This window comes from Azolla caroliniana, unplaced genomic scaffold (assembly GCF_043228905.1).
Source record: "Azolla caroliniana isolate FFs.n. ecotype wild unplaced genomic scaffold, voAzoCaro1.0.p SCAF_6, whole genome shotgun sequence".
NCBI lineage: Eukaryota > Viridiplantae > Streptophyta > Polypodiopsida > Salviniales > Salviniaceae > Azolla > Azolla caroliniana.
Genome location: NW_028230441.1, coordinates 6,549,604 through 6,690,937, shown reverse-complemented (window position 1 = coordinate 6,690,937; position 141,334 = coordinate 6,549,604). Strand labels below are relative to the sequence as shown.

The following is a 141,334-nucleotide window of genomic DNA, read 5'->3' as shown; positions in this document are numbered from 1 at the left end:
CAACCATCTATCTTTTCTAAGCATCCGATTCCATTCTATTGGATGTGGGTTTTTACAGCACATGAAAACTAAATCAACTGCATGACCCGTAAGAAGATTGCATAATCAATATTAAATCCTAAAAGTAGAAACATCATTTGTACATGTGAAAAAGGCTGCACAATGAGTTTAACACTTCAAATGCATGCCCCAAATGGGTTTGCTTATAGACAAAAATTCAAGTCTGATTTTAAATTTGACAAGTTTCTTATTTGCATGAGTTCCATAAATATAATATATATACGCTGATAACCATAGTAATAACCCAAGAGGTCAGATAAACTTCGACTGGTCGGAAGTCTGACCTATAAAAGTGGATTATGTTACGAATCAGGATATAGTCATATAATGATATAGATAAGTCAATAATGAACCTAAATCTCTCTAAACTCTTGATGCACAATCCAATTCTTTTAAACTTTCTTAGAAGCAATGGAAAGTTGTACCCCCCTACTTCTGTATAATAATGAAGGGGTAGAAAGCATCAAAAGCTCTTTGGATTAATATGAATAGTGAGAAAACCCCCATTTACGGGACACACTATTATGGTAGCCTATACAGAGTTCTGTTGTGAGCATTCACTGCTCCTTCAAAGAAGCAATATACTTATCCAGCATGCCTGAGACAACATTGAGAAAGATTTTCTCTTTCACATTCATGGCTTCAGCCTCTTCAAGAATGAGCTCGATAGGAGACTTCACATCCGGAGATTCAACGCGGGACATAATAGAGCCGATTTCAAATGGTGTTAAACCAGCTAAAGCACCTTTCTGGAGGAGCATTGTGGAGATCCTCAGAACACGAGCCGATTGAGGCCGGAGATTCCACCCACAACTCTGGAGGAGTTCAATGTCTTCATCGGCATTAAGGGATTTGATGTACTCCACAGCAGAAGGTCCATAAGGTTTCTGTGCTTGGGGCCAATAGAGCCATTCGAACGTGCATTCTTCAAACTACACAAGACAACAAGGCTTTGTCAATCATGACCCACGATACGAAAAAGCAAGTCCAAATAATATCTCTAGCAAATTAAGAAAACAAGCTGAGATGGAACCTAACCTCACAAAAAAAAATCATAATATGAATCCAATGGAAACAAGATAAAATGCTTACTTGTTCCGGTAAACAATAGCCATGATCGATAGGAACGAGTTTCAACAATCCATCGGATCCCTTACAAACAAGAATATTGCCTCCATTTCGGTCAGTATTTGCTAGCCTCATATCAAGAACTGTGATCTTGTGAACCTCCGCCATCGAGAACTTCGAGGATCCCATGTCTTCACAGCTACTTAATGCATCAACAAACTTCTGAAGGGAACCCATCTTCCCTGCCTTAAGGTGCACATGATCATCAAAAGAGGCATAATGAAATGCCTCATGATAGCATTTTGCCATAACAGTTGGAGGAACACCAGCAAATCCTTCCACTGCACGCCTAGCCACATCTTCCCTTGTTCGCGCTCGAGGACCTGACATCGGATGATCGAGTATATAAGCCCCTACCTCTCTTAAGGCTCCCTCTCCACTCCTTGTTCCCTTCTTCAACCCTTCTTTGAGAATTCCATTCTTTACACTATCGGATGGAAAGAAGCCCCGAGGATTATTTACAGCCATGGGCTCTTCATCCAAAGGCTTAAACACTGCCACATTGCGCAAACCACTCTCATCTTTCATCATATAAACACCTCCAGAACCTTCCGGGGTGAGCTTGGGAGAATATCCAGCATACAAGCCCATCTTGCAATGGTCTACAAGTTCTCGAACAAGAGGAGAAAGCTCGAACGAGATAGGATACTTGGGTACTAAGAGCTTTGGATGGCTCTTGAAGGAAGGATGTTGACAGAATAAGCTTCCTTTCTGGCTAATTGAGCTATGATGCCCTTCTTTACTCGTTATTGAGACCTTTTTTTGCGCAAGTGAGATAGATTCATATAACTTCCCCACCTTTGCTATTCTCTGAGACAAGATATCTGCCTTTGAAATAGTATCAGGCAACCTATCTTCAAAAACCAAATTATTATCAATATTTGAGTTTCTTACCTTCAGACTAGTATCAGGCAACTTATCTAAGCTTAGTACACTACTACTGATATTCGAGGTAACCAGAAGCTCCACCTCACCTCGGCCAAATGAAGTTGACCTCACATTTGGCTTAATCACTCTGAGGCATAGAAGAGTCTCCCCTTTGAGAATAACCTCCTTTATGTCAGTAAGGTCCTCAACATTCTCCCCTTTGAGTATTGCATTCACATGCAGGCTAAGGGACAAGGATGATCCTTCCCCCTGATCTAAGGAAAGCATTTTACCAAGTTCTTTCACATTCTCTTTTTGCATGACTTTATAAACAAAGGAGCTCCCATTAGCACTTCTAATAGTGAGAGAAACAAGGTCAGACATGCGTAATACCAAGTGCAATACATCACCATTGTTTACTCCATAGTCTCGAAGCTTCTTATCATCTTCCGTGAGCTCCTTACCCGCATAGACAAGTCTCTGCCGATCAGTAAAGAATCCTCGGTGAGCTTGAATTCTTATCTTGATGGAAGCTACAGTATCATACTTTGATACTTCTAGAGGAACCATAGATGATTGTTCCCCTAAAGTCGCAATCAACACTTGTATAGGCTTCAGGGTCGATGAAATTGCATTGTGCCGGGCTGCGACTGCATCGAAATCTTCTAAAGGAGAAGGATTTAAAAGGATCCCTGATGCAGCCATTGTGCCTGGAACTTTCTATGAGAAAGAAAGAGCTTTTATGTACACAGAGGTGAAAATGGATCAGACCAGATCGATTTGATAAACCGATCTGACCAATGATCCCTGCAATCAGAAAACTCCCAATGACTGTTCTTTGAAATAGCTAATGGATTTGATTGATTGAAAACTTTGTTAGCAAATTTCAATTTTTTGGATGGATGTCTTTCAATGCCTCTTAGAAAGAATGTGATTTCTTCACGGGTTTAATTAGTTGGATCAGACCCGTTTGGTCTACAGATCCGCCCGTCCGAATTCTATCCCGGATCGAACTTGACTGCTCTGATATTTTTGCTAATCACTCGATCAATCCAGTCATTCAATTGACTTTCTCTGACTCTGATTGCAGAGATAATGGGGTTTCAGGTGTACGGTTAGGGTTTCAGGGCTTCCGGGTTATTGTTACAGGGCAAACTCTATAGATACTCGCAGCTTTACCATTTTGATCGGATTTGGTTACCGTCAAAGTGACAATTGGTTGAGTCGAGCCAATGTCGAACTTCGATTTGTTGGAATCGGACAGCTCTGAGAAAGCTAGAGGAACTCTCTCTCTCTCTCTCTCTCTCTCTCTCTCTCTCTCTCTCTCTCTCTCTCTCTCTCTCTCTGGCTGTCTATCTATCTCAGAGAAGCGAATGCATCTCTGCAGAGGCGCTCCAGGAACAGCGAAGAAGAGGTGGATGCAAGAAGCGGGTGGAGGGATCAAAGACAGAGACAGAGACAGAGACAGAGAGAGATGAAGAGAAACACAGAATCAATCAGAGAGCTCTGAGACAGAGAGGATGAAGAAGAAGAAAGAAGAAGAAGAATCAGAGAGATGAGAGAAGGACGTTGATGACGTGGAGAGGATGACGTGTCAAGGACCCGTTCTGAGAGAGAGAGAGAGAGAGAGAAGGAGGCAGGGGGGTGAAAGGCAGGAGGCAGGGGAAGTGTCCAGAAGCTTCCTAGAGAGAGAATGTGCATTCAAACATTCCTCCCCACGTCTCTCTCTCTCTCTCTCTCTTTTCCTAACGCTAAAACCACCCACCCCAATACCACCCACCGGACGGAAACCGCTCTCTCCCCCGCAAAAAACCAAAACCGCTCTTCGTGCCCATGGATAACGCCCTCCCCCTCCCCCCCAAACGTACGACAAATAATGCTTTCTTGTATGCGTATATATTTCTATACCAGTATGCGTATGCGTATGCGTATGTGTCTTTGGAACGTACAAGAAACAACGCGTTGTTTCTTGTATGCGTGTATATATTTCTACGTACGAGTACGACTATGTGTATTGTGTATGTGTATGTGCATGGATTTGTGTCATAATAGACACGTGTATGTGTATGTGTATGTGTATGTGTATGTGTATGTGTATGTGTATGTGTATGTGTATGTGTATGGGTATGGGTATGGGTATGGGTATGGGTATGGGTATGGGTGTGTGTGTGTGTGTGTGTGTGTGTGTGTGTGTGTGTGTGTGTGCATATATGTATGTATGCTTATGTATGTATGCTTATGTATGTGTGTGTGTGTGTGTGTGCGTGCGTGCATATATGTATGCTTATGTGTATGTGTGTTATCATCGTGTCCCACCTTGAAATTGTTATCTTTGCATGTATGTACTTCACAAGCATATGCACGTTGGGACCAACGTATGTCCTCCTTCGGAGATGTATATACATGTGACTTTAGGATAGTAGGTGGTGTCCATTGCCTGCTGCCAGACTATGGATGAGCCGACCAAGCCTTAGACCCCTCCAAAAATATTAAAGGCTTTTTTTTTGTTGGAACATGATTATGGAATTGTAACAATTCGTTGTAGGTATTCACCTCAAACTATGGATGAGCCGACCAAGCCTTAGACCCCTTTAAAGATATTAAGGCTTTTTTTGTTGGAACATGACTATGAATTTGTAACAATTTGTTGTAGGTATTCACCTCAAACTATGGATGAACCGACCAAGCCTTAGACCCCTTTAAAGATATTAAGGCTTTTTTCGTTGGAACATTACTATGAATTTGTAACAATTCGTTGTAGGTATTCACCTCAAATTGAGGGTTCGTGCATGTGATATCCATAAATTATAATGCGTCACGAAAAACAATTTTATACATGGAAGTGTATGTGCGTGTGCGTGTACGTGCTCTTTAGTGGTTTTGTATATTTAATAGAACAAGTCCAAGTTTTGTTGAAGTCGATGCCAAAATAGCCTACTCTCCTCAAGCAAGGACTCGCGAATGGGACCGCATTCAAAAATCTCCCCTTACAACATGTGGTTAGAACTTACTCTTAGTATTATATATGTATGATGCATGCGTGGGAGATATGGTGCAACTTGATTTTTTTAGTCTATCTCATATGAACTAGACCTTTTCTAAATATGAGAATACAACGTGAATATGTATCCCTAGAATTTTGTCATCTACAGTATAAAGAAATTTGTGATCCAATCATGGGCCTAGAAAGTCTGAGATTTCGGCCCCGTGTGTACATTTTTTTAGCTCTACAAAATGCATCTCTCTTACAACAAATCTACATATTGTTTTGAAATGCTTAGTTTGAAATGTTATTCGAAGGTGCGTCTTATATATGTCTTGAGGATGACAACATTTGTGCTCTTTTTGTCTTCAAATTTAGCGGACATTTCGTAGAGATTGTTGGGGTAAACCGTTTACATTCTTCAAATAGATTAAACAAATAAGACATAATGCAATTTATTATGTAGATTAAAGGCTAGAATGGGCCCATTGTTGTTGGACTACCTTTGGTGTGCCATCATATTGATGTGTATGCTTTGGACATGGATCTCAAGAGTGTTAATCCATGTGTGCACAACTCACGAGTCACCATTTCTATTCTATACACACTTGCGTTGTTGATCTAATGGTGATTACTAGTCTTCAGCCTTGACATCAATATTGTGGGTTGTGGGCGCATCCCATACTAAGTCCAACATAACACAACCCCAATCTTGTCTTGACTCCTTCTAATATGCTTATGTGTGTAATCATAACACCATTCTTTTGCAAAATTTGCCATTGAAAAGAACTAATCACCATGTAAATGAACAAAGAACCTTGATTTACTCATGGGAATGCACATTGTGATGGCCTTATTATTTTATTATCCTAGCTCTCATGAAATTAAAATGACTAATAATCAAAACGGAACTCATAGATCATGTATGATATACATATATGTGTGGTCAATGTAATAACGAAACACATGTTCTATCTTGCCAAGACCTCATGCTTTCCATTTCAAGTTAATTCCAAGGAAAGAAATAGTTTTACACAACTTGCAATGAGAAGAAGCAAAAGAGAGATACATAGCATGTAGCAATCTGCAATGGTTCAATTCGAACCAAACAAAACCGCGGTTTAACGGTTAAAACGGTTCGGTTTGGGGTCGAAGGTTTGGCTTGGTTTAAACTTAAAACAGTTTGAAACCGTAGTTGAGGGTTGCCACTTGATTATTTTCTTAAATATTTTTTGGAACAACATTTTCATTTGTAAGCCTAATTCTAACATTTTAGGAAGCATCTTTAAATTTTTGAAATATTGAAAAAACATTAAATATTAAAATTGAGATTTGAATTTTTGAATTTTGCTCTAACTTGAAAACCAAAAGCGAGCCGTGAAACCACGGTTTTAATGGTTTAACAGTTTAACAATTTGGATTTTTGGTAACGGTTTTGGTTCAAATGGTTTCGTGGTTTGGTTTGGTTATTTTTTTAACTATTTGAGTTTGACACTCTCAAACCAAACTAAACCGAACCGTTGCCGATTGTTAATAGCATGCCAAACATGGTGGTATAGTGTGAAATTCATGGACGAATTTGAAATTTGCAAATCGATTTTCCGTGCTAAAAAACTTTGTAGTTCACTTATTAGCATCTAACACATAGGTCAAACATTTTGAAACCTCAAGGCTCACTATGTTTTGTCCTTAAATCTTGAGGTTTGAAAATGTCTTATAGCGGCGAGCCATGGAGAGTCATCATTTGAGAGAGGGAGAGAGAGAGAGGACTAAATAATGTACTTTGAAGGTGAAATAAAGATAGATAACTAACTCAATTATAATCAAGCTACATTCCATGGGAACACTTCTACCTTTCCAATTACTGAGGCATGTTCACGTAAACACAATTAAGTTTGCAAGGTTAACCATCGTATGTCAATACACTTTCTAAGTGTGCTTATTTGTAAGAACTTTTTGGACTCAAGAGTAAGATCCACCCATCAGTCTTCGCCGCATCAAGTCATTAATATGGGTAGTATTCTATAAAGTATGAATGCATTCCTAGAATTATTAAAAGTCTTTTGATAACGAATGCATTCTTTGGATTATTAAAGGATTTTCATGGCAAACTCTTCATTTAATATTCTAGAACCGTTTTGTGCTCTCAAAGTTACCTATTGCTGCTCGATGATAAACCCCTTAAACAACATAAAACATATAACTTTACGATAAAATTCTCTTAGCCATCAAAAGCTTCAAACATATAATATATCACAATCTATGTCACACCAAAGTTGAACAAACATTTGGTTTTGTTTGATTGGTTAACAAGGTAACCAAAACCTACCTCATCTAAAAATAGGTGGCATAGAAACAATAAATAATATTTGTACAATTCTAGTAAAAATATTTTAGCATATTACTTAATCTATTGTTTTTGCCATGTGTTGCACGACAAATGTTTTTCTCATGAGTCATCATAGATAGAAAATACCCACAACTAAGTTTAGGGACATAATCTACTAGACTTTAAATTGCCATTATACTGAGATTATCCTAAGATTGGCCTAAATTTCCGAGTGTTGTAAATTTCATCGCGTTATGATTGTTCCTAGTCATAGCTACATTTTCGCTTTCTTTATATCACCTCAACAACTTTATTAATGCATCCTATCTTTATGGTGCTCGTTACAACCATTTTTAACTAGTGGTCACCTTGTGGGGATCTATTCATATTTTATTGATAAAAAGCACATTATTTCAATGTCATCTAAAGGTTTCTTGTGAAGTTGCAATAAACGTTTGAGGAATATTTCAATTAATGTGCTAGTTACTTTAACTTCACATGTAATATATTCCTCTTAGTTAATCATTGGCACACTCCTATATAAATGAGAAGTTGCATACACATGAACACATAAATTTTCCCAAACGGTAAAATGAAATCTTAAGTAATGTGCACACACATGTGAATGTAAATGGAAGCGATAAGATCAATGGAATCAATGGTGGACAAAGTGAGAAGTTGCACACACATGGACACAAAAATTCCCCAACCAGTAAAATGAAATCACAAGCCGTGTGCACAAACACGTAAATGTAACTGGAGGCAATGAAATCAATGCCATCATCAATGATGGACAAGGTGTTATTCATATGCTCCCCCAATTAGAGAAAATTCAAAATTTGGGGATTAAACAAGAAACCAATTTCTCCACTTGTTCCTTGGTATGTCCTACCCACATTTGTTGATCCACACTCATAAAAGGTCGTCATTGTCCTCTTGTAAGTCAACACATGCGTGTCTTATCCTTTTTCCATCCCTAATTGGTCATTTGTCAAACTCATATATGCACGGGGTATTGTTTCGTCATGGGAAAATATCAAATATACGCCCTCCTTTCTATCAAGGCTCTATCAAAAGTGTAGCTTGTAGAGAAATAACCTCAATGGTCAATGCATAAAATAGTTTACCATTTGAAAATAAGGTTATTAAGGCTGCTATTTGCATCTCATTGTAACCCATTGATGTTTAGACACTAATCTAGAACTAATTGATTTTGCTCATAATAATATTATTTCAACTAGTTATTGTGTTGATTTTTACATGATAAATGTGAAGTCAATTTTTGCTCGTAAGAAAAGACCGTGGCAAATACATTGGATGCTAAGGTGTATAAGAATAAAGCACAATATGAAAAGTTCAAGAGCGAAGGAAATTGAAGGGATCTAAAGTTAGAGGCGTTTTTCAAAAGTAGAAAAAGTAAGAAAAAAAGATGCAGAAGAAGGCAAAAAAACAATGCAGAGAAAAAAGCTCATAACTTCTTCATCTCATATCCAAATTTCAAAAGAAGAGATTCGTAAGAAAGTTGACAAAGAGAGTTTTCTTGTATAAAAATTTTGACATGACAAAACAGAAATAGTGATATAAAAAAACGCCTCACATAAACTCGAGGATATGTAAAAAGAAAAGAAAAAAGCAAGAATAACACAACTAAAACCTATAAATAGGAGGGTATTCTTAGCAATTGGAGGAGGAGGAATAAGAAGGCTAGAAGAAGTGAAAGGAGTCTTAGTAAAAGAAAGAGAGAAGAAGGAAAGACTATTATTTACTAGTGTCATTGAGATTAACGTAGTTATTTGGTGGGGTTGTTCTTTTTAGGGTTCAAGAAGATTGTATTGTTTTCCTAATAGTATATTGAAGTTATCTTTTCTTTTCCTCTTCTCTTCTCTATCATTTTTCTATCTCTCCTCATCAATAAACAAGGGCATAATCACCATCATAAGCTTAGCACAAATCATGCTAATGAACATGCTAGCAGGTGTCCTCATTACAAGTATCATGCCAAACACAATGACATATTCAATTAATACATAGTTGATTGAGAATGAATATTTTTTTTTACTAGAGCTATCTATTGATATTTTTGAAATTCTAAGCAACATCTTTCACATTACCTCTAATACGAGGGTTTAACTAAAAAACTTACTTAATTTACAAATACATCAATGCGTAAGACTCATGTAATCTAAGCAGCAATATATTGGCATGGAAAAAACCTTAATGGAATAGGAAACTATATTACATTTTGGTTTTCAAGAAATGTCTTGTTTTGGGTGTTCTTTTCATTCAAGGCTCATATTGTGTTTCATACTATATCAAATGTTCTGAGAATAATTTATGATCAATGGCATAAAAACACAATTCAAATGGGGATTTGACAGTGAGAGCTTTGAATCTCCGATAAGGATCAGGATCATATAGTATGCTAATACAACAAAGTTTGGCCATGTGGCACATTTGTAAACACTCTTACCGCTTACGATTGGGGTTTTGTCATAATACAGGAAAAAGATACAATTCACATTCAGCACCAATGGGTAAAATCAAAATAGCTATAGCCCTTCCAACTCACATAGATAACTAGAAATAGAGACTCAACAAGAATGGCCATATTTTCATTTACTCAAAGGTCTTGGATATTATTATACACATGTTCATTTTGATTTTTGTATCTTGATCACAAGGATTTGGACAAAGATCAAACCATACGTTTGCATCTTGATCCTTGAACTTTATCTTACTCCTTGATATTCATATTTTGGCATTGCAAGCCTCCTATCACAATATACATTCTTTTCACATAATCATAATAATGGTTTCTATAATACAAATTCCCTTAAAATCTCCTTTCTGTTTACATGATTGCTTGCATCCTTCATGCCAAGGACTTTTCAGATGGTTTCTATATTCCTTGCTGTCTGGGATATACAGACACACACACACACACATAGAAACCAGTCCATGTATTCAATAATACCTTTGAAAATCTCTTTTTTTGATTGGGTTAAAGAAGGGGGGGAGGTTTTATGAGCCTTGGCCCCCCCAGCACTACCTAGGAACTTATCCATTAAGTTCATTCAATGTTTTCAGGTTTTGATCTCATGGTATTTTCCCAAGTCCTATGATCCCACTATGTATTGCGATTGTGTGGGATTTGAATTCCCAACCAGTGATTTACAAGTCAAGAGCTTGTTTGCTTTTTATGATCCATCCAAAAGAACATAAACCTAGCCATCAAAATTAGTATTGGTTTGTATGGCCCCATTGAAAGCCGATATACCAAGCACCATATTTCCACGTTTTCGACAAGCACCCAACAATGCAAGCCAAACTGCGAGATTTTCTACTGCTGGCCCCTCCCGTATCACTGCAAGTGCCTCTTCAAAATGGCCAGCACTTCCTAGTGCCACCATCATGCACGTAAGATGCTCAATCTTTGGAGAAATTCCATATGTTTCAGTCATATCTCCAAATACACATTGTGCATGCCACAAAAGTCCAGAGTGACTGCATGCAGTTAGAACACATAAGTATGCCACATCATCTGGAGAGAAGCCTTCTCCTCGCATCCTTTCTAGACAAATCAGTGCATTATGACCTTGTCCTTGATGGGAATACCCAGCCATTATGGCTGACCAAGATACTACATTTCGGATTGGAAGCTCTTCAAGTACTTGTTCAGCTTTTACAAGGGCGCCACATTTCGCATACATATCCACCAAGGCAGTGCCAAGAGCAATATCTTTCTCAAGCAAGCCTAGGCTAACAATCTCTCCATGAATTTGTATGCCCTTGTCTATGGCTCCAGTGCCTCCACAAGCCTCCAAGATGCCAGTGAAAGTAACAGTATTTGGAAAGACGCCATCTCTTCGCATTTGCTCATAACACTCAAATGCTTCATGGCCTTGCTCGTGTTCGGCATAACTTTTGATTAGAGTAGACCATGAGACCACATCACGAAGACGAAGATCTTTGAGTACTTTTCTTGCATTACTGAGCATCCCACATTTAGCATACATATCCACCAGAGCATTGCCAAGCACGATATCTTTCTCGAGAAAGCCCTGGGTTTGGATCTCATTGTGGATTTTTATGCCTTTCTTTATAGCTCCCTCACTTCCACAGGCTCTTAAAACATAAGTAAAAGTGGCAATACTTGGAGACAGTCCCTCATTTTGCATCTGGTCAAAAAATTCGAGTGCTTCGAAGCCTCGTCCCGCGTTGGTATACCCTGCGATTAGTGCATTCCAAAAGACTACATTTCGAAAGGAAAGTGCTTTGGCCATCTCTTTCGATTTCTCAAGCAAACCATGTTTGGCATACATATCTACTAATGCAGTGGCAAGCGAAATGTCTTGCTCTGCAAACAAACCTCGACTTATAATATCATCATGAATATATTTACCCTTATCTATGGCTCGTGTGTTACCACATGCCTTCACAATCCAAGTAAAAGTGGTGAGATTTGGACAGAGGCCCTCATTTTGCATCTCCTGGAAACAGTTTAGTGCTTCATAATCTTGTCCATGTTGGACAAGACCGGAAAGAAGTGTATTCCAAGTGACCAAATTTCGGGTGGGAATCTCTTCAAATAACTCACGTGCTTTTGAAAGCAAGCCACATTTGACATACATATCAATCAAAGCTGTGCCAAGCACAGGATTAGACTTTAGTAAGTCTCTCTTCACGATCTTATCATGAATTTGTTTGCCTTTATCAATAGCTCCAGAGTTGCCACATGCCTTTGAGACCAAAACCAAGGTGACTGCATCTGGAGAGAATCCCTCCTTTTGCATCTTTTCTAAACATTCTAGTGCTTCATGAACTTGGCCTTGTCTGGCATACCCTGAAATCAATGCATTCCAAGATATTGTGTCTCGAGCCGGAAGTTCTGCAAACACTTTTTGCGCTTTTTCTAGCATCCCACATTTTCCGTACATATCCACCAAAGCATTCCCAAGCGCAACATCCTTCTTCAATAAGCCTCTACCAACAATCTCATCATGAATTTGTTTGCCCTTATCTATGGATTCTGTTTGGCCACATGCTTTTAAGATGCTTGTGAGAATGATTGCATCTGGAGAAAGGCCCTCAATTTGCATTCTTTCAAAACAATTCAATGCTTCATGGCCTTCCCCAGCATGCGTATATCCAGCAATAACCGATGACCAAGAAACTATAGTCCGAATCGGTAGCTCATCGATCACTTGTTGTGCTTTTCTGAGCATACCACATTTGGCATACATATCCACCAATGCATTTCCAAGCACAATATCATTTCCAAAAAAATGTCTATTAAGGATATCTCCATGAATTCGTTTGCCATTTCCAATGGCTTTAGCCATTCCACAAGCCTTCAAAATACATGTCAGGGTCACTATATTTGGAAAAAGACATTGAATTTGCATTCTTTTGAAGCAACATAGTGCTTTGTGAGATCGCCCATGTTGAAGATACCCTGAAATCAATGCATTCCATGAGACAACGTTGGGCTCTGGAATCTCTTCAAGCGATTGTTGCGCTTTTGCAAGGTCACCGCATTTTGCATACATATTGATCAAAGCAGTGGCTAGAGAAGGGTTGTTTTCAAGTAATCCACATCTTAACAGCTCATCATGTACTCTGATACCTTGATGAAGGTCTTTGCTCTTAACACAAGCCTTGAGTAAATTCTTAAACCTAAAATCTTCCCTGTCATGACGTATAGTTTCAGTCTGGCGTGATACACTGTTATGCTCTTTCTTCAGGTCAAATGTGCTGATGTCACTCTGTTCAGCTCTGTATGGATATAGAGAGCTACTCTGCGCGGTTAAAATCAAACAAACAAACAAATAAGCAATCCCTCTCTGCCTATCAGTCACAAAATAGCAGTTTCTGTCTTACCTCACTGAGGGATTCCTGAAGTAGTCTCGCCATATCCTTCCACAGGGGCAGTTATTTAGTTTCCCTTGTCTCCATGTTGACATTACCATCATCATCACATTGACCTTGTCCTGACATCAACGTGTTGAAATCAACATCAAGACATAACATTATATGAAATTGACCTTGTGAAGAGGCGCGAGGTCAAGAAAGGAAACCTCACGATAGTTGGGTTTTTTGGTGCGGACATTACATGCCCTAAATTGTGCACATTAGTGTTTACCATCTTTTGACTTGACTTGACTTGACTAGAAGGAAGCCTTCTTTTATGAGACGAAGATTGTGTCTCTTCATTATGGTAACTAACCATTTGTCTCCTTGCATCATCATCCATGTACAATTCTACCAAGACATGCACAAACCAAGGTTGAACAACAATCCTTGATGATGTTAGTATCTGTGATTTTGGTTGGATTGCAAAAATGTTGATTGCAACATTAAATTTGAATAGAATTTAATCTTTCATCGATACACTTAGCAATGTAATTAAGATTGACAGATTAGAAAAAGGAATTGGATTGCACGTGTGTGTGAGTCAAAGAGAGATCAAATGTATTGATTTGAGTCATTAAAGTTGTGGCTCATGTGTTTCATACCACATTGAGAGTGGCGATCTTGTCCCTAGTTGGTATAAATGGCAGCAATAACACCCCCTTGGATGATAAGGGAAAAAGGAAGGGAAATTAAACATGCAACAACATTGGCACAATTTTACGATTGTTAGATGTGCGATTACAAAACACACAACTCACACTAAGTAGCAATTGTTTCTCATGAAGCCTCCAAGGGAGCTCATCATATATAGTTCTTTACATTTCATCTCTACATGTAAGTGTCAATGCCGGGGTAACATAGCATTTTTGCCATTTACAGATCATCTTGGCCATTTCCAATCCTTTACGATTGGTACACACCACATGATGTAATGTTGTGGATCCCAAAAGCAGCCTGAAAAAGCACGACAAAATCCTTTGTTAACACATACATCTAAACATGTGAAAGTTTTTTATTCTAAATCTAAAACACACAAAAATGCGAAGGCATTTATACCTTAAATTTCAAAAGTCTGACGGTATAGTTTCAAATAATATGCATGAAAGATTGATTGCTATTCGTTTTGCTTTCTGGAAAATCACCTCACAGTTACGTGTTGGATTGGAACAGGGGATTCTCCTTGCAAGAAGAACAGAAAGTAATAATGAAGAAACGCAAGGAAGGATTTGCATTAGCATCCCTGCTTAAGGAATGTGCGAAGAAGAAAGACATTGCCAAAGGAGCCACCATCTACTCAGATATCATGAACAGAGGATTGCTAGAGAATAATCCTTACCTTGCTAGCAGCTTAATCAACATGTTCTCTAGATGTGGAGTTCTTACACATGCAAAAAATGTGCTTAAACAGCTTACTAACCCTTGTGTAGTTGCTTGGAATGCCTTGGTTTCCGGCTATTCACATCATAGCCTAAGTCATGAAGCCGTACATAGCTTCGAAAGGATGCCAAATGAGGGAATTCTTCCAAATGGGGTCACTTTCATTTGCATCTTGAAAGCGTGTGGAAATATTGGAGATATGAAGAAAGGTAAAGAAATCCATCATAGTCTTATAAGTAGAAACTTGTTGGATGATGATATCGTGCTTGGCACTGCCCTTGTAGATATGTACGCAAAGTGCGGGATGCTCGTTAAAGCACATCAAGTTCTTGAAGAACTCCGGGTTCGGAGTGTGGTCACTTGGAATGCAATAATTTCTAGGTATATTGAACAAGGCCAAGGTTATGGGGCATTGAACTGTTTTCAACAAATGCAAACTGAGGGTATATCCCCAAATGTGGTCACATTTATTTGCATCTTGAAGGCTTGTAGTTTTATGGGATGCATTGAAAAGGGTGAAAAAATCCAGGAGGAGATTGTTAAGAGAGGCATGTTGCTGGAGGAGGATAATGTCATGCTTGGCAATACTTTGGTTGATATGTATGTCAAATGTGGATCTTTTACAAAAGCAAAGAAAGTATTGGAAGAGCTTCCGATCCAAAATGTAGTGTCGTGGTCAGTGGTGATGGCTGGGTTTGCGGAGAACGAACACTGCCACGAGGCTCTAAATTGTTTTGAAAGGATGAGAATCAAGGGTCTAGAACCTGACATAGTAACATTCATTACCATCTTGAAGGTATGTGGGAGTATAGGGGCCATCAACAGGGGTGAAAGAATTCATGAAGAGATTGTGGCTAGTGGCTTGTTGTGGGATAATAATAATAATGGTAGTAGAAGTAATATAGTGCTTGGCACTGCCTTACTGGATATGTATGCTAAATGTGGTATGCTTAGAAAAGCATGGCTAGTGTTGGAAGAGCTTCCGGCTCACAATGTGGTTTCTTGGTCTGCACTAATTGGAGGGTATGCTGAGATAGGTCGAGCTCAAGAAGCATTAAGTTGCTTGGATGAGATGCAAATAGAGGGTCTCTCTCCAAGTTCGACCACATTGCTATGTGTTTTGAATGCATGTTATCGGTCAGGTCTCTTCAATGAGGCTCAAATACTTTTTGATAATATGAGCCAGATATATGGGGTTAATCCAGAGTTAGAGCATTATACTTGCATGGTGATGGTTTTTGGATGCTGTGGACAATTTGACAAGGCAATTGCAGTTATTCAGGAAGCTACTATGTTATCGTCGGATTCTTCTGATCTCTGGCTTGCATTATTGGATGCTTGTAGAAGGCAGGGAAGTGTAAAGATTGCTAGACTAACTTTTGATCGAGCAATACAGCTATATGACGATAATTGTGGTGAAGTTTGCCTTGTGATGGCTAACGTTTTTGGAGCCCTTGGCATGCAAGAGGATGCCAAAAAAGTTCAAGTCATGAGACTGAATTATGTTGGCCAGAAAGAAGTGAAACAAATAGTAATGGTTTAAGAGATATATTGTGGACAAAAGAAACTGATGTAATAATGTATTGCCCATTAACCCATAATAGGGAGTTCTTCACCGGCCCAGTTTCCGGGATTTGGACCAACACTGTGGGAAAACATCGAAACTAACATCAGTGGGCAGCCGATCACATATGAAGTTGTTGGGTTTAAACCACCAACATACTGGGGAACCATATGTTCTGATACCAGAAGACAATCAATCACATGTTTCTGTTATCAAGGATTTTGGATTGACACAATGTTTGGAGGAAACATATAAACCGATATCAACCACATATAGTTGTTACCATTCCATCTAATGCGATTCGAGATAGTATCACTTTTCCAAACTCGGAACTTAGCCTTTGAAAATGATCATGTATAACCATCACCATATCATCTACAGTGAGTCAAGTTACAATAGCTTCTTTAAATTCGGAGCCATGTGACTTAAACACTTAGCCATTGAAAACAAAACATGAAGTTCGTGATATTGAGCGGGAAGATCGCTGCCGCCATTACTATACCATTTCATTTAACATGTGATGAACTCACAGATGATGTTACTGGAAGATGGAATGGTTTGGTGAAGAAAGGTCACATATGCATGTGAGTCATGAGACTGAGGGTGCAAAACATTTGACTTTGATGTGTGCACAAAACTAGTGTCATCTAGCAAGGTAATAGATAGGTCTACATATGCATATGTAGACATGTCTATGGGCTATCTAATCTATTATTCTGTGTATGTTATCTTACCAAGACTATACACTTGATCGTTTGTATCAATTGACAATTACCTTGTATGTATGTAGGGACCTGAACACATATATGTGTATAAGAACATTGAATATATATGATCAATTTTAAAAGTCTCTTCTGCCTCTTAAGGTAGATCAATGGAATTTGTGACCATCTGTCTTCAAGTAGATCAATGGAGCTGGTAACCATCTGTCGTCAAGTAGATCAATGGAACTGGTAACCATCTGGCTCTAGATACAATATCGACTACAAACCACGAAATCTTTGATATCTAATTGGTGGTCTCAATGGGAAATCCAAAAATTCATCGCTGGTTTTCTTAGCTGCAAAGAACTCAAAAAGTAGGGGCGTTGCGAGAATCGAACTCGCGGCCTCTCGCACCCAAAGCGAGAATCATACCACTAGACCAAACGCCCGATGTGTTCAGAGACTTTAGCACAATTTATTTATTAAATACTTTCTTCCAGTTACTACATTGATTTCTTATATCTTTTAATTAGTAGATTGTTTTTCCTAGCTACGGTAAATTAGTTATTTTGGTAAACTTCGTACATGACATTATGATTTGAATAATTCCAAATACTTCTTTCTCCAAAACCCACATCACAACTCGTTGATGCAATGGATAGAGCAAAACATTACATAGAAGTGGTCAATTCTACATATAGGTAATTGCCCAAATACTAATGGAATTTAATGTAAGATCACACTTGAAATCATAGTTGTGTAAATGTGTTCCATTCACCATTATTAATCCTTTTGATTTCATTTGACACTTGCAAGGATGCCTTTTAGTTTTGATTGTGCCAATTCTATTGATTCTTTGAACAAAATGGCGAGTTAAATTTTGAAAACTCGAATCACAACTATTATGCATATCATTTCCATTATCATTTAATGGATAGCTTGATGATTGCTTTAATTTGCAATAAAGTAACGATTAACATGGCAATATGCAGGAAACATATCGAACGAGTTATTTGGTGTATCATTTTGATTAGATCACATTTAATCAAACAAAAATTACATTTCATACAAAAATATAGGTTTTGAAGGGTACTTTGGTAAAGTAATTTTCTTTTCAATAGGTATGTACCTTTCCTAGGAGAATGATAAAAAATAGGACACAAATTGATAATATCCCCAAAATAGGCCACAAATATTTTTAAGGGATAGAATATGCATTAAAAAAGTGGTTTATGAGGAAAAGCATGGAAATAATCCACAAACTAATAACATCCTCAAAAGAGGTCACCAAATTTTAACGGAACCATACAAATGAGTTGTTGACGACAAGGACCAATGATCAATCATCAAACATTCTCTAGAGTGTAGGTGGATTTCTTATGCCCTTAGAAATGGCATCTGCTATACAATCTTTTGCTTTTCTTTTTTTCATGTTTGGCTTAGGATCAAAGGTCATGTTGTGACTCAACGAGAGTTTCAAGGACATCTACTTAGTATTATTGCTTTCAAAGTTGTACATATTAATTTCCCAATGCAACCTGTTCTGATGGAGCAGTTTTCTTTCTAGTGATGTTGGGATTATTGTGGGCGAGACTAAGCAAAAGTTGTAATTGTCCAAGTATAAAGCAAGTCCATCCATTTTCAACATGGAGCAAGTGTGTCAACAACCAAAACCTCCACATAAGTAGTGCGTGTGGTGTCAAAGACATTGAAATTTATGTTGGCATGTATCCATTGTCGGCTTTACTTGTGATGACAATGTGCGGGAAGAGTTGTGTTGTGCATATATGTTTTAACGTGTTGCATCTAAAACATTAATCAATTCTTTTTGTGCAACAATTCATCAAAGGAGGTCTCTTTATGGAGGAATTTTTACCTCAAAGAAAACAAGATAAATCCTTTTTTGAAACGTTTTTGAAAGGCATTTCTTTTAACCGTCGAAACACAAAGCATGTCTCCTACTAATTATTTTATGCCCAAATGTTTCACTTAACATTGGTTATTGGTTAAGGATAGAGATCATGATCTCATTATAGAGGAGAGCAACATAACATTTTTGTACGACTGTTTAATACACCATCTTTGTAAAGTTGTGAGTTAGAGCATTTCGAGACTGGCCGATTATTACAGCCTAACACACTTATCATGAATACAACTTTAGATTCAATGAACAAAGAGATGGATGAATATATATGTTTGGCCTTGAACATTTTGAGAGTTGAAATGTACGATGGGGGAAACTAGAAAAACTTTGGAAATACAGTAGAGTTTTTCTCCATGTCTCGAAATGCCCTCTCCCAATTGTCAATATGATCCCGAACACCATTCATCAATCCTTGCAAGGGAGAGAACAAGAGGATGAAGTGACCAGAATAACATATGCACATTTTAATTGCTCTTGAGTGGGGTTGGCCACTGGCCAAGGGCATTCCGGGGAAATAACTAAATTATAGGGGCATTTCGGGAAATAAGTAAAATTCAAGAGGAGCGAGTTTTCCCGGGGAATAAAGAAAAAGCTCGGGAGTCCTCTGTTTTCTTAGCATAGCTTCTTTGAAAGGATGTTTCCATGGCGAGGCAGCGGAGATCAAGCGAATTCTCCGAAAGGATGTGTCTCTTATGGAAGGATTACTTCGGGGATCCTTCACTGTGGTATGACAATAGGAGCTCCAAGGTAAAGTATGGTTATGCTAACCAATACATGCATACATGTATGTATGTATGTTATTAATGTTATCTCATGCAATGGTACGGTGTGGTACGAATGTGATGATATGGTATGGTGTGACAAAGAGATGATTTATGCTGTTTTCATGCAGTATAATTCTAGATCGTCCCCGGACTTCCGACATAGAATCACTTGTGAGATTTTGTGGATGGATGGGTGGTACAATCCTTCTTGGGTTCTTGAAGAGCTGAAGAGAAGAGAAAACTTATTCCTCTCTACACATGAAGAGCGAAAGCTCAAGGAAATCAACAATGAAGGTATTACTTTTGCGTCATTACTCAAGGTTTGTGCCCAAAGGAAGGATCTTTGCAAAGGTACTGAATTACATGCTGATATTGTGAAGAAAGGTTTACTTGAGAAGAGCCCTTATTTAGCTAGTGCTTTGATCAATATGTATGCAAAATGTGGCGTTCTTTCAAAAGCACAACAAGTGCTTGACGAACTTCCTGTCTGTGACCTCATCTCTTGGAATGCAATAATATCGGGATATGCTCAATCTGGACAAGGTCAAGAAGCTCTAATCTGTTACAAAAAAATGCAAAAGCAGGGTCTCTCTCCTGATGCAGTTACATTCATTTGTATCTTAAAAGCATGTGGAAGTTCAAGATCTATAGTCGAAGGTAAACGAATTCATAAAGAGATTGTGAATAGGGGATTTCTAGATAATGATATTGTCCTCGGCACAGCTTTGGTAGACATGTATGCCAAATGTGGTATGCTTGCACAAGCTCAACAAGTGCTTGAAGAGCTTCAGGGTCGGAACGTAGTCTCTTGGAATGCTTTGATTTCAGGATATGCCCAACAAGGGCAGTTTCATGAAGCATTGGATTGTTTTGAGCGGATGCGAAGTGAGGGTGTATTTCCAAATCGAGTTACTTTCATTTGCATCTTGAAAGCTTGTGGGAGTGTAGGGGCTGTAGTTAAAGGGGAGGAAATTCATGATGAGATAATGAATATGGGCTTCTTAGAGAATGATAATGTGATTGGTACTGCATTGGTGGATATGTATGCAAAATGTGGACAGCTTATCAAAGCACAGAAAACATTTGAAGAGCTTTCGGCCAGGAATGCTATCTCCTGGTCTGCACTAATTTCTGGGTATGCCGAACAGGGCCAAGGCCATGAGGCATTGAATTGCTTTGAACAGATGCAAAGTGAAGGATTCTCCCCAGATGTTGTCACGTTCATTTCTCTCTTGAAAGCTTGTGGGAGTGTGGGTGCTGTGAGTAAGGGCAAGCAAATCCATGATGAGATTGTGAATAGGGTTTTATTGAAGAATCACATCGTGCTTGGAAATGCTTTGGTGGATATGTATGCCAAATGTGGTATGCTTTCCAAAGCAAAGCAAGTTCTAAAGCAGCTCCCCATTCGAGTTGTAGCTTCTTGGAATGCATTAATTTCAGTGTATAGTCAGCATGGGCAAGGTGATGAAGCATTGAAATGTTTTGAATGGATGCAACAAGAGGGTCTCGCCCCAGATGAGACCACGTTTTCTTGCTTATTGAGAGCTTGTGCGAGCACCGGAGCTATAAGTAAAGGGGAAAAAATCCATGATGATATCGTGAGTCGAGGTCTTTTACAGAAGAATGTTGTGGTTGGGACTGCCTTGGTGGATATGTATGCCAAGTGTGGCGCTCTTGCAAAAGCGCAACAAGCCCTAGAAGAGCTTCCTATGCGAGATGTAGTCTCTTGGAATGCACTAATTGGAGGGTATGCACAACAAGGCAGAGGTCATAGAGCAATGGATTGTTTCACACGGATGCGTAATGAGGGCCTTTCTCCAAATGCGGTTACCTTTTTGTGTGTGATAAGTGCTTGCAATTACTCAGGTCGACTTGATGATGCCCAAACATATTTTGAGAATTTGACTAGGGCGTATGGTATTATTCCAAACCTAGAACATCATACTTGCATGGTGGCTGCTTTTGGATATGCAGGGCACTTTGATAAGGCACTCTCGGTGATTAGGGCAATGCCGTGCTCACATTATCCAGTAGTTTGGCTTGCGCTCCTGCGTGCTTGTCGAGAGTGGGGAAATGTGAAGCTTGCGATATTTGCATTTGATCAAACAGTTCAATTAGACAGTAGTTGTGCTGCAGCATATGTCTTGATGAGTAGTATATTTATATCTGTTGGGATGCAAGATGATGCTGAAAAGGTTAGATTGCAATATGCTGCAGTGCTCAGGAGTGGAGACATGTGAAGCTTGTAATGTTGGCATTCGTTCAAACAGTTCTATTAGACAATAGTTGCACTGCAGAATGTCTTGAGGAATTCTATAGCTATATCTGTGACATGGCAATATGCTGTGGTTCTCGAGGACATTGTTCAGTCTTGGATTAAGGGGTGTATAATTCAAAGAAGATATTCCATGTCGGCCTTGTCAGTACAATGGTGTAAGTTCTATGAAGGCATACATGCATTGAAAGGTAAGCGGTTTGCCATGAAGGAGATCTAGTTGCCTAGTCAAAGTGTGGCCAAGGTAACAAACTTTACAAAATGTGGCAGATCGCAAAGCTCCTAAATTCAATCTTAACGGAGAAACTGTTGGTGTAAGATTCTAATGCATTGAGATTCCTTTGAACCAAGGAATGTTACAAAAACCCCCTTTGATGATGGTACTTTTGCTCATCTTCGCATTGAAGAAAAAATGTGTGCAAACTGAGAGGAAATAGGAAGCTTAGAAATGTGTGGCCTCATGATAGTTCTTGTGGAAGAAGGAAATTCAGGAAACTCTCAACCCACCTATGGCACACCATTCAACATGAAGTCCTCGTGAAACGTATTGCTAACCTTGTATTTGAGTATCTTGAGAGAAAGCTCAATTCCATTTCTCCATGAAATGCCATATTTGGTTAAATTTCACAAAATGAAAATTGTTCTCAATGAACACTGTAAGATCCTATAAACACCTCTATGTCAACTACGCAAAGTGAGCATACATAACAGAGTTGTGATGGCGTAAAAATGGTCAAGCAGCAGAGAATGTTTTTATTATGAAGAAACTTAAAATGGATCAAACATGTCATCAAGGAGCAACATTATCATCATAGAATGTTTCATCTAGTATTATCATCATGAAACCTTCAGTTGTTTGGTAGAAGTTCAAGGATTCATGAGCATCAATGTGAAACAAGTTAAACTAAACTTGGAAAACTTCAAAATGAGTGTTGATAGTCATGATTTTGCAATATAACTTTTAGGTGTCCACATTAGCATACGTGTGTTTGGTGAGCAAGTGGTCCATGAGCTTTGACTAATATTGGAGAGTTTTAAAAATTTTGCTTCTGTTTGTGCATGACATCATCCATGACATACCCATGGCCATCTATACCCTTCCATTCTATGTGCAACCATGAAATCTCTAACCATCTATGCCCTTTACACAACCATGATATATTCACCACCATTCTCAATGCAATTGTGATGTACCTAATCATATCATTTTTGTCAGAGACTCTTTATACATTTTTGACGTGCTCATGAACATTTATACTGTTATGATATATATCAATTATTTAGATTATCTTTTGCATAAAGGTTGTTGTTGGAGTCCATGGAGCATACCACTAACATAATCGTGATTCTTATCATTATCATACCCTTAACAAAAATCAACATTGTCATACTATTCATATAAACTCATCATTACCATACCACTAAAAGCCCCACCATTGCAACAATATTCCTTAATATCATTAACATTAATCCTTAATCTAAATCCATCCTTGTCATTAACGTCAATAAATTCCTTAAAATACACAAAATCCTCACATATATATTTGATTAATTCACTTTCCCTAGATATTCCCTTTAGAAGTTATGATAATAGTGGAACACGTAAGTGACTTTGTGATTGACTACACACTCCTCCATGATGGTTCAATTTTGGTCATTAAGATGCATTGAAGTGAAGTGAACACTCTTCTTAAAGAGGGGGAGGAGGCCATATTGTCCATGTTATTTGCAATAGCAACACGACACTTTCAATACTTTTATCTCGGAAGGGGACTATGAAACAATATCATGTTATTTTCAATAGCACCATTACCCTTTTGATATGTTTGTGGGATGTAATGTGTTTGTGCATGAATTAAACGATGATGATACAAACAAAAAAGCTTCAAAGAAATACAAAAATAACTAGTGATGTAAATAAATGAGAAAACCCAAAATGGCGAAACACGCCTATGGTGACGCAATGATGAAGTGGCCCGAGGTGGAACTACCAACCCATCACGCTAGCTGTTTCCTACTCGCCTGCCACCCTCCCTTCGTTAAAGGCCCAAGGAGTTGGCTCGTACTAGCCAACACTGAAGGGCACCATTTTTAGCTATAGGTATCTACTTACATTAAGTAGTCAGTCCGAAAGGCTAGGTAAGTAGTCTCATTTTCTTGAACTTGATTGGAGGGAGATTCCTCGATTTGTGTATAAGCCTCCTTGTACAGTCTCTTTGTAATAATCCTTCCTAACTAATGGGAAAGTAGCTTCATTTTGGTAACTTTTGCGTTAAAAAGGTAAACAAGAAATTGTTTTCTTACTAGAAAACACACTCCTTATATTTTACATATACATATACACATACACATACACATACATACGTACATATATGTATGTTAAAAGAAAAAAAAAAAACTTTATTTTGCAAAGTTTTTGTTAATAATTTGTTATTTGGTCTATTTTTGTTAGGTGTATTTTGTTCCTTTTATTTACTATGAACATGTGTGGACAAATACAACAACAACAACATAGTTATGTTTCGAGTGCAACGAGGAATATTAATTTGTGGGGTCATTGGTATGTGAAAATTTTGATTGTCTGTTGTACTTCAAAATTGGGAAAATTAATCATATAGCTTTTAAGGAGATGTGGGCCAAACTTGCTAAATGATTAGAAAATTATTCACATGGTCAAATACATATAGAGACAATATGAAGTGCTAAAGCCTAAAACCCTCATAAAATATTGATAATTGTTTAATTTACTGTTACAATAACAATAGTTAAAAACACTCAATGGCATGCTTGAAAGAATATTGAGGAATCATTTCGTTTATTACTGCTTAGCTACATGGCAAGTGTGAAACCGGCAACAAGCCCCCATATAACATTGATAAGAAACATAGGCTTTATGAAACATTAGGAAGTTAAAAGGATCCTATTTAGGCCACCTAACAAGTAGATAATTAAAGTTGAATAAACTTGTGGCACCTTGTTGGAGGGTCATCGACTAAAAGAACCATTATTGTTTTGTATGCAATTCAATATGTAAAGGTCTTGAGCGAATTTTTGCTTTTTCTATTTTTGCTCTTCTCTTTTTCTTTTACGTTTTTTAACAAAAAAAATGCTCTTCTCTTTTCTTTTCATATGTGTGCAAGGTGTGCACAAAGAGGCCATGGTTAAGGACTCATGATGGAAGTGTTGTAGGGCATTGATTTCATTTTCCTTGTCATCTTCAAGGGAGGATGCCAAGCATAGATAGGTGCTCATTGCAACATTTGGGCATCTAACCGAGAGGTAGTATGACATGTGTGTATTGTTAAGTGGTTTCATATAGAATGAGATACATACTTGTTGGGAATGCAAGTTCATATACAAAATTGAATCCATAACAATGTTGAGAAACTAGCCATCAACACTATTCAAGTCAGTCAAGTTCCCCAAATTGTATAGTTGTTGTTATAGGCATAATCTTAAGGACCAATTCTGAAGTTCATGTAATGGTAGGATAATTGAGAAACTAGTTATCCTCATGAATTGGAACAAACCCATAAGGACTTATCATCACTTATGACATCTGGTGGTGTGGGAATCTTAGGTGTTGGGATATATAAACTAGCTCCCTTCATTACGACATCTTGAGACATTGTTGAGAGTCGAGACTATTAATGAGATAAATATCTCGATTCTCTACTTTTGGGTTCATTCACACAAATATCCAAGGAAGTACATAAGTTAATATTTAGTCGTATGGGACACCAACGGTATTTTATGTTCATCTCGTGTCCTTTGTTCGGTGGTTGTGGTTGTGGTCAAGCACCCTTAAACCATTCTTTTCTAAATGTAAATCATTATTAGATATCATTCGTATTCAATTCATAATAGTTGCACATTGTGTATTAAGGTATATATGGTTGTGGATGGGCCATGCATGGGTTTCGATAGTCATGGATAGATCATCCAGAAAAAAAAAGAACAAATTTAAAAGATTACCAATCCTTTTCATAAGCTCATCATCTTCATACAAAAAGCTTGCCTACCACTTGCTCATGAAAGGAATGAGTCCCACCATTGTTTGTGTGCACTTATTGGTTTGGATACATGATAGAAGATTACACTTACAATGAATGCTTAATTCGTCATGGTTTATGAGTACCTTCAACAATATTAGGAATGTCATGCAAGTATATAATATAGTTGTGATGGGTAATGTTTAAATCAAGGGTGCTCCTCTTGGGCATGTGAATGCATACTTGGGTATTTATTCTTAAAAGGAGAAAGTAGGATGAGTTTAAATGTTTTATTTGAGCATACATAGATATATCTTTCACTACATCAACTCCTATTCTTACCATCTTTCAAAATTTGCCATTTATAGAGTAGAGAATTTCTTTCTAACTCATATAGATGTAGTTTTATGTTATACAATTATTAAATGCCACACTCTCTTATGTCCAAACTCATTATGACCCTTAATAATATCAAAATCAAATAGCTAAATGGTGATAAAGTGTAACGATGATTGGGTTTCAAAACCATAATTTGGTTGAGCAAGAGGGTCCTCATAATGTGTTTTGAATTTAGGCTTGGATCATAGAAGGTGTGCAACCAAGCTTTGGAAGGGTGTAATATCGTTGAGGTGTCAAGAAGATAATTAGGCTCCGAATATGTGGGGCGATAGTGATTGTTTTATTGGAAAACACTCTGGTGAACATATGTTGAAATGGAACTAAAGCTTCACCAAGCAATCACCTTTTGAGCTTCAAATTTAATCACTTGACCACCCGCAAATTTGTGAATATTCATTCACTTTCATAGGACGTGAATTTCCTGTCGACTTTATCACAAGAGTCCCTTTCTTTTTCACCACATTCAAATATTATACACATGCAACACTCTCACATACCATGTAATGCCCTCGTTTGACCTATCACCAACCATGGTAAGACAACGAGGTTTAAAGATGAGGACATATTTTACCCTTATTGAATAGGCCTCATAGGGACTACTCATGCTATTGACATGTCACATAGATAGATAGACATCTTTTTAACGTCCACGAGAGACTGATTTGCGATCTAATTTTTTTCTTTACTAGTAGGCCAAAGGCGCATTGTCATTTAGGAAACAATCGGAGATCATGAGAAATGCCGCCTAATGTATACTTGAATGTGGATTGTGCCGTTCCCTTCTAGATTGCAAGCTCAAAGGATGGATTGGATGAGACGTTTCATTGAATGTGAGAGGATATAGTTTCACCCAAGTCTCGAATCATCGTCATCATCATGGTGTTGGCCTTGTGTTTGTCCAATAGAATTCAACAGCAGCTCTCATGTGGTATCATGCATGCATGCATGCATGCATGTATGTATAGTATGTATGTATGTACGTAAGTGTGTGTTAGGGGTAGTCATGCATGTATGTATGTATAGTATGTATGTATGTACGTAAGTGTGTGTTAGGGGTAGTTTTGATGGCAGAGAGATGGAGAATACTATGCATGCAAAACAGCACTAGTACAGATTATGCAGAAAGAAACAAAGAAAAGCATTTGCTTTTGCTTTTGCTTTTGCTTTTTGTGTGAGTGTGTTTGAGTGGAGTTTGGTAGGAGTGTTAAAAGCACACACAAGGATAAAAAATAAAAAATAAACATAAAAAACAAATTACAGTTTTATTTTGTTTTGTTTGTTTCTTGTATTTTGGCCTCCCCTGTTTTATTTGAGGAAGACAAAAAAAAAAGCCCTCCTTTCCTTACAGAGGAAATAAATCAAAATAACACCAGTAAATAGCATAAAACAAAAAGAATAAAAATAAATAATAAATAATAGAAAAGAAAACTTTTATTTATTTATAAATTATATTACAGGATCTCAGGTATGTTGTATGTTTTAAGTTTTAACTCAAAGTTAACTCCCTCTCTCTCTCTCTCTCTCTCTCAGCTTCCATGGCACCTTAATTGCCTCAAATAATGAAAACCAGCTTCTGATTTCTTCCTCCAATTGATATGGCTTGCGAGAAGCTTGGCTCAAAACCTGATAGATTTCAACGCAAAGGACGATCATGGTTTGTGATTCTCTCTCAATCTCTTCCTCTCTCTGTGTGTGGATAAAAAGCCCACCTCATTTTATTGGAGAAGTTTTACATTCCAATCATGATATGGTTTTTCAATGTTTCCTCGCTCCCCGGATAAAATGAGCACTTAATTGTTTTGGTAGAATTTTGAATTTCCAAGACATACTCTGTTTTTTTTCATCTCTCTCTCTCTCTCTCCAGAGGTTCTCATTCTTCTTGCTAAATGTAATAATTCTCCAAAAACACATGCTCTGTTTTCCTTCTTGTTCCTATGATTCTCTGCGTATGACATTGTAGATTTGTTAATAATAAAAGAATTGTAAGGGTTTATTTTAAGAACAAAAACTTGTGTGTCTTTATCTTCTTGGACAATGGAGAAGCCCCCCATTTTCGTCTTGTGTGTGTTCAACAATAGGTCTGTCATATCGTGACACCATTGAAGGTTTAGGTTATAAAAAGTTCTGTAAATGTTTGCATAATGACGCAAATAAGTGTTTGGACGATATATAGATGCTGTGGTGGCATTGGGTTTGTTGAGAATTATTCCTTAGATTATGGTTCAGAGGAACTTTAGCAAAAAGAAAACTATACTAATCTGTTGAAGTGATTCAGGTTCTATACCGCTGGGCTTCAAAGTGATGTTACAATAGAGATTTCAGAAGCCTCTTTTCATCTCCACAAGGTCAGTGTTTCTACTTCAACTCACCAAATTGCTTTTATCCACTTCCTTTGCAGTCTTGTTTTTTGTACAATTCTCCATGGTGTTTAAGGCAATGAAATATGGTTCATTATTGTTATCCAGTTCCCTCTAGTTACTCGGAGCAGGAAGCTTGCCCACATTATCGAAGCTTGCTTGGATAGGGGTGAAGAAATACCTCATATTGATCTCTCTGGGATTCCAGGAGGTCCTGATACCTTTGAACTAGCGGTGAAGTTTTGTTATGGTGTCAAGGTAGAGCTGACAGCAGCAAATGTTGTGCCACTGAGATGTGTGGGTGAGTATCTAGAGATGTCTGAGGACTTTGGAGAAGGGAATTTGATAGCCCGGACTGAGGGGTTTCTTAACCAGGTTGTATTGAGACACTGGAAAGAATGCATTCGAGCATTATCGAGTTGTGCATTCGTATTTTCCGAGGCAAAGAAACTTGGTATCGTCGGCGCTTGTGTGGATGCCATAGCTCTCAATGCTTGCACAGACCCAAGCTTGCTCGGATGGCCAATGCCGACCACTTATATGCAAAGCCCCAAAGGAAGCTTCCTATGGAATGGTATAAGCACCGGCGCGAGACCTTCGAGAGCAAGTAGCGATTGGTGGTATGATGATATAGCAATGCTAAGCCTTCCTCTTTACAAAAGAGTCATAGTTGCGATGCAAAAGCGGGGCATAAAGCCGGAGAACATTGCCGGTGCGTTGATGCATTTTGCAAGGAGGTACCTTCCTGCCCTTCACAAACGAAATTCTATTAACAAAGAAGTAGGAGGGAGTAAGCTTAGATTGCTATCTCTTTCATCAGTTCCATCCGAAGGTGATCAGACCGTTATCTTGGAAACCATAGAAAGCCTTTTACCTATGCAAAAGGCTGTTGTTCCTATAAAGTTTCTTTCTGAATTGCTTCAGAATGCTATCTTGTTGTCTGCAAGTGCTGATTGCCGAAGCAATATAGAGAGGAGGATTGGTTTGCAGCTTGAACATGCTAGCTTGGAAGATTTGTTGTTTCCGAATCTAGCTTACAATGTCGAGATTTTATATGATATAGACTGTGTTCGCAGAATTGTCGATCATTTCCTCTTTTTTGAGCAATCGGCTGGACATATACCATCTCAGACATTTGATAGTGAGAGTGATGATGATGATGACGATGATATTGATGAGAATGTCATTAACTCGCCTTCACTTACTCCTATGAGGATAGTAGCAAGGCTCATAGATAACTATCTTGCGGAAGTTGCTCCAGATGTGAATCTAAAGGCATCAAAATTTCAAAATCTGGCTGAAGCTCTCCCAAATTATGCCAGAATTTCTCATGATGGGCTTTATCGGGCTATTGACATATATTTGAAGGTATGTTTCCTATAATACTCTAATTTATGCCCTCTCGAAGAGGCAGTCTATTCTTTTAAGATTTGCTGTGTTAAATGTATTAGATTGATTCATAAGTTTAGATTCATGTTTTTTTGTGCATCATACTAGGCTATTTTTTATGTGGATTACATTTTTTTTATGCTTGAAATGGTATGAGAATAGGGTGCAATGCTGAAATTTGTGATTTGCAAGTGATTTATTGTCTCCTTTTATGCTGTAAAGGCTCATCCATGGTTGCGGGAGGAAGAAAAAGAGCGGCTTTGCCGATTAATGGATTGCCAGAAGCTTTCACTTGAGGCTTGTTCGCATGCGGCACAGAATGAACGCCTCCCGCTACGTATCATTGTGCAAGTTCTTTTCTTTGAACAATTACAACTCCGGACAGTGATAGCAAGCTGCTTCATGATTGATGATGATCCTCACCCCTTTTTGCCTCATCAATCCTTGCCTGATGGAGTTGTGCAAGGTGTGGCTTTAAGGGCTGATGGATGGGCCAATGCTCTCCGTGACAATCAAGCTTTGAAAGTTGACATGGACCATATGAAAAGGTGTATTAACAAACTCGAGAGGGAGTGCTCGGGTATGCATGAGGAGCTCGAGAAGCTCAGGAAAGGTCGAGCCTCGCAAATGCCGAACCCTAGAACTCTCGGAGGCAAGCTCAAGTCTCATATATGCCGGACTAAAGGAAATGATGTCGAGGATCAAAGCCATCCGGGTTGCGGTTCTAAGGCCTCTCGTTCAAGAAAAACTAAGCATCCTAGAGACTGAACTCTTTCTCTCTCTCTCTCTCTCTCTCTCTCTCTCTCTAGCTCATGACCATGTAAAATTCTTTTGTAATAGATATATCAAAAATTTCAAAGCTTTGGCACCATTGGACCTTGCATCGAAGAGTTGAAAAGCCGTCTGAAACCACCGACATCGTAAACCATTTAGGTTATGCGGCACATTTCTACGTTGGGTAGTGGTGTGTACCTTGTAGAGGATGGCTTGTGCTGATGCAATTCATTTAGATGTTCTTGTACAATCTCAGAGTAGAGGTGCCTCCATGGCTTTCTTCTCAAATGGTGTTTTCGTTTGCAATTTCAAATCCTTGACATCAATTAATATTCTTATTTGGATTTGTGAAGGTTTCTGTGGTATTTTAAAATCCATAGCATGCATTATGTAGCTAATTTGGGAAATGGGTTCTAATCGATAGCTCAATTTGTACTGATTGGGTAGTTGCCTTAATAAGGATTAGAAAGAGTTTGATGCATTGATGTTTGTATATAATTCCATGGGAGTCATTCCCTTGGATCATGAAGTGTTTAAGTAACGGATTTCCTTCTTAAGGCTTTGACATTCCACATTTCATCACTCATCAGTTCTCTCGACAAACATAACATATACATCTGAAATGACCCTTAATTTCTTCCACGCTCCCTTCTCTCCAAGATCATCCATTTTTGTTTGTTTTTACCAAGATGCACCAATGATACGAAGTGGACACCATCTAATGTTCCCCGTCTAGTCTTGACTAGAACTAGAGTTGCAATCCCCAAGAACGGAAAAAAATAATCTACTTATGGCCCCAAATAGACACAATCAAACATTTCTCCATCGACTCTCAGCTAGAATTATAGTTGCAATCTCAAAATCGTGTATTGAAGATCGAAATTGGCTTGCCTCAAGGAAAAGAAAAAGAACACAAGGAAGGATGTCCATGGAGTATTCAAGAAAGGGAAAAACATAGTACAACACAAACGGGAACAATTAGACAAGTAATGACATATGGAAATTTGTATCGTTGAACAACATGCACAAATTTGACCATTCGTTGGGATTTCTTCAACAATAATTGTGGTGATTTCTTTTTCATCCTTTCTTCGATTTGCATTACACGAATTGGAAATATTGGATATATGTGTTAAGGATCTTTTCGCATGTCAAGCGATTTCATCATTTGCTTTAGGGTCCATTGACACTTCTCTTTCCGACCCAACAAAATATGATCCACATGTAAAACCTTTTTTCTTTGCCGGATGTCTTTCCTTGTATATATGAAGTTGGACACAAATGTTTCTCTTTTGTAGTTGTAATCCATAAATGCAAAAGTTTTCGATATATATTGCATTCATTCTGTTGGGTCATTTTTAATCACATCCGAAGTTATGCTGTTTTTGGCATTGAGCTTTTACAGTTTTACTAGCAAAAAAAATGAATTAAATCTTGTGATCCTTAGATTTTTGAGTTTTCTCATAGATTGTTTCAGAGAGAGAGAGAGAGAGAGAGCTCTAATTCAACAGCTCGACATCACCTGATTTCGCACACATGATCTCTTATTATGAGTCCTTATGGATTGATGAGAGATTTTATTAAATAATTGAAGAGATAATCGATTATGGCATCCATTCAAGAAATAGCTTAAGAAAAGCATCATGAGACAGAGTAAGGATCAAGACAAAATTTTGTCTTTTATGTCCTTACTTCAATCATATGCAAAGAAAAAAGACATTTACAATGGCAGTGCATTGCATGCTGATCTTATAGAGACGAGATTACTTGAAAAGAGTTCTTACCTGGCCAGCGCTTTAATCAGTATGTATGCAAAATGTGGTGCGCTAAAGAAAGCGAGAGAAGTGCTTGAAGAGCTTCCAATCCGAAATGTAGTTTTATGGAATGCGTTGATCTCAGGATACGCTCAACAAGGTAAAGTTCATGAAGCATTGGGTTGTTTTGAAAATATGCAAAGAGAGGGCATCTCTCCTGATGCAATCACTTTCATTTGCATTTTGAAAGCTTGTGGAAAAATCGGCGCTATCGATATTGGCAAACATATAGAAAAAGAAACTGCATGTAGATGCTTGCTTAAAAAGAGCATTGCACTTGGTAATGCTTTTGTGGATATGTATGCTAAATGTGGTATGATTGAAAATGCTCGGAAAGTGCTTGAAGAGCTTCCTACTCGAGATGTGGTATCTTGGAATGTGATAATATCAGGGTATGCTGAACAAGGGCAAGGTCACGAAGCTCTGGATTGCTTTGAAAGAATGGTAAGTGAAGGCCTCTCACCAGACACCATCTCATTCATTTGTATTTTGAAGGCGTGTGGTAGTGTAAAGGCAATAGAGAAGGGGAGACAAATTCATGATGAGATCCTAACTAGGAGCTTATTGGAGAAAGATATTGTGCTTGGCACTGCTTTGGTTGATATGTATGCAAAATGTGGCATGATTGGAAAAGCACGAGAAACACTTCTGGATCTTCCTGTTCGAGATGTAGTCTCATGGTCTGCAATAATCTCAGGATGTGCCCATCAGGGGCAGGCTCGTGAAGCTTTGATTTGTTTCGAGCAGATGCTAAGCGAAGGCATCACTCCTGACATTGTTACCTTTGCTTGCATCTTGAAGGCATGTGGAAGTACAAGAGAATTAGACAAGGGGGAACTTTTCCATAAAGAGATCGTGACTCGAGGTATGCACCAGAAAGATGTTATGCTGGGTACTGCTCTGGTGGATATGTACTCGAAATGTGGTGTGCTTGCAAAAGCAAAACAAGTGCTCCAAGAACTTTCATGTCGAAATGCAGTCTCTTGGAATGCACTAATTGGGGGGTATGTGCAACATGGGCAATGTCATGACGCATTGAACTGTTTTGAACGGATGAAAAATGAGGGTCTGTCCCCCGATGCAATCACCTTCATTTCCATCTTGAAGGCATGTGGTGGTACAGGAGCTCTTGTGAAAGGAAAGCAAATCCATGACGAGATTGTTAGTAGAGGCTTGTTGGAGAAAGATATTGTCCTCGGCACTACTTTGGTAGATATGTATGCCAAATGTGGCATGATTACCAAAGCACATAAAGTACTCAAAGAGCTTCCTATTAGAAATGTGGTCACTTGGAATGCCCTAATCGCAGGGTATGCTGAACAAGGGCAGTGTCATGAAGCACTAAATTGTCTTCAATGGATGCAAACCGAGGGCCTTTCTCCGGACAAGGTCACATTTGTATCCATTTTGAGTGCATGCAGTCACTCAGGGCGACTATATGAGGCCCAAGTTCTTTTTGAGAATATGACCACAAAATATTATGTTATCCCTAAGTTAGAACACCACATTAGCATGGTAGTGATCTTTGGATGTGCGGGGCATTTTGACCAAGCAATGTCTGTGATTAAGATGATGCCATCTTGTGATTATCCGGTGATTTGGCACACTATACTAGGTGCTTGTAAGAAATGGGGGAATGTCAAACTTGGGAAATTGGCATTTGATCAGTCAATACAAATGGATAATACATGTGCTTCGGCTTATGTTCTTATGGCTGAAATATTTGCAGCTGCTGGAATGCAAGAGGATGCACAAAAGGTCGAGGATATGAGACAGAGACATACTAGTGTGGCCAAAGCAGGGTAATAACAGTATGTGGACTCTGCAAGTTAAAATGTTTTATTTATCCTTTTTTATCGAACGTCCAAAGCACTCTCAATTTAAGGATTTATGCATTCAAAGCCAAAAATATTTCCAATACTGCATCAGAAGAAGAGAGTTTCTCACATCTGCACTCCGAAAATTTTGGATCATGGAAGTGATTGTCAGCTGGGGTAGAGAGGGGGCAAAAATGATTCCCTACTATGATGAAAGGGATCTCAAACAAAGGAATGGCAAAAAGGAAACACAACAGGTGGGGAAACTGGAAAATTGCTCTCTTGTAACTTTGGCAGAAACATGAATCTTGAAATCTCTCACATGACTGTTATATCGTCATCTCACTTCGTGTGAAGTATAAAATCAGAACATCATGAGAAGCTGTATGTACATTTACTAAATTCTTTGAAAGAGGGGAAAGGTTATTGTCGGGAGTACAATTCCGGACAGCACATTTCATGTCCTATGAATATGTGATGATTGATGATGGCTCAAATATTTGATCATTGTCACAATTTCAAAGATTTATCTATGATTCGGCATCATCATTGATAAAGAGAAGATTGGAAGTTATTTATTTGGTCAATGCATCAAGCTATGACCTTGGTCACTATTTGAGTACATTAACCTACATAGGTTGCCTTATTGTGTTTAAGTTCTACAATGTTATCAACTCTTCCCTTCTCTTCTCCAAATATTTCTTTTGAATAAACTGAAGCTGTGGCATATCTTCTTGCACGAACTGATCTATTGGATTAGAATTAACCATGTACAATGGTCAATTTATTTAAACCTTTACTAAAGGTAAGGTAAAAGTATTTATTATTCTTATAAAGAAATTGGGAGACAGCAATGTATGCATTTCAAACCCAACAATCCATTTACATATGTCATCATCAGTTTCCAGCTGATGCTACTTGCTGCGAAACAGATGGTCTGCAAAATAACTTTTGTTTATTGATCAACTCTTAAGAGTGAAACGCTAAACTTTCTTTGAGCATGTTATGGTAAATAATCACTTCTGATGCACGGTTCATGTTAGCTGATTAAATTTAAGCCAAATCATTTTCACACTCAAGCTGAGCTCAACTGAGTATGCATTCATCCATGTAAAATTCATGTGTTTTGGGGACTACGAATTACTGACTTTATCTCTATACTAGCCTTGAGTTTATATGTAATTTCCATTTCAAACTCAAGCTCAGTTCGACCCAGTATGCATATATTTGAAGTATATGTGTTTTGGAGATGATCAATGTATTGATTTTATTTCAATATCAGCTTTGAATTGCCATTCAATTTCAAATTCATTTGAAACTATGGTGTTTTCGGAATGATCAAGGTATTAGCCTTGCATTGACATTAAATTTCATTTTATGCTATGTAATGGCATGTGATTGGGGCTCCCAAGCCTTCCTTCAATGAACATGGAGTGAGACCATCTAATCCTGTGTGAACTAGGAGGCATCATATGTCATTAAAAAAATGTCTGCCTCAGTAAGAACATAGACCACACAAGTTATTGTCCTTTTCCTTCTGTATGGTGATGGTCTCCTAACTCCAGATAAGTTGTTTTTGGCAATGATATTTTCTTATAGTTCAAGAAAGACATCATTGAACATGATCACCCACAATCAACTACTGGTCGCATTTGTAAGACAGCTTCACTGTAATTTCTAAGCATGGTATCTGATGGGCAAGATTTGCTGTACATATTTGGCAAGAGAACATTTCCCAATGACAAGTGAGAACCAAGCCGGTTGATTTGCTGAATGCAGTGCTGCCCTAATTCTGTATTTCCATATCGTTTGCACCCTGTTAGCACAGACATCCAATTGATAATATTTGGTGTAAAAGGCATGGTTTGAAGAACATTTTTAGAAGCTTCAAGGTCTCCGATACTGCCCAGAAGCTCAAGCATGCATGTGAAATGTTTGTTGCTAGGACCAAGGTATTGCCTTTCATTCATGGCATTGAGCTGGAACTTACCTTCTCTACCTTCTCCAGTACGACTACATGAAGAGAGCAAGCGAGTAAATACCATTTCATTTGGCTTTATACCATGTTTTTGCATGTCATTAAAACATTGGATTGCTAGCTTCCCATCACCATACTGAGCATGAATCGAGATCATAAAACCCCATGATGTAGAATCCCTATATGGCAACTCGTTAAAAATCCTGCAGGCCTCAATAAGATCACCACATCTCATATACATGCTTATCATCGCATTACCAATAGCCACATCTGGCTTGATTTGATTTCTCATCATTTCAGCCTGCAACATCTTTCCTTGTTCTAATGCTCCTATGCGTCCACATGCCTTTAGAAGGCATGAGAATAGAAACATGTCTGGAGCAATGCCAGCATGCTGCATTTTGCTATAGAGTTCAAGAGCATGATGATCCTTTCCATGCTTGCTATATCCGGATATCATCTCTCCCCATAATACAATAGTAGGGGATGAAATCTCATCAAACACATCCTGAGCATCATCAACCCTGTCACATTTCATATACATATCAATTAAAGCTCCTCTTACAACCAAGTCTGTGTCAAATCCTCTCTTGATGATTTGTCTATGAATTAGCTCTCCCTGCCGAATGGCCCGTGTATGTCGACAAACATTCAGAAATGCTACCATTGCCACTCTATCAGGGGTCACACACTCATGCTGCATTTGTTGATAAATACATGAAAAAGTGGTTGGATGTGCTGAAGCTGCTGTAATGAGTGCACTCCATGAGACCACATTTCTATTCAGCAAGCTATGAAGTATAGCACATGCACCATCAACTTCGCCACATTTAGAATACATATCAATAAGTGTATTACCGATGATAACATCGGACTCGAGCCCTTTATAAATTACTTGTTGGTGCAATCTTTTACCTTGCATTAGGTCTTCAGTTTGAGTGCATGCTTTCAATGAACAAATGTATGTGACCTTGTTTGGCTCTGGCACTTCCTTTAAAAGCTTAAGAGCATTGTGGCCGAGCCCATTAAGAACATAACCTGATATCAATGCATTCCAAGATACCACATTTCGGTTCCTTAATCTATCAAATACTCGTCTTGCATCCTCTACATTTGAACACTTTGCATACATATCAAGGAGAGTGCTGCCCACAACGACATCGGAATCCAATCCACTTCTAATGACATGTTCATGTATATGCATTCCTTCTTTCCACTCTCCGGAAATTGCACAAGTTCTGAGCACACACGAGAAAATGAATCTATTGGGCAATACTCCACCTAACACCATGTGGTGGTAGAGATGGAGAGCCCAAACATATTCACCACATGTGTGATAAGCTGAGATGATTGCTTGCCACGAATGAACAGACGGTTTGGAAATCTGACAAAACACAAGGTTAGCCTCTAGTAGCATCTTAGAAGAAGCAAAAACCCGAATAAGGCAGTTTGGAAGCAATGTCAAGCGAGGTTGGAAAAGGCACATTGTGTAGTGCACAGGTCTTGCAGCTTCTATACCATAGCTTTCTTCTAAAAATGATTGTAGGAGGCACTCTGGTAAAGGAGAGCCTTGCTTGAGCATCAGGGTGAGCCTCTTATCAAGCCCTTTCATGTTATCACATGATGTAAACATGTACAAATAGATTGCGACGGGTGCTTGATTTCATCAGTGGCGCCTACTTTCTTGCATCAAATTGCTTCAGCCTTTTCGTGATTCCTGATTACATCAGAACCTTTAGAATGTCCCATCCATGAATAGGTGATTTATATACATGATGAAGGGAAACCGAGGAACCATTCTGACACAGAAGAATAAGAGGATCTCGATCTCTCTCTCTCTCTCCATGACGGGAACAGAGTATTGCCATTTCCTAGATGGCAAGGAAGAGTCAAGAATTAATGGTATTTAACACCCTTAAGACATTAATTAATAGTATTGGTTGCTTCATACAAGCCAATGAATTGGGATTTCATACTTGTAACTTGTAAGTTGTAGGCAACCCCGTTAACAATCGGCAACGGTTCGGTTTGAACTGTGAAACCAAGGCTTAACGATTTAAACGGTTCGGCTAGGTTCAACGGGTTCGGTTCGGTTTCAATAGTTAGAACCTGCCCTGCGGTTTAAACAGTTTTTTAATTTTTATTTTTATTTTATTTTTAAAAGTTTTAAAAAAAATACATGTGAAATTTTTAAAAATTGTTTTTAAACAATCTTTTCATTTTTAGACCTTATTCTCACATTTTAGGAACATCTTAAAATTTTGAACTTTGGCTAAGTTAAAAACTGAAACCGAACCATGAAACCGTAGTTTTAACGATTTGGACATTTTTAACGGTTCAGTTTAATGGTTTCGTGGTTCGGTTCGGTTCGGTTTAGTTTTGACCCCCTCAAACCTAACTGAACCGTTGCCGATTGTTTAACCCCATGTGAACCAAAACATTGTCCATAGACAAGAGAACAATATGTGCCCATCCATCTTGGGATGGCCGCCACTCCTTCATTCAACCCATGGTTGGACTCAGAAACAAGAACATCATCAACAAGGTTATGCATTGGGCTCCTAATGTTGCCCACTCCTTCAACCATTGTTTGGATAGTATTGATAACGGGATATGGTTATCCATAAGGTAAGATGTATTTTCATTCAACAACTTATAGCGTGGATGTTATAATTATTAGAGAAGTCAATCGTAATAGCATTTCCCCGACTCTTCTTACATGGACACAATATCTCTATACCACACATGTGTAATGAGCCTGCTCTTTAAATTTTGTAACAGCCAAACTTTTCCTTTAAAGAAATATAGAACAAATAAAAGTAATGGTGTCTCCCGTATTGTTCGGCACATTTAGGTCAACCTTTGGAACTTTGCTTCTCTAAAGTAATACATTTCCGTACGAGAATAAAGTTTCAGTTGATGAACTTGTGTAGCGACCGACAAACCATTTTCAATTCTTTTAGTTCGTAGAAGTTCCAATGGACAAGTCATTTCGGTAGACTTCATTTTGGGTGAAAAAATCCCCAAGTCTAATACATCCATCTTTGATGGATGTTTTTAAATCAGCTTCGTCCAATGCCACAATCTTCAAGCCCAAAGGTTTGGGTTGTTGATCGGCCTATAGATTATAGGTTGAAGTACTCGATACATATATCCTCTTGTAGAACAAATTGTAAGAGTGGCACCATCACAATTTTCTCATACTAGATTTGGGTTCAATTAGGTATACGCTTAAGTGGTGGTTAATTGAAATCCAACATTATTACTACCTAAAACTTTGTAACTCACCATAATATAAAAAGAATATTTCAGCTTATTGCTACAAAACATTGGAAATCGCAATGACTCAATTGCCACTTAAAGAGATTATGTATTCCAATGCCCAAGGGTGGAGGGTCTTGACGAAGTTATTGCAAGAATGAACAGGTGGAAGGAAGCAACAACGATCTGAGCTTCTATGGGGTTTATGTTGGGCTAAAAAACTTTTAGGCAAGCAATTCGAGACACTTCTACGAAATCGAATTCATACTATTGCTCTTCCAATCAAAGGATGGTCGATGACAACACAGCTCCTTTACACCAAACCATTCATATCATAGTACGTAAAATTCGTGTTCGTCTAGCATAACATTCATTTTCCTACGTTGGAAAACGAACGTGAATGTTATTCAAACATTCTTGTGTTTTTTTTGCTTTTTTTGGTTTATTTACCTCATAATAAATAGTTAATCCAAAAGTATGGTATTTACCATACTTCGAGGGTGTTCACCATACTCAAATGATTGAGACATTCACGAATGGTACCGTGCACGTATGGTACATATGGTTCATACTATGATTCATATCATTACCATTAACATTAGCAAGAAATAAGGATAGTAGACATAACAACCCGTTGGAGCTTAGCTCTTTTCCCGTTCACCTTCCAAAAGCATTATTTTTCTTCAATAACATCCTTTAAATCGTCATTCTTGAGATATTTCATCATAACCCTTGGTCAACCATTGGTTTACCTTATAACCACACAACATGATGTCTTCCACAAACTCAAAATGGACATGAAGGGTCCGAATACCAAAAAAAATAGCATTATCTACATTTTACATTAAGGACACCAATGTCTTCAAATCTCGGGTTTCTTTAGATGTTGTAATCAAGAACATATAAGAACAAATAACACGGATGGTATTATGCTGATGGAGGAGTATATGAAGGATCATGTGGAAACTCCTCATAAATGAAGCAATATGTGAAACACCAGATTCTGCTTCCTCTGGAATTTGTTTAGTGCAGACAACAAAAAGAAAAAATGTACAAAATTTCGAAACCCTCGAGCAGGAATGACCTATGCTCCATATTTGGGATCGATACGAAGCTGAACTTCCTTTTTTACTATTGCTGCAATCTCTGCCATCTGCCATTACGAATTTAATCAAAATGAGTTCAACATATACAAAAATATGAGCATATTCCCTGAATTTTCCAGTAATTTCGAAAGGAAGCTTAGATTGGAAAAACTGTTTAAAAAAATCTAGAACGCACATAAACTCATATAACTGATGCCCAAACTAATGCTTTATATGCATATAGTACTATATGAACTACCCTAATGTCTCTGTTATACATGAAGTAAAAATTAAGATATGAATCACACTGTATACTTGATCATGAAGAGAAATGGTGGGTAAGTTACTATGCATTCATAAAAAAATTTAAACTAAAAATAAAATTACGAGCCACTTCATTTGGTGCATAAAAGTCACCTTCGGATAATGTTGAAGAATCGGTGCATAAAGATCAAAAACCATTTGTACTTCTTCAAGAATTACCAGAAGAGATTCAACTTCATCTGCAAGCAAATCCACCTGCAAAATAATCATACAATAGTTGGGTAAAACGGTGGAACTTACTCCATCTAGACATAACCATGGAAATGAGCCATATATTATTACAACATTTTAATGACAACTCTACAATATATAATAATTCCTAAATATAATATTGGAATATGAGCAGCAAATGTTGTCGGACCTCTGTCTCAGCCTTTTGTAAATTATAGAGTTCCTTGGCAAGTTTCTGTTTGTATTGTGCTTCCTTGCAAGAGAATGATTTCAAGTTTCCCTTGACTATCTGGCATATAGCATCAATGCTTTCCAATCTGCAAACAACCAGAAAGTGTCATCAATGAAACATTATTAGCTCTATAAAAAGCAAGTAAATGGTCTCCGATAAATGCGGGATGATCAAAGCAAATCATTTCCCAAAACAATAATACTCTGCAAGTCAAAACTAACTAAAAAACAGAGCTGAAATGCAGCATTTAGAGAAAACAGTCTTCAAAGTAATCCTGAATAAGCAATGCAGCCAATCACAGACCAACTATAAGGCAAACTCTATGATGGGGTTGGAGGACGCCCTAGATTGGAAGAGGCTTGCAAAACAAGAGGGATTAGTTCTTATGTTCATGATGGAAAATACTAAAAGACAAGACAAGAAGAAATCAAGAACATTTGTACTCCATGGAAACACCATTTTGTTATGATTGGTAACTTCAAGTGGATCTAGACACAGAATGAAACATAAAGTAATTTATATTTATAATGGATGGATCTAAGAACATTCTACTGACTAAACAAAACTTGACTGTGGCTGTTAATTAATGCAGATACAATTGAAAACATCAAATGCTTTTTAAAATAGTGAAGCTAACATAACAACATATCTTCGGGACAGCAAGCATAAAAGCTTAGGGCAAAACTGTCTGAGTTAAAAGACTCGGCTTTTCATTCACAGGAAAGAAGCATGCAGTATTGTACATGCAAATATTAACTTCATGGGCGAGTTCTCTGGTTCAATCCGAGAATACCCAGTTCATATATATGTCTCATACCTATTAAAAGCAAACAACAGAAAATCCAGATAAACTTCTACAGGTAAATAAATGTCTTGTTTGTTACGGTGGGTAGCATATTGGATTTTCTGTACCTATCAGATTTTGCTTCGATTGTATGAATAACCTTCTGTCTTAATTCATGTAATGCTTGCAATGATATAACATTAATCTGCTCTTCAGAAATTATCTCTGAGTTAAAGTGAGCTCTGTTGTCTGTGCATTCAGCATTTAGACCTTGTAATTTTTGTAATTCAAGTTTTACTTCTGTCAATTCTGATTCCAATAACTTCCTCTTTTGTTCTTCCTCTGTTCTTTCCTTGATCACCTGAGCATTAGCAACTGCTCTCTCTTCTGTAAAAGACGCAAGAATTGTCTCCATCTGCTGTTGCTCTGCTCTCAATTGATCTCTTTCACTCACCAGTTGATTGATTTGTTTTACACTGGCCTCCTCCCTTTGAGAAAGTAAAGCTAACCTTGACATCATATCTTCTCCATCCAAAACCTTTCTCAGCAAATATTCCCTCTCTGCATCCCATTCTTCTTTGAATTTCACGAGGGACTGCTGATCTAGCATTGTGAACTGTAAGCTTTTTACTTCATTCTCGAGTTCAGCAATTTTATCTAATAATTTATGTTCTCTAGCAGCATAGCTCTGTTGTTGTTTTAATAATTGATCAACCTCTCCTTGAATGGATCTTTTTTCCTCATGCCACTCTTTCTCTCGCTTGGTAAAATCGAAGTCTTTCTTCATTTTTTCATTAGACAGGGTATCTACCTGAACACTTAGGTCAGCCATGCGTGCAAAAAGGTTTGCAGCAGTGACTGTGGCACTGTTTGTGTCGTTCTCAATGAGTTGCATTTTTATTCTTCCTATTTCAGCTTCTTTTTCTACCATTGCCTGAAGCAGACCTTCCTTCTCGGCAAGCCACTCTTTCCTCAGCTCAGCTACAAGAGAATCATATCGAATCCTTTCCAGATTCATATACTCCTCCTCTAAATCCAAGAGACCTGATGAATGCTTTGGTAGATCTTCAACTTGGGCTTCAAACTCTTTTATCAGTGGCGGTGATAATCTGGAAACCCAAAATTCTCTTTCTTTCCAAAACTGCCTCTTCAAACTATAGAGCTCCTCTGTTCTTCCATCCAGCTTTTGTTCTATGATTGCCTTTTCCTTCCTTAGCTCATCTATATTATCTTTCAATAAACATATAAGTTTATCCTTGTTCCGAATTAACAATGGAGAATCTAGATTCTTGCCAAATATCTCCTCTTCTGCAAGTTCTGTTGAGACAAAAGTATCCTTTATATACAGTTTCCTGTTCATCTCTGAAACCGTATCCCCAATAATGGTTATGAGAATATCCTGCTCGACCATGTGTTTCCATTCCTGCTGCTTGACAGCCTCTTGTACAAAAGAAATCTTTGTCCTCATCTCATTAACCTGATGTGCTAGGTTTTCCATCAACGTTTCCAGCTTGAATTCACACCTAGCAATAGATGTAGAACATCCAGATTTTATCATCTCTAGTTTACTAGCTTCCAGTTCTAGGAAAGATTCAAGCTGCGCCTCCAGATCTTCAAAGTTGTTAGAGATGGTCTTCTCACCCCTGTCATCATTACTATACAAGTGTTTTGTTGAATCTCCTATATGGAGTGCATCATGGAATTCCTGTGCAAAAACTACTGAGATGATATCAAGCTCCAACTCATGCTGAAGCTTCTCTCTTGCAAATTGCTGCTCAATTTCAAGTTTTTGGGTGTCTTGAATGTTATTGATGCTTCTGATGAGTGCTTCCAGAAGAGTGTCAAACTCTGGTGCATATTGTAGCTCATCATTCATGATTTCTTTTAGTTCTAACTCTAGGCTTTCCTCTTCTTTCTTCATTCCAGATAGTCTACTGTAGTCGTTCACATCCGTTGATATTGGTCTACTAGAATAATCCATCCGCGAACCTCCAGCCCTATCAATTGTATCATTCTGTAGAAGTTCTATAGTCTGTTTGAGAGTGATCAACATCTTCTCGCAGTAGAGTATTCTTTGATCTTTCTGTGTCAATCCAACTTGCAAGGTCTGTAGTAACTTGGTTACTTGTCGGTACCAACCTTCTAGAAGAACCCCAATGACCAACGATTCTACATCAGCTTTCCAGTCTAACTCTTTCACATGAGTAGCAATGGTTTCATCCACAACTATATTCTCAAGCTCTATATGTTGTTTTAGATATGTCGTTCGCATTTCTTGCTCCATTTCTTGCGTTGTTGATTGCATCTCAAGAAGTGCATCCCTTTTGCTCTCACAGTGCAAAAGCGAGAAGATTTCCTGGCTTTTCTTTCTCCTATGTTCTTTCAAAGAATTTAATTGATTTTCTAGAAGCAAAGCTCGTTCACACTCATAGTTGAGAACAGAAGAAGTTTGTGTGATACGAGAAGCCAAACACTCCAGCTCCATATTTTTCTTTGAAATCTCTTCTTCTCTTTCTCGCAACTTCAGTTCCAAAGATTCAACAGAAACTGAATTAAATTGACCGAATGAAGAAAGATTGTCATTTCCTTCTGCCCAGTTTCCTGTGGCTTTTAAACCCTTGGTGAGGTTCGAGATCTCCTTGTCTTTCTCTTCCATCCTTCCTTCCAGAAGCCTTATTACTGCGTCTTTCTCCGAAAGCTGAGCAGAGAAATCTTCTTCCATAGCCTTAAGGAAGCCTCTACAGACTGCATCCTGGACCATGCTCGAGATCAAGATTCTTCTTTCCATATCCTCAAATGGCTCCTGTAAAGTCTCGATGATGCTCTCAATTCCAGTTAGAGACGCTATATCCATGCTCTCGATAAAGTTAGTAGTCTCATCCGTGTCTTCGTGATAATCAGACATGTTTTTTCACAGGATTTGTAGGATTCGACCCTTCTTCTATGCCAAGAGTGAGTTCACAGAGTATGCAGGGGTGTCGAGGCTTCTCTGCGGAAAAGGAAGGAAGAAAGGAAGCTCCTCCATGAGTATCTTTAGGAGAAGAATGAAAAAATAAGAAGAAGCGACAGAAGAATGAAATGAACGAAGAAGAAAAAGAAGAAACAGAGGAATAAAACTGAATGAAAAAAGAGACGGGAGAATGAAATGAACGAAGAAGAAGAAGAAATTGAGGAATTAAGAAGAACAAGAAGAAGAAACAGAGGAATTAGGAAGAAGCAGAAGAAACAGAGGAATTAATAACAAGAATAAGAAAAGAGGAATTAGGAAGGAGGAGGAGGAGGAGTGCCAGTAATTAATAAGCAGAGGAAGCAAGAAACAAGAAGAAGAAGAAAACAGAGGAAGTAAGAAGAAGAAACAGAGGAAGCCAGAAGTAAGAAGAAGAAGAAGAAGAAGAAACAGAGGAAGCAAAAGAAGAAGAAGAAGAACAAGAGACAGAGGAATTAATAAGGAGGAGGATGAAGAAAAACAGAGGAACGAAATGAAGATGAAGAAACAGAGGAATTAAGTAAGAAGAAGAAGAAGAAGAAGAAACAGAGAAGAAAGGGAGGATTGAAGAAACAGGGGAATTGAATGAATGAGGAAACATTCATTGTTTTCCCGCAAATTGTTTCAAAAAATAAAGAAATCCTATCCTAATCCATCCGATCCAATCCTCTCCTTCATAATTAATTGTGTATTACCTCTTTCTCTTTGCTGATTTAAGGAAAAACTAAGATTAAGACGCTAAATTAAGCTGGTTATGAGGTTAACCATCATACTTAACAAACAAGCTCGCATGATCACAAATCCTCACTACGCCCATCATGTTCATATATTCGTTTTTTGTAATGCCCAACATGACGCCTCTCGTTTTACAAGCTAGTGGCCAAAATGCTAAAGCCAAGTAGAATCAAGGAACCACCATGGAAAGGAGTCCATGTGAATGATCTGATAGAGATTTATCGACGCTTCATATACATATCACTAAGAATGTTTGCAAATGCTTGGATTGGATTATGCAAGATACACATATCAAGATTATATTGACTATGCAAATTTATATAGAAATGTCTCTTTGACACCATGAAATGGGACCTTATACAATCGACAATTATGTGATTGGGAGTCGGGACTTTCGACAGGAAATGTTGAAGGCCATCCATTGGACATACCAAGACAACTCAATGGCATACATTCTTGATAAATATTTCATAGATGTATGGACATTATTATAATCAATAAGACAAAGTTATATCCACTAAGTGCACTCTTGCATGCCTTTACACTAAACATAAATTTGTTCAAGTTGGTCTTTTCCTAGGTTTACATGCATTCAATTTCTCAATTGGGGCCTATACAACACAATATGTGGATCATTGGGGACACTTTGCATACATATAGAATTGTAGCTAGGTTAAAAGTCAACCTCAGAAAATCCAAGGTTTGTCCTCAACGTGTATGCATGGACAAGTTGTTATGGCATGGGGTTTGTGGATGACTTACCCAAGGCCAAAATGATTTCATGTAGGTCAAGGGTGATTTGGAACATTCGTTGGAGCAATAGCTTAGAACTTTGTGGTACACTGGATGGTGTCATTAGGAGCGCCTATCTATCATTTGAAGTTAGTTGAGTGTACAAATTACCCATGTCATTGGTGATGGGTGCATGTTTAATCTTCATTTATGGGGGAAATGCAGGTGATTTGCTAGAGGGGCCCCCTTCGATAGTGTGAATAGAGGTAGTGACTTCGAGGGGACCCAATCGTGGACAGGGTTGTGTGTGGAGGCAACCTTAGCCTTGCCTACTCTCTACGGGGAACCAAATGAAGCTTCCTCTAATAGTTATTGTGAGAAGCTAAACAAAGTCAAGAGGTGGGTTAATTCTTTTGGTTGGCATACCCGATCTAGAGTAGTTGCTTCTACCACATAGGTTGTGTTGAGAAAGTCTTATTGGGGAGCTAGGTGTTGAATGTAAAAGTGCCCTACAGGGCAAGGCCACTTGTTCTTCAGGGGACAATCACACTCCTAGAACTCGTGCAATACTTCCAATACCATTAGTATTTAGATTTCTATGTAATCCTTGGTTGGTTCTCCTAATAAGTTAAGTGTGGGCATGCTCAAGCCGAAGAGTTGTATGGTTTGTTCATTTGACAACATTGGATGCAATTTAGCCAAACATTATGAAGAAATTCACATCTAGGTGGCGAGGTAGAGTGGAGAACCAAAGCAAACCAAATCAAGATCAACAACGAGGAATCACTCAATGCAACAACCAAAGAGTGAAGTGGTGAGCTAATGTGGAACTTCGCAAAGAGAAAATGAGCTAGCTATCAGGCAAGATGGCAATGTCTATGCAGTGTCGCATAAAAATGCGTGTATGTTTGCTACTCAAGCGGGACCAAAGCAAACCAAATCAAGATCAACAATGAGGAACCACTCAATGCAACAAGCAAAGAGTGAAGTGGTGAGCTAATGTGGAACTTCGCAAAGAGAAAATGAGCTAGCTACCAGGCAAGATGGCAATGTCTATGCAGGGTCACATAAAAACGCGTGTTTGTTTGCTACTCGAGCGGGACCAAAGCAAACCAAATCAATCTCAACAACGAGGAATCACTCAATGCAATAAGCAAAGAGTGAAGTGGTGAGCTAATGTGGAACTTCACAAAGAGAAAATGACCTAGCTACTAGGCAATATGGCAATGTCTATGCAGTGTCGCATAAAAACGCGTGTATGTTTGCTACTCGAGCGGAACCACGGGGAACCTAAACCGGTTCATTGTTCTCCTTGCATGGTGATAACATAAACGTAGTAAATGATGCAAACATATGCAATGCCACGAACAAAGGAGTTAAGGCGAGCGATGAATTCAATGCTAATGAAGGAGTCGACGTGAACAAGCGAAGTCGACGCAAACATAGGAATCAAGGTACTAAACGATGCTACACTTGAGTAGAAGAATAAGAAGAAGGAGATGATGATGATGGTAAAGAAGAAATTACCGAAGAAAAATAATATTTCTTTAATAAACAATAAGAGAGACTCAGACTTTATACATCTTATGTTTAATCAATAACCTTAACCACAAAACTAACCATTTTTATTTATTACATTTATCTTTTCAAATATTTATATTTTTTAATAATTGTAGATAAACCCCCTTTTTATCCATTTTCTACCTATGGGCCCACCACGTCATAATAAGGGTGTCTAATGCTAATCTCACACCCATAAGTGCAATAAAGACACCAAATCCAATTGGGGTTGGACATTTCAAACTTTCAACTACCCAATGAATTGTTGGCTCACACATTGTACATTGTTTTCACTCATGACATCTACTAATATATAAAAAAATGCTCACATAAACACAAAGTCACACACAGATTTACAACTACAAGTGTTTAAAAACTAAGATTTATGTACACATTAACACAGAACCTCATGAGCGCACACAACATAAACGAAAGATATACACACACAAAAAAAGCCTAAAGTAAAGACAAGGGATCCTTACAAGCCCAAACATGTGCCAAGTAATCCACTATTTGATCCCCAAACCTTTTGTCGATAATGCCACCAAACCCACTCTTTTCTAATTCGGGATCCAAATGGTCTTGCTCTACATCCATACTTTAGATAGTATATTACCTACATTGTGCCTCACCCAGATCAATATATATTTTGGGCGGATTCAATGAGAATTTATACTCATGATGTTTCTCCAATATTGGATGGAGTGGAGTCGATTGATCATTCCATAATGAATTGCAACAAAGACCATCCACATTAAAACTCTATTCAATTTTGTAGTTTAGAAGCAAAAGTGTGATCAACTCCTTGTTGGTAGGTTACTTCATTTAGGAAAGAGCTTTTGGACATTTTATCTTGTTCCTAGATTCACCTAACAATTAATCGAATTTCTCAATTGGATAAACTTATGGGATTTATGGACTATATGATGTCATATAACCATACAATCTTCAATTGACTCTATTTCAATTAATTCTTCTTCTTTAAGCAATCTCTCAGACAATCATGCAATTCTTGGCTCTATCTCCTTAAGTAATGTGAAGTAATATGAAGCATGATCTTAAAAAAGGTTAATGATATACAAACATAGAAGAATCATTTGTGCAAACCATCATATACACATTCTTGGTTGTACAATATCAGTATACATAATGGGCACCGCCCAATAGATCACAAAGAGTGAACATTTCATAGCATCCCTTTTTATGTGAATGGCAAATTGATGGAAATAACTAAATTAGGATACAATTGTAGATCACAAGAGTGAGCATTTCATAACATCCTTTGTGAATAACAATTGATGTAAATAACCAAAAGATACAATTCTATCCAATGGAATAAATTAAGTTGGATTGTGTGTGTGTAAGAGAGAGAGAATTAAAATTAGAATTGGAATCGTCCATAAAGAGGCCAATTTTGACCTATGGGACCAGAGTATACATGTGTTCTTGATATGGGTCTCCTTCCTAAGAAGGGGTATTCATACATTGAAGCAGAGAGAGACAAACTCTTGATGTCCAAGAACTTTACTAATGAATGTTGCAATTGAGAATGCACATTGTAAATGTGAGAAATTTCTACAGGGATTGGTTTGGTTTGACGGTGTGGGGAAACCATAATCAAATGTGATCAAAGCTAGAGCATTGTATGGAAGTGTGATACCTAAAATTTTGAACTTGATTATAGCAAAGTTTGCATAATCAACTAGTCTCATCACCTATGTCCCGACTCCCAACGCCTTTGTGAACTTATTTATATGGAAGCAATGGTTCGGATGGGAAATAATGTGATGGGCTCTACCACATATCGATGTTCACATATTCCTCGTTCAACAAAGAATATGGTTTTATAGTTAATTGCAACATATGTAGTATAATGTGTGAAGTATGAATCACCACATTTCCCCCCATCTCACGATACATTAGCGTTACAAATGACCTTGTTCACAAAGAAATCTATTGATGCATCATGAAGCAAATCTATTGTATTGCTTCTTCCAAACCATTTTTTCATATCTTGCTTTTAATCATAACACAAACATTTGCTTTTATGTGTCTTTTAGATCTTTTTCTTACTTCTCATGAGATTCTAGGAAGTCATTGTGAGGGACTTTTTGAACCTTAAGCATAAACTCAACAACACTTTCCATGATCATGATCTTAATGGGAAGTGATCTCATCTCAAGATGTAGGAGGTTGTATAGAATTTGTTTCTTAACTTAGAGAAACACTTCTAAACTTTTCAAACTCTTTCTAGGCGAAATTAGGAATGTTGCCACACTATAGAGAGGCGTTGATATCAAGTACCAAAAAGGTATTTCCTAAAGACCCAACATTTAAATGCATTATGTGTTTGCTCTATTTATCCACAAACCAGTGTCCTCAAATGCACGATCTCTTTCATACCTCTAAGTGACAAACACTATATCCATTCTAAATTTGAGAGAACTTCAATGCCACTGTATTTAAAGCTTTCCACAATATCAAGTGACTCATTATTAAACATAATGCATGGTTTATCCTTATTTTGGCTCTTCACAAGCATTATCATTATCTTTAAAGTCATTGACATTTAACTTTGTATATACGTGAAACTCTTCCAATGCCCTCGTATGTTTTTGTTCATCTTCTAAAGTATTTGCAAAAAACACCATAATATCTTGCATATAATAAAACATGATAACAACATTCCTAATGGCAACTTCTTCAATGTCTTCTTCCTTAACAAACTTGACACACATGTTCTAATTCATCAATGTGTAGACTAAATGGACTTGGTGAGAAATAGTACCTATTGACCCTTACTCAACACTAATTATGCCATTAAAAAAATCTAAAATGTATATAATTTCTCATAGATTCAAGAAATTGCAAGCACACAAACATTTGGCCCCTAAATTTCTTCAATGCCCCTCCAAAGATACTAAGGAAGTACCACATCAAAAGCTTTCTTTAAGTCTATAAAACAACATTATAAACCCTTACCTCTAAAACAACTTTCTTCCATTAATACTGTAAGGGTGGTAGTATGGTGCTTTCGAAAGCCAACTTGTGTGTAAGCCCTCTTTACCAATTTCCGGACCCATGCACTTACCTTTGATTCCATTATACATCCAAAGAGTTTTATCATACGTGAGCCAACCTTAATTGTTAGATAATTATTTATATCTCCATCTTCATGTAAAAGTTTGATTCAACGTATAATTTAGGAGATGCCATGTAGCAAAGCATGATTAAACATATCACTTGTCCATGCCATGTTCCCTTTCTATCCATTTGAGCATTTCAGCCTTCATGCAATGAAAATCTCCGATCTTTTGAAGAGTCAAATTTGTAAAGCCCCATACACATCTCCAATTGCAAAGGGGGCATATATGCAAGAGAACCACAACACATTACCCTTCTTGCATTTGATAGATAATATAAGTTCTGATAACACATAGAAAAGTCCATAAGAGATATGGCACCATAATTCTCAACATGTTTCCCCTTTCAATTCTCCAAAATTGAGCACATTTAAATTGTGAGGGTTTTGTGCAAAGAGATGGTGGTGGATTTTACATTAGGAAAAATAAGGGTAATGCATTTATCCCCAATCATTTGTTTTTGAATGTGTCTAAGCTTACACATATCGTTGTCTAAAAAAGTTGTATATATTAAAGTGCCTTTCCATGATACAAGGTAAACTTGAATGCCAATCCTTGGCTATGATATGGACATTTGATCCTTCGCTACAAAACAAAACAATCACAAACATAGGTCTAAATGGAAATCATTCACATCCCTCCTATAATGCTAAACTACAAAATAGTCCCAGCAATTAGTGTACATTTGTGGAGTAAATCGATTGGAAGTATTAAACTTTGAACCTATTTCGTGGAATTTCTTAAGGTTTTATTTTTACCTTGTTATTGTGCTAGCAAACACAAAAAAGTTTCCTTGTGGATCCACATACACTAAACATCTAGAATGATGTCCAAAACCTTGAACTTGAAGTGAGGTGGTCCCCTAAGATTTTCAAAGAGCTTTAGCTTCTTTGGCATAGTAGTTCCTTTGGCAAACAAACTTTGTGTAGATTTATCTCGAGGTAACCAAACCTAAAAATATCAATTGACATACCATTACATTACCTTGCATGAGAACATAAATAGATGCTACGACATGAGCTCATAAGAAGCACACCTGTGAAAATGCGTCTCTATGAAAGTGACTTGAAATTGTTTGAGTACTATGGGTTCTCTTACTTGAAAGTTGTAGGGCTCTACATAGAAAATGCTCTCTCTTTCTCTCTCTCAAATAGTAATGTACTAATTACGAAAGTATAAACTACAATAGATGAAATATGATATCCACTCTCTCTCTCCAAGTAGTAAGGCTATATCCAAGTTGTGAACCAAGTTTTTATTAACACTTGCAGATGCCACAGCAGAACCTAGAGCATTGAATGCAAGACCTTTTAATCTCAGAGGTCATGTTGGTCACCGTCTGTAGACTAAGCCTATTCATTTTAGAGATAGAAAGATTATTGGAGTTTTTTCTTGAGATGAAGCACTCTGGGTCGATATATCATCAATATACTCACAACACTTTGGCCAAATGTTGCTCATTATACTCACAACACTTTGGCCAAAACGTTATATTGGCATGCAGGATGCCACAACACTTGCACATCATTGATTTCTTCCACAGTTCCGTACTTCCACTGACAACATGCCAAGGAGACACCATAGATCAAGCAGACGAATGCTGATGGCAATGGAGACCACAAGTAATAGGATATAAGTTACAGGGGACATAACATGGCAAGTGATGATGACAATGGAGACTCCAAGTCAATCTAGCTCATCTCTCTTATCATGGCATGAAAGGGCATGTCAGCTTTCCAACATGGAAGTAGCGGATGATGAAGCACATGCACTATTTGACTGGCTGAAATGAACTCATTAAAGAATATTTTCCACCTCATACAACAAAAAACGATGAGCCTTTGGTTTTCATTATACAAGTCTCTGTAACAAGCAATTTTCCATTGCTTTTCACAAAAGGATAAGCTTTCAATTATTGTAAGACAATGTAATGTTCTTCTATAGCAAGCATAACCTTATTGCATGTATAAATTGATCGAATTTGTAATTAACAGTATTTCGGATATGTTAGCAAGTTTTGGTATCTATTGTGGTTGTCCAGAGTTTTGGGATGACAGCTTCCAATGGACATTTATAGTACTAACCATAATGGATGAGCTAAACTAAAATTTGCCCAATTAGAAACTAGCATGACAATTGAAGTAAAATTTTTAAAGAAAATAGCATGACAATACTGAGAAATTTTAAAGAAAAGAAAAGTGACCATGAAACTGCATGTTTGACGATCCAATAAAATAGGCTCTACAGTTTTATACACGACAAATAGATGTTTTTCTACGTACCTTTTAAAGAAAGTTTCTTCATCAAACACATGTGCAGGTTGAATGTGCAATGCAGTTTGAGTTGAGAACTCCTGTTTCAGTGGATGTTTGTTGACAAGTTCCAAGATCTGTATAATAATAAAAACAAGTTTTTAAATAAGTCACTCATCTTTGAGAATTATAATTTTGGACATTCTTTTACTGTTTACCGACATTAGTTTACCAACATTACTAATGGTAATAAACTTCCCTTAATCACAAAAAGATATAAAATATACTTCTCTTTAAAAAGCAACTAACAAGCATAATGAATAGAACTTGCACAGTTCAGTAGAGGGTAGAACTAGTTCAAGTGGGAATCATACACACTCTCTTGCAATACAAAATATAAAAGAAACAAATTACTGTGTTCTATAGAATTACAGAAAAGGATATGATGCATGGATATAACAGTCTTAAAGGCAAACTGTACTACACTGTTAATCATTCTAGACTTAAGAGACTAAATTATTGTAGTTGTTTAAATTACATTTGGTATCCCAAGTGGCATGAACTTTGGTTCTCTTTGGAGACCAAGAATGTTAATTAATTGAGGCCTCATAGTTACAATTGTCTCTAGCGCGGCCCACAATTCATTAGGTGCTTTTACAAACCTGCAAGCATAAACTTTACACAAATAGGTTCAACTCAGGTCCATACAGAGAAGCAAAGTTAATTGGGAGAAACTCATATATACCCCAATTTCTTATATTCCCACAAATGTCCTTAAGTTTTTGTTATTTGTCAAATTGACTCTGGACACCCCAAGAAAAACAGAGAAAGACTGATGTAAGCATATGACAGTTCATAAATACTATATAATAGCTAGAGAGGGGTTTGACCAAGGGAATTTGAGAAACTAAAGAAAACACCATGGCATTTTAGCAAATAAAGAACTCAGGGGTATATAGAGTTTTTCCCAACATATTTTACATTCGAAACTAAACAGCTAGCATACTCATTCAAACAATCTGTATTAGCAAACAAAAAACTATTCTCTCCAACTTGAGCTATTCCTGCCTTGGGATCTCCATATAAAAGAAGCCCGCCTTTCTTCAGAATAGTTATTAGGCAATATCCATTTAGTTGAAGTCTTACGCCTTCCATCCCTAGATCTTTTACGACAATAGCATTTGTAGTGAAATTGTTTCTTTCCCTTGGAACATCATTACAGTTTGATCCAACCTATTTAGAAAAATAATTAAACTCTATTCAGATGAGTAAAAAACAATGTGACATAACACTGCAGAAAATTAGGCCACAAAATAATTGGGAATAAACTCCCCAAACCCCATATTTTCCTTCATTTCCCCAAATTATTCTGGTCAACTGTCCCCAGCAACAGTTTTAAGAGCTATTTGAGCAATTATATCTCGATTCAACCACTTTTTCTCTCTAGAGAGGAGGCTAAGGTCGATCTGGGAAACAGCAACAAATTTTGGGGGATGTATGGGGAAATAACTGTATTCCCTAAATAATGTGGAGTTTTTCCCTAACACATTTCATAGGATAAAGATAAAATGTAGATAAATGGGAGCTGTTGCTGGGGACAGTTGACCAGAATAATTTGGGGAAATGAAGGAAAATATGGGTTTTGGGGAGTTTATTCAACCACTTTTTCTCTCTAAAGAGGAGGCTAAGGTCGATCTGGGAAACAGCAACAAATTTTGGGGGATGTATGGGGAAATAACTGTATTCCCTAAATAATGTGGAGTTTTTCCCTAACACATTTCATAGGATAAAGATAAAATGTAGATAAATGGGAGGAGATGGAACTACAGGGATGACTAAGAACCACATCAAGAGGCAACATTAAATTTCATGCTCTTGCACACAGTGATTTTCCAATAATTACCTGAGCAGCATTAGTTGTATACATATTAGGTGGTAAAAAGCCACAGTTATCCACAATTATTTCCAGTTTTGAAAAGCCACAATCTGTTGTGATGCTAGCTAAACCAACTGGAGTTCTCTCAAATGCTGGTTTTTTCGATAATGTACATAGTTCTTGTACTATTTCCGTTTGAACCCTTAATCTCCTTAGCTCTTTTGATGCACTTCTTTGCAACAAACCAACACTTTGGAACTCTGGAAAGACCTAAATCAGAAACCACACAAATTCTTAAGACATACCATAGGAGTGGAGAAAGGGTTCTAGTGGCAAATGGACAAGTTCATTTCCATTACTACTTTCTTTTTCTTCTAATAAAATGCATACAAACTCATTGGGAACACATGTTTGTGAACCAATTGTGGCTTCAAGGATTTCCAGTTGTTCGCAGAATTTTTCAGATAGTTTTTCCATTTTAAGATGCATCTCCATTATGACAGTACGGATATCTTGGAAGAATGAGGATAACTGTAAGTCATAATTGAGTTCATCACGCAGCCGCTGAATCAACACATGATGAGTGCCCAAATTATCAATATGTGACGTAAGAAATTTTGCATATGAAACTGATCTTTCGGTGATATTTTTAAACTCATCTTCCACTGTATTCTTTAGACTTTGGACTTCATTGTCAAAAATATGAAAGATATCCTGGCAGACAGTATGGCTTTTCCCTTTCAATCTGAAGAGCGAAGTTCTTAGCTCAGACAAGAAATTTGAGCAATCATAATAAAACCCCATGATAGGATAACAGTAATAAACAATAGCTATGCTTTTAAAATATGGCTACAGTTACACACCTATTATATGCACGGATACCAGGCACAATATTAGAGAGCTCGAGCATTTGTGTGGCTTTTTCAACATCTGACAGATTCATCCAACAAAGAAATCCTGTTCTTGGAAATATGCTATCAATAGCAGTGCTTATCTCGTCTTCATTATGCAAAACAGACATATCTTCATCAATTCGTTTACTAGTTTCCTTCAGGAAATTCACAACAAGTTTGTGTAGTTCATCTACTGCAGTGGACATCTCTCTTCTATCATAGACCTGTAATAAATTGAATCTTCATCAGCTCCATCAGGACATTGCCCAGAAAATAGATATGCGAATAAATATAAGTCTACAAAATAATGAGTACTGGTAAAAGCATCTGAGTTTGAAACAAGAATTTTGTGTCCTAAGCATTTGAAAAAATAATTAGAAGTAATACAAAATCAATTCGAGGAGAAGTGAGAGATGCAATAAACCTGTGGCATTATACAAATAGTAATTAAGAATTACAGCCATTATAACTTCATGAAGAGTCTCACACATGTCATGAAGCAAAGGTTCATGTTCTTTGCATTTCCATTAACTTGTATGATATTGATTGTTATGGGCTAATTTGAACCCACTTGTGCATGCAGATTCCCAAAAGCTTGATCATCACGAAGGTTATTTGATGAGCAATAGTTTCATTCTTGAAAATGGAAAAGGATCTATCTTCTTTAAACCAAAAAAAAAATGTACTCACTTTGATTTCGGACAAAAAAACCTTCAGGATATAATACTTACACGAGTTTTCAATATCCAATTTAAGTAGTCTTCACAACACCTCATATGTGTATGTTCTTCTTTTGCTAGCCTCCTTTCATGCATGAACATAAGTGCATAAATGTTGACCTACCCAATAGAAAAATAAATCAAAATTGTTATGACTTATTTCAAAACTTGATGGATTTACTAACCCACAGAAAAGTTCAATAAACACTGTCATGCAAATGCTGTTATATTAAGAAGCATGTCCATCATTGCTCTTTTAAATTTCAAGGCAATTATGGTTGTATGTGTATCACAAATACTTCTTAGTAAAAAAACCAAGAGGTTTCTAAGCAAGTTTATAACACTTTGAGTCTATCAGTTTTGTCAGAACATGTCAATGCAAGGTGTTCAAATAAAAATTTCTGGCAAAAATGGGTAAAGTAAAAACATATGTGTTTTTTTCTTTTGTTTCCTCTCTTTATTTTTGATAGAAAGAATGAGGGCAAAATTCAACACATCATTCTTTCTCTAATGTGGTATAAAAGTATACGAATGTAATTTTTATCTTATCTTTTCAAGACTAAGCATAATGCTTGACACTTTCCCTCTCTTCCTTTTGGGGGCAACAATATAGCTGGAGACTAGTTCTGGTTTTCCAATTAGATATTAAATAAATATATCTTTTTGTTTTTTTCCACATTTTCCCTTTTGCGTGTGAAAATAAAGCTTGGAATCCCATTCTTTCTACTAGTATACAGTGATAGTATAAAATTTTCTCTTTTATCTCTTCTGTTTTTGAAAGAGAATGAGGTGAAAATAAGGCTGAAGGCATCATTATTTTTATCATATACGATGGACAAGAATAAAACAAAAATACTTTATTTTCTCTCTTTCAATCTTTCCTGTTTGAGCACGAGAAGAAATCTCAAGAAAAATTCTTTTTTTCCTGTTTGAGCACGAGATGAAATCTCAAGAAATCATTCTTTTCTGACATTTCAATGGATAATAACTAAGAATTTCTCCATTTTATCTCTTCCTTTGAGTGTAAGAATAGGTTAGTGATATCAGGATTCAGAGCACATCATTTGCAAGGAATAACAGAGAACTGAGAGACTCCAGAACATCAGCTTGATGCTTGCTATTAAGCTGCTTGTTTACAAATGTATACATTTTAGGTTTTTCAAGTAAATTTTCAAGTTGGACGTAGTAGAATATTCTCTCACCTGTAATTGAATAGTTTCAATGACAGGATAATCCTTTAATTTCAGCAATTTCACACATTTCTCTATGATCTCACCAGAAGACACTGATTTTACATCCGTTTGGGACCTGTGTTTAGGCAGATGTAAAAATCAGAAGGAACCCGATTAAAAAATGAATGACTTTGTAATGGTATGTTCCTGAATCGTTAGCAGATCACAATGAATAGACAATCACTAAGAAAAAAAGAGTTCTTCCTGATAAGCGTTTAGAAAATGTTGTTGGATTCTAGAAATATAGTACTTGCAGTAGGAACAAAAAAAATGAAAAAATCTTCTTGATTGTTAAAAAACTTCCAAGAAGAGGAATTATCAGAAGGAATAATGGTGTAACAAAACGTTTTTGAATCAAAGAACGAGCAAAGAAAAATAGCGAAGGTCTTCTACACGGGTGATCAAAAAATGTTTCTTGAAACCAAGAGAGATTCAAGAAGATGATAATATAGACTAGTAATTGCATGTATGTGCTTTGGATAACCAACCATGCCATCTCTATCTTGAAACACGGAGAGATTCAAAAGAAGAGGAAAAAGAGAACATACACTTACCGCTGCAGGCATGTAGCTTGGACAAGAAACCATGCCATCTCAGTCAGGAAAGGGCGTTCTGGGGAGACCATTGCCAATCCATCGCGATAGACGCGAACAACTTCCTGGACCATGGATCGCACGGTGTCTTCTGATTCCGCCATATCCTTCTCCCTGATACGGAAGGAAGAGGACGAAGAACGAAGGAGTTGCTGTAACATGTATTTATACCGTATACGTATGTCTATACATTACGCATAAATACGCATACGACGATGTATTTGTTCGTCGCCATATGTACATGCATACATACATACATACATATATGTATGTAAGAAGAACGAAGGAGTTGGTGATCATTCATCTATACTATAGGTATGTATATGCATTGCGTATAAATAAATACTCACACGACGATGTTTATTTGTTCGTCGCGATATGTATGTAATGAAAGAGTTTGTGGTCATTTATTTATACGTACGTATATATACATACATTATGTATAAAATACTCACAAGATTATGTGTATTCGTTCGTCACGATATATATATTATACACACCTCAAACATATAGACATAGTTAGTTGTGGACTTGATTTGCTACCCCTCGTGATGGACGATTGTTGATCTATGTGTCTCTTGACGACCACACAAATCCAATAATTTGTGACAGAAGAGCGTTGGGATGTATACTTTGATTTTCGTCCATTTCTCCACCATGTCAAATGTATACCATTAGTCCCCACTAGCATGTGTCTTATGATAGGTCTTATGATAGTCAGCATGCATATAGTGATCATTTTACCCATCGGCTCCAATCTACTCCTTTCTTATGTTGGCATTGTGTTCATTAGGAATGAGAGATGTGTGGATAAATTGATTATCAACGCCCACCATAGGAAACCCAGTTTGATCAAGATGGGCTTGAATCCCACGTTAAGTTTGAACTTAGGTCCTCCCAAAAAGGGAGAAGGGAGGACATTACCGCAATTGGTGGACAACTTTTGTGTTTCTCTATCTCGCTTTGATACAATACTATGCATCATTCGATTCGCTTGAAAATGCCACTGATTAAAGTAGCATGTGTGATGTGCACAACATATACAATGTTAACAAGTTCATAAAGAGTCTATCTTTATCGAATGAATGCCATCTTCATGTGATTTGCACAATGCATAATACTTGCACGTGGCGACTAAAACATGACAACCCAAAAAAGAAGAGGAATAAAAGGAAGTACTTTTTCATGCATTGAGATTTCTTTTGTCATCGTATTCGACCATGTCACATCATATGGTGTGGTGCGCAAACCAAATCTCACTGTACATGGCACAACACCATGACACATGCTTGATTATCATGTGTGATGATTGATGTCTATTTAGAATAACAAGGATTTTGCTCTGAGAATGCAACCATCAAACACAATCAATTGAGACTCGGAACGACTACCATAGGGTTGCAAAGCACAATCTTTTCAAGTCGATATGATTGCAACGCGGGGAAAAATATATCGAAACGTGACACCCCCCCACTCAAATAATGGTATTGGACAAATTCCATGAAATCAATTAGACTTGCCATTTTGTGCCAAAATCATCCCTTCTCAGCCAGAAGGTGTTTGGGAATCGGAACTAAAGGAAAAGGCAAATCATATTCTGGAATTCTGTCCGAAAGTCTATGGTGACTCTATAAGCAATAAATGTTATGAGGAAGCGTTTGTGTCATCGGTAAGATTCGAACCCATGACCGACCACTAGAGAAGCTTGTAAAGACAGACAACCAAGCCATACCAGATTTTTGTCATCCTCCTCTGCTAATAATGGCTATGGCGTCGAGACCTTGCACATCAAATAGGTCGTGTCAGAAGATGGACCTCTCATGGCGATCCTTCTTCAAAGATCCTTGTCTGTGGAATGATGTCCGTTTCACCAAGGTGAGGCGATCAAGCCTTTGAGGAAAAAAGAAAGAAAGAAAGAGTGAGGACGAGAGAGAGAGAGAGAGAGAGAGAGAGAGAGAGAGAGAGAGAGAGACAGACAGACACACAGAAACAGAGATATATACATATTCTGTTTTGATACAGAGAAGCTCAAATTCCCCCGACTTTAGACACAAAATCACGTATGTGTCTTTATGGGTCCATGGATGCCACAATCCTTCTTGGGTCACTGAAGAGATTAGAAGACGAGGAAGACCAATTGAGCTTGGAGAGATAATGAAAATGGATAAAGAGGAGAGTAACGACGGTAATCATAGAGAATATGATGCTTTTGTGTCCTCACTCAAGGATTGTGGCAAGAAGAAAGATCTATGTACAGGTATCAAGTTACATGACGTTGTTGTGAAGAAGGGTTTATTAGATAATAACCCTTACCTATCTTGTACAGTTATTAGTATGTATGCCAAATGTGGTATGCTTGCGAAAGCACAACAAGTGCTCGATGAGCTTCCATTCAGGGATGTTGTCACATGGAATGCATTGATTGGAGGGTATGTAGAGTATGGAAAAGCTCATGAGGCATTGAATTGTTTCGAGGGCATGGAAAAGGAGGGTCTCTCTCCTGATGCGGTTACCTTCATTTGCATGTTGAAGGCTTGTGGTACTACGAAGGATAAAGAAATGGGTGAAAAAATGCATGAAGAGATTATGTCTAGAGGTTTGTTTGAAAATGATGTTATGCTTGGTACTGCTTTGGTGGATATGTATGCCAAATGTGGGCTACTAGAGAAAGCACGAAAAGCTCTTGAAGAATTGCCCATTCGAAATATAGTCTCTTGGAATGCATTACTTTCAGGATATGCTGAGAAGGGGAAAGATCATGAAGCATTACACTGTTATCGATTGATGCAAAGCGAGGGCTTCTTTCCTGATGTGGTAACTTTCATTTGCATCCTGAAGGTGTGTGGCCCCACTGGAGCTATAGAAGAAGGTTTACAGATCCATGGTGAGATTATCAACAGAGGCAATTTGCTAGATAAGGACATTGTGCTTGGGAATGCTCTTGTCGATATGTATGCAAGATGTGGTATGCTTGCGGAAGCATGCAAAGTGCTCAAGTCTCTTCATGTGCGAAATGTAGTCTCTTGGTCTGCATTGATTGCTGGATATGCCCAACAGGGGCAGGGTCATGAAGCATTAGATTGCTGGGAACAGATGAAAAGGGAGGGCTTCTCGCCAAATGCAATCACATTCACTTCAATTTTGAAGGCTTGTGGCAGTGCGGGAGCTGTAGACAAGGGCAAACAAATTCAGGAAGAGATTGTGAAAAAAGGATTGTTGGAAAGAGATGTTTTGCTTGGAACTGCATTGGTGGATATGTATGCCAAATGTGGTATCCTTGCGAAAGCACAAGAAGTGCTCGAAGAGCTCCCTAGGAGAAATGTAGCATGTTGGAATGCATTAATTACAGGTTATGCCCAACAAGGCCAAGGTAAGGAAGCACTTAACTGTTTAGAACAGATGCTGAAGGAAGGCATTTCTCCTGATGAAGTTACATTCTTATGTGTTCTGAGTGCATGTAGTCACGCGGGACTATTGAATGACGCTGAAATACTGTTTGAAAGCATGAGAACAAAATATGGTATTCATCCAAATTTGGAGCATTATACTTGCATGGTGATGGCTTTTGGATGTGCAGGGCAGTTTGATAAGGCAGCATCTCAGATTAAAAAGATGCCTTCTCCTGATTATCCCGCTGTTTGGCATGTATTATTAGGTTCCTGCAGAAAGTGGGCGAACGTGAAGCTCGGGAAATTAGTCTTTGATCAAGCTATACAATTAGATAATACTTGTGCTTCAGCTTATATTCTTATGGCTAATATTTTTGCTGCTGCTGGCATGCAACAAGATGCGGAGAAAGTTGAAGCTATGAGGCGAGAATATACATATTCTTCATGGAATAAGCAAGGAATTACCGTTTGGGTTGATGCGAGTGGAAACGTTCATTCATTTTGTTCTGGCAATAACAAGCATTCTCAAAGTAAAGATACATATGCAAAATTAGCTGCTATTTCCCATGAAATATCACGAAAAGAATTCTATTTAACAGAGAACCCAATCTTGCCGAGAATTTTAGATGATCCAAGGATAGATCTGCAATGTGGGCATGGTGTGAATCTGGCCATTGCATGTGCTCTCATCAATACATCCAATGATGAAACGATACATCTGAGTTGCATGTGTATCTGTGATGATTGTTGTCATACCACATCATTAGTCTCAAAAATAGAGAAGCGGAAAATTATGATCAGAAACTTGAACAAACTTCATGTGTTTGAAGATAGAAAATCTGGATGTCAGGACTAAGCTGGGTTCAGGAAATCACCTTATGTAATTATTATGTTGATAACCATGCCATGCTCCCTTCCATGTATTAAGATATTATTGGATACAAGGAAGGCCTATCATTAGGGCTTCAAAAGAGCACTGGTATTTTACAAGAATATCACAATTGTTGACCTCCCAAGTTTGATGAAAAGAACGTTGTTAATTCATAGCAGGACCAGTAATGCTATCCAAGTACATTGCTATAAGATAAATACACTGATTTCCAGATGATAGCTTGTCATGGAATGACTCTATTTCAGATGAGTGTGTTATAATATAAAGGGGCATGTTACTAGAGGGGTCTGCAAAGGGTACTCTTCTTTGGAGCAGTCAAATTCAAAACTTTCACAATACTATAGGTTGTAAGTGGTCGAAACTTTTTGTCTTGTAAGACACTGGTGGGTAGTCCCCTTTCCCTTGGTTCCCACCATCGATGCCTCCTTTTAAGTGAAAAAATATGTAAAATTTTGGTCAATCTTGTAAAGAGATGGAAAAATGTACAAGGAAAGAGCATGTGGGGAGTAGCAAAGAAAGCTCCAATGAAAGTTGGATGTACCATGAAAGATACACAAGGTAAGAAGGAGCTTTTACATGGTTTTAGGGTAATGTCCAGAATGTATGATGTTTATATGGTTCCATGTGTGTAAAAGGCAACCAGCAAAGGAATGCTTTACGCAGAATACAATCATTGACAGAAGTACTAAAATGATTAAAATTAAAAAGTTGTATATAGATAGGTACTTTTTAAACATCCAAAAGTAGTAGAGAGAGATGTGTGTGGAAGACACAATCATGAAGAAAAGGGAGGGAGAGTGGGGTGGGGTGGAGAAAAACTTCCTTTAATCTTCAAGGCAAAGTCTATGGCATCACCAAAAGGATGTTCATTAGAAGGTAATTATACTATCAAAGCTAAGGAAAGGTAACACGTTGTTATCACGCACTTTATCTGGTAATAATTAATTTATCCCATACATATATATTATATCTATGTGTACGTATGTATATATATGTGTGTGTATAGAGAGAGAGAGAGAGAGAGAGAGAGAGAGAATGAGGAGTTCTTTGTTAATAATTAATTTATCACACATATGTTATATATGTGTGTATATAAATGTACATGTATATGTTTTGTGTGTGTGCATAGAGAGAGAGAGAGAGAGAATGGGGAGACGGGGGCATTGCCGGAGAGAGGATGAAGAGTGGCGGCAAGCAGCCTGTCTGTTATGTATGGCCATACTGGTAACTCTCATAATTGTATTCATAGTTTTGTACTTTGCAGTGTGGAAGCCCAGAGATCCCCAACTACAGCTACCCACAATGCAACTCCTATCGCTGAAGACAGTCAGATCAGACCTGGGATCGACGGCATCAGATGCATTGGCGGTGGCTGTGCATGTGGAGGACGTGAGGTTGAATTTGCAAGTGGTTTTGTATAACCCTAACAGAGGAGTCTTCTGGGTGAGTGAGGGAAGCGGTGCATGTCTCTACTACAGCAACCGCCAGATTGGTTTCATGCCGATCTCATTGGCATCTGTACCTGCCCAATCGTTGGGCACCACAACTGTTACCGTTGATGCCGCCTCTCCTTTCATCATAACCACTGGTGCGGCTCAATCGCCACCAACTACCAGCCAACCACCCCCAACTGTTTCTTCGTCATTATCTTATTCCAATCAACCATCACCGCCCCCACCAATCACCACAACTGTGTTTTCCTCCTCCTATAACTCTAGCCAACCCTCTCCAACTAATGCCGCAACCGGGACCTCTTCTGTTTCTGTTTCTGCTTATTCAAGCCAACTGCCGATGCCACCAACTGCCAGCGCCGCTTTCCAGCTGACATCAGCGGTCACCATTGTTGGCCACGTCAGCACCGCCAATGGACTCTTCTCCCACCATGCATATATCATCTCTAAATGTCACATCACCATCTGTTTTGGGGGCAGCTCGGGCCTCTTGACCCCTTTCATCCACTCCTATTACTGCGATCGCACATACTCAGAGAGCCAATAGCTTGGTGTCAAATGGCTGCTACTCACAACCCATAACCACTGCTGCTGCCACTGTCGGTTATTGTAAAGATCAATAACCACCATTAATTGACACAGATGGTCAATTATCACAGATAACCACTACTAATCCCCCATTGCTGGCAGCTAATCGCCTCTAACATCTGTAGATTACCGCCTCTAACTGCTGCCAATCTCCTCCTGCTGTGCCGCCCATGGTGGTTGCACTGATTACTCACTTTATTAGGTACAATTTAGTCTTGGATAAGATTATGTTTTGTGGGTGAATGGCATATAGAATATATTCTATGCCCACTTAAAGTGTATTTCGCTCTTGTAATGATTGAAATATCTGTAAAGTTCTTGACATATGTATATGAAGAATATTTTTGTTAAAATGTCCCTTCGACAACGTCACACATAGGTGTATTTGCTTCAGAACGAATGGGAGGTTAATGCAAGACAAAACCATCATTCTTACATGTCCAAGTAGATTACACACTAATTTCAATTGATTCCTCTTGGCTTTAATGTTTATTATATTCTCATGATTGCCACAGAAAAAATATGCACTCTTGCCATCTACAAGGCATCATTTCATTGAAGAACTAGTTCACCCGCAAATAATATGGATCCCATCATGAGAGTTTGACTTAAGAATCCTACTTTGATTTGAAAAGTTACTCTAAAGCCTATGCTTGTCACAAACATTGGGGCCTTGGCATAGAATGGACTCTACAACATTAGTGATACATGTAGAGTATTTGTTGCGTTAGTACTCTTTCGATTATGAAGATGCATATTGACATTGTTTTTTGTTAATCCTTTTGGTACGAAGATGTGTAGAGTCTTTAATCTCTTTGTAATAAAGATATTCCCCATGTTTAATCTCTTCACCATATATATATTTCCAAGATAAATAGACTTTTTTCCAAAAAAAGGATAAATACACTTAGTATGAAGATAGGAGGTGATAAGACTAATATATTGATAGAGAGATTTTCAATTGTAATAAATTATTCTCCAAGCTCAATACTTAGGATCTTAAACACTAGATAGGAGGTGGATGTTTATGACCCAGACTCTATATTTTATACTACCCAATATAAGTAAACCACATAAACTTCATTAATCCCAGTCCATGGAATACCTAAATGGAGACTTGGCACAACATAGTACCCCACAAAATATCAACATACAATGTAACTTTTTGGCGTGCCAAAAGATCATGCTCATTTCATGCCTTTCATTCTTCTTGTGAACAAATCCTGAACAAGCATCACTCATAGAAACTCAGACGTTATCCCCCTCGTAATATTTATTCTCTTGACTATAAAGATGTTTCCAATATGAATACACTCTTCGCGTAAAGACAAGAAATAATAGACTAATATATAGACAGACATTCCACACTAGTATCCTCCTAGAGGGATATTTAAGCTTGCCCTAGCTTCGTTGTAATATACAAAAAGGAACCATGTTTCTAGCAATTCAAGCAGACAAATAATAATTCTGTACAGTGCAAAACAATTTGAATAAAATTGACAGTGGGGTTATTGAGTCATTAATCAAATATCATGAATTCATACCAATAATCGAAAATATAAAAAGGAAAGCTACATAAGCCATTAGACCAGTAGAGTGATGCATAAAGAAACACCAAATCTGATAACAGTACCCAAGAAGAGCTATGTGAGCTATATAATCAGTCTATTACATACAGAAACACCTTTCACAAACAAAGCCTATGAAGTACTTATGGCACCATGACCGAGTGCCTGATATGTATGTACGTACGTACTGCTCGCTATTAGCCAGCACCACATTTAAAGCCTCATTAGAATATGAGAGCAAATAGATTCGGATGGATTGCCTTAAACAAAAGGAAGAAAAATGGTTTATCCTTTCTCGATTAAACCCCCATTCCAATGTTGTGAGGTATCTTCAAGCACCAGAAGTCAACCTTATAACAGCCTGTGCAACATGTAAAGATAGCTGTGAAGTACAGAACTCGCTCCAACCTTGGACCTCTTGTACGATATCTGGTTTCTCATCATTCAATTTGTTATCACTCACATTCCCGTTCATTTCTAAGTTGCAATCATCCACAGTTAAATTCCCTTCTGACGTGCTATCATTCACATTATTGTTAGGATACACAGCATATATCTCTGCTATAAGCTTCCGTGCTGCCTCACGAGCCTCAGGAAGCTGATCATTTAAATGAGATGCCGCCAATTGCAACAATGGCTGAAATCCATATTTCTTTATCCCGTCATTTCCCTGAATATGTTCAAAACCAGAGGATTTTAAATTAATAAGACTAATCCACATAAAAAAGAGAGTTTTTTCATTTCTCCTAATACTCACCAGCTTTGCAACACATCGGTAGACACATGATGCAGCTTTTGCTCGAACCCTAGGACTACGATGTTTCACATAAGGCTGCAACTGAATCAATAAACATGATGGAGGAAGACAATCTGTCATCACCTCTAGTGACCTTTCAGCTTCCTCACAAACAAACTTCTTATCCTGTGATGCCTTCAAGAGAAGCTGAAGAAGCTGCATCCACATTGTTCACACAAATCTCATGAGACGGTGATGTAAATGCAGCTGAAGAAGCTGTATCCACTATCTTCATACAAATGCAATGGGTAATACAGAAATAATGATTCATTTGCTATGTTCTTCAGTTGATCTGACATATTTCTACACAAATCAAATGAGTTTGTTTGCCATGTTTCTACAGATAAATAGTTTTGCAAGAAAAATCGATCACTTACAAGCTGTTCCAGCATGTTAATAATTTCATTTGGATATGCCTTGAATAAATCTGCTGAACCCATGATGGCGGTCTTGCACAGTGCACTCCTCGGATTTTTTAATGCTTTCACTAGTAGAGGAATTACTTTATCTCTGGATTTATAACAGGATACTTATTAGACAAGTTGAAATGGAAGGCTACTGTAATTAAATGATAGGTCTGAAATTTCAATGTACATTGCATGAATAGACAGAAATTTAAGGAATATTAAGACTTACAGGTGCAGCTGAAGAGAAGAAGCATGATAAATGGACAGCTGTCTCGTGTTGTTAACGGCTTCACACACCTTCAGCCAGTCCTTAGAATCCAGCCTCTCAATCAATGTCTGAAAAAAATATTGGATAAACAGCAGACATTAGAAATCCTCTTTTGATATGTTCAAGAAGAGAAAATGGCATTCAATGGGTCATAAGATCAAGAAAAGACAGAAAACGCTAACCACGATAATTCAAACAGAGATAAAGACTCAGAAACCACCATTTACATCCATGTTTTTGAGATAATAAAGAAAATCTATCATCAAAACCATCCTGAATGAACTTTGACAGATGATAAGAACATATCACTGTTGTTCCAAATGAATACCAATTATCTCATATCAATAAATAGAGCTTATAAAGACTGACCATAATCTTCATGGATCTTGCAGGAGTTCAATGGGTCATAAGATCAAGAAAAGACAGAAAACGCTAACCACGATAATTCAAACAGAGATAAAGACTCAGAAACCACCATTTACATCCATGTTTTTGAGATAATAAAGAAAATCTATCATCAAAACCATCCTGAATGAACTTTGACAGATGATAAGAACATATCACTGTTGTTCCAAATGAATACCAATTATCTCATATCAATAAATAGAGCTTATAAAGACTGACCATAATCTTCATGGATCTTGCAGGAGTTCCAGAATAATTAGTGGTAATATGAGAAAATAAACATAGTCCGATCATGAATTAAGCACAGTAGTGGAGTCAAGAAGTTAAAAAGAACGAAAGAGACAATGGTAAGGACTACCATTGGGGACAGTAATAAAAGCATAGAAGTAAAAGGTTCCGGTAAAAGTTATACAGTTCTTTTAATACAAAATACAGTCACGGAAAGAAAGATCTCGGCATTAAAACAGATCTCAGATAGTGATAGAAAAAGAAGCAGGATTTCCAGGATATTATAACGAGGATAGGCAACTACGGTTTGTACTCCAACTCAAATAGAAAAAGAAAAAGGAAAAAGAGAGAGTGAGACACTAACATGTAGGTTGTCTTCAGGATCGGTGAGGTCTGAAAGGTTTTCCGATAGCAAATACTCGATTTCAGCTATGGCAGATTCATCTGAAGTAAGAAGCGGAGCGATGTCTGGAGATGGAGACGCAGCGCTCTTACAGGGTACAACAGGTCGTGCAGGAGCCGGCAAGAGGCTGTTAGGGCTTCCGAGAAGGTTCACGTTCTCATCATTGGGGGCGGAGACCATACTGCGAGTCTTCCTCGTGCAGACGTAGCCTTTCTTGTTGCGTTCGGGAGCGGAAGCGTTGAGGCTACGGAGAGCCATGAGACAGGAGATGGGAGGAGGAGGAGAAGGCGAAGGTGAAGGTGAAGGTGAAGACGAAGACGAAGACGATTGCGATTACAGAAGACGAGAAAGACGAAGAAGAAGAGGAAGAACGAAACCAATCAGATGTAGAAGAAGCAGAAGCAGAAGCAGATCGGCTATGGTGGAAGAAGGAGAAATACGTTTATAAAGTCTGTACGACGATAATGCGGGGGGCTACTTTTGTAGTTTTGACGAACTATATTAGATAATCACGCCACCGCGCAAGGACTCCAACGGTCATGTCCCCCACCCCTCCCATTTAAGTGCGGTTCATAACTTATAAGTTAAAAGTAGTAAATAAGTAGTATGTATGTATGTATGTATAGTAAGTTAAGTAGTTGTTCAGTTGGGGCTTTGGGTTGGGTTGGGTTGGGTTTTCAGTTGTGTGCCTCCTTCACCTCCAGGCTCGAGTAGTTTTCGTTCTCCCCGATTCATGTTGACCACCATGAAAGCATCGGTCTGATTCGTTTTGGCGACGAGTTTCGGGCACATAGCATCCGCCTTGTACCTGACGATACAATACAACATTGATATGCTCCGACCAGCGCCTCAATGTTGGGGACTCCCTCGTTGTCTATAAGTTGGAGAAAACACACTCGTGGTTATGATATATCGTGTGCTTGTTGTGGCATGACAAAAAGGTTGCTTATCCACATGGTTGGCTCGATGTAAGTTCAAACCCAACTTGCCAAAATGTAATGTGTGTGTGTGTGTGTGTGTGTATGATTGGAGACAACCATTTACCACCGCAACATTAGACTCCTTTTCTAAATCTGCATTTCATACCATAAGACTCTTTGCTCCTAGCTTGATGGTTTATTATCGATGTCGGGCTTTGCATTCTCTTTGGGAAGCGACAACAACTCCCGTAGCAAACCACACAACAACTAACTCTATCGAGCATAGAAACATAGTATATATAGTGGTCCAATATTACTTATGGCTCGAGTTAAAGACGTCAACATCCCAATCAATGACCCAATATGACTCAATTGTGACTTGTCATTAACATCATACATCGATGTATGAATACAAATGATGAGGTAGGTGGAGGAGGAAATTGTACGACTTTATTCTTGTCTCTAATAGTTATGGAAAACTCATTGCTCTCAAAAGGCCAAGCAAGCAAGAGTGAAAGCACATGAAGAGAAGGATAAGGATGCATTAAAGCAAAGCAACACATGCAAATCCTAAGGAGAAGTAGCAAAAGCATATTGGAGATTGGGAATGAACAATTTGAGGAAAGGAAACTCACGGAGAACCTATGCAAGGGCAACCAAGAAGAGAAAAGGGAGGGTGATAAAGCAACAGTTCATGTCGCAAGTATCAAGCTTATGTGATATGTGCTTTTAGAGAGAGTGCAATCAACCCATTGTTGAGAGGGTTACGTCAATAGTTTGTAGATTGTGAATCGTGTTGTTCAATTTAGGAGAAAAGTGATACATGTCCATGGTGTAATAAGATGTTTGAAAGTTAGCATTTGAATCCAAGGCCTTTTGTTGATTCCCTAATGCCTACCACTATGGTAGTAAAAGGAGGAAGAGAGAGAGAGATAGATTATATTATCGTCTTCAGAGGTCAAATATGACCTATGAGACCAAAAAAATTACATTTCACATGATATGTGTGAAAGTGAGTAGTGACTCTCGATTGTCAAGAACTTTACCAATGAATGTTGCAATCGAGAGTGCACATTGTGGTTGTGAGAGAAATTCATGCAAGGATTGGGCTTGGTCGAAGATGTGTGGAAAGCATGGTCGAATATGATCAAAGGCAGAGCATTGTATCAAAGTGTGATACTCAATCGCATTGAAGCAATGGTTCGAATAGAAGCCAACGAAATGGGCTCTAATATGTATCAATGTGTACGGTTTCCTCGTTCCACAAAGAATATGGTTTTGTGGTTAGGTGCAACATGTGTAGTATAATGTATGAAGTGTGAGCCTCCACATTTTCCCCGTGTCATGATACATTGGCGTTGTAAAAAGGCCTCATTTACAAAGGAATCTAGTGATGCATCATGAAGCAAATCTATTGCATCCAACAAAACACAAAAAATTGCTTTTATGCGTCTTTTGGATCTTTTTGCTTGCTTCCCATGCGATTCTAGGAAGTTGATGTGAGGGACTTTTTTGAACCTTGAGCATGTATTCAACAACCCTTTCCATGGTCAATATCTCAATGGGAAGTGATCTCGTCTCAAGGAGGAGGATGTATGACGTTTGTTTCTTAACTTGTAGAAACTTGGTAATAAAATGTTTTTGGACATTTTCAAACTCTTTCCAAGTAGATTTCGGGATGCCACCACTCCATAGAGAAGCACCGGTGACACCAAAGTGTCGAAAAGGTATTTCTTGAGGACCCAACACTTAATATCTCCACGATTGCATGTGTTCTCAAATGCATAATATGCTCGTTTTCCTGCCTCTAAGCGGTGTATAGCACATTCATTCCATCTATGATTTGAGGGAACTTCAAGGCCAAGATATTTGAAGCTTTCCATGCATTCAAGTGGCTCATTATTGTACATAATGCATGGCTTATCTCTTTTTTGGCTCTTCAGAAGCATAATATTCTAAGACCAAATTTGGCCCATGAGATAATTGGTTTACAACAAAATGAGGGGTGTGCCCAATCGTCGAAAATAAAAATAAAATAAATAAAACTTTGGATAAAAGAGTTAATTGCATTGTACAAAACGTGTTATAGTTTAACGTATTCTATAAAGGGAGTACTGTTATGAGAAATTTCTTTATTGGAGTAAGTGGAAATTCTTTCTTGAGTCGAGTGTTCATCTTGCTTATTGGCAATTCAACATGTTCCACTATCCATGTAGTTAGTGGGTGACCATACTCCATTGTGACACCCATTATAAGTAGTGTTCTTCACACAAAAAGTTATATAGTTGTGTGTTTTCACCCAAAGACACACAACTCCATTGTCACGATTAAATAAGAGTGACATACAAGTTTTATAAACGTTGCCAAAGATCAAATATGACATTTGAGACCAAAAGTGCCACTTTCACATAGTATGTGGGAATTGAGTAGTGGCTCTCCATGTTCAAGAATTTTATAAGTAAATATTACAATTGAAATTGTGCATTGTGAATCTGAGAGGAAGCGTCAAGGATTGGACCACATTGACAAGGTTTGGAACGCAAACTACAATGTCACCGGAGATAAAGGATTTTATCAAAGTGTGATCATACTTTTGTTGCTTCTACTTGTTCAATCCAAAATGTTCATACTTGAGGAGTCTTCTTGCTTGTGGCCAAATGCCCCACCTAACACCGATGAGAATGGAACCGAAGTCTTATGTAAGCAGTGGTGTGGATGAAAGCATAACCATTTTCGCCTTGCTTAGTATCAACCACCTACTGAAACTAAAAACCACCTCATGCACTTTAGGTTGTTGAGACTCTAGGTAGGGGATTAGTTTCTCGTTTGTCATCTTCCTTCAACATGCTCTTTCTATCTCAATCTCAATAAACTCATTAGTCCACAAGGGGCAAAGCAATATATATGTTTAGCTTAGGCCAAAAAAGGCTATATATGTGAGCAATTAGACTCAAATTCAAACTCCACTTGGGCCCCTTTTAATGAGTGTTCTCCTTGCAAAATCTTCCAACATTGCACCTCACCCTCTTTGTTTCATCGACAATTTATTCCAATATTGCACCTCCCTCTCTTTGTTTTGTGGAGAACAAGAAAGCAACGCACCAAAAAGTGATCACTATAACTTCCTCGCCATGGGTCACCTTCCACGAGAGGGGAGAGCATGGCGTGAGGTAAATCGACATACCGCCATGGTAGCATGAGAAGTCTTGCTCTCCACGCATTCTGAACTGGTAGTCTAGCTTTCCCTTAATGAGGCATCGCCATTTGAACACCATTAGGCTTCCCCTTCCCATGGGGTTGTGGGTTGGGGCAAGGGTAGAACGAGGGACACCACCATACCAACACACGGTGTGCTCAAGCATGATCCATAGAGTTGAGGGCGAGACTCCACGACACCAAGGTTCTTTTTCTTTCTTTCTTTCTTTCTTTCTTCTTCTTCGGGTGACCACCATATGTCCGTGAACACATCACATGATGGACGCGTAACGAGCCGATATTCAAAAGGCTCCAGGTTGGTTGGTGACCACCATTTGTCTGTGAACACATCACATGATGGACATGTAACAAGCCTATATTCAAAAGGGTTTAGGGTTTAGGGTTGGTTGGTTGCGTCTCGTCTTGTCCTGTCTGGGAGGCTATTATTTATGTATGCACGGGCCCGGCTTCAGTCAATTAATTCTGCTTAAAAAAGCTTACAACAATTCATTTTGGGCTTAAAATGTGGCAACCTAATCCAACTTAAAACGACCACCTAATTACATAATCTAAAACCTCTATTTAGGGTTAGGGTTTAATTGGCGACATTTCGTCAGCTTCCATTGATCTCCCTCGCCCCTCTCTCTCTCTCTCTCTGGTTATTTCTCTCTGTCTCTGGTGCGCAGCTTTTTCTTCTCGGATCCATGGCTTGCAACGACGGCTCCGTCTCTGAGACTGACCGATCAGTGAGGGAAGGCCCCGTTATGTGCTTGATAAGCAAACGTCTTCGAGCCCTGAAGAAGAAATACAACAAGATTCTGCAGATAGAAGAGAGCAAATTACTGGGGAAAAGCATCAACAAAGAGCAAGAAGGGCTTTTGAAGCATAAGATCCCGGTGGCTGCGATCATAGACGAGTATGAGAAGCTACGTCAACCGTTGGATGCTGCCGTGAAGGAAGAGATCGCTGAACATGAGAAAGAGATCATGGAAACTAATGCTCTGCTCAGAGACACAGAAGTTGAGATAAGTGCTGTTAATAAGGAATGCTTAGCGAGAGAGATAAGTCATATAAGTAATAACAAGGAAGTGGATGGAGAGTTATGCAATATATATAATGATGATAAATGTATAGACAGAGAGATAATTGACCAGGACAAAGGAGTAGATATAGAGATGTGTCACGTAAGCGATAACGAGGAAAGAGTAGATAAAGAGGTATGCAATGCCTTGCAGATATCCACATCGCAAGCTTCAGTGGATGAAACACATTCAGTTGTTTCTGATATTGTGGATATTTTGACTTTACTTTATTTCGCACAACTTTTTGATGTTAGATCACATTGCGAGATGCCTGCGATTTTCTGGACTAAGGTTCATGAGAGGAGTTCTTGTCTCTCTTATGATTGTGTTACAGAGGATTCTCATAGCCCTTTGTTGGAAAGTGATCTTGATGCTTTGTCTTCCTTCAGTTTGTTACTTATGTCTCGAACTCACAATGCCTCTCTATCGCATAAAGATGCTCTTCAGCTGTGCATCAATCATGCATATCATTGGCTTCAGAATTCAAACTCGGTTATTCAAGAGGATCTTGGTGTAACTTGTATCCTACACCAATGCGGGTCATATAGTTTTTCTCCTCTTTTGAGTCTATCTGAAAAGGTGAGAAGATGGGGTTTTTACCATGCTATATGTGAGGAAATATGTTTTCTAATTAATAAACTAGTCAAATTAACACAGTTTCCATGACAGCACAGTTTAGGGCTGGTACTAGATGTCAAGTCTTCAATATTTTTGAAAATCGTGTTTACTATCAGCATGCAAATCAATAAAATATCAAGTCAATTGAAGGCTAGAATTGCTCTCCGGGCAATTTCTAGCATTCCATTGTCTTATCTATTTACAGTTATGTTTTTATTGTGGAGATCAAAACGGCAATATTGAGCTAATAAAATAGACATGATTATCAAGAGTATTGTAGGTTAGGCTTCAACTCCGTAGAGAGTAATTCAATTTCTATGTTAAATGTGTTTATTGTGGGATCAACTCAGATAAAAACATGATAATTGAGACAATTGAATGTTTTGGGAAGATCCTATCAACAAATTCATCAGTTATGCATGATTATTACGACAAAGTGAAGTAAGAGTGCTGATCTCCATCAAACGAAATACTCTGGCCTTCCATTCTCTTGGGAGCCATGTTTATGTGATTAGTTTGTAGATAGGCTCTTGATAATCATAATCCTAAACCTTGAAAGTGCCGTTGAAGATTGGCTGTAATTGGTTCAGGTTCCATATAGCTATACCTTCACAAATCGATGATCTTTGCCACCCAGTGAAGGTTTGCAAATTGTCTTTATGGTAATCCTTGTGGACATCTTTCCTTAACACGTATGGCAGATTCCCGCTTGAGAGAGAGTCTTAATAGGATTTTATCCTCCGAATACTTCACTATGACCCCTGAATTAAAGACTGTTGAACAGCAAGTTGCAGTGTCAGGATCCGGACAAAATCCATCAGAGCTTCCGATTCATGGATCTTCAACCCAGGTAATGTGTACAGTTATGCTTCTTATGCTGTAAGAATGTGTTAAAATAATCTTTATCTGGTTTTACAGACAGTCAAAACGGGATATCCTATTACAATGTATTAGAAACTCAATACTAAATTGATACCTCTGAATTTTTAACAAAAAATTCTCTCGCAATCTGTGTGACAGGAGCGAGGAGCAGGTCAGCAGCATCTTGTTTCTCATAATGAAGACCATATGCATCAGATAATACCTGATCTTGATCCACATGTGTCTAGAACTGTCTTCCCACTCAATCATCAGTTTGAGACAATAATTGGGGATCAGATTATGAAGGTACAAACACATCTGATTTTGTGATGGAAAATACCGATTATTTATTATGCCTCTTAGAGTCATCAACATCACCATCATTCATGTTTGAACAGCTCAATGTCCATGAAATGCTCGCGAATGGACACTCTTCAGAAGAAACTCAACAGAAGGAAATTGCTCCATTGGTAGTTGACCATGTTCGCAAAGAGGGAACACAGGATGGAAAAGATATTGATTACTCAATTGATCATAATGCTAGTGTAGGCCTTCAGGGCTATCTGGGTGTGAAGAGCAATGAAAGAGGTTATAATATTATTGGAGGAGATGACAGGCAAAGAGGTGAAAGGGGAAGAAGTTATGCCAATGGTAGAGGTTCTCGTGGTGGCGGATATGGAAATGGAATTAATGGACGTGGAGGCCGAAAATCCTATGACCGAGGAGGATATTATCCCACAAGAAATAACTATGAACAACGAGGTGGTGGTCGAGATGTGAGGAGCGTATATTCATACAGTGGTGGAAACTCACACGATATTGGAAATGCATACAATGGATATGATAATGTACGGCTTGCAAAGGGTACATCCACATGATTGACTAGTTGGTGAATGATGATACATGATTGACTAATTTGCATACTCCATGTCATTGTGATCATCATCTGCCAAAGAAAGAAGTTTTGTTCCTCTTGTCCTGAAATGTCATTTATATATCAACCTAACCTAATTTGTAACATGTGCGATGATGAAAAGTTGTCATCGTAGCAGTGTCTTTGTTCCAGAGGATCTCCACTGGTATGATGTGGATTGATGACCTCCACTAATTTGATCTCAACGAATTTTGATCATTTATGTCCTTGTGATGGTTCCTTTCCTTTACATTAAAAGAAATGAAGTATCAAATTTATTTCCTATCTATTCTGGTGGAAAGTATATATGATTTAAGAAGACATTGAAATTGCTAGTTATTTTTGGAATAATATTCAATCAACTCTTAGAATAAGGAGATGTCTGTTCAAAATGTGATTTTTGCAAAACTTTTTGATGAGCTCCTAGTTGTCTTCTGGATCACAAACATTCTTTTGTCCATAGAAAAATATGAGCGGTAGTTTCAGTCCAGCAGAATATGAAATGATAAAGAGAATGTGTGCAAATATGAACAAGGAGGATTTAGGTTTTAGAATTTCACGTTGTGATTGTAGAATACTGAAAATTGTCATATGGATTGTAGACTATCGGAAGTTCATGAAACGTTGATAAATCATGTTGTTATGGAGTTGTTGATATTTAATACAAGTTCTCTTCCTTGGTTAGCTTGAATAAGAGTTGGTTGGCTTCTTTTAGACTCAGATAGATTCACAAGAGAGATCAATTGCTTGCTTTCCAGTTGGAATAAATGGGCAACACCTCAGGTTCATGACCTAAGGACTGCCATTTCAAAAGCTGCCAACTACATGTCATTAGTAAAAAAGAAAATGAAGATTGTTGTACATTGATCTATGCTTAAAAATGGGAAATTAATGTGACTAGTGACGTTTTCAATATGTTAATAAGAGTGCTTAACATTTAAGATAGCTGAATACTTAAGATAAATAAACAAATACACAAACAAGGATTTGAATTTATGATGGAAATCTACCAACTATTTTAGTTTGTTTAGTTGTTGATATATTTAACCATGTTCTCGTGAATTGCTCTACTTTACACATGTAAATCTTCACTTATGCGATCTCAATACAAGTGGGCACATTCATGGTGTGTAATCATCAACATCTATTTGTTGCATTGAACATGTCTTTCTACCTTGTCGTTCCTTATTCTACAATTACTCAATATATAGAGCCTCACTAGTAAAGTGTTTGACCCTAGGATCATGAGGTCCTAGGTGAAAAGTCCTTTAAAACGATCCTTCTCTTTGCATAAGGTTTAAGCAAGCTCAAATGTAGCAAGGTTCTTGGGGTGTGTGTATTTTGTATACTTTATCAAGCAAGCTAAAGCAAGGTTCTTAAGGTTACCTGGGTTGTTCTCGTTGGTTGTGATAATTGTTGCCTAAAAAGAGAGAAGTGATATCACTTGATTATCTTAGTTTCAAGGGCTTGAACTACTACAAGTACATGTTTATTATGTTCATTACATACATACATTTTAGTGGTACATTTCTTAGTGTTGAAAGGTGCATTCTCCCAAGAGAAATCCATACAATGAAATCGTCATAATTTCAATTAAAACTTGTCGCAATGCACACAATCCAAAGAGTAGCTTCCTAAGCACATATAAGATATTTGTATGCAGTTACTGTCTTCACATACATAATAGAGTAAGGTGAAAGAGATTATGTTCAAGTGTCCTGGTCACCTTAACATTTTTATTATGTGTGTGAAAGGGCAATGGATGCCCATTTAGTTATTTTGTTAAGGGTCTATGTAGGGGTGGTTCTTTTCGAAACAAGAAAGGGTGAGTTGAAGATTTGAGAACTCCACACAACAAGCTCAATGTTCAACTCCTCAGTCTTCCCACTCCACTACTCCATGTGCGATCTACGTGCCTTCTATTGTGCCTCGTGGGCTTCATCATCTTGGTTTCTTCCCTCTCACTCGTGTGCTTGTGAGTATAGTTGCTATTCCTTTGGTGTTTAGTCCCCACTTTGTCGACAATGTTACTTCCTACATATCTCCATTTCACTCTAGTGTTCCTAGAGGTAGAGCTTGTATCTCTATTGATTCTCTTTGTTGATAGTGGATTATTTTGGACTTTTGTCCTGTGGTTGTTTCCCTCATGGAGGGGTTTTCCATGTTAAATGGCGTGTCATCTGCATTGTATCATTCGTGTATTTTGTGTTTTCTCTTTGATCATTGCTCCTTAATATTCGAGGTTAAACATGACGATTGTTACACTCTTACACTTCCAAACCTATCAAATTACTCGTAGAAGGAATGCAAGAGCATAATGATTCACAATAAAAAAAATACATTGGTGAGGAATTAGTGGATTGGCTATGGACAAAAAAGATTATTATTCATGAGATGGAGTCATTACTAATTGGCCTTTGAAATAATGATAAATAGTTAAATAGTAGCCAAAGTACTCATGAAGATGTTTGAAGAGTACTTTGTATAAATTTCCAAGAGTAAGATTGAAATTCTCTTAGTAACATTTCACCCACATAGGTGATGTACTTGTTTCCTATTGAATATGTTTGTTAGTCACCCATTTGAGTTGCTCAATGCACTTCCAACATTTGTAACAAAGATACCCATGGCTTTAACCCCTTTAGTATTGATGGACATGCAACCACAACCTGTGAACGAGAAGATGATAACGAGAATTATGGTGGAGGCCCCTTCAAAACTAGGCGTTCGCATACTATTAAAAGATGCATGCCATGATTTTGTATTTTTAGTTATCCCCCATTATTATGGACCGTGATGGTACCATTAACACTTGGCAACCAAAGAGAGAATTAACAAAGAACCACAAGTTGATTTCTTTGCTTCCATATGTCTCCCCCTTAGCTCTTTATGGTATGATGGTTATCTTTGCTTCCACTAATAGAGTAATGAACCCTTGGTAAGTAAGTATGCATACCATAACATATGCCACCATATTGTTACCATTGATACCTCAATACCTATGGTGATGTCATTATTGTTGGGTTGTAGTTGTCATGGGACTTACATTGCCTAGAGGCATGTCACTACCATAAGAACACAATGGACAATGAAGACACTTCCATTGATGATGCAAGCGATGAAGGAAGATGAGAAGAAGTGGGATGATCGAGTGGGTGAAGCGTAAGACAAAAACCACTTGTGAATCATCACATAACGAAGACTCGAGGCAATAGTTGTGCTTACTTGCTTTATTATAAGTGATGCGATTGATGATGCATCATAGAGCCAAGTCGAGACTCGATCACAAATTGATGAGATGAGCCAATTGTAGCGGAGTGATAATTGATTAGTGACTCAGTTGAGCTATAACCAGGTTGATGTCCTTTGTCGATAGTTGAGCCAAGGGCCTACATAACACTCTCATAAATAAAGATTTTACATATACATCTTTCTTTTCATTAAAAATGTTTTATTGATTACTCCAAGAATCATGCTCCACAAACACATGCCTAGAACATCTTGGAATAGGTGTCGACTTGTTCCATCTAGAATATGTTGTCAATCATGTTTAGAAAACTATTTGTTCCATCAAGGATATGTCATTAATAATGTTTGTAACTCTCGTTTTCCATATATGTAAGTTGATTATGGACTTCTTTTAGTAACACATGTGAGCACTAAATATATTGTTATACACTAGATGAAAACCTTTGTGAAATAATTGTCTTCTACTAATTCAAATGAACCAAATAATTTAAATTCTATTTGTACATACCTAGCATGGTTATACGTGTCCATGTAATTTTAAGATTCGTTAATCATGTAGATGTTGTTTTCATCAAGATCTCTATTAGGGATGATATTTTCGGTGTTTTGCATTTAAATAGACATGCTTACTTTTAGTTCCGTATCTTCCTTTTATCTCTCTCGAAGTTATTTATTCAAGTTGGGGTCCACTTGATCAATATAAGTAATGTGTTGCGATACCCAAAAAGGTACAGGCTTGCATAAATATGGTGAAATCGTGATATGTCCTTTAGATAAGTAACGTAAAATTCTCATGAGAGACTTTGGTATGTTTTTTCAAAAGCATGCTAGAAAGAAGTCAACACTGTTGTTTTTGACACTTGAGATGTGAAGCAAACAAAGAATGGATTGAAAATGACGTCAAGGAAAAGTTAAATTCACCGATATCTCAATTGATGGGTGAGGTTACATTATATTGAGGTGCCAAGTTAGAAATAAATGTATTTAGAAAGATGGATCCTAAGTCTAGTTACTATTCAACTTAAATTAAGCCAAGCAAATATTTGATGTACAAAGCAAGGTTCCATGCAATTGTTCGTATTTTAGCAATTTAGAGTCCTCACCTAATCATTTTAAAGGTGGATTGTTGTTTCTTGTAATGTAAGCGCTCCAAAGTGGATGTGCATTATTCCAGTTACAATCCATTTAAATTACCAAGAATAATTCATTAACGAATGATTTCTCTAGTCCATTGGAACAATGTTTCAATAAGTTAACTACGTGGCTTTTTGTGGAACTACAATTTGATATGGTTTTGTCATTCTTTCAAATTATGTGTGTCATGGAAACTTAGCTTTAGCACTTTATAGTTAGAAGTCTATGGTTTTGTTTAAGGTAGTGCAATAATAACATTGATGAGAGAGGTATCAACAATACAAAGTTAACAATTAAAATACTACTTAACTATATATTCTTTGGTAAAAAAACAAAATTATTTGAACTATGATTTTTGAAATTTCCCATTCAAAATTCTCAACGTTTGGATGAATGCAGTTTGACAGTGGAGAATACTTTGTTACTCAATGTTGAATAAGCCATAACACCGTTGTCTTCCATAGTGTGTAGGTTTAGTTCGACAACTCAACGTTTGGATGAATGCAGTTTGACAGTGGAGAATACTTTGTTACTCAATGTTGAATAAGCCATAACACCGTTGTCTTCCATAGTGTGTAGGTTTAGTTCGACAACTTTGAGGGTTCATCAAAAAGCAAAAATTATCACCAAAAGAGTTGTTCTCTTATGGTGTATAACAACCAATAGACTTTTAGAAGATGGAGGTCACATGTTTGTTGGGTGTGTGTAGGTGGTTGGCCTTTTTACATGAGGAAGAGATAAAAATCAACGCCAAAGGTGTAGATAAAAAGCTTATTAGATGGAGAACCAACCGAGACAAGGGCCACATGGGAGATTTTGTATTCGGTATGCTTATTCCAAAAAACATCACCTAATTTCATCTAGTTAGAAATACGTAAGAATCCGGCTTGTAATCTCAACTACACACAACCTATTTACTTAAAAGGTTACCTAAATCATGAAAGTGGTAAAGTTAAAAGGAAGAAGCCTTTAATCCTAAGGTTAAGAAAGGAATCTTTACATGGGCTCTTTACTCCTACATATATAATATTTTCCCTTGACATATTTACGTTAAAATTTTAAAATATTGGGAAAGCTTAAAACTCACCAGACTCCACGCATTAAGGGTAATATCAACTCTATTCCCTCTTAGAAGAGATATTGTGCCAATTGCCGTCTAATGGTCATATATCATAATGAATCAAAATGTCCCTCTCCCATCCCAAAGACTTTGGTATAGATGGGACGAAATTAAACAAATGGTTCCTCTCTTCTTCGAAGATCTCCATGTACATGCTTCAAGTTTCCACCCTTTGATCATAATCATCTATCTCTTTCGCCCTTGCTTACTCGCGCACGCACACACACACACACACACACACACTCTCTCTCTCTCTCTCATTCAAATAACAAGTCCCTCAACTTCATGTTCAACTCACATGCTTCACCCCTTTGTCTCTCTTTAAAATCATAATTCACATGCTCGATTTTAGTGTGAAATAGACTCGTGATTTTAGAAAAAGACAAAGACAAAGAGTGACAGAGAGAGGGAGAGTCATTATCCTAAGCAGAATGCGTAGAAAGTGAGAGGGGTAAAGTAGGTGAGTTGATGATGGAGATTTTGGGTAGTTATGATACATTTCCACTAAACTACACGAAATTGCATTACATTCTTTAGCAATCGATATTTTCAATATTACAAGGGGGTATCATGCTTCATATGTAGAGCAAAGTCTCCTCCATAGTTTCCCCAGAATCTAACAAAACATAGTCTCATACATTTTCTTAATGAAATTCGGGATTTTTTCTAAAGTTAACACACATAAATTCCAAAAGCTTGGATTTTTCTTGTTGTATCCCTCAAATGTTTGGGTAAATTCTACCAATCAAAACTCTCTCTATCTTGCCAACAAATTTAGCTACAAAGCATTGATAATTCTATTTCAGTACAGAAATTCAAACTTGCACTTTACCAATAAAATTTTCTCTTTCTATTCACAAAACGTAAATACTAGTATCTCAATTCAAAATTTCCTCTCATAATGCTCAATCTTATTAAGAATCATCTCGCAATAACACTTACTAACATGTGTGGAGGGGAAATTTTAGTCTAAAATACTAGACAATATGAAGCTTGAGTTCCATGATGTTCTCGAGTGTTTGTTTTTTTAATGTTCGCGGGAAATCCAAGCTCTTTTAAAAAATAAATTATATCGACATGAGAGTGTAGGGTTTGGTAAAAGTATGTAGTCATTCAATGAGATGTGAGCGCGCCACTATGGATATCTAGAGATTACAATGTTGTGCCAAGGCCATAGAAAAGGAAGCAAAAAGGGGGTGGTGGTGGTGCTGCTGATGATGATGTAAGGAGGACACATTTTCCACAACATAAAGCTCCCTCCAAAGGTTTCTTAAAAGAAAAACACACACGAGACAATCATCGGATTGGGCGAGCTCTCGATAACAATACTTTTAGCGTACAGCTATTGGAATTTGATGGGGATGATAAATGTCGCTAAGAGTTTGTCATGGTGTTACCCAAGACGATGAAACTTTCCCGAGTGAGAGAGAGAGAGAGAGAGATAATAAGGATAGGTGGGCCACATAGAACACAACCAAAGGGATTTGGAACGTAGGACCAGGGAAGGATCCAAAGAAACACAAAAATGTTTTCATGCCTCCTTTAAAACACAAGCAAAGGCTAATAAAAGAAGCAAAAGTGAGCATGAGTAGTAGTACCACTTACCAGTAATAGTAGTTGTAGTAAATAGTAGTCAAATATAGCTACACGACTACATATACATATGTATATGTATATGGGTAGGCACATAGATAGTGACAATGCAAATCGCTCTCTTTCTCTCTCACTCTCTTTCTATGCATCTATAACTACACCTAGCCATTACTTACATGGCACCTTGGGTGATTACTACAATGAACACACTAACCCACCTCTTCATCTCCTCCTTAATCCTCATTATTGCCACCACCCTTTGTGCTCCCCCAATCACCCCTACCAATGCTCAAAGCAATAATAATGTGTACCCCCACACTCACTTCGCGACGGCACGCGCCACCCAATTCTTCGTAGATGGTCACCCACTCTATGTCAATGGCTTCAATGCCTACTACCTCGCCTACACCGCCGTCGACTCCCCATCCCTCATCACTTCGCTCTTCCAACAAGCCTCTTCCGCTGGTTTCACACTATGCCGCACTTGGGGCTTCAATGATGGGAGTGCCGCGTCTTCGTACCACGCGATGCAACTCTCCCCCGGCCACTATGATGAGACGTCTTTCCGCGCGCTCGACTTTGTGATCCATGAGGCGAGAAGGTTCGGCATACGCGTGCTCGTGAGCCTCTCAAATAACTACCCCAACATGGGAGGCAAGGCGAGGTATGTCGAATGGGCTCGTAATAATAACGACGATCATGCGGGCGCCACGAATGGCGAAGATCTCTCGTCCGACGACCATTTCTTCACTCATCCAACTACCAAAGCATACTACAAGAGCTATGTCAAGGTAGATACTAATGTCTTTCATCACAATTGTGTATTATATTTATCTCCATAGTAACTTGTTTTGCATTCTATGCATATAATATGTACATTTTGTAATCCCTCCTTTTGTATTTGGGTTTGTTCTAGTATGTCCTCACAAGAGTAAATACCCTCAATGGAGTGGCTTACAAGGATGATCCCACCATTTTTGCTTGGGAGCTTATGAATGAGCCACGTTGCCTCATCGACACCTCCGGTGACACGCTTCATGTACATATATACTACATTTTCCCCTCAACTCTAAACTCTTTCTCAACCATGGTGTAGGAATTTGTTAAGAAATGGTTTAAATGTGAAAAAACCTTCTAGTTTATTTGTTTGTTGTGATTTGGTTCATATGGAGAATGTCTCCTCTACTTCTGAATCGCACGTGTGATGTAAAACATTAGGCTTGGATCACGGAGATGTCGGCCTTCGTGAAGGCAATCGATGGCAACCATATGGTGGAGGCGGGCCTCGAGGGTTTCTATGGGCCGAGCAGTGAGGACAAGCAACAATTCAATCCATCTGGTATGAATCTATACACGGGGACCGATTACGTCCGATTCGGCCAAATCTCGACAGTCGATTTCACGACAGTACATTCATACCCGGACATTTGGTAGGTGCACTCCAAAAAAGGGCTACTCAAAATGTATGCATTGCCACCATATGTTTAGCAAAGCCTTCTTAAAAAATGCAAATGAGTGATTTGATGGGTTTTACATGATGTGATTTGATGATAGTTGAGATGCATTAGTCATTTAGAGGGCTCTCACATGCCATGGCATTAATCGGAAAAGATTATTCACATGATCCCCGGTCGAAAATGATCCCATTTGGATGTCTATCTATGCAGGCTCCCCTCTTCCACATTTCCACAACAAGTCGAGTTCCTAGAGAATTGGGTCGACTCGCACATCCAAGATGGCTCGATCCTAAACAAACCAGTTCTATTCACCGAGTTCGGATACAGCAAGCTAAACCAGGAATACACAGATTTCAAGCGAGAGAGCTTTTTCGCGGCGATCTACAAGTCGGTGTACGCATCGGCCATGGCAAATGGTCCGGCGGCCGGTGCTCTTGTTTGGCAAGTTTGCTCCGATGTGATCGAGGGCACAATGGGAACCGATGGCTACGGAGTCGTGCTCCATCCCGATTCCGTTGTCACGACACTCATTACGGCACAATCTCAAAGGCTCTCTGCATTGAGCCAATGATCTACACATAGGTCTTATATATATATGACCCACATCCATGTTGCTCACCAATGTCACCACCCCATATACAATCTAGCATGTAAGCCCCAATGTGCATCCATTAACTTTCACCTCGATTTATATCTAAACCCACTCAACATTGCAGTTTAGACATGCCCAATTCAGCCACTTGACATGGTTCATCGTATCAACCGTTACATTTTCTTTTTCTCCTAGATCGAGTTGTGGATGCCTCCGACCATCTAATCTCGTAACCGGTGGTATAGCTTAGATGGCTCCAAGTTTGGGCAACTTTTGTAGAGACATAATTATAATACCTGGGTAGGTATATTTAGACAATGTGAATTGTAAGGGGCGTTTTTTTGTGTGTGTGTGGGTGTTCGGCTTTGTTTGCTCTTTCTTGAATTCAAATAAATCATCAAGTCTCTATTTTGTTTTGCTATAATGAATTATAAGGGGTGTTCTTTGGTATGTGGGGGTTGTTGGTGTTGGGCTTTGTTTGCTCTTTCTTGAATTCAAACAAATCATCAAGACTATTGTGTTTTGCTATAATGAATTGTGAGGGGTGTTTTTTCGGGGGTGGGTGGGTGGATGTTGGTTGGGCTTTGTTTGCCCTTTCTTGAACTCAAACAAATCATCAAGACCATTGTGTTTTGCTATAATGAAATTGTTAAGGGGTGTTTTTTAGTGTATATGGGTGTGGGTGTTGGCCCTTGGGCTTTGTTTGCTCTTTCTTGAATTCAAAAAAATCATCGAGACTAGTGTTTTTTTATAAATTTATAGCATTTAAATACATGATGAAAGTGTTTCAATCTACGAAGAAATAGATGTTTGACATAACTCCCTTGTGCACCGCCACCATTACTTCCTTTCATGTTCATTTGCTTGTTCACGTGTCTAGTTCATTCAACTCTTGGTTTCGTGTTTTTGTCAACGTGTTAACAAAACTTTTCCTCAAATCTAGGTGGACGTTGTTGTTACATTTGCATTTAGCAGTGTAGGTGTTACATTTCTAAAAGAATTTGCAATGGTTGGTGTTTGAGCCTTTGAAGCTCGATAATTTGGCTTTGTTTACACGCATTCATGCTTGATGATGGTTGGATTTTGTGGTAAACACTTATGGAGCTAGATTTTGCAACGTGGTAAAACAAGATGGGCTACAAGAACATCTTATGTTATTGAAATATATGTGTTCACATGTTATCAATGGGGTACACATTAATGAGCGGGTGGTCATATGCAAGTAGAATTAAAAAAGGTAGACTTGGCAAAGAGATTGACATCACATGCATTGAATATTTCACAACCTACATATTGTTAGAAAATCTCTCTCCCCCCCCCCCCCCCCCCAAATAGTAAGTGTATTTATTACAAAATGTATAGCTACAATGCATGTGGGGGTGCAATACCAAGGAAACCCTATCCTCTCTCCTAATGGACTCATCACTTACTTTCTACTTGATGAGCTATTTCATTGTCTACCTAATGATCAATGCAAATAGCAAACATGATCTCCCATAAGCCTACAAATATTTTGTTCATCTTGGATAGTTTTGAGGAAGACTCAACACTTTATTTTGTCTATCACTTTCACATACCACCAAGAGCAAGCGATCTTTGTCTTACAAGTTATTGTGCTTGATACCTTCTCTATATAGTACTTAACAATTTCTATCCATGGTTGTCTTTTAAAATGGCCTTGAGAAATGTGCATTGGTGAGACACCATACCTTCACATCATTTTAATATAGTTTCCCCGTCAGGTTGTTTCGGCATGCAAATATGGCTCTAAGTCAACCACCCAAAGTCCAAAATTTCCTTTCTCTTCAATGATTTGAACCTCATTAAGATTGCTAACTTTTGAATAGTTGCTTTTCATCATGATAACCTTGGTAAAAAGTATGATACCATAGGAATTATGATTGATTGGGAGTGTGAAATACCCATCCTTGTAAGTTGTGAGGATCATTAGATAACATTGGACCACTCTTACCAAAAGATTTTCAATTTGCTACTAATAGGATAACCCATGCGACAATAAATCATACCGCATTTATAATTTTCCAAGAGCCTCCAAATGTCTTTTTGTACATGGGATGAGAACAAAGTTGTGTATATATTGTATCTTCATATCAAAGGCTATTGCAAACAATTTCTAAACCTACAATCCCTTTGCAATGTTATTTTGTGAGCCTCCAAAAAAGCAAACATGATTATTGCTAATGCTTGTTTAACTCCCCATGTCTAACCATGTTGTGCAACATTACAACATTAGATGTGTTAAAAGCATAATCACACATGTAGTTCTATAACCTTAGGGTTAAGTATGGCGTAATGCATAAGGAATGAAGGATAAGGATTGAGTTATTTTCAATCCTATGATGGGAGATAACTTTAAAGTGTTTCATCACTCAAACACTTATAATAATGCAGTCAAGTGTGAAACTAATAGGGGATAGTGTTTACACCTATATAAGAAGGCCAACTACCTTCATGGGGGGGATACACTCTACCATTATCTTACCATTAAGAATAAGATAAGATAGAGAGCCCTCTCTCAATGTACATATAACCTTTGCCATACATTCAACAATCCCATGTGAGACGTCACCTTCATTATAAATGACTAATTCACATTACAATATGCTTTTCTAACATCTAATTGTACCTAACTAGAATTTTCTTTATCTCCTTGGTGTAGTCCCTAGTTCTTGAGATATTTTGCATGATGACCTTCATTACAAATGATCAATTCACATTATGTTATGTTTGCTTTTTTGAGATCTAATTAAACCATAACCAAACTATACTTTATCTCCTTGGTGTAACCTCTAGTTGGGAAATTGTGCATGATCTCCCGTCCGTGTATAAATCCATCTTGGCGTTTGTGAGCAATTACATACATGAACTTTTGTAACCTCTAAGCAATGACCTTGCAAAATAGCTTGTATAATGTGATGATTAGCAAAATGAACCACAAAAGAATGAAGGATGATAGAAAGGGAACTTTTGCCACCAACTTTATTAATCCAATATTTTATTATGTAAGCTTGATTCCTAAGTAGCGGAGCTAGAAGGATGAGATCGCATTTGTCCAATGATAAAAGGTAGTGTTTAGGTGGAGATACAAATGATTTTTCACATGCGCACTCGCGCGCACACACAATTTTAAGGATTATTACATGCTTTAATATTAATAATTGTTTGATGTTCTTTCAATAATGACACATGCAAGTTTTCTCTTTCATGGACTTTGTGTACGTTTTAAGAGCCAAACAAGCAATCAAATATTGGAGAGGCAAAATGTCATCATTCTCCTTTATGCATCACTTTCCTTCTTGGCAATTAAGGATGTGTGTGTAGAGCCTAAGACATTGGCCACATGGAAGGGATGAAATCATTAAGGTGTCGAACCTCAAATGCTTAAAGGAATATGAATGAAAACAATGTTAAAATGGAAGTGAGTTGAAATATTAATGTCCTATAATGCTTCAATTTAGATCACATTCAACCTTGCTTTCCACACTTTGAGTGACAACGTTCATTCTCAATTGCAAAGTTTATTAAAAAAATTCTTGAACATTGACCGTCACTTATCAACATTGAGTATTTTGTATGAATTGTCCTCTTTTCCTACCTTATACTACATATAGTGGTTGAGCAAGAGGATGGGGGTTTTCTACATTTATCTAGCACTTCTCCACCTATTTGTTAAAAGGTCAAGAAGTTACAAGATATATTAAATAAGGATATGATCCATGATGTAGAGTAAAATATGGTACACATTGGAGGTACTTATAATAGTTTTGCATGGTTCTCTTGTCATGTATCACAAAGAAGGATGTAGGAGTAGAATAAGACATTGGTCACCATAATGATGTATATTCTTCATAAAATATTCTTGTAGTTAACATTTCAATGATCACTTGATGGTTTTGATAACTTATTTCTTGAAACATTGGGCTTACAAACTCTTACCTTTATGTCTAGACTTTTAGTTTAGAGCTTGCTTCACGTTACATTTCCATGTAGATGAAATCATTGCGTAAAGTGTAATGACAAGTATTTTTAAATATCCATCTAAAAAACATGTCATTAATGGTAGCATAATTCATCTTTAAGCATTGATAATGTGGTTTTACCAGTCATGCAAGGCACACTATCTACTGACAATAAACGTTAGGTAGTCATTGCAATCATGATAATTCAAAATTTTAATGTTATTAATAATTCATAGCTAATCAAATGATGAAGTAAGCCTTTTTAATCATTAAATATTTCTAGTGATTGGGAAGTGGATTAATCATTCAATTACCGCAATATGTTTTGTCATTAAATATTTGTTCCTAATCAAATGATTAGTGTATTGATTCTTTGCTCACTATAACATGCTCAATGCAAAAATTATAATCGCAAATCCTTCACTTGGGTTCGTACATCCATCCAAAATTATAGTCAAGTACATGATGTAGTACCATGAACACATGTCGGGCGTTATGTTTGAGGGGTTTGAAATTATAATGTTATGGCTATGATAATCAACCACTAGGCTAACTAGTTCACAATTGTAGCATTTTACCTTCAATATTTACCATTCTTTCCAATTACAAGACATTGGAGCGCACTATTTCCTTTTTAAAATATTTGGACAATTCTAGAATGATTTCAATGCACCGTGGTCCGTGACTTCTAGATAGTGGTAATATTATATCATTTATGCCCTCCTATTGTAGAAGGTCCTCGTCTCTAGATAACCCAAAGTCAATGTAATTCCATTATTGATAAGTTGTTTCAAATTCTTGGTTTTAGTATAACATTTTAGAATAAATCCTATCATGTTGAAAGTTGAGAAATCGAAGCGGTTTCATACACACAATATACTTGACACTCGCTATCCATTCTCAATTGTTTGTGTTTACATTTTTTATGATAATTGAGGACATGCCATCCTTGCTCATGTATAATAATAATAATGATTATTATACATGATGGCACCTCATGGAATTCACTAATTACTGGACTTTTAGTTTGTGGATATAGCTCACATGTAGGAAATTGTATAGGAAAAATGTGGCATATATGGTGTTGTCTTAAAAGCATGTAGTAGCATTTATGCTCTCAATGAAGTTAAAAAATACATACTAAAATCCTTCTAAAAGGATATGAAAAAGATCTTTTTGTTGGAAGCAATTTGGTCGACTTATTTGCAAAATGTTGTGTAGCTTGCAAGGGACATTGCATCCTGGAATGCAATGATAAAAGGGATTGGAATAAACCACAATGGATATATGGTTATCCAATGTTAAATCAAATGTATGTTGAAATCAAGTCTAAAACATGATGCAACCACATTCACATGCAATATTCGTTGTAATAGTGGACTCTTTTTATATCAATGGAGGATATTTTTTTATGAAAAAAGAAGTTATTAGAAGGGTAATTAGAATGAGTATGCTTATATGTTATGACCTAGTTCACTCTATTCATTTATGTGGTGCAAATACAGAGGAGCTAAATAATCATTTGAAATGAACAATCAATCAAGTGAGGCATTACCACAACATCCTCACTTTGTCCCTTGTCGTGCACCTATTGATGTTATTCAAGACATTGCGTTATAGCTTTCACTTCTTCAGACTTCATGTGTGGGTCGTCTAAGATTGCTTTTGAGTGACTTCAATATGTGTTTTGATGCATCACAATCTAATTCACAACACTCAATCATGGATGATGATAAGCAAAACATTAGGACACAATTGGCCTCACAAGTTCGTAAGTTGACTTCATGTACATCACTACAATGGGATGATACACATTTTACCTTTCCATCAACACAATACAAGCAAATTTCGATTTGCATATGCATGATGAATCCTTTTTACTTGAATTTCTCACTGGGTCTTATGACCACATCGCCCTTGGTTTTGACTTTTGCAACACTCAATAAATGTGTATTAATCCTTTCTTGGAATAACCATCTCTTCTCTATTGGTACACTCTCAATTTTGAACCTTTCATGGAACAAAATTTAGTGCCCTTTCCACGAGAAGTGAATAGAATGGAATTGGAGGCTTGTGATTTAATACCTAGGATATTATGATCATTCAATAAATGTATGGGTTAATTAACACCCAACAACGACAATATTTACTTCATCATTTCTCATGAATCCCTTCTTGGTATAATGCATTATAAACAAATACATTGACAAATTTTTATACATCAATTGCATTGTCCGAGTCATCAAAATTCTAAGATATGAGAACTATAAGATGGGCTTATAGATAATCAATCTCACTTATACTTGATCTAATGTGATACGTGTGAAGAAAGAACCTAAGTTTGTGGTGGATCTAGCTATAACAATTACAATGTGTTAATCCCATTAAGGGTTTGTTGGGTTGCAGATCGTTCTTGTTGATGAATTGATAAAGCACGACATGAGTTTTATGATATAGTTAGCCATATAATAAATTGGAAGCATATAATTTGAGAAAGGGGTAAGTTCTAGTTGGTATGACTTGCAAATGAGGTTTCTATGCAATATTCTTGTATCTTAAAAGGGTCACTAGTTGGTTTGTTTCTACAATGTTGGGATTATTGTTATGTACCTAAAGCTTCTAGGATGGGCCTTGTCAAATTGGCTCCAAAAGGAATGTCACCTTAAGGTGTTTGTGAAGGTCTTGGCTAAATGGTTAGAGACATTTTGCCACAATTAATACACCCAACTCAACATGGTTTGATGATGGGTATGGACATTTAATGTAATGTGCTTAAAGTTCAAATGGTTATGTATCATGCCTAACATTCACATTAAGAATTGAGTGTGAACACAATTAAGTTTGGAGAAAGATTACATCACTTGTTGATTGATGATTGATGTGTACTTGTTACTATGGTTTTTGGACTATATGTATATGTCTCACCTTATATTTTTATGTAGCTATTGAAAGAGAAAAAGAGTTGAAAATCTTGAATCTAAGGCCATAAATCGCATTTGTTTCCTTTCATAAGGACTCTCTTTATCCCCAACCCTCTCCCTCTCTCACCTAGTGAATTAATATTGAGTGCTTTATACTTAGCCTTGTGCTGATCATTTGGATGAGCTTGTAGTTCCATGTTTAATATAAGCATGTATTTTTCATAGGTGTGTCTCATAACTACTTACATTGCTCAAGTTTGAGTGGTCATTGAAGTCTTACTTAAAAGCACATGGTAGCTGCTTCCATTTGTGTTAGTACCAATAAAGTACAGTGTTGATCTAGTTCCATATCATGACCTTGATAATGAGCTATGCTTCCGACCAAGTCTAGGATGTGTGTTCAATGTTACACACTCGAGACAACAAAAAGGGCACGAAGTTGTGTCTCAACTCCCAAGTAATGATTAACATTAGATGCAATCTAGAAATTGCCTTCATAAGATTAGTCTATCAAGGATACCCATTTAGCCAATGGTTGTTTACTTTGATCACCCATGCAATTTCCTTTCTATTTTTATTTTCTTGAAAGATTTTCTTCAATAGTACTAAGAAATGTCTGAAGGCTACAACTTGAAGTTATCTGCCCAGAGGCTTACAACGTAGAATAAAAGACATTGTATGTAAAACCTGTACATACAAAAACAACTTATAAAGGGGTGTTGAAACTTGATGTGGTACTCAATTTCCTTTCTATTCAAACACTATCGGTATTAAATTTGCTTCAAGTGGGATTGGACGTCTAAGATATTGTAAAAATAAGATACAATATGAACGCTTCAATCGAATCAAATATAAGTGTTAAAAAAAGGAGTCACTATTTAACTCTTACACTCTCAATACATTCTATACGTACACAAATATCACACTACGTTTTTTATATTGTTGGCAAGTGCAGAATATTCGAAAGGTCTTTCATAGTTGTAAAAGAAGAAAAGAGAAACCAAGTAGGAAGAAGCATTAAACTAACCTTTTATAGATTTTTACAATGAGGTTGGGCTCCTTTCACATTAGGGCAAACATTTGGCTATAAGCTTTTTAAGCGAGATTTACTCTATCCCCCCTTTTTCTAGTGCCTTTGTGAGCTTAATGTACACCAACCAAATGGACTACGAATTAATGACAATTTTACAATTGAAAGAGCAAGAACAAAATGATGCCATTAGGGAACAAGAAAAGCCATATATTTGGGATTGATGGGTAGTGTACCATCAATGTTTTTGAAACTTGCTACAATATTCTTGGCATACATAAGTATTAGAGTTTCGGATGGTACGTTTGTACCATCAATGTTATGAAACTTGCTACGATATGCTTGGCATATATATCGTTACCTATTCACATAACAATTAGAAGAAAGAGCACAATTGGGAAATAATCGTAGTACTTAACACCAACAAACCAGTAGATTAAGCTTCTATCAACAAAAGAAAAGAGCATTGGAAAATTAGGATTAGCTAATAAAAAGCAAAAATTAAGACTTAAAACAAAACAAGTTTAATGTGTTCTTTTGAATCAACTAGAGCTGTAGTGTTTCATGAAGGGTGGAATAGATATGGAGATGTGATGCACTGCAATAGATTTATTGTGCCATTTCTTAATCAACCCCCAGGAATAGACTGAAGTATTGTTTGGGATGTGGTGTAAGCACAGAAGACAGACAACATGGCCAATGTCAAAGTATATGTTGTAGACCAATTGCCATCAAGATATCTTGTATGGGTATGTGGATATACTTGTAACTGAATCACATTTTTTTCTCTGTTGGCAACAATGAAAGACCTTTGGAATATTATGCATCTGCCAACAACATAAAAAACATAGCGTGACAATTGTATACCAACACATGTATTGAGTGTGTATGGTTTGAATAGTGACTCCGGTCTTTAAAGCTTATATTTCATTGGGTTGAAGCGTTCATATCGTATCTTATTTTGACAATCCATTAGACTTCAAGTCCCATTGGAAGCAAATTTCCATCTTATTTTAATACAGACAGTGTTTGAATGAAAAGGAAATTGCATGGCCCAATCAGAAAGTCATGTATTTGTAAGACAAATTTGTTCATTTCTCAGACTCATTTGGCCTTTGTATCTAATTGCCTAGGAAATGTTTAGACAATTTAATGTGGAACATAAAAAACTTCCTATATTTTTCACTGGTTACTGTTTCTAAAGATAAAATACATCTTGTTCTTGAGAGGGGTGTGCACTCCATAATCGAACATTGTAGGCCCACGAAAGAATGATCTATCTTCCTTGGCTTCTCATTTGGAATTCTCATATTCTTGTTGCTAAAGTAACATTCAAAAGTCTTCACATTTGACTTGCTTGGACATGATTATTTATCACCATCTTGGTATTTTTCTGAAGGAGAGATTCATATTGAGTGAGGATAGAAACTTCTTTTCAAAAAGAGATTGGTAACATAAAAATCTGGATCATGAAGGCAGCAGCTTGGGAAAGAAGGCATCTTTCCAATTCATTCAAAATAATAATCAGTTCATAAAATTTTCTGTGAATCAACTAATGGCTGGAGCACGACTTCTTCATAACTAACATTCGTTGAAGAATATACCTTGGTGCCTTGGTGCCATTCCTATAAACACAAAACTTCTCTCTCTCTCTCTCTCTCTCTCTCACACACACACACACACACAACACACAACACACAGGAATTTGGATTCACACCTCTCAATTTGGATTTTTCTAGGGTTTAAATACTAAGAACTCAATCCCAACCTACGGAACAATTCAGGTGACACACATGATGACTTGTCACCTCATATAACTATCACTCTTCTTGACTTTTCCAACTATGAAAAATGCCACAAAAGCAACCTTTTAACCATGCAACATATTTCTTCACCCCAGCTTGTGAATCAAAAGTAAAGGCATTTCTCATACACCAATTGAACCAGAGCCCCCACTACCTAATTACTCCAAAATAACTTGAGAGGCATCATTCCACTCCATAAAACTTTGGGCTCATATGTGTATGCCTTATTCACAACGAGACTTGGTGCTTGAAAGTATGAATATCCCTTCTTAGGAAGGAGACACACATCAAGATAACTTTTGTACTTAGGTTCTATGGCTCAATATTGGCCTCTCTATGGATACTAAAAATATCTATCTATCGACCTATGCACAAACCAAATTTAATGATCTTATAAGTTATTTCTCCAATCCAAGACATCCACACAGCATTGATTACCTTCCAAACCATTCTTGCTACTGGACAAGAAACACATCAATGCCTATTATTCTCCACTTCCGCTGAGCAGAAGAAACATCAGCAATTCTCTTTGCCTTCAAGCTCCGAATGAATATCTGAGCTCTCTTCCTCTCCCTCTCCCTCTCCAGTGAACTGAAGTGCCAATGTACCTTACTTCCCATTTACTCAAATGTGAAACAAGTAGTTGTAGAATAGGCAATCCTGCATCCACTACATGACTTGAAACATGAAGGCCAGTATTCCAAATCTTGTACCCTCATCAAGTGCACTACATATATACCGACATCCGGAGATTTTTCCCCTGACTCTCTATGAAATCACTCTATTTCACTCTCCACCTTCATCATAGCTGACTGCATCATGATAATGCTCACCCACTGGGGAACTCTCACAAACCCACCTCATTCAGCCATATTTGGTGATTTAGGATGCTGATAAGTCTACCCATCTGTCTAAGAGTGGAGATATCTTGTTTTATAGTCCGTGGATCATACTTGACCTCTGGTCAGAGGCATTTACCTCCCGATAAAGGTATTTTTGGGCCGAAAACAAGATAGATTCTCTGTTTTGTTTCCCACATGAGGACGAAAATGAAACCCCCAAAAAATGTGTTGATTGCAAGATAATGGATCAAAAATTTGACTAGACAAAGGAACGAGTATCAACAGAAGCTGACTACTATTCAGATTGTATTGAAATAAACCAACCAACAGAATCAGGCAGCTGTATTGTTGTTAGAATTAACATAAAATTAACCATCAAAAACCAAAGAACAACTATACAGGTTGGACCATTAAGATTTGTATTGAAAGAGCTGATGTAATAGAGCATACCTGTCAAGTAAGGAGCTCAAGAGTAAATAATAAACAAGCCTTTTGCTACCAATTCATGCAAACCTCCAGAATATGATAGCTGGACAAAATTGTCATATAAAGATTATCTTCCGAATATACTAATAGTGTGTACTCCAGTGAAATTACAAAAATCTACCAATCAGACAAATGAACTGATATCAATAATTGAAAGACTAGTAGGACGAACACATACTAGATCAAAACATTTAAGCCGCAGAAATCAGATAAGTGGCCTACTATAAACTAAACTAAACTAAACCAGGAAAATGGACTACTCAAAACTAAACTGAACTAAACCAGGAAAATGGACTACTCAAAACTAAACTGAACTAAACCAGGAAAATGGACTACTCAAAACAAAACTAAACTAAACCAGGAAAATGGACTACTCAAAACTAAAATAGCACGCCATAATGAGACATATGTTCTGATGCTGCCACCATAGAATTAGGTAACCAGAAACCAGAAAAGGACTTGTTGCAAATTATCTCATGGAATAGAACATACTTGTCAATTAACTGAAACAGAGTAACAAGAAGTTCCTTCCAGCCAAACAGAGGAATCAAACAAAACCCACTGATGGCAGTCAAAACCGAGAATTTTCTCCAAACCAGAGTATCTGTAATGCCACATGGAACCAAGGGTCAGCTCCAGATTTTGAAAAAGAGAATAGAAAATTTGTGATACAGAAAGGCAAAGAACATGACCGACCATTGCCTACTCCTAAATTTAAAAAGAAATTCAAACATAGAATAGACACAGAGATGATATATACAATTTTGCTTCCCAGACATAGGTTCATTTTCCAGTGCCATTTTAAAACCATTCCAAGTAGTACCAATTTAAGATACGTAACAAGAAAATCCATATGCAGAAAACCACAAATGACACTAGTAAATAAAGAGAAAAAATATTCGAGCGAAAAGGCAATTAATTGATGAGTTATGTATGTACAATCAAGAATGTTTGTCGAATTTGCAGAGCAAGAAGACGAGCTGAGCTGGAGAGTGGGGATTAACAACTAGATGTCTGCTAATTTTTTTAGTTTCTGCATTGTTTAACCCCCAGTTCTTCAAGCATGTTTAAAACTTCATCTTGCTTGCACAGGATCTTCATGAGGAGCATTTTTATGTAGGCATGCTCAGACTCAGCAGCCGATATACGCTGTTGCAGATCCAACACCTTAGAGCTAAAAGAATAACTAATCTTTTTAGTGTCTGCATTGTTTAACACCCAGTTCTTGAAGCATGTTTAAGACTTCATCTTGCTTGCACAGGATCTTCTTGAGGAGCATTTTTATGTGAGCATGCTCAGCCTCAGCAGCCGATATACGCTGTTGCAGATCCAACACCTTAGAGCTAAAAGAATATGCAGACAAGGATGATGGCATCACAGGAGGCGTTTGTTTGTTGGGGTGGAGACGTCCGAGCCTCTCAAGTATGGCGGCATCGTTCCAAGGACCCTTGTCGGACGAGATACATCCCCCCTTGTGGCCTGGGCAGGTGCAATTTCCACCCAAGAAGGAGGGAAGTTGATCTGCATCCACAACTTCTAGAAGTGTAGCGGCGTAATCATGCCCCAATATGTGGATTCGTGCGACCGTGGCGGGGTCAAGGAAGGGCCGGATCCATGCCCACACAAAGCGGAAGCTGCGGCTGGCATTGACGATAAAGAGGCTGTGCAACGTTTCAGGGTAGAACTGACCCAGCACATGTTGGATAGCCCCCAGCAGCTGTCTTGCAGAGGCATTGAAATTCTTCATACCAATGCCGGCGACGTCGATCACCACCATCTGTGCTTCGATCCGAGATCCGAAGGCAAGGGAGCAAGCCGGGATCCGAATCATCTGCATGTGCTCTGCCTCTGCAGATCTATATGCCACATACCTCTCGAGACTTATGGCGTCAAGGAGCTTCTGGGGATCTGAGTTGCCAAGAAGCTCGATGTACAGGGGCCGGCCGCCTTTATCGACGCCGTGATATCCTCGGGGGTGGAATTGTCTGGCTGTCTGGATCTCGTGGGGGAGGAGGGGGAATTCACCTGCAGCTCCGGCGGAGAGAACGTCTGTCATTTGGTCCCTCCATCGGATCATGGCCTCCCACATGGCGGCGGCCTTGGGAACGTCCATCCTCCTGGCGCGGAGGAAGCGGAGGAGGAGGAGACGATCATCTTCTTCGTCTCTGCCAGCGATCCCGCTGCGCAGGAGCCCTGTAGCGGCCAGGGTGCGCCGCAGAGCAGCCACAGCTAGAGCATCATGATGAGGATGCGACGCCATGCCAACCCCCCCCCCCCCCCCACCCTGCTCAAAACCTGCAGAGCAGAGTATGTATGTACATAAATACATACATACATACATACATGCATACATACATATATGGATGCGTCGTCTCCATGTATGTATGTATGTATGTATGTATGTATGTATGTATATGTATGTATGTACATATATGTAGGTAGGTATGTATGTATGTATGTACATATATGTAGGTAGGTATGTATGTATGTATGTACATATATGTAGGTAGGTATGTATGTATGTATGTACATATATGTAGGTATGTATGTATGTATGTATGTACATATATGTAGGTATGTATGTATGTATGTATACATACATACATGTATGCGTCCTCCCCATTTGGCCTCCAAAGAAATGTGTTAAACTTGGGGCCTTGGACACACATACGTGTTTCGACCAGGTGAGGTCGTGTTTTCACAGTGCAGAATTGATTGTCGGACAACACTCACACGGCATTCCCAGACCTTTACCGAGAACCATACCATCATCGGCAGCTTCGTGGAATGGTCTTGGTCCAACCCCAAGAGTCAAGACCACCCCCCAAACGCCACATGCTTTGAACCTTTCTTGTTTGCCAGAGAAGGCCTTGTATTAGACCATCTTTCCCTTACATATAGGGGTGGGTGGGGTCATCACGATGTGTCTTGTCTTTTGCCCGTACTTCTTTCCTTATGCATGCTTCAGACGACATGAAGCGATGGACAAATGTTGCCCACACATGCAAAACAGTCTTTGGTTCTCTATGTATATTATATAGTCTCGCAACAACTAGCACAAAATGTTTTCGCACATGCACAATATTCTCTGATTCACTATGTAATATTATATGGTCTCACAACAACTAGGACAAATGTTTTCCACATATGCACAATATTTTATGATTCACTATGTAATATTATATGGTCTCACAACAATACATGTTTATGGCCAATGTCACGCCCAACTTCACTTATTAGCTTATTTGACCATGTAGAAGATTTTGTGGTTATGGTGTTTGATTCTCCTATGAAGGATCTTCTTATTTCCAAGGCTATACCTTGCTCTAGGTGGGGCATATTTACGAGAAATAGAATTATCTTATCATAGCCGAAATATAGAAATAAAATGAAAAATGACATCACGATAAAGTGAGCCGTGTGTATGTTTTTGTGAATCAAAAATTGCAACCGCTCATATTTCCATGTATTTTGATCATCTCACAAATACAAACGATTGTCTTACAAATTTGTGAGGAAATAAAGACAATGTATTGGCTTTCCTATCTTTAGGAATGTCAACAAGTTTCTAGAATTCTATAGAAGACTTTGGCTCTATAGAATCTCCACAACATTGAGGATTGGTTTTAGAGTATGCAAAGCCTTTTCGTCAGCTTGAAGACTTCCTTAGAAAGGTCCTAGATGCGTAGACACAAAGTTTCACATTATCATCAAAAGTTGTCATGTTGACTGAGCACCGATATCCTTTTCTTGCATAACTATTTCCATACATACACTAAACACAAATAGATTAAATACCACAATCTGATCATGCTTGCATAATTAGTGTAACCAAGACAATAGAAATTTTAATCATTGTCCGCAATTCCAAGAGACTACACTGTAATTGTTTAGTCACAAATAGATTAAATACCACAATCTGATCATGCTTGCATAATTAGTGTAACCAAGACAATAGAAATTTTAATCATTGTCCGCAATTCCAAGAGACTACACTGTAATTGTTTACATAGTGCACCCAAAACTAGAAATTAGAATTACTTACAACAATCCCATTTTTCCATTAGCTTATGCTTTTGATAGGGTCAAAAGAAACACTCAATCCCGAAACCATTACTATTTTAACAATATCTTATCAATCACAAATTACTAGCATTACACAAACCTGCCCCAACATTCAGAAGAATGTTATTTTACACCTGCTCGAGATGGATAATCTCCATGCAATGACCCACATTTCTTGTGTATAGGTCAGATCCTATTTTAAGCAGATTCTCACAAATAATGTGCATAATAAGCTGGCATTGCTAACGTGTTATTAGAAAAGTGATGTATTGGACGAAACAGGTTACAAAGAGCATACTCCTCTCCTCACACACATAAAAACAAACAATCAGTGCGTCAGATGATCGAATGTTTTCAATCATACAATGCTTGTATTTGTCTGAATAACAAGATGATTGAATTCAATCATACAGTGTTTATGGAACAGGCACTCTCCTATAATGCTTCACTTTAAGATGTTGCAATTACATTAGAATCTCTCCTCATTTTCAATACAAAATACTATCTTGTTGCAGTTCGAATGAGACAATAACATATAGCATGTTATGATTCAAGGTTTATCGCGAAGAGCACAGAATGAAGGCAATTTCACTTGAAGGAGCCTGTGCAAAAATGCGTTTGTAGCATACAGCTGGATCCTTTCGGCAATCACATAGTTTGATTCAGTTTTCAGATAATAATCCCACAACTCTAGTTCAGGCTTCATCCAGGGGGAGTTTGTGGTTCTTTACAAGTCTCATTTTCTACATTGCTGTTAAACTTCTGATCCAGTGGTCGCTGAATCTGTCTTTTATGTCCATTTTTTGCTTTATCTTCATCATTTTCCAGGTATTCAAGTGACTTATATTCAATCTCTTTCTCAAGATTTGCATTTTTATGTCCATTTTTTGCTTTATCTTCATCATTTTCCAGGTATTCAACTGACTTATGTTCAACCTCTTTCTCAAGATTGGCATCTGATCGTTCCACACCCTTATCTTGGTCATGGGCATATTCAAACATTTCCTCCTGCTGATTATCTTTATGCCCATTTTCTAGGTCCATTTCAAGAAGTTCTTCCTCATCAGTGAGCTCCCTCTTACGTACACAAGCCCTTGTCTCATCACCTTGTTTTCTCCTCTGGATAGCTGCTTTAACGCGATCAATATTAAGATCAGAAAGACCTATCCAGTCAGTTTTTGGATGGGCTTCTTCAGATGAATTCTGATTTGACCCAACCTCTTCAACAATGTTAGATTCGGAAACAATGGCAGTACTTCCAGTGGATTGACTCTCCTCTACCCTTCCAGCAGAAATTTCTGCTGCAATAGCAGATGTACATGATGTTGGGGATTTCATTTCCCCAATCCCATCACTGTTTGTAGCCTTATTTGCCAGATTGCCAGATGTATTGTTGTCTATCATGTTTTGCTCATTTCTTTCATTATCTGATGCCAAAACAGTGACAGGATCTATACTAGTAGCATCAACTTTGATGTTCTGATTCATCCTTGACTTGCAATCTCCTTCAACATTTCCATCCTCTTCTATCACAGAAACAGGAAATGCCTCACTAGCAGATCTCTTACGACCATTCAGGTTTTCAATCGGTTTCACATCCTCAACCATCTCTGATTGTTGGACTGCAGAGCTAGAGGGTGCATCACCTGTAGGCCTCTTGCAACTATTGGTCCCAATACTTGTACTCGGGTCACTCATTCGAGAAGTGGGTGCATCTCTGTTTTGTTCATAAAGTTCCAACATCTGATTACTCACTTCTGTTTTTTTAGAGCGAAGCAGGACAAATAAATATATCAGCGAATGAGCATAACTTGTTTTTTCATACATGTAACACAATGAAACAAAATGTGCATTATGAACTGGCTCGAGCAGGGAGTATACTGGACAACCAAATCCACACAACCTCAGCTGATACTGGATTTTCAGTCTCTTCAGGGTAGAGTAGAGAATAAGGAACCTCAAGAGCATCCTAAATATAAGTGATTGGCAGAATTTATACATTATGAAAGCTCATTACTGGCAAATATTACTTGTCTTTTATTATTTTTTACTGTAAACTTGGTCCATCTTTAAAAAAAACTTGTTCATAAAAATAGGCAATGATTCCAAGATCCTTGAACAAGAGCCATTTGGCAATCAATTGATAATATATTTTTCCTTTGAACTTCTCATGTCACACATTGCTTAACCAGCCATATCTTGTTTAACAATAATATTGCATGAAGGGGATGAGTCAGAATCAACAAACACCTTAGAATAAGTAAGTCATCTTTATGAGGATACAGAACACATATACATGTGACTACATTAATTCAGTGAAATAAATGAAACTATTACCTTCAAGCTGACGAGGAGTGACATCAAACTCCTGCCACCAGACTTTCTCGCCTTCACTCGGAAGTTTGACCTTGAGAAACTTTGCAGCCAGAAAGATTGCACCTGCCGCAATGTGGTGAGGTTTGAACTGCAAGCACAATGAAGTGCGTAGCCTACACACCCTCTAGAGTGTTAACACAGCAACGTTGCACAAAAATCCAGGTTAATTGGTTATTATCCAATATCACCCAATAATGTCTAACCCATGTGCTGATTTAAATGCATACCCATCATTCACAAAATTCCATGCCACTTGAGCTAAGGCACTTTTTGCCACTTTAAACTTTTTTATGGCAGCCACAAGAGGTTTGTAAGGATGGTGGATATTGAAATCAAATCCCAAGGTTGCCAGCACCATTCGTTCTCCTAAAAGAACCTGTTCTTTTTGCTGCTCAACATAAGCTTCCTACAGAACAAGAAAAGAGTAAGCAAACAACCAAGAAAGAATCTAAACAAACCAAGGGCACATCATAAATCTCACCTTCTGCTTAATTTTTTGGACCGCAGTTGGATCTTTTTTGTTTCTTATCTCATACGAAAGAAGAATGACATCGCAAAGTTTTTTTGGTGTCTCTTCAACTTTACCAGCAAGGAACATGCAGGTTGTCGCAATCAACTGTCAGAAAACAATATTTTCTCAAATTCACTAGAACTGAAGCACTAAAGATAGACATGATTCATTCCTATGGATTTGAAATGAGCTTATTGTAGTTTCACTGCCACCCTATTGTTACACAGAACCCAAGAAATGCTTTGTATATCTTTGCAATATCAATGTTTACTTCTCCATTATACGAAAAGAAAGATCTGAGAAATTATAACAGGGACCTGAGTATTTTCAAATCCATGTCCGAGTTACCCTTCAGTGGTTCCTTTTCTAAAAGGGGATTGTGCAATTCTGCTTTAGTATAGGTGTCAACTGTTGTTTTATTGGTATATCTTGATAAGAGAATTTTTAAATACACACAAGCTCTATTTTTTCTCTCATAAATCTCCTTAGAGTTCTATTTTTAAATAAGATCAATTTACATGCTCTCTGTTTTTTCTCTCATAAATTTCATCAAGAGTTTTCATTGTCATATACTTCCCAATTTGTTTGCCACCTACTATTTTCTACTCTGATCTCAGCCCATTTGCTAGAGTTCTAGGTGGGTTACCCGTATTTAATCTCTATTCTCTCGACTTGTCTCATATAAAGTGTTTCTCCCTATATTGATAGTAAATATGTTATAAGGACAAATCTTAAACCTTAAATCAAATGATCTCTACAAGGACATGTCGAGTTAAAGTGAAGCTGGAGTGATGTTCCCATGCTGCAGACCTCAAGAATTTCTTGTGAGGTAGGGTGAATATGTCTTGCAGCAAAGGTCATGGGCCATTGCGAAGATAGGGTGGAGAAAAAAAAAATACAAGAACAGTTGTCAGTTGAATGTCCAAGGCTCTCCTAGACCTCCAAATCAGAATGTTTCAAAGTTTCCAAAATCTCATGTTTGCTTATGAGTATGATTCTCGTGGTATAGTTTCGTTCAAACACCATTATACATAGCATATCTAAAACCTACGTTATCCACATTCAAGTGATCAGTAAAACTGAAACAGATATGAAGATGGACACATACTCTTCAAATAATGGGCATTAATGAGAAATATTTCAGAGACAAGGAGATATAACAGTGATGGAACTAATGTTTTGTTTTGACAGGTAGACATTGCTTAACCAACGGGCTAAATATTATAATCAAAAAACAATATAATAAGATGCAACTATTTTTCGATTTTTCAGAACATATAATCAGCATCATATAGTTGAGGATGAGCGAATTTTTGAAATACTCACATATCTGTCATTTTTCAAATGAGATTGTCGTAGAAAAAAACGATGACAAAATATGATAGCTGTTGCTATTGTTACTTGAGGCCTGTCAATCAATCAACATAATATTAGCATTGGATTTCTGAAGACGTGAACACCCAACACAATCATTCAGCTGAATTAAATAAAGGTTGCCTTATGTGCAAGAAACAATAAAGAAATTAACATTAATAGAGAATGTAATAGTCCAACAAGATTTCAATATGTACCAAATGACAAAAGCACATAATCCTTCAATATAGAAAGATTGGTAAACTAAATCAATCAAGGAACTGCATCACATCAATGCATTTTACATAAATTAAAAATGTGAGACCAGGCACAGCTGTAAGCTCTGATCTCATATAATATGAGCATGGTTTAAATGACACTAGATATATTTTTTGCATAAAAATAATGTGGATTGTAATTCACTTAGTAATACATTGTTTCAACATAATTATAGTTTATAACCTAAAACTCCATCCATAACTCGTGCTCACTGCTGAATTCAAAAATATGGATGAAGTTCTAGATTATAAACTATAAGTTGTGCCAAAAAACAAAAGGTAATTCAAGGTCTTACTAACATCATGAGGAGCACTCAAAAATTTGTATCCTTTAGATCAGGTACCTTACGCTTATCATCCTCTCAAGCATAAGCAACACATACAGAAGCACTTCTCGGTGTATAAATGATTATCAAGCAGAAAGAACCATAACAAAAAGTAGGAAACATGGGGGAAATCAAGGCATTAAAACTTACACTTTGAGGCACATCCCCTCAAGCATAAGCACCATATGGAGAAACCATTCTCAGTGTACAAAAGGCTTCAAGACAGGAGAAACTGTAATAAAAAGTTGCCAAGAAACATAAGGAAATTCTAGGCTTTAATTACACTTCGGGGACATTTAAAGATCCATTCAAAACCGCATTCTATTCACATAAGACACATACAGATCATATTCTCACGCACAAACAATAAGCATCAAACCAAGAAAAGGCTTCTGAGTCTACAAAATGCTTTCAGTAAAGCTAAGATCTAATCAGATCTCTGCTTTAAATCAAGAAGAAAGAGCTGAAATAAAAAAACTACCAACAAATATAAGGAAATTGAGGCTTAAACCACTTCTTGGTATACAACAGGCTCTCAATAGAGTTACATAAATCAGGCAGAAGGAACTTTGATTACTTGTGGCAGGAAACTCAAGACTTTAACTACATTTTGAGGCATATTCAGTGATTTATTCACCATCGGGATTTCAGTAGATTTAGTTCAATCAGGAAGAAAGAACTCTAATGATGAATAGCAGGAAAAAACTACAGAGGGAGACCAGTTCTTTGGGTACCAGTGGCTTTCAGTAAAGCTACTTAAATCAAGCATAATGAAACAACTTAATCAAACGAAGCAGCAAGAAACGAAAGAAAAACATAAGGGTTTTCTTACACTTTGATTAATGATTTACAGTGTACACAATATGACAAGTCCTTCAGAAGACCATACTGTCGAGCCCTTCTCAGTGTGGCTTTTATGCTACTTTAAGACGCAAGCAAGACTATCACAAAACGAGATGTGCTGGAATACCCTCTCAGTATTAAGCATCACACAGAAAAACCATTTCATTGTAACAGGCTTTCCGTAAACCTACTTCAAACAGGCAGAACGAACAGTAACGAGAAGTACCAAGAAACACGACAAGAAATGAAGAAAGGAAAACTCAAGGATTTACTTCCAATTTAAGAAGCAACCAAGATTCACACGAAATGGAATGTCTTTTACAGCAACTTATCTTCACAAAGAGAGACCACTTTTCCGTGTACGACAGGGTTTAGTTGAATCCATTTGGAAAATGGCAGAAGGAGCTGTAATGAACGACAAGCAGAAAGAAACGAAAGGAAAACTCGAACCTTTACTTACACTTTAAGCCGCATTCCAAGGTCTTGAAGGAAGGTACAGTAAGACCTGCGGAAATTCGTCTCCTTTTTGAGGTCGATCCCATCTTTGCGTGATGGAGAGTCCGTCTCGATGAACTCTCTGGGGAAATACCAGTTAGAGCTCGAATGGTCTGGCTCTTCGAGCTTCTCGTTCGAAGACATGGCCATGGATTCATCTCCACCTTGCTGGTCCGAGCGGGTCATAGCTTTTGCCTTTCACAGGGGAGCCTAACCCTAACCCTAACCCTAACCCTAACCCTAATTCCAGCCGAGGGGCTGCGAGCGTTAGGGTTACTGGACTTGAAAAGGCGAAAGGAAAAGAGCAAAGAAGGAAGAAGGGAAAAAAAGGAAGGAAGGTTCATTTCCATGTAGCCCGCCCAGCCCAATACATATAATGTTTTTGCCTAGACACAAACTCCTAATGTCTCTCGCTCTTTTTCATTTCTATCTCATGCGAAACATTAGGCCGGACATTACACTTCCCCGCGCCTCATCGCCAACATTGGTTCGTCTCCTCCATAAGACTTCATCGGTCCAATCGGTACATGAAACGGCCTTGGGGTTCATTCTTATTATAAAGGACCATAGTCATCCTTTTTTCTCAGATTACAACTGTTTTACGGGACTCTTAGAAGTCCTTCTTCTTCTTCTTGCACATTTCAGTTTTAACTAACCTCTCTCTTCAATCAACACGTTCTCGAAGACACCGAATCTCGTGTAATAAATAGCGTAGGAACTCATAGTTATGTTTCAGAGTGAGACGACTATTAGTCGTTCAACATGTGTGAAAAGGCCTTACGGCAATGTTATAGCTCAAACCTTGACATTCTTTTTTAGGAAGCCTATCCTAAATGTTACATGCTCCTGCAAGATGACCACACACTTGGCATACACAAAAACTATGGAGCTCCCACTGACTTATCTCGGGTTCAAGTTCATTCTTAATTATTATACCATGTATGTAAATTTGCCTTCATATATGGCATGTGAATTAGCACATGCTTTCAACATAGATAAGAAAACTAGCTTATTTGGCTCCATGTTCATCTGCTACATTTTCTCATATATTTGGCATCTTATCAAAGACGGTCTTTGCATCTTCTAGCAGACCACATTTAGCAAACATGTTGATTAACACATTACCGTGAGTATTATCAATATCAACTGAGCTTTTCATCATTTCATTGTATATCAAACTCCCCTTCTCAAAGGCATTGTTGCATTTACAACAACATTTTAGCATGCAAATGAATGTAGTTCTATCAGGTTTAACACCTACCTCTTGCATGTGCTTGTGACTAGCGAATGCTTTCTTCCGCAGTCCATCTATGACATACTGCGAGATAGATGGATTCCATCAATGTATGCTTGTGTTTTTTTTGTCATTGTCATCATTTTTTATCTCTCTCTAAAGTTCAATAATGCACATGTGATTTCTTCCAATAACTATAGTACACAAACAATGGGTTTCTTCTTGCCCTAAGAAGCAAATCGGTGATCCACAAAGAGTTGCCTCTTGATATGGATAAATTAGGCATGGCATTTTTTTTTCTAGAAAACGGGGCAAATCTTGTCCCTCCACCGATTCAAGTTTTTTCCAGTGTTATATATTTTGTCAATTTTGGAGTTATTCGTTATATTTTATTCATGGCATGCTTTACGTTTGCAATGCTTCTCAAATGCTGCCACACTTGAAGTATTTCCTTAACAAATTTGAACATGTACATGTACTTATTGCAGTAATTCAATGGCTACTCAGTTATTCTCTATGTGTGATTGAATTATGTGGATCACTATGCCAAACATTCTTTCGACTGCTAGATGAATTAATTTAGGCTATGGTAATCCGATGCTCAAGAAATGGGTTCTTATTTGTGGGCTGAATCTAGTATCTCTATGATAATTTGATTAGTCAGAACATTGTTAATCGATCTAGTTTCCTCTTCTTGCATGAAACAATAGGAATCCATAAAATAAGACTTCACATAAAAAACTAAACATACGTGATCATGTGATGTTCTTTGAAAAGCCAACAAGGGTTAGTCCATGTTTTTTCTAAGAAAACAATAACATTTTCCATATTAAGTAGAGGATGTTTTGAATAGTGTTGTCCGAAAATATTTCTCACAAAGACTTGAACATACCCTATTATAAAGAGAGGAATGATAGCAAGTCACAAGAATGTGATGGTTCCTCTCACCTTACATGCTAAAACCTTATTGAGCTATCATGAAAGTACCGAATTGGTTTATTGACATGCGATCATTTAGAGCAAATGAGAAGATGTGGGTACATACGACAAATGTGGAATACAATCAAAAGTAGGACGCTCGCCCCCCTATAAAGATATGAGTTCATCACTCACACAAAAAGCTGGATGTGATGAAGATCCTATAATATTATTCTTCTTTGTCTATTGATGAGTTTAAATCATCATTGGTGCCTTAAAGAGGATAGCATCGAACATACAGTGTAAGAATAAAATTTAAGGGAAATAACGAGTCATGGGTGCCTTTTTGGCTTTCCAATGCTATGAGTGTTCATAACAATAATTGCATTGCAATCACTTCTAAAATGTTGTTACTATGTTCTTGCATCTTAATTACCTTCTCAATTAACTACCTTAGATATTTTGTTGGGTTCCTTGTTATCTTTATGGCTCTCTCCACCCTTTCATCAACATTTTGTGTGTATTATGACTTCCTCTTTAACAATGTGAACCTTCTTCTCACATTTTGTGTGTATGACTTGACAAAGAAATAGTTTGTTTTGCTCCTTAGCATCATCCAAACTTTTTTTTATTTCTTCAATTCTCTTTCACCCATGCTAACCTTGTTTACATCAACTTGGTGATGCTAGTATATTTAAGATGTTTGATAAATATGTGAAGATGGCCATATTGTAATAGTGTATTTTGCAATTGAATAATTAATCTAAATTGAGAGCACAACCTCAAGGGTTGCAATCTCAATAAACCAAATATGTATGATGAAATACATACATGGAAGTGAAAGCTACAAGGCAATTGTCAATCTAGGAATAGTATCACAAGTACAAGAAAGTAGTCCATCGTTCAACACATTAGTTATGAATCATGATTGAGATAGCTTGGATTTATGCATTGTGATATGACATTCCCTTTTAATCTCAAATGAGGGAGATTAAAAAGCTTAGTATTGAAATGATAGTAGGAGAATCATGTTGAGTGTACATACAAAATTATCAAATTGGCTTGAAGAAATAGTCTACAACCATCATGGAAAAGAATATATGTTAGTTGTTCCAAGGATTAGAGAGAGCCCCTAGTAAGGTTGTTAATTAAATTTTAGATTGAATATCTCGATTCAACATATATTCATAATGTCGACGTCATATATGTGGCATGTTACAAATCCAACATGACACGTGCATTTGTTGAAAAGAAATGACTCAAAGATGTTAATTTGATAGTTTCCTATTACCTAATCAAGCAAAAACACATGATATGAATGAGTATAATGAGGAAAACAATACCATTTTTATAATAAACATGGTTTATATGATCATTTTATGCATGGCATGTTACAAATCCAAGATGACACATGGATTTGTTGAAAATAAACGACTTATAAGGTGTTAATTTGGTATCTTCATGTTACCTTAGTAAGAAAAAACACTTGATATGAATGAGTATAATGAGGAAAGCAATCTTTGATCCAAGTAACACATATTTATAATAACCATGGTTTAGATGCTCACTTTATGTGTTTTATGGATTCTTATAATAAAGAGGCATATATTTTGGCAAGAGTGGAGTTTGTAAAAGTGCAGAATACTTGGACCACGAAACTGGAGTGGACGAAGTTTTGTTCAATGAAGTGTTTTGATTGCTTGCAAATCGAGCTAACACACCCACAAAAGGGCCAATTGTGGAGATGGTGGGTTCAGATTGCTCAAATCGAGATCTCGAGTCCAAAAAGACATCTAGAGAATCAGGTCCACCAACAATTGCTCCCACCACCACATTAGGGTTGGACGACTTGCTTGCATACCATTGTTGGTAACCCCCTTTACAACTAACAAATGTTGTATCGTTCCTATATGCAACAATTGATGCACCTCTATGATGCACATGTTGTGGATAGTTGGCTCCATAACCCACGAGATAACTCATTCCCATGGGATTATTTCCCAAGATGTAATCAACCTAATAATTTCCAAATACATAACCAATGAGTCGTTGACTTTGAAAAACATACTCAAGTAATCGATTATATTTTGTTCATATGTTCCAATACAATATTCTTTAATTTCTCCTATATATTAGTCAAGTTTCAAGTTTATGTTGGAATTGTAACACATTTATGAATGGGTAAGTTCTTATATGTTTGAGAATATAGTGATTTCTTGAAAAAGAAAGGTCAATATAACATTGAAGAAAGGCCATAATAAGAGTGGTGAAGCAAAAGACAAATGATGGCAATATTATTTACTATTTCTTATTTTGTATTGGGATATAGTTGGACTATCATCGCAAGATCAATACCTACCCTTTTAAGTCTTGCTCATGTGTAAAATATGGTTCTAAAACATGACTTTACTATACTTTGAAGCTTGTGCTACTATGTCTTGATTATGATGTTAACCAACATGATAAAAGGCTAAAGCATACATGCTTCATGATGTGAGTTTGAATCATTCCATAATCACGATGTGAGATAATATGCCAAAATTTCCTTTTTTATGAAGTAAAATTGACAACACGTTTGACATCCATTTGACATATGGTATGCTTGGGCCTATTTTTGAAAAACCCGACATTTCCAATATCATGCGCTTGGATGAAATTGACAAGTTGAACAATTTAATGCAACACTAATATGATAAACAGTTAGCTTTTAAATAGCAATTATTGAAAATGAAAGAGAGTTTTGATTCTTCTAATAAATTTACCTGTGTCTTAGCCAAGATTAATAGGTTTGATGTTGGAACTAAACCATTGGGGCATTGAAGTTGTTGTCCGAATGTTGTTAAGTAATCATAGTATATGGCAAGCGCAAATGTAGCGGATGTAACATATTGCATGTTGTTCCATTTGCGTGTGAAGAGCAAACCACCTATTATGCATATATTTAACAAAAAATCATGATAAACGTTAAATTAACCACAAGATTCACAATTTGATAACAAGTAATGGATGATACACTTTGTTTGTGCTTGCTCAAGATGTTTTATATGATATGTCTAATGATTTCCTTTTACCAATGTTATGAAAGACTTATTAAGGATAATGAAAATTAAGAGTTTCTTTCCACTCGGATGCTTTTGTGGATTGAGCTAAGTGCAATACATGAAACATATCATAAGAGGTTTTTTCTTGCCTGGAGTAAACTGAGCATTTTTGCCATCTATATTCTTTCGAAGGAGAGAGCAAAGATAGAATTCTGCACCATTTTGATATTGTTTCAACACTCTAGCCATTTGGGTAGTAGTATTATGATTTCCCTCGAACAAAATCTAAGATGAATATTAGCAATAAACCAAACATGGAGACAATTGTAAGAAACAAATGAAGATGTTGATCAACATGGTCATAGTAACATCATATTTTTTTTACGATAGAATTTATGTGACAACATTGAAATTGTTTTTAGTTTTCCTACATGTGATTGGTATGGATAGTGGGGAAAGCATATGAAAGCTCACAATTGCCAACGAGAAAAACCAATTGACCTAAATTAAAGGAAAATGTGAAAGAACCTATTGAGAGCTTTTGTTTTTGTATAATTGACACATTTGACCATTTACAAATTCATTTTCCCCCTAATAGTATTTTGCTTCCCTTTATGTGCATGCAAACAATCATGTTGATGTTTCTAACTAACAAATGCACACCATATCTTATTGCATCTTATTCACCCTCTAGAATGGCCCAACCCCCAAAAAACAAAAGTGTGACATATCATATAGCTCGTGCATGAGATGACTATGTTTATATTATGCTAGAGATAGCCACTAGCATTCTCTATATGGCCAAGCTACACATAATGAACCTTTACACTATACACAACTAAACATAACAAAGATGTTTTGGGCAACCTTTCCCCCCTCACAAAAGCACATGTGAAACTTTACTTGCATACAACTAAAGCTATGTAGAAATGTGACAACTAGGCTGGCCTCAACGTGTCACTTATAGGCCCATATAATGCTCTACTACCACTGTGCTCAGAAGTTATGAATTTGCTCTCCCTTGTATACATAAACAACATATAATATATATGATTGTAATGACTCATTGAACCTTTAGAAAACAAAAGTGAGTATAAAAGCGTGAAGCCTTAGTTTTCTTTTGAGAGAGAGGTGTTTTGTGACGGGCTTAAAGGTAAACAACGACGTTTGGGAAAGAAAGAAACCATGCTTGTGTAAATTCATAACTAAATATACATTTGGGAACTCTTAACCCCAATTTAATACAATGTTGAGAGTGCACATAAGACTAACAAGTTAGGTATATTGGCTTCAACTAAATTAAAGAATCATTGGAACCAACTACTTAATATTAGTTTCTATAAGAATTTGAGTGGCAAAAAAAATTATAGAATGAGATAGTCGAAGTTTTTAGTATCTTGGTCCCTTGTTGTAAGAACCTCCTTCAAAGGCACTTAATTTCGCAATGGACACTATTAGTGTGTATTTGACATTAAGATGTGCATTTAATTATTAGTACCTTAGATGCAAGAATTTGAAGACCCACATACTTTGCATCCCAACTAAACTCCTTCATGTTCCATGTGCCACTTGCTACGTTCTGTATGACGTAATCCAAATATGAGGATTCACTTGTTGCCTCATGAAGCCAAAGAGCTGCCCACAACAACTCATCCTATACAAGTAATTACCCATTGCTTAATCAATATGGTAGTGCATGATTAATTATGGATTAGTTGGGTTGTTACTATATCAATGTAATAGATATTGTATAGATAATTACATCGTATCCACTGATTGACTCGTAGAAAGGCTTCACATTGGAGATTGCATCATGGTACTTCCCCCTATACGTGTCCGCGAAGGCAAAGAGCTACATGTGCATATGAATATTGCATAAAAAAGGAGGGAATTTTTAACTAAGGAAAACTTATATTTATGACCAATTGTACCTCTTTGGCATGATTGAGGAGTTTTTCGGCATAGGACAAGTCTACTTGGTGAAAGGCAATGGAAGCAGATGCCATTGCAGCAGCTGTCTCGGCGGCGATGTCAGACCCAGGGTGTGTGACATCTAGGCGGTAGGCCATTCTTGGGGTTGTCATGTCCTCAGCTCTTTGCCAACATCTATGGTCCGAGTAACCATCCCCAACCTTACACCATTCAAAGTAACATTAGAGAGCTATATCAAAATTTAATAATTCATCCATAACCATTCTCACATCAAGTGGATCCTTGAGTCATACACGCAATGTTTTGATTCAGACTAAGCATATCAGAAAGAGGAAAAATGAAGGCTAGACATTGACATAATATCACATGGTCTTGATATTTTCATTCCTCTCGGGATTGGAATGTGCACAAACATCTCGTCATACATGGATGGGGGAAGTTTATATAGTAGTCAAGAATACAAACTTTCATTATTTTGTTGGCTTGATGTACTACAAACTGATTTGTAAAACCCAATATCGGAACTTCTTGCAAAGAGTGAACCAAAGATTCATTTTGAGTCCTCTACTTTTACCACTCTTCCACTTTTTTTAAAGCTTTTCGTTGATCTTAACTTCATAAATTCAAGGTCTATGCACTTTTATCAATTTTGATGACGCAATTGACTAGCACAAGCTTCTTTCCAATTGGACCATGGATGCATGAATTGGTTGTCAACATATTGATGCATCTCTTATCACTCATTAAGTTCCTTCTCTTTTATGGAAGTGACATTTTCTAGGCTCATAATCCATGCCAAAATCTTTTAAACTTTCATGATATGTATATCAAATCATTTTACATTGTGCACAATTACTCAATCGTAAACCAAATAGAAACAACATTTATGAATTCAACGATTTCTTGACAACTTAATCAAAGGTGAATAGTATATGTTAGTATTTCTCGTAGCATACGAAAACAACTATATCAACCCAAATTTGGTACAAAGGACCATAGTACATATAATGACGAAAACTCAGCGAGAGAAAAGATGATAATAAAATCTCTATTTTTCAAAATCCAACAATTTCTATTAAAACGATAATGCAACAAGCACAAAAAAATGCAATATTCTATGTAGTTATGCGCTAAATAAGGGTAGAGGAAGATACCTGTGCCCAAAGGACATTTGTTTCAGGGTGAGCTTTGATGAAGTAATCTATACCCCACCGTATGGCATCAAGTGTGAAATTGAGCTCGTTATGTTGGATGAAGGAATCACGCCATTGGATAACACCCCATGAGAGCATGGTGATAGTGAAAGCCATGGGAAACCCAAACTTGACATGGTCACCGGCATCGTAGTAACCACCAACAAGGTCCACCTAGAACACATAACATGAAAGTCACATAAATCATACTAATATTTTTTTGGAAAAAATAAATCATACTGATATATTTACCTATGACAAGGTTCACTTAAGGGAACTGCATTGTAAATTGTATATATTATACACACAACAATGGATGGATGGGTCAATGAATATTTTAACATTTCAATGAACCAATGAATTATTCACGAGGTTTAGGAAAGACTAGATGGAACATTACCCCTTGGCTTAGGCCATCTTGGAGAGCAGAGTCTCCACGCCAGGGCACACGATTTTGGGAAAGATTAAGGTTGCCGGATCTTTGGGCCTCCAAGAAAAGCAAGCTCTTGTAGAAAGCATCTTCATAATCAAAGTTTGATGGCAATGACGATGCACTTCCAATTATTGATAGCAATAACAAGGCAAAATATGATAAAGAGGTCATCTCTTTCGTATTCCAAGAATGTATAGTTAATGCTCTTAAATGTTCTCATTAAATGGTTGAAGTCGACCATTCCTATTTATGAATATTTGCATTTTGGACTTACATTGCGAATTCATCAAGTTATACATCAATTCCATCCTTTCTTGGGTGGGTGATCCCACTATCTTTGATTGATGGATATAAAATAAATCATTTATCTCCTCCAACCTTATGACTACTTTCTTTGTTTATTTCTTCATTTTATCCTTCCATTCTTTATTGTCTCTCCAAACAAATCTTTCATGACCGTTATAGCTAAGCACTCTCCAACAACATCTCCCAAACCTTTTGATCTATTGTTCTCCTCTTTACTCTTATTCATCCCTACTTTTCTCCTACCTCTAAAATGGCTACAATTTCCAATCTTGTAACAATTCACATTAAGTTCCAACCTTTATTTACAAATTCAGGAATGTTGCCCATGTAGAAGAATATTAGACATGCTTTACATGTAATTTGAAGTTACCTTCTTCCTCTTGTTTTGTGAAAAAAATTGTTTAAATCAATTTGGGCAATGGCTCACATGCACACACATGTGTGCATGCAATCATATTCCATTGGAATATGGCCAAAGCTCATGTGCTAGTTTATAATTAAGTTAAGAGTATGTGTGTGTCTTCATTGACATGGCAATTGCTTAAATGGCTTAGACTTCCATGATTTCTAGATCAAATCTATTTACTTTGTCTTCTTCTCGTGGTGGTTGATATCCAAAAGTTTATATATACGTTCTTGAAGAATTGTGATACATGTCTAAAATGCTCCTTTTAACCTGTGGATTTCTAACTTAAAAATCCTTAAAACTCCATCCACTTTCACATTGATCTAAAACCATGAGGCCTTGTCTAGCATGTTAATGTTATGTAATTTGTAAAATTCTCATATTCAATTTTGTTCTCTATGTAACTAGAGATTAAACAAATGGAAATTTAGCACAGGTGGTGTATATATGTTATATGAACCGTATAATATGGATAATTGAGTACTAATATATCGTTGAGATATTACGTGCTAGAGCATAATATAAGAGTACTTTAGCAAGTTCCCATCGATTAGATCGAGCAACAACATTGAGTGGTTCTAAAGCACTTTTGATTCTCTCTAAAAACTAGATTCAATTAACACTACTATTCAATGGCAACTAATCACTTGGTTTATAAATTTGAGCCATTAGCAATTTGATATAGATTAAAGCAAATAACTAGAGGTCTAATCATGTAGGTAAACTTGAAGATTCGATTCAATTTGAATGCAATGGACACCACAATAGCTCCTAAATGCATACTTTTTGAAGCATTTTCTAGCTGATGTTTGAATTAAACAAGATAATTAGCCAACCAATCACCTCGCTTCTAAGCATTATTAAGTTGAATTCACTAGGTAAGGATAAATATCTAGAGGAAAGTTTAACAAATGATGGTACATAATTTACAGTCCTTTTTATCCTTTTCCGTGAACATTGTCTCATTTATTGTGATAGACAGCATATGAGTTTTATGTTATCCTCTTTGCATGAAAGGCCAAATAACATGGCCTGTGCAATGGACCCATCAACATCGTTACATGAGCATCAACTTTGGATATTATATCCTCGCTTTTTTATCTCAACTTCTTGCTTTCAAGGTCTCCTTTCTAGGTTTGTGATGTTGAATTTGGATTAAAATCCTAGAGGGAATTTGTGTAGGATTATTTCACTCTTTAAGGTGTATTATGGACAAGTTACAATATGCAATGTAAAAAATTACAATTAATTTCTAATGCTGTGTGCACTTCCACGATTTCTTTTTGAAGTCCATAGTTACTCTTGTGATAATCCACTCTCTCTTGAAAAACGTCACTACCATATAACTTTGTCTTCAGCCAAAATTCTTCCCCAACTTTTTTGATTGTCCGCTCATAAATAATGTAGCACAAATCTTTGTATGTAGCACAAATATTTGTTTAGAAGATCTTCAAAGAACGTGGTATCATGGTGTTCCTTATTTTGCAACAAGCACAAGATTCTCGCAAAGTTATTAAAATGTAATCGATGGCAATGACATGATAGAAACGAAGGAGACTTCTGAAAACAAAGCCCAATTATCGAAGCAAACGTTCTTTGGCATCTTGCCTTGTGCTAATTCCGTCGTGTACAAGAATGTTCCGGGGCATAGTGACAAAATATTATTGCTAACACTCAGATTGTAAGATAAAGTTATAGCCCTAGCTGAAAAAGAGAGAGTAGATTGCTTGGATTAAGGAAAATGATCCCCATCCTTTTGACATACAAAACAATGAATACACTAAGAAGGGTCTTGGAAAAGGAAGAAGAAGAAGAAGAAGAAGAAGAAGAAGAAGAAGAAGAAGAAGAGGCACTACTCACTAAGAAGAACCTTTTGGAAAAGATAAAAACAGAGACACGCCCCAATGATTTACAGAATTACAAAAGTAGCCACAGAGCTTTAGAGGATCACACCATTCATTTGGAGCAACAAGACGGATGGAAATTGATAGATAGATGGATGGATGGATGAATGGAGAGGGATCATCCCGAATGGAGTTTGAGGTCGGGGAGTGCGATGAGGGGCGGGTTTTGGGACGCGAGGAGCCCGGCTAGCCCATTATACCATGCGATGATGGCCGTGAAGATACCGAAGAAGCCCCCGGCCCGTTTCACATGGTCGCTATGATTGTACTCGGCAATGGTGAGGAGTAGAAATGTTGTGGTGAGAAAAACAAAGAGGACGACAAGGCCGACAGTTGTCCGGAAGCTCGCCACGAGGAGCAAGACCGTGAGAATGGTCCAAGCCAAGAGGAAGATGGCTATGGCGTGGGACACATCTTCGGTGTCCGAGTCGGAGGAGAATGCGCTCACGACCCCAAACCCCGGGATGAGAATGGCGGCATATGAGAGCCAAAAGCCGGCATACGAGGCGAAGGCGGTGGCGGCAAATGTGTTGCCGCTCCCGAGCTCCCACATTCCCGCCACCAATTGGCCTACCCCGCCATAGAACACGGCGACCCCGACGACCACATTGGTTGGGGTGGAGATGTGGGCGCCGAAGATCCCGGCATTGTAGCAAGACAAGATGAATGTTGTGAGGGCAAAAGCCCATAGGCCAAGGGGGCCTGGATTGCCAAAGGCCATGTTTCAATATATAAAATGATATATAGATGTGTGTGTAATCTTAGGAGGCAAGAAGAAGAAGAAGCCCAAGGTCTAATGAAGTCTCTATATAGAACAATTGGAGAACCTTAATGTGGAGGAGTGGGGTTCTTCTTGTTTATGCTAAGAAGGACTTGTCAAAATGGCATTGGCATGAGCACACACATATAAATGCAGAGAGAGAGAGAGAGAGAGAGAGAGAGAGAGAGAGAGAGAGAGAGATAGTGGCTACTCTTTATGGCTTTCTTTTTTGCCATATGTCTTTCTCTCTCCCTGTCCCCCTTGCCTTGAGGAAACGTCCTTGCCACATTTAAGGACACAATGTGTGTTTTTCACCAATCACCAACCCAACTTTCCCTTGTTGGTTGTCCCTACACATGTTTTGGAACCACTTGCTCTGGCCCCACCATCCCCAGACTTTTTGCGTTGTTGTCGGGTACACTTTATCCTAGTGGAAGCTTCTCCTCATAAAGTGTCCCTTCCCTCCTTAATCCACCATACATATTTGTTACAGATTGACAAGGCAATGGCCTCACATTAGCTGGCATGGCATCCATCATCATCTGGTGGCATCGCAATGCGTGTCACACACCTTAGAACATGCGGCTATAGCCCGAATAAACGAAATGCATATTCCCACCGTCAAATGATTGCAAGAAAGAAACTCATATCATTTTTTGTTTATGAAAACATGTTGACCGCAAAAATGTAAAATATACGAAATACCCATGTCTAGGATGACCTTAGTGGCTCTTATGTGTGAAAATGTGGGCATCATTTCCCAATGTTTGACGAGTATTACAAAGAAAAGTTAATGGAATCTATTCGATTATAGTATGACTTACTATGCCATTTGATCAAAGAAAATCACTTGACTTACTAGAAAGTTGCACTTTTCATGAAGTGTATTTTATGGCAATGGAGCTTACTTGGGAAACAAGGTTTTAAACATTTACATATAAAATGTAATTAACCATTAGAAATAGACTAGCACCAACCATTTAAAGCTATTATAACTCCACTAATACTTAGGTAGAGTTCCCATGGCAGGTCTTCTGTAGGCAACGTGCATGTATATCCATATCCCTCAATGGTGTGCTCATCTGAGGTAACAAAATATTTTGGTAGAACTAACTTGGAGGGATCTACATTTTTGTGAAGTCTTGTAGTTTTGAGAAATTCTAACAAATAGTGGACAAGTCAAGAAACCAAAGTCATAATACAATTGTTGCCACTCCTGTGAACATCATGAAGGGAAGACACAATAGAGACAAAAAGAAAACAAATCTAGAATCTTTTTGCTACTTTGGAAGGCCATATCCATTTAGACATTTTCTATCAACCACCTATAGATAATAAAAAGATAGACATGATCATATATCATGAACAACCATTTAAATGGAAAAAGTGTGGTTAGAAGCTAGTATCACGTCAACAACACCCTACTATGCAATGTGGGAAGTGGTGGCTCTTTACCAAAGTGTCTAATAATCGTAAATATAGTAGTGCAAGAGAACAAAATCACATTTCTAAGGAGACGGTTGAAATTCAATAGATGTTAATTTTCTTGCCTATTCCAAGAAACACTCACATCCCAATATTGTTGAGCTATGCAACTCTCCACTTGTTGGAATGGCTAATACAAAGATTGGCATGCTCATGATCACCTTGGCTTACATATAAATTTTAAAACTTTGTTTGGGAATAACTAACCCATGAGATATAAGTACATACTGTTTTTTATATTATAACAAAATTGATTCTTTCCAAGCAAGAGAAAATAATGAATGGACGTCATAGCTTTATCGTATTTGAAATAAACAAGGCACCCTTCTAATGACAAGGGATTTATTTCCAAGATTAAAACTAAATTTGACTCATGGAACTCCCATAAAACATGTAAAAAACTTGATAGGTGCGCCGCGGGTCATTAACATATATCCTTCTACCTTAGAATCCTCTATCATTTTCATATGTTAAATGCCATTCATATAAAGTGCTCGTACACTTCTAGATGACAACTACAACCAACTCTAATCATACGGAAATATTAAAGCAATATCATATGATTCTCATGATAAGTCCTTCATTTGCTTAAACAAACATGATATCAAGCCTTTTTTACCTTGTCACCAATGTTCACAAAACAAAAATCAAACAGATTTTCCGTAATGATAGTTTGAACTTGCACTTTCCAATTTTATCTCACATCCATATAACATTTGTTTCCTTATTGTTGAGAGGATTATTAACAAGCCAAAATCATTTACGACATAACCACACCACACTTGTATGCATTTCTTAATATCATTCTAAGGGGCAATACCGATCTAACAAAGGTAGGGCATGACCGATCTAACAAAGGTAGGGCATTCTAATGTTGTTGCACTTTATGAGTAGATTCTATTTAATGTTAATAGAGTTCTTCTATTATTACCTTTGGTATTAATCTCTTTGTAAAGTTAAATTCGCCACTTATCGACAAAACCAGGGCTACAGAAATTGGAAACATTTATGCTCAGAAATTTGAATCCATCAATGCACATCAAAATGTATGTTTTATCATTGACCAAACTTTTTCCATGTTTCTTTTAGGATATCAATAAGGTGCCATTTTTTCAATGAAGTTAAATTCAACAAAATCAAAATCACTGACCAACAAAATCAAAATCTATTGGACTTGTAAAAGTTTATGCTTAGAAATTAGAATTCATAAACACTATTATTAGCATGTTTGTATTATCATTGACCAAAATTTTGCCATGTTTCTTTTAGGATTTCAATAGCATGTAATTATTTTGAATTCTTATCATTTTGTTAACTTATACTTGACATTTGGACTCACTAGCTTCTATTAAATGAACCATTGATCAACTTTTGAGAAAAGAAAAAATTGAATAATGTTGAAACAAAGCCCAAATAATGATACAATTAAATGGTATTAAATTGAACCATTGATCAACTTTTGAGAAACGAAAAAATTGAAAAATGTTTAAACAAAGCCCAAATAATGATGAACCACGTCCACCGTGGTATCCAAGTCCTGCGTTCCGTTGGCTTAATCATGGGGAGCCCATTCGTTATTTAGGTTGTCTTGTTGGTATAGAATTACCATCTGAAGCGATGTTATCTCCATTGTTATCAATCAAGCGTAAGCTAGTGTATTGGGACTCTCAACACCTATCCTTTGCAGGCCGGGTTGTGATCACAAACTCGGTGCTGTTGGCCTCAATGTGGTTTATTGCATCAGTTTGGTTGTTCTCTAGGTCGGCAATCATGAAAGTTCAAAGCCTCATACGTAACTTCCGTTGGGGGGGAAAAATGGGTCTCGTGCAGTGGCCAAGGTGGCATGGGAAGTTTTGATTAGGCCCAAAAGCCAAGGAAGGTTCGCTTTAATAGATCCCTTGATGCAATCTCGAGCTCTCCTAACAAAGTTTGTAGTCAGAGGACTGTTGCTAGGGACAGAGTCCTAGAAAGGTATGATGCTTAATCAGCTAATGCAATTATCTCCCAAAACGGAGGCAACTGGTTGCCTTCTTTGAAATGGATGTTCTTGACAGATGCACAAACACCAAGAAGAAATCTGACATCCAATAGATTTCTCCTGGGAATCGTCAGAGCATGGGATGCAACCAAGATTTTCTTACACAAATAGATGCCTGCCATGTGGGATGGTTGGATGAATCAACTGCTATTAGCTAATTCTCTCGTACGGGATTCTATTGGAAATGTATTGGGCTTTAGGACTCGTCTCGCCCAGGAAAAACTTGACAATGGGCCAACAACATCAGTGAGATCTTGGAATCAATTTTAGCAGATGCTAGAAGTGGATCGGCTTAAGCAGTTACACTCGCTATATGGTGCAAAAACAATGACAACGGAAATCTCAACGGCTTTCTCACAATCCTCGGCGCGACTTCAACCAACGCAAGAGCATATGTGGTTCGGATGCCTTATGAATGGCATGATGCTTTAACTTATGGAGGAGCATATGTTAAAGGAATTTCTGTAGACGGATGTATTTTTTATTTGCATATTCAACTAGACAATAAATTTCCGCCTTATACACCCTCAAATAATTTATTACAGAACCTGCTCACTGTGCTAGTTAGGATGATTGCCAAATTTGGTAAGGAATGGCTACTGGATCCACAACCGCCAATAGCTCAATTGTGGGATAGGCTCTGGTTATATGCACAACAACAAGTTAGTGGACTGACGTGGAACCCAAGGGGATGGTTCTGGACTCAATTGTTAATTATATGAAAGGAGATCTATAAGGGGGTTTGAAAATCTTCACACGACATCATGTCCTCCCTAGTGTCACTTGAGTAGCACATGCACGTGGAGTTATATGCAAAAACATGAAAGGTTCCTTTAGGACGAAGTGTTTATGGCATCTATTACAGATTCAATTCTAACAAAAAATTTACTAAAGTAACTGAAAATAATCGAGAGTGATTCTGTGCAGCAGAAGGACCGTGTGTGTATATGTGCACGTGAGACAAGAGAGAGAGAGAGAGAGAGAGAGAGAGAGAGAGAGAGAGAGAGCTCAAAAAAAATGGGAAACTGTATATTACATCCTACAGTTACTCAGTTACAAAAGGTTGGTTTAAATACCAACTATTCTAGGGCAAATGCCCTTTTTGCTAATTACAAATCTATCCTAGTAAGTTGTCCACTGACTAGTGCGAACACTATTCGTATGGGAAGTTGAGTTCGACACTATTCGTATGGGAAGTTGAGTTCGATTCTCAACACGTCCCTTCGAACACAACTTCGGATGCCGAAAAGTTGTTTCGGTTCGGTCTTCGAAATACTTTGATTCGGTTGTTCGCTTTCGGTTTTTGTTTTTCGGTTTGTTCGTACTTCGACTCCTCTGGTTGGCTTCGATCGACTGATCGGTTATTGTTTGGCATCGGTTGTTGCTATAGTCCCCCTCAAGCGCGGCTAGTTGGTGATCAAGAGACCAAGGTTCGTCGTGAATTGGTGCAGTTTGTCGATACCCACGACTTTTGTGAAGATGTCGGCCACTTGAAGATTCATGTTGATGTGCTGTAGGTCGACATCTCCGGCTTGTACGTGCTCGCTGATGAAGTGATAGTGTACTTCGATATCCTTAGTCCGCGCGTGGAACACGAGGTTCCGAGCCAGGTAGATAATGCTTATGTTGTCGCAGTATAGGCGAATCAAATCCTTGATGGGTGCACCCAGATCCTTCAGGATATGTTTGAGCTCTATGGCTTCGCATGTGGCGACTGCTGCGCCCCTGTATTCGGCCTCCATGCTAGACAGTGCGATTATCGATTGTTTCTTGCTGCTCAAGGAGATCGCTCCACTGCCGAGGGAGAAAACGAATCTAGAAGTCGATCGTCTATCGGCCTTATAGCTGGCCTAGTCTGCGTTTGTGTATCCTTCGAGCCAGATGATCGTATACGACTTGTATATGATGCCGAAATCCATCGTCCCATGAACGTACCTAAGTACCCTCTTAACGCAATCGAGATGAACATTTCGAAGATTCTGTATGAATTGGCTAAGTAGGCCGACCGAATAGTTAAGATTGGGTCGTATGATGGTTAGATAGATTAGGTTGCCGATCAGTTGTTGATATTGAGTCAGTTCGCACTCGACTATGCCCGAATCGACATCGAGCTTGAGATTTATCTTGAGAGGGGTAGACATAGGTTTGCACTTGGTCATTCCAAATTTGTATAGTAAGTTGAGAATGTAGTGCCGTTGAGAGATCAATATCCCGACTGGTGTCTGAATTACTTCGATACTGAGGAAGTAATGGAGCTTGTGCATATCTTTCATTTTGAATATGCTAGATAAGAGTGATTTGACCTTATTGATCTCGACGAGATCCTTTCCTCCGATGACCAGATCATCCACCTATAGGATGATGACATTCAGGTTGTTCAACTCTTTTCAGATGTATAAGGAGTTGTCCGTTTTCGACATTCGGAAGTCGATTTGGTGAAGATACTGAGTAATCTTCGATTGCCAAGCACGTGGTGCTTGCTTGAGACCGTATAAAGGCTTCTTGAGTCGACAGACTGCTGTTGGGTGTTTCATCGATTCGAAACCGTGGAACCATGAAGACCCCCTCATCTAAATCACCTTGTAGGAAGGCTTTCTTTATGTTCATCTGATGGAGGTGCCACCCTTTTGCACCTGCGAGAGCAATAATTGTTCGAACATTCGTCATCTTTGCCATTGGGGAAAGGTCTCCTCGTAATTGACTCTATGTGTTTGAGCGTATCCCTTAGCTACAAGTTGTGCCTTGTAGCGATTTACCAAGCCGTCAATGTTGTATTTTACATTATATATCCATCTACAACCGATTGTTTCCTTGTGTAGAGTGGGGAATGAGATTCCATGTCTCGTTTTTGCGTAGGGCCTGCATCTGCTCATTCATCGCGTTGACCCATTGCGGTTCCTTGGCAGCTTCGGAAAACATTTTCGGCTCCCATATTGTTGCTACCTTCATCATAAAGGCATAGTGATATGCCATATATTCATCGTAGCTGAACTGGCTAACCAAGTTTTTGTCTCGGATGGAGCAATGGAGCTTCTCATTTGTAGAGGCTATGGCTTTCTTTGCTCCATTTGTCTGGACGATCGGGATGTCAAACCCTTCAAACTCACTGTCGAGAGAGTGAGTTGACTCGATTTCGATCAGATCTTCGTACTCCAACAGTTTGGCATTTCCTTTGTCCAGGTTCGGACTCGGCCGAGATGTGTTTTGATTGCTCGATGGATATTGTGGTTCCCTTAGTCGAGTCGTGATCGGACTTTCTTCGAACATGCGCCTGAGTCGATCTTCTTCTTCTGTCTCTTGTTCGGCCGATTCCGGGTTGATTGGGGTCAAAATCAGAGTCGTCTCTGGTTCATACCAGGATGTCGACTCGTCAAAAACGACGTCTCGACTTACTCGAGCTTTTCGGATAGAAGGATTGTAACATTTGTACCCCTTTTGTTCTAGTGAGTACCCTACGAGGGGACATTTCTCCGACTTTGGATCAACCTTTTGTCGTTTTTCGTCGGGAATATGTACATAGGCGATTGAGCCGAATATCCGGACATGTGATAGATCCGACTTCTTTTCAAAAAACTTCTCATGAGGGGTGACGTTGTCGTAGTGTGAATCACACACTACGTGAAATATGTAAAATACTATATCCGATTTAAAGTACGTATAATAAATAAAATAAAATATTAAAAATATTTATTACGTGCATAGGTGCATAGGGCAGGATTCGAACCCTATACCTCCACGTAGACAAAACTCCAACCTTACCATTGTACTAACTTATTCGAAGAGTTCGAAATATAGATTTAATACGTATAAGACCTTTATTTACGCCTACCTTTATTAAAATGTAAGTCATGCCTTTTTTAGAATACGTGAATACTTTATTTATAAGAAAAATGTACACTAATAAAAAATGACTCGTGCATATCTAGCGAGCATGAGCACTATATTTAGGAAATAAAAGCATAGTGTAAAAAGGTAGCTCATGCACATTTAGTGTGCATGAACACTTTAGAAAAAGCATGAAGCTATGCTTAGCCTCTTCCATCCTTATATAAGGAGGAGAGAAAGATGTATGGGGGGTTGTTGATTATTTTACAAGGGTTGATTAATGTAATATAATCATGGGATTCACGAATTTGCTAACTAATTTTCTCTCTCAATCTGAGTACTCACTAATACACTATACTTGTGGGATTCACGAGTTTTTCATATCTTATATCTTTCTTTCTTACCATATATTTCATATTCTTAATTATCTTAGAATTTTCTTTTCTCCAAGTCCAAAACCTCGGTGGTTCCCACCCGATTCACGCAACGATCCGGAGCCGAAAGGCACGACACAAGTGGTGAACCCGACGTGAACACGGGTGGCAAGGAGATGGAAAATCAACCGGAGGCTAACGACATGATGATGATGTTCAAGCGGATGCTTCAAGAACAACGTGTGATGTCGGAGATAGCGGCGACAGTAGAGCGGCTCGTGCAACGGATCGGGCAATTCAACGGGAAGGACGTATCACGCTATCTTCGGGACTACAAGGCGGAAATGATATGAGGCGGGATTTCGGAAGGACTGCAAGCGACATCCTTCAACCGGGTAGCTACCGACGGGTTTCATGCAAGTATCCACGGGCTACAACAACAAAATCCGACGTGGGATACGTTTGAAGAGGCACGAAAGACCACGTTCGCTATCGAGGACTCCTCCAAGGCAACGTGGAGAGGATTCGAGGATTGGGTAGAAACGCCAGACAAGGGGATGAAGGTCCTCAATGTGTTTTCGGCATTCGAAAGTCGGTTCGGGAGGTTGTCTACGAGAGATCAAGCTATCTCGCACTAGACAAAGTTATCATGTTCTTATGAGCCGTAGACGTTTGGGACCGGAAGGATCTTGGAGTGCTTCTAGAGGACACGACTACCGAGAGTGGCTTGCCAACGAAGAGAAGAGGGTTTCGGAACCGATTCAGAAACCGAGATCCGGATCTGAAGACTATCAACCACGGGCTCGGGAGACTACGACCGAGAAGGGAATCGACGCAACCACGGTTGAGCAGTTGCTGAAAGAAATGGAGAATCTAAAAATCGCGATGGTAAAGAAGTCGGATGATCGTCCCACAAGCTCCAAGTATATGGACTGTCGGTGCATATGGTGCGATAGCACCGAACATGATCGGAGGGATTGCGACGAACACAAGGAGGCATTACGACGAGATCTTATCTATTACGAGGGAAATCGGATCCATTCGATGGACTCTTGGAAGTCACTCCGACCGAACTTCCGGAAAGGCGGCATGAAGAAGGTCCTAGAGGAGGAGATCACGGCGAAAGACAATTATGCGATAATTGCGGGAATACGTGTGGGGGAGTCATCTGCAACAAAGGCGTCTTTTTGGCCGGAAGTGTTAGAAATTTCAAAGAAAGCCGACCATGATGAAATCCGAAGCGCCGCAGAATGTATCCGGGAAGCCACGGGATGGGAGTGCCCCGTAGATAAGAATAGCGTACATGCGCTATGTCAATTGCATGAAGTGTATGTGGATGAAAAATGACGACGCATGGATGATGCGGCCAACCATCAAAGACACTGGAAAGCTGGAACTCCGGAGGGAAGGGAAAAGAAAAGACGATTCCGGCATTCAAGCTCGCTTCGGACATCGAGCAACGAACAGACATAAAGAAAGTGTTCGAGGAGAGAATCCTCGATAGCCGGGTAGAATTTTCGCTTCGGGAATTACTCGGAATAGCGAAGAAGGAGTTCCATGATCTTCTTGCGGATCTCGTCAAGAGAAAAAGACAAAGTACGGAGGAAAATGCGCCGATGGTGAATGCAAATACCGTTTTGAAGAACGACACCGAAGTGGAGGACGAAATTCCGAACTCCCACTACACAAGGCCACACTGGGCACGTGCAACTACGAAGACTCCGGTCCGAATCGGCAACATCAAAGAGCCCATGCTAGCATTGATTGATCACGGATCGGAGATCAATTTGATGTCTAAGGAGTTCTACCGGAAGGGGACGTGGCCTATTAACACCAATCATGGATGGAAGATCCGGGCAGCCACTAAAGCAATGGAAGATCTATTTGCGGCTTGTCCGGATGTGATGGTGAAGATCGAGGATGTCGAGATTGACCAAAATTTCTTCATACAAAACGAGGTCTCACACTCCGTGATCCTCGGACAACCCTTTATCACGGCTTCACGGATGGAGACAAAGGTGCTCGATAACGGTGCGGCTTTCGCACGAATTTGGAGCCAAAGCGGAGGGAAATCCGTCCAATTCCTAACTGTGCCGGCAAATCATGAAAGGAACAAGAGAGAGCTCTTGTCCCAAACAAGGATGGATTTTTAGAGCGGACTGTTGCGGAGTGGGGAAGTGATAGTCCGAGAAGCCTTGATAACCCACATAGGAAGAAAACTCTCGGAGCAAAACAAGTAGGAATCGGTCCGGATGGGGGAGCTACGTGCACGGCCATAACCGGAGGAATGAAGAAAGAATACCGAAAAGTGGAGGATAAGTTACGGTCGGCATCAATAATAAAAGAAGATGAAGCAATTGTGGGAATAGTCGAAGAAGTGTTCTATGGGAGCACGCTACAATGGCTTGAAGAGCTCGCGAAAGATACAAGCCAGAGAGACCGGGTAGTCCCGGTGGAATCGGTCGAGATGTACGAGATCATTGTGAAAATGGGGCCGGATGCGCTCCGCAAAGAAGAAGCAATGGTAAGTACGAAATACAAGACCGTGGAGAAGAAGGTGAAACCGGTCGCGGGACCACTACCCGCCGATAGCGAACAAAAGAGGAAAGAAGTCTCGGGAGATCCGACACTTCGGAAGTCCGTGGATATCGGACATGCCTTCACGGATGAGACCCGGAAGAAACTTCGGATCGGTGGAGGTGGTTTCCTTTTACAAAATGAAGAAGAACGATTCCGAGGGATGTTGGAACAACATGGGAAAGCATTTGCATTCACATCGAAGGAGATAGGGTGCATTGATCCGAAGATAGTGGAGCCGATGGTGATCTTCACGATTGACCATGTGCCATGGAACCTAAGCCGATTCCGGTGCCATGGGCGCATATTCCGAAAGTCATCGACTTGCTCAAGGAGAAGATGGCGATGGGGATTCTAGAGCCATCAAACGCTCCGTACTCAAATCGATGGTTTATGGTTCTGAAGAAGAATTGGTCACTCCGATTTATTCAAGATTTGCAACCAGTGAACAAGGTCACGATCCGGAACTCCGGAGTCGGTCCGATAGTGGACAAATTTGCGGAAGCATTTGCCGGTCGCGCGATATACTCCATCGGAGACCTATACTCCGGATATGACCAATTCCAACTAGCCGTGGAGAGCCAAGACATCACTACCATGCGGACACCGATAGGATTAGTCTGTATGTGCACACTACCACAAGGCGCAACAAACTCGGTTGCACATATGATGAATGCAATGAACAAGGTGCTCCGGGACTGCATTCTGGAGATAACGATGCCATTCCTAGATGACATTCCGATAAAAGGATGCGCAGTGGAAGAAAAAGATGAGACTATGGATGATCGGGGATGCCAACTAGCCGTGGAGAGCCGAGACATCACTACCATGCGGACACCGATAGGATTAGTCCGTATGTGCACACTACCACAAGGCGCAACAAACTCGGTCACACATATGATGAATGCAATGAACAAGGTGCTCCGTGACTGCATTCAGGAGATAACAATGCCGTTCCTAGATGACATTCTGATAAAAGGATGCGCGGTGGAAGAAAAAGATGAGACTATGGATGATCGGGGATGCCGACAGTTCATAGTCGACCATATTCGCGATTGCGAGAAAGTGCTTCGAAAGTTAGAAGATGTGCAGCTAACACTTTCCGAGGAGAAATCAACATTTGGGCAAGAAGAGATATTGGTAGTCGGACATCTATGTGGGCCCTATGGCCGAAGACCGTCACTGACCAAGATCGATGCGATTCAAGCGATGAAAGAAATATGCGAGTCACAATCCGAAGTCCGAAGGTTTCTCGGAGCGTGTGCATTCTACCACATATGGATTCCGCACTATGCACATATTGCGGACCCACTCTATCACTTGTTGCGGAAGGGTAAGAAGTTTGAATGGAAACCGGGGCATACCAAAGCCGTGAAGAAGCTCAAGAAATCACTACGGAGGGCAAACGCATTAAAGAAGCCGAACTATGACCGACCGATCATAGTAACGGTTGACACAAGTCCAACCGGAATCAGATGGGTCATCAATCAAGCCGACTCGGATGGTTCGCGATATCCGATCCGATTCGGAGCAAAGGTTCTCAATGAAACGCAACGAGGATATGCACAAGTCAAAAGAGAATTATGGGGAGTCGTGTCGGCAATCAAATCGGATCGAGATTATTTGATCGGAGCCGAAGTAGTGATTGAAACGGATTGTCTTCCGATACTCGGGATGATGCGGTGTTGCACGATACCGGATGTGGCTATGCTAAGATGGATTGCATATGTTAAGTCACTTAATCCGGAGGTACGACACATCTCCGGAAAAGACAATGCGGTAGCGGATATGCTATCAAGGGCGCGGTTCGGAGATGACATAATCGAATCCGATAATGAAGAAGTTTTGCGAAGACTACTTTGCTTCGGAGCACATATGCCGAGTGAACGCAATCCAAGAATTCCGGGAAGAAGAATACGAGGGAAAAAGCTTGCTGATCGGGAAACTGCTACAAGAAATCGAGGAATCATCGGACAATAAAGAGAAGAGAGCCGAGATCCGAAGTAAGAAGCGGCAACTTCGAAAGTTCTTCTTGAAAAATGGATTAACATGAAGGATCTGGGGGACCTTCATTACTTCCTCAGGATCAAAGTGATCTGCACCCCCGAAGGCATAGTGAGCAGCCAACGTCATTACGCGTTGAATATGCTCTTCAAATTCGGGATGGCCGATTGTAAGTCCGTCTCGATTCCTCTAGATAGAACCGTGAAGCTTCGCCCCAATTCCGGCAAGGTATGCGACTCGACGAGGTTCTGACAAATTGTTGGAAGCCTTATCTACTTGACAATCACCCGACCCGATCTCAGTTATCCGGTCGGGGTGATCAGTCAGTTCATGGCGCGACCTACCGAGGAGCACCTTCTGTGTGTGCAACGCGTACTGCGGTACGTAAGCGGCACTAAGGATTGGGGAGTGCTATATCGGACCGGTACAACCTCGCAGTTGGTCGGCTACACTGATGCTGATTGGGCTGGTAACGCCACCGATCGCCGATCCACGTTCGGATACGCGTTCTCTCTTTCGGCTCCCTCCATATTAATCCAAAGTTCCGGTGTACATGATCCAATCACCTAGTTTTGAATCGGGCAATCATCCGAATTCCGTGTGCCGACTCAAGAAGCCTCTCTATAGCCTCAAACAAGCACCACGAGCGTGGCACTCGAAGATCATGCAATATCTTCATCAAATCCGATTTCGAATATCAAAATTCGATACTTCCTTGTACATCCGAAACGAGTCGCATAGCCCAATTGTCATCATCCTTTACGTGGATGATTTGGTCATCGGAGGAAAAGATCTCGCCGAGATTAACAAGGTCAAATCCCTTCTTTCCGGTAGATTCGAAATGAAAGACCTGCACGAGCTCCATTACTTCCTTGGCATTGAAGTAATTCGGACAACAGTCGGAATAATGATTTCTCTATGGCACTACATTCTCAACCATCTGTACAAGTTCGGAATGACCGAGTGCACACTTGTGTCTACACCTCTTGATCGTAATCTCAAGATTGATGCCGATTCCGACATAGCCGAGTGCAAGTCAACTCAGTATCGTCAACTGATCGGCAACTTAATCTATCTCACCATTACGCGACCCGACCTCAGTTATTCGATCAATCTACTTAGTCAATTCATGTAGACTCCGCGAAACTTTCATCTCGATTGCGCTAAGAGGATACTCTGGTATGTCAATACGACGATGGATTATGGCATTATGTATCAGTCAAATATGACCATTCGATTCAAAGTATACACAAACGTGGACTGGACAAGATACAAAGCCGATAGACGATCCACATCCGGATTCGTCTTCTCTGTTGGTAACGGAGTGATCTCTTGGAGTAGTAAGAAGCAACCGACAATCGCATTGTTGAGCACGGTGTCGTGAAGAAAACCGGGCATAGGCGGAATCAGAGAAAAAGGCACATGAACCGACTCTTACACGGATGGAGGCAAGAATTGACATTTTGATATTTTGTACATGATTCATAAATGGATCCGCTGATGTAAATACTAAGTACACATTTATTAGGGGATTGTGCGTATCTCTGTCAGAAGGGACAGGGAATAAAGTGATTTGACTAGGGAGAAAGGGCACCCCCTTTTTGGGAACTATTTAAGGAGAGGAGAGAAGGGAGAGAAGACATCACGCTGTCGTGAAGAATTTCGGCCAGAGGCGGAAACCGGGAAACATTGGCTACATCGGCGGGGTGCAGCGTGTGTACGCACCCATGTACATTTAGTGTGAATATCGAGGGCGCCTTTATGGCGCCGAAGAGTAGTCAAGTCGGGGCAGACGATCCCATGTAAGGCGGGATTTGTCCCACATTGTAACGCATCCCTTTCCTTGTTCTATAAAAGGAAGGGAATGCCCTTTGTGAAAGGGTTGCCCATTTTGCATTCGAGGGTATACCGTTAGGTTTAGAGTTAGGTTTCTTCTTCTTCTTCTTCCCCCTTCGTGTTCGTTTAGGGTTTGCTTAAGCTCATCTCCTGCGCAAGACCCCGCTCGGCGCGACGAGCCTGTGAGCTCCCCGACGGCAGCTTGGCAGCAGACGACTACTGTAACCTACCTCAGTCCGGCTCAAAGCCGGGAATGTATTCTCCTTTATATATATATATATACGTTTGTCTGTGTATATTTGCGTCTTCGTTGGTGTCGGGTGCTTCCCCTCTCCTGCACTTCCTGTACTTAAGGGTGTGAGTCGGGCTGGCCTGTGTGTGTGTGTGTGTGTGTGTGTGAGTGAGTGTGCGTGAGTCGGTGTTAAGCGCGCACACACACACTCTCTCTCTCTCCCTTCGGTTGCTTCCGGTGTGATTCTGGGATGTCCCGGAAACGGTGAAGCACGACTTCCTACGCTCCATCACTCCCTAGTCCAAGACCCCCGTGGTCCCGCCTTTCTCCACGCACGCGCGTAACAACGCGACATATTTGGTGAACCCGATGTGAAAGGCGGCAAGGGAGGATGGAGTCGGAAGGCGATGACCTTGCGGAGATGGTGGCCGAAGTGGTGTTGGAGTCGGCATGAGTGGTGATGAGGCGAGAAGCAGCACAACAGGCGGTTGAGCGAGTGGTCGAAAGAGTCGGCCGTTTCAACGGGGACAAAGTCCCGTCTTACTTGGAAGCCTACAACACGGAAATGGAGGAGTGTGGCATAGACGAGGCGTTGAGGCTGGAGTTCTTCTGTCGGGTCGTGGCTGTCCGGATACATGCGGAAGTAAAGGAGCTCCGTGAGGCTCATAGTTCGTGGGAGGCCTTCGAAGAGGCGCTCCTGAAGGCATACGGAGGACGGCGGAAGAGCCGGGGACGACACGACTTTGACCAGTGGGTAGCATCGGCAAAGACCCACCGGGGCGTGACCATGGCGTTCCGAGATTTCGAGCGACGGCTTGCTTGGCTCCCGGAGCGGGAACAAGGTTTGGTGGGGGCGGACAAGGTCCTATTGTTCGTCAGGTCGATCGACCGAGCGGAACGGGAAGCCATCGGGATTGAGCTCGAAGACGATGATGGAGCAAATGGGCTTACGGAGGACTGGTCGAAGGCTGGAAGGGTGTGCCAACGGCTAGACAAAGAGCGATTCTAGAAGGCTAAGAGGAAGGGGCGCGACGGCGTGCCATCACAGCGGGAAGAGGCCGAACGGAAAAGCGAGTTGGCAAGGATCGGCGTTGGGGCCAGGATTGCGGAGGCGTATGCAGCTCTTGAGGCGATGCTCGAGGAAGAGGAAAGATCAAGGCCGCAAGCCGAGACTGAGGAGACGGACTTGCCCCACGCGACGGCAGAAGATCGGTACGACGGTACCACGGGAGAGGGTGCAGAACGAAACGTCCTCTTGACTTGCGGACATAGAACGGCCAAGGACGAGGCCGAGATACCGATCGCGGAACCGGAACGTTGGGACTAGCGGTTTCGGGTGTGTCAGCCCGAGATCCCGGTCATTGGGGAAGCAAGCCCAGACGGGGCTTGCGCGATCAGTAAGAAGACGACCGCCAACCACGAAGAGTCGGTGGCTACGGACAAGGGCGTAAAACGGACGGGCGGTTCTTTGTGTCTTCCCACACTTGCTCCCGAGACGATGGCAGTCGGGCCCGAGTGCCCACGTAAGTCCCAAGCGGATGAAGGCGGTGGCGATGGACCAAGAATCACCGGCGAGACGATACGGGAAAGGAATGGACGAAAGCCCACGGACCCGATTCCGGAGAACTCGGCATTCGGGCCCGTATGCCCATGTAAGACCGAGGAGATGGATGGCAGTACCGAGGAGTCCTGGCACGATGCCAACGAAGTCGGATGGGAAACGGCCTGCGAGGAGGCCAAGGACAGAAGCGGCACGAGGAGATCGGCATTCCGATACGGGTGGAGCGTGATCCGGTTGTGGATTGTTCGATCGGGGCCGGACTCGGCATAAAGGTGCCGATACGGGAGAGGATGCGGGACGAGCTGCCCTCTTTTACATGGGGAGAAAGACCGACCGGGCGAAGGTCGAGATTTGGAAAGAGAATGAAAGCCGGTCCTATGGGATTCCTTACACCGATCCGGCTGCCGGCCTGAGTGCTGGTGTAAGTCCTATACGAGAGACGGTGGCGACAGGAGAACGAGACCCGACAATCTGGAGAAGGACGAACGGACCCGGACGTGAACCGGGCGGAGAGAACTCCCGGATGACCATTCCGGGAGGAAGGATGGGAAGCTGGCCTACGAAGAGGCCGAGGACACGGTACGTTGGTACCACGGGAGAGGGTGTGGAGTAAACCGCCCTCTCGGCATGCGGAAAAGGACGACCCGAGACAGGGTCGGGAAGACAAATCGGAGGTCTACAGATGATCCTTCACACCGGTTCTAGAGACCTCGGCAGTCGGCAACGCGGTCGACGTAAGACCAAGATACTGACGGTGGTGGCGAGGTGACGAAGACAAAGGGGCTACGGACGGGCAGCCTACGGAGGATCCTTCACACCGGTTCTAGAGACTTCGGCAGTCGGCAACGCGGTCGACGTAAGACCAAGATACTGACGGTGGCGGCGAGGTGACGAATGCTATGGGCGTAAAGAAGTTCGGTCCTACGGGATCCCCACACTTAACCAGAGACTCCGGCGGTTCGGCCAACGTGGCAACGTAAGACCGAGGGAGAAGGAAGGTGGCGGAGGGAAACGGGACCCGGCTACGCGGAAGACACGAGGAGAGTTCAGGAGGGACTCAAACAAAAGACACCCGATTTTCGGCAAGCATAGAAACGGAGTCCGGTCCTACAGGACCCTCACACCGATCCGGAGACCTCGGCGGTTCGGCCAACGTGGCAACGTAAGACCGAGGGAGAAGGAAGGTGGCGGCAGGGAACGGGACCCGATGACACGAGGTTTCGGAAGGAGCCGGTAGGGGCAAACACGGGGAGGTGTGTTAGGCCGGAAAGGCACACCTTGGACAGAACAAGAGTCTCGCAAGTGGCCATCGCGGGCCGGATCGAAGCGTGACTAAGGGACGGTGTTCGGCGCAGGCGGGGCCGAACGAAGGAAGCGGAAGACGGCACAAGGGAGGTGCCGGGAACGAGGTGACAAGTACCTAGTGGACTGCACAGGGTCAGAGTCAGGGGATGGCAAGAGAGGCCGGAGGAGGATCCTCCACACTCGCTTCGTAGATCTCTGTAGTGCCGTTGAAGTAGTGAAGACTGACACGGCAAGCCGGGATGACAAGCTGGTGGGGGCGAGGGGACGACGGCAAACGAAAGACTCAGGACCTGTTGCAGCAGCACGAAGACGAGAGGGCCAAGCAGGCTACTATGGGGTGTTCCTCGGATGCAAAGGACATCGGTATGCGGGTGAGCGGCGATGCACGATCTGGCCGGGAAAGGGGCCGACGAGGCGTGCAATGAACTGGAGTACGACACATGCGGTGCCAAACAATGGACGAGGGTATGTGGCACACGGAGGTGCCGGAGCGGGAAGGCCAGCGCGAAGAAGGCCGGAAAGGGATCCTCCACACCGTTCTGGAGACCATGGCGGTTCGAGCCGACACGGCGATGTAAGACCATGGAGAAGGAAGGTGGCGGCGAAAGGACGAGGACAACGCGAAACGACATGGGACGACAATCAGGACGACGCAAATGATCAACGGAGGCCAAGCGGGCTGCTATGGGCGTTCCTCAAACGGAGGACATCGGGCATACGGCGGGAAGCGGGGCGTTCATACGGCCGAACAAGGGCCAACGGAAGTACGTGTACTACGGAGATCGCGCCAGAGGACCCATCGACGGGCCGAACGAGCCTACGGGGAGGTGAGCGCGAAGGAAGACTCTAAGCCGACGGATCAAACTGGTAGCGAGCTAAGATGCGGATCACGGGAGACCGGTTTCTCACCGGCCGAAATCTCTCACCCTTCAACCAGATTTGGCACGTACCGGTGGACGTGCAGTTAGGTGGGGGCGGATGTCGTGAAGAATTTCGGCCAGAGGCGGAAACCGGGAAACATTGGCTACATCGGCGAGGTGCAGCGTGTGTACGCACCCATGTACAATTAGTGTGAATATCGAGGGCACCTTTATGGCTCCGAAGAGTAGTCAAGTCGGGGCAGACGATCCCATGTAAGGCGGGATTTGTCCCACATTGTAACGTATCCCTTTCCTTGTTCTATAAAAGGAAGGGAACGCCCTTTGTGAAAGGGTTGCCCATTTTGCATTCGAGGGTATACCGTTAGGTTTAGAGTTAGGTTTCTTCTTCTTCTTCTTCCCCCTTCGTGTTCATTTAGGGTTTGCTTAAGCTCATCTCCTGCGCAAGACCCCGCTCGGCGCGACGAGCCTGTGAGCTCCCCGACGGCAGCTTGGCAGCAGACGACTACTGTAACCTACCTCAGTCCGGCTCGAAGCCGGGAATGTATTCTCCTTTATATATATATATATATATATACGTTTGTCTGTGTATATTCGCGTCTTCGTTGGTGTCGGGTGCTTTCCCTTTCCTGCACTTCCTGTACTTAAGGGTGTGAGTCGGGCTGGCCTGTGTGTGTGTGAGTGAGTGTGCGTGAGTCGGTGTTAAGCGCTCTCTCTCTCTCTCTCTCTCTCTCTCTCTCTCTCTCTCTCTCTCTCTCTCCTTCGGTTGCTTCCGGTGTGATTCTGGGATGTCCCGGAAACGGTGAAGCACGACTTCCTACGCTCCATCACTCCCTAGTCCAAGACCCCCGTGGTCCCGCCTTTCTCCACGCACGCGCATAACAACGCGACAGCGCTTTGGCTAAGACGAAGTGCTGCTGCGGAACCGAGTGCCAGTCTCCCTCTCTCTCCTCAAATCATCATTCTTTACGGGTGTCGGGAGTTGCTGCCTCTGCTTCGTGGACAGCCCGTGTGTTTCCAGCAGAGTCTCTATCCTTCCCCTTTCCCCTCTTGTTTCTTCGAGTTGTGTGGCTGTCGTTCGTGTGCGTGAGTAGGACCCCGTGTCGGGTCTATTACCGGGTTGCCGGTTGTAAGCTACTGACTATAGTAATCAGATTCCTATTTTTTTTTTCCTGCTCTTAATCTCTCTCTATGTACTTGCATCTCTCTCTCTCTCTCTCTCTCTCTCTCTCTCCTTGGTCTGAGACCCCCGTGGTCCCGCCTCTTTCTACACGCACGCGCGTAACAACGCGACATATTTGGTGAACCTGACGTGAACAGGCGGCAAAGGAGTCGAAAGATGAGGGGATCAGAGCTAGCGGAGGCAATGGCTGTAGCCATCGACCGGCTGGTAAGCGCTTGTGAGGGGACGGGTACTCTCGACAGAGCCGTTGAATCGATCGTCGGCACTATAGGCCGGTTCGGAGGGAAAGACGCCCCAAGTTATTTGGAGGCTTACCGGGCCAAAATGCTCATGAGGGATATCCCGGTGGACAGGCGGTTGTCTGGATTCCCTCGAGTGGTGACGCCGAGCATCCACGCGGAGGTGCTCGAAGTGCTGGCCGGATGCCAGACTTGGGAGGAGTTCAAGCTGCAGCTCCTCGAGAAGTACGGGTTTGACCACTCGCTTCGGCTGTCGAGGCGGGACTTCATGGCGTGGGTGGAAAGCCCCGGAAAAGGGAGGAACACGTCGACGCTCCTCCAGGAGTTCGAAAAACGGTTCGCGTGGCTGTCGATGCTGGACCGAACCTTGCTCGAAATGAGTCGAGTACTATTGTTTGTCAAGTCGGTGGACACGCTCGACAAGGAAATGGTGGGTCCCCTATTGGAAACGGACGAAGGGCTCACGACAGACCGGGCCGTGGTAAAACGGGTCTATAGCCGTTTCGACAAACGACGCGATTGGAGCGACGGAAGCTCGTCGAGGTTAGGGCCGGTCCCGACGAGGAGGCTCGAGGAGGCGGTATCGGTGCCGGCTGGTAGGAAGGAAGAGACCCAAATCTGGTAAGAGTCGAAGTCGGCATCGAATGACGTGATTAGAGGCCCATCCGGAGGAGCGGCTCTAGAAGAGCTGACACAAATGGTGCGCGACCTGCAGATCGCACAGGCCCGGAGAGACAACGATGAACAACCTCGCGACCGGAGGCCGCCGGCTGGGCAGCAGTGCATGTGGTGTGACACGATCGGTCACATTCGGAAGGATTGCGTGGATTTCGCCGACACGCTCAGGACCAACGTGGTGTACCTCTGGAACGGGCTGGTGCACGTGAGCGAGACCTAGAGAGCCCTAGAACTAAATACGGGGCACGACGGAATGAAGAGGTTGTTGGAAGAGGCCGCGACACGACACGTTGAAGCTGTTAACTACTCAGTGTCGGCGGGAATTCAGGTCGGGGGTGATGAGACACGGAAGGCGAAGGACTTCGGATTCTGGTCGCTAGTGCTAGAAGGCCTCTCCGGAGTTCGGCTGAAGAAGGAAGAGGCGGACCGCGCAGAACAGCGGGTCCAGGAGGTCACCGGTTGGGACGATCCTGTTGAAGAGAAAACGGGCTTCGTAGAAGCCGCTTGCCAGAACTATGAGGTTCTGGTGGAAGACAAACGGGCAGGAAAGGCCGGAGGGGTCGGTCCCCCGCAGAGGTATGAGACCCTGTTCGGACTGAAACCGACCAGTGCTGGCAACCCAGGCGCGCCGGACGGAAAGAAGCAGGCAGGGTTTCGGTTGAGCACCAAAATCGAAAGGACCACAGACCTGCGAAAGGTCCTGGAGGAACGTATCCTCGACAGCAAAGTGGAGTTGTTGCTGAGGTAAGTGCTCGGGATCGCCAAGAAGGAGTTCCACGACTCCATCGTAGACTTGGTGAAGAGGAAAAGGCTGTTGACGGAGCCGGAACCGAAGAAGCCAGTGGAGGTGCGGACCACGCGTTTGGAAGACGCGGCCCTAGAAGACGAGTTGGTGGATAACCACTACACGAAGCCGCACTGGGCTAGGGCAACTATAGAAACCCCTGTGCGGATCGGCAACGTTCCGGAACTGATGGTGGCCCTGGTAGACCATGGATCCGAAATCAACATGATGTCCGTGGATTTCTACAAGAGGGGTAAATGGCCGATCAACACCAAGCACGGGTGGAAGATACGCGCGGCGACACGTGCTACGGAGGAGCTGCATGGGGCGTGCCCGAATATACGCGTAAAGGTCGGTGACGTCGAGATAGATCAACATTTCTTCGTGCAGGAAACATCCTCGCACCCGGTGATTCTCGGCGAACCATACATTACGACAACGCGCATGGAGACAAAAGTGCTGGACAACGGTTCGGCGTACGCGCGCGTCAAGAGCCAGGACGGTCGGCATTCCATCCAATTCATGATCGTACGACCGAACCATGAGAGGAATCACGAGACCCTCGGCGGCGGCAGCCGACAAGATTTTTGGAGAGGGCTATCAAGGCGTGGGGCCGCGGTAGTCCGGACGTACCGGAAGAACCCCACACATGTATAGTAGGTAGGAAGTTTTGGTTCTCTAAAAATGGAGGTTGTACTATAACCGGCGTCAGCGGCCGGGAGAGGAAGCGAGCGGAGGAGTGGCTCAGGGGATGCGGAGTGCTCTTCCCCGACGAAGACATC

The 141,334-nt window shown here is 39.2% G+C and overlaps 17 protein-coding genes, 1 long non-coding RNA gene, 1 other non-coding gene and 1 pseudogene across 26 annotated transcripts; 9 read left to right on the top strand and 11 right to left on the bottom strand.

Annotated features, from left to right (window-relative positions):
- Nucleotides 1–224: 224 nt before the first annotated feature.
- LOC147862884 (phosphatidylinositol 4-kinase gamma 4-like) lies at nucleotides 225–3,371 on the bottom strand. The gene is made up of 2 exons (XM_087321042.1): nucleotides 1,153–3,371; nucleotides 225–992 (listed from the first exon to the last, which is right to left on the bottom strand). Exons 1-2 carry the CDS (start codon nucleotides 2,758–2,760, stop codon nucleotides 618–620), a joined length of 1,983 nt encoding a protein of 660 aa, XP_087177168.1. The 5' UTR covers nucleotides 2,761–3,371; the 3' UTR covers nucleotides 225–617.
- A 7,220-nt stretch (nucleotides 3,372–10,591) lies between these two features.
- Nucleotides 10,592–13,411, bottom strand: LOC147862883 (pentatricopeptide repeat-containing protein At2g33680-like). The gene is made up of 2 exons (XM_087321157.1): nucleotides 13,248–13,411; nucleotides 10,592–13,165 (listed from the first exon to the last, which is right to left on the bottom strand). The coding sequence occupies exons 1-2, from the start codon at nucleotides 13,278–13,280 to the stop codon at nucleotides 10,592–10,594; spliced, it is 2,607 nt and encodes an 868-aa protein (XP_087177283.1). The 5' UTR covers nucleotides 13,281–13,411.
- A 1,073-nt stretch (nucleotides 13,412–14,484) lies between these two features.
- Nucleotides 14,485–16,200, top strand: LOC147862882 (pentatricopeptide repeat-containing protein At2g13600-like). Its single transcript, XM_087321156.1, has one exon. The coding sequence runs from the start codon at nucleotides 14,485–14,487 to the stop codon at nucleotides 16,198–16,200; it is 1,716 nt and encodes a 571-aa protein (XP_087177282.1).
- Nucleotides 16,201–17,302: 1,102 nt separating this feature from the next.
- On the bottom strand, nucleotides 17,303–17,374 carry TRNAP-UGG (transfer RNA proline (anticodon UGG)). The gene has a single exon. It is a non-coding gene; the product is annotated as a tRNA-Pro (tRNA).
- A 2,079-nt stretch (nucleotides 17,375–19,453) lies between these two features.
- Nucleotides 19,454–22,536, top strand: LOC147862880 (pentatricopeptide repeat-containing protein At2g33680-like). The gene is made up of 2 exons (XM_087321838.1): nucleotides 19,454–19,596; nucleotides 19,742–22,536. Exons 1-2 carry the CDS (start codon nucleotides 19,492–19,494, stop codon nucleotides 21,851–21,853), a joined length of 2,217 nt encoding a protein of 738 aa, XP_087177964.1. The 5' UTR covers nucleotides 19,454–19,491; the 3' UTR covers nucleotides 21,854–22,536.
- A 5,254-nt stretch (nucleotides 22,537–27,790) lies between these two features.
- LOC147862879 (BTB/POZ domain-containing protein At1g30440-like) lies at nucleotides 27,791–30,811 on the top strand. Its single transcript, XM_087321741.1, has 4 exons — nucleotides 27,791–27,933; nucleotides 28,555–28,624; nucleotides 28,745–30,004; nucleotides 30,248–30,811. The coding sequence occupies exons 1-4, from the start codon at nucleotides 27,875–27,877 to the stop codon at nucleotides 30,791–30,793; spliced, it is 1,935 nt and encodes a 644-aa protein (XP_087177867.1). The 5' UTR covers nucleotides 27,791–27,874; the 3' UTR covers nucleotides 30,794–30,811.
- Nucleotides 30,812–32,131: 1,320 nt separating this feature from the next.
- Nucleotides 32,132–35,157, top strand: LOC147862878 (pentatricopeptide repeat-containing protein At3g09040, mitochondrial-like). The gene has a single exon (XM_087321839.1). It carries the CDS (start codon nucleotides 32,443–32,445, stop codon nucleotides 34,417–34,419), a length of 1,977 nt encoding a protein of 658 aa, XP_087177965.1. The 5' UTR covers nucleotides 32,132–32,442; the 3' UTR covers nucleotides 34,420–35,157.
- An 898-nt stretch (nucleotides 35,158–36,055) lies between these two features.
- On the bottom strand, nucleotides 36,056–38,020 carry LOC147862877 (pentatricopeptide repeat-containing protein At4g35130, chloroplastic-like). Its single transcript, XM_087321155.1, has one exon. The coding sequence runs from the start codon at nucleotides 38,018–38,020 to the stop codon at nucleotides 36,056–36,058; it is 1,965 nt and encodes a 654-aa protein (XP_087177281.1).
- A 2,462-nt stretch (nucleotides 38,021–40,482) lies between these two features.
- Nucleotides 40,483–45,372, bottom strand: LOC147862876 (uncharacterized). Its single transcript, XM_087321836.1, has 4 exons — nucleotides 42,394–45,372; nucleotides 41,440–41,566; nucleotides 41,172–41,273; nucleotides 40,483–40,822 (listed from the first exon to the last, which is right to left on the bottom strand). Exons 1-4 carry the CDS (start codon nucleotides 45,168–45,170, stop codon nucleotides 40,754–40,756), a joined length of 3,075 nt encoding a protein of 1,024 aa, XP_087177962.1. The 5' UTR covers nucleotides 45,171–45,372; the 3' UTR covers nucleotides 40,483–40,753.
- A 6,537-nt stretch (nucleotides 45,373–51,909) lies between these two features.
- On the bottom strand, nucleotides 51,910–59,106 carry LOC147862875 (uncharacterized). Of its 5 annotated transcripts, none has more exons than XM_087321840.1 (11): nucleotides 58,948–59,106; nucleotides 58,364–58,469; nucleotides 57,174–57,281; nucleotides 56,413–56,666; nucleotides 55,940–56,294; nucleotides 55,577–55,819; nucleotides 54,680–54,906; nucleotides 54,212–54,335; nucleotides 53,704–53,810; nucleotides 52,458–52,536; nucleotides 51,910–52,372 (listed from the first exon to the last, which is right to left on the bottom strand). In XM_087321840.1, the coding sequence occupies exons 1-11, from the start codon at nucleotides 59,088–59,090 to the stop codon at nucleotides 52,232–52,234; spliced, it is 1,887 nt and encodes a 628-aa protein (XP_087177966.1). In that variant the 5' UTR covers nucleotides 59,091–59,106; the 3' UTR covers nucleotides 51,910–52,231. The 5 variants fall into 5 exon arrangements, with proteins under 5 accessions (XP_087177966.1, XP_087177969.1, XP_087177967.1 ...); XM_087321843.1 differs by having other exon boundaries at nucleotides 58,942–59,050; XM_087321841.1 differs by lacking the exon at nucleotides 58,364–58,469 and having other exon boundaries at nucleotides 58,942–59,020.
- Nucleotides 59,107–60,701: 1,595 nt separating this feature from the next.
- Nucleotides 60,702–64,636, top strand: LOC147862874 (putative pentatricopeptide repeat-containing protein At3g11460, mitochondrial). 2 transcript variants are annotated; one of them, XR_015529988.1, is made up of 3 exons: nucleotides 60,702–60,861; nucleotides 61,009–63,825; nucleotides 64,532–64,636. XR_015529988.1 is itself a non-coding variant. In XM_087321837.1 (2 exons), exons 1-2 carry the CDS (start codon nucleotides 60,748–60,750, stop codon nucleotides 63,229–63,231), a joined length of 2,337 nt encoding a protein of 778 aa, XP_087177963.1. In that variant the 5' UTR covers nucleotides 60,702–60,747; the 3' UTR covers nucleotides 63,232–63,937. The 2 variants fall into 2 exon arrangements, 1 of the variants encoding a protein (XP_087177963.1); XM_087321837.1 differs by lacking the exon at nucleotides 64,532–64,636 and having other exon boundaries at nucleotides 61,009–63,937.
- Nucleotides 64,364–65,313, top strand: LOC147862873 (uncharacterized). The gene has a single exon (XM_087321846.1). It carries the CDS (start codon nucleotides 64,414–64,416, stop codon nucleotides 65,263–65,265), a length of 852 nt encoding a protein of 283 aa, XP_087177972.1. The 5' UTR covers nucleotides 64,364–64,413; the 3' UTR covers nucleotides 65,266–65,313.
- A 1,509-nt stretch (nucleotides 65,314–66,822) lies between these two features.
- Nucleotides 66,823–69,772, bottom strand: LOC147862872 (uncharacterized). Its single transcript, XM_087320660.1, has 5 exons — nucleotides 69,343–69,772; nucleotides 68,307–68,413; nucleotides 68,048–68,180; nucleotides 67,632–67,826; nucleotides 66,823–67,544 (listed from the first exon to the last, which is right to left on the bottom strand). Exons 1-5 carry the CDS (start codon nucleotides 69,637–69,639, stop codon nucleotides 67,206–67,208), a joined length of 1,071 nt encoding a protein of 356 aa, XP_087176786.1. The 5' UTR covers nucleotides 69,640–69,772; the 3' UTR covers nucleotides 66,823–67,205.
- A 4,246-nt stretch (nucleotides 69,773–74,018) lies between these two features.
- Nucleotides 74,019–77,217, top strand: LOC147862871 (uncharacterized). Its single transcript, XM_087321814.1, has 4 exons — nucleotides 74,019–75,098; nucleotides 75,898–76,046; nucleotides 76,217–76,363; nucleotides 76,456–77,217. Exons 1-4 carry the CDS (start codon nucleotides 74,201–74,203, stop codon nucleotides 76,933–76,935), a joined length of 1,674 nt encoding a protein of 557 aa, XP_087177940.1. The 5' UTR covers nucleotides 74,019–74,200; the 3' UTR covers nucleotides 76,936–77,217.
- A 6,949-nt stretch (nucleotides 77,218–84,166) lies between these two features.
- On the top strand, nucleotides 84,167–86,433 carry LOC147862870 (putative mannan endo-1,4-beta-mannosidase 9). The gene is made up of 4 exons (XM_087321835.1): nucleotides 84,167–84,857; nucleotides 84,983–85,105; nucleotides 85,285–85,496; nucleotides 85,734–86,433. The coding sequence occupies exons 1-4, from the start codon at nucleotides 84,243–84,245 to the stop codon at nucleotides 86,092–86,094; spliced, it is 1,311 nt and encodes a 436-aa protein (XP_087177961.1). The 5' UTR covers nucleotides 84,167–84,242; the 3' UTR covers nucleotides 86,095–86,433.
- Nucleotides 86,434–97,659: 11,226 nt separating this feature from the next.
- LOC147862869 (phosphatidylinositol/phosphatidylcholine transfer protein SFH3 pseudogene) lies at nucleotides 97,660–99,445 on the bottom strand (annotated as a pseudogene). The gene is made up of 2 exons (XR_015529941.1): nucleotides 98,119–99,445; nucleotides 97,660–97,783 (listed from the first exon to the last, which is right to left on the bottom strand). The product of XR_015529941.1 is annotated as a phosphatidylinositol/phosphatidylcholine transfer protein SFH3 pseudogene (transcript).
- Nucleotides 99,446–101,679: 2,234 nt separating this feature from the next.
- LOC147862867 (cyclin-T1-4-like) lies at nucleotides 101,680–107,652 on the bottom strand. 2 transcript variants are annotated; one of them, XM_087320812.1, is made up of 7 exons: nucleotides 107,392–107,652; nucleotides 105,458–105,539; nucleotides 104,102–104,236; nucleotides 103,848–104,026; nucleotides 103,582–103,733; nucleotides 102,157–103,001; nucleotides 101,680–102,072 (listed from the first exon to the last, which is right to left on the bottom strand). In XM_087320812.1, exons 1-7 carry the CDS (start codon nucleotides 107,610–107,612, stop codon nucleotides 101,947–101,949), a joined length of 1,740 nt encoding a protein of 579 aa, XP_087176938.1. In that variant the 5' UTR covers nucleotides 107,613–107,652; the 3' UTR covers nucleotides 101,680–101,946. The 2 variants fall into 2 exon arrangements, with proteins under 2 accessions (XP_087176938.1, XP_087176937.1); XM_087320811.1 differs by having other exon boundaries at nucleotides 101,680–103,001.
- LOC147862868 (uncharacterized) lies at nucleotides 101,941–103,282 on the top strand. The gene is made up of 2 exons (XR_015529907.1): nucleotides 101,941–102,072; nucleotides 102,157–103,282. It is a non-coding gene; the product is annotated as an uncharacterized LOC147862868 (long non-coding RNA).
- A 3,504-nt stretch (nucleotides 107,653–111,156) lies between the features above and the next one.
- LOC147862866 (endoglucanase 13-like) lies at nucleotides 111,157–116,348 on the bottom strand. The gene is made up of 8 exons (XM_087321154.1): nucleotides 116,145–116,348; nucleotides 115,706–115,918; nucleotides 114,551–114,751; nucleotides 114,382–114,471; nucleotides 114,118–114,273; nucleotides 112,769–112,904; nucleotides 112,341–112,504; nucleotides 111,157–111,594 (listed from the first exon to the last, which is right to left on the bottom strand). The coding sequence occupies exons 1-8, from the start codon at nucleotides 116,346–116,348 to the stop codon at nucleotides 111,157–111,159; spliced, it is 1,602 nt and encodes a 533-aa protein (XP_087177280.1).
- A 2,246-nt stretch (nucleotides 116,349–118,594) lies between these two features.
- On the bottom strand, nucleotides 118,595–119,731 carry LOC147862865 (accumulation of dyads protein 2-like). Its single transcript, XM_087321888.1, has one exon. It carries the CDS (start codon nucleotides 119,512–119,514, stop codon nucleotides 118,912–118,914), a length of 603 nt encoding a protein of 200 aa, XP_087178014.1. The 5' UTR covers nucleotides 119,515–119,731; the 3' UTR covers nucleotides 118,595–118,911.
- Between the last annotated feature and the right edge of the window lie 21,603 nt (nucleotides 119,732–141,334).

Bases quoted from the DNA above. Each gene is read 5' to 3' on its own strand.
- LOC147862884 (XM_087321042.1), bottom strand. From the start codon at position 2,760: ATGGCTGCATCAGGGATCCTTTTAAATCCTTCTCCTTTAGAAGATTTC. The intron at 993-1,152 runs GTAAGCATTTTA...TGTCTTGTGTAG, and splicing joins GCTATTGTTTACCGGAACAA to TTTGAAGAATGCACGTTCGA.
- LOC147862883 (XM_087321157.1), bottom strand. From the start codon at position 13,280: ATGGCGAGACTACTTCAGGAATCCCTCAGTGAG. The intron at 13,166-13,247 runs GTAAGACAGAAA...TTAACCGCGCAG, and splicing joins TTCAGGAATCCCTCAGTGAG to AGTAGCTCTCTATATCCATA.
- LOC147862882 (XM_087321156.1), top strand. From the start codon at position 14,485: ATGAAGAAACGCAAGGAAGGATTTGCATTAGCATCCCTGCTTAAGGAA.
- LOC147862880 (XM_087321838.1), top strand. From the start codon at position 19,492: ATGGCGAGGCAGCGGAGATCAAGCGAATTCTCCGAAAGGATGTGTCTC. The intron at 19,597-19,741 runs GTAAAGTATGGT...GTTTTCATGCAG, and splicing joins ATGACAATAGGAGCTCCAAG to TATAATTCTAGATCGTCCCC.
- LOC147862879 (XM_087321741.1), top strand. From the start codon at position 27,875: ATGGCTTGCGAGAAGCTTGGCTCAAAACCTGATAGATTTCAACGCAAA. The intron at 28,625-28,744 runs GTCAGTGTTTCT...ATTGTTATCCAG, and splicing joins CCTCTTTTCATCTCCACAAG to TTCCCTCTAGTTACTCGGAG. The intron at 30,005-30,247 runs GTATGTTTCCTA...TATGCTGTAAAG, and splicing joins CTATTGACATATATTTGAAG to GCTCATCCATGGTTGCGGGA.
- LOC147862878 (XM_087321839.1), top strand. From the start codon at position 32,443: ATGAGACAGAGTAAGGATCAAGACAAAATTTTGTCTTTTATGTCCTTA.
- LOC147862877 (XM_087321155.1), bottom strand. From the start codon at position 38,020: ATGAAAGGGCTTGATAAGAGGCTCACCCTGATGCTCAAGCAAGGCTCT.
- LOC147862876 (XM_087321836.1), bottom strand. From the start codon at position 45,170: ATGTCTGATTATCACGAAGACACGGATGAGACTACTAACTTTATCGAG. The intron at 41,567-42,393 runs GTACAGAAAATC...GGTTGTTTGCAG, and splicing joins ATCGAAGCAAAATCTGATAG to ATTGGAAAGCATTGATGCTA. The intron at 40,823-41,171 runs GTGACTTTTATG...TCGTAATGGCAG, and splicing joins TTCTTCAACATTATCCGAAG to ATGGCAGAGATTGCAGCAAT.
- LOC147862875 (XM_087321840.1), bottom strand. From the start codon at position 59,090: ATGGCGGAATCAGAAGACACCGTGCGATCCATGGTCCAGGAAGTTGTT. The intron at 55,820-55,939 runs GTATGCATTTTA...TTTCTGATTTAG, and splicing joins CATGTGTTCCCAATGAGTTT to GTCTTTCCAGAGTTCCAAAG. The intron at 54,336-54,679 runs GTATGCTAGCTG...TTATGCTTGCAG, and splicing joins AATACAGATTGTTTGAATGA to GTTTGTAAAAGCACCTAATG.
- LOC147862874 (XM_087321837.1), top strand. From the start codon at position 60,748: ATGGCTATGGCGTCGAGACCTTGCACATCAAATAGGTCGTGTCAGAAG. The intron at 60,862-61,008 runs GTGAGGCGATCA...GTTTTGATACAG, and splicing joins ATGATGTCCGTTTCACCAAG to AGAAGCTCAAATTCCCCCGA.
- LOC147862873 (XM_087321846.1), top strand. From the start codon at position 64,414: ATGGGGAGACGGGGGCATTGCCGGAGAGAGGATGAAGAGTGGCGGCAA.
- LOC147862872 (XM_087320660.1), bottom strand. From the start codon at position 69,639: ATGGCTCTCCGTAGCCTCAACGCTTCCGCTCCCGAACGCAACAAGAAA. The intron at 68,181-68,306 runs GTAAGTCTTAAT...TTATAAATCCAG, and splicing joins TCTTCTCTTCAGCTGCACCT to AGATAAAGTAATTCCTCTAC. The intron at 67,827-68,047 runs GTAAGTGATCGA...ATGTGGATGCAG, and splicing joins TTAACATGCTGGAACAGCTT to CTTCTTCAGCTTCTCTTGAA.
- LOC147862871 (XM_087321814.1), top strand. From the start codon at position 74,201: ATGGCTTGCAACGACGGCTCCGTCTCTGAGACTGACCGATCAGTGAGG. The intron at 75,099-75,897 runs GTATCCTACACC...CACGTATGGCAG, and splicing joins AGAGGATCTTGGTGTAACTT to ATTCCCGCTTGAGAGAGAGT. The intron at 76,364-76,455 runs GTACAAACACAT...ATGTTTGAACAG, and splicing joins TTGGGGATCAGATTATGAAG to CTCAATGTCCATGAAATGCT.
- LOC147862870 (XM_087321835.1), top strand. From the start codon at position 84,243: ATGGCACCTTGGGTGATTACTACAATGAACACACTAACCCACCTCTTC. The intron at 84,858-84,982 runs GTAGATACTAAT...GGTTTGTTCTAG, and splicing joins ACTACAAGAGCTATGTCAAG to TATGTCCTCACAAGAGTAAA. The intron at 85,497-85,733 runs GTAGGTGCACTC...CTATCTATGCAG, and splicing joins CATTCATACCCGGACATTTG to GCTCCCCTCTTCCACATTTC.
- LOC147862867 (XM_087320811.1), bottom strand. From the start codon at position 107,612: ATGACCCGCTCGGACCAGCAAGGTGGAGATGAATCCATGGCCATGTCT. The intron at 104,027-104,101 runs GTGAGATTTATG...CTTGTTCTGTAG, and splicing joins TCCAAAAAATTAAGCAGAAG to GAAGCTTATGTTGAGCAGCA. The intron at 103,734-103,847 runs GTATGCATTTAA...GAGGGTGTGTAG, and splicing joins TGGAATTTTGTGAATGATGG to GCTACGCACTTCATTGTGCT.
- LOC147862866 (XM_087321154.1), bottom strand. From the start codon at position 116,348: ATGACCTCTTTATCATATTTTGCCTTGTTATTGCTATCAATAATTGGA. The intron at 114,472-114,550 runs GTACAATTGGTC...ATGCACATGTAG, and splicing joins TCCTCAATCATGCCAAAGAG to CTCTTTGCCTTCGCGGACAC. The intron at 114,274-114,381 runs GTAATTATCTAT...TTACTTGTATAG, and splicing joins AGTCAATCAGTGGATACGAT to GATGAGTTGTTGTGGGCAGC.
- LOC147862865 (XM_087321888.1), bottom strand. From the start codon at position 119,514: ATGGCCTTTGGCAATCCAGGCCCCCTTGGCCTATGGGCTTTTGCCCTC.